The 144179-nt window shown below is 39.0% G+C and overlaps 5 protein-coding genes and 1 long non-coding RNA gene across 10 annotated transcripts; 2 read left to right on the plus strand and 4 right to left on the minus strand.

The window, feature by feature from the left end:
• Nucleotides 1-33616: 33616 nt before the first annotated feature.
• Nucleotides 33617-46690, minus strand: LOC114261342 (Sodium Bile acid symporter family). Its single transcript, XM_028201614.2, has 15 exons — nt 46341-46690; nt 42746-44781; nt 42563-42668; nt 41284-41391; nt 41140-41207; nt 40122-40200; nt 39263-39321; nt 39073-39141; nt 38063-38176; nt 37187-37208; nt 36538-36605; nt 35038-35123; nt 34201-34330; nt 34011-34112; nt 33617-33938 (listed from the first exon to the last, which is right to left on the minus strand). Exons 2-15 carry the CDS (start codon nt 43013-43015, stop codon nt 33873-33875), a joined length of 1347 nt encoding a protein of 448 aa, XP_028057415.2. The 5' UTR covers nt 43016-44781; nt 46341-46690; the 3' UTR covers nt 33617-33872.
• On the minus strand, nt 46090-47041 carry LOC114261343 (uncharacterized). Its single transcript, XM_082872131.1, has one exon. The coding sequence runs from the start codon at nt 47039-47041 to the stop codon at nt 46289-46291; it is 753 nt and encodes a 250-aa protein (XP_082728257.1). The 3' UTR covers nt 46090-46288.
• Nucleotides 47042-59371: 12330 nt separating this feature from the next.
• LOC145819250 (uncharacterized) lies at nt 59372-60717 on the minus strand. Its single transcript, XM_082913231.1, has 6 exons — nt 60679-60717; nt 60352-60558; nt 60183-60272; nt 59999-60085; nt 59562-59903; nt 59372-59461 (listed from the first exon to the last, which is right to left on the minus strand). The coding sequence occupies exons 1-6, from the start codon at nt 60715-60717 to the stop codon at nt 59372-59374; spliced, it is 855 nt and encodes a 284-aa protein (XP_082769357.1).
• Nucleotides 60718-68992: 8275 nt separating this feature from the next.
• On the plus strand, nt 68993-95209 carry LOC114261345 (Zn-dependent exopeptidases superfamily protein). Of its 3 annotated transcripts, none has more exons than XM_082872156.1 (11): nt 68998-69209; nt 69309-69396; nt 70729-70864; nt 71292-71572; nt 72154-72295; nt 76218-76457; nt 76844-76987; nt 92714-92846; nt 93412-93593; nt 94630-94742; nt 94927-95209. In XM_082872156.1, the coding sequence occupies exons 3-11, from the start codon at nt 70787-70789 to the stop codon at nt 95030-95032; spliced, it is 1419 nt and encodes a 472-aa protein (XP_082728282.1). In that variant the 5' UTR covers nt 68998-69209; nt 69309-69396; nt 70729-70786; the 3' UTR covers nt 95033-95209. The 3 variants fall into 3 exon arrangements, with proteins under 3 accessions (XP_028057419.2, XP_082728282.1, XP_082728273.1); XM_082872147.1 differs by having other exon boundaries at nt 71300-71572; XM_028201618.2 differs by lacking the exon at nt 76844-76987 and having other exon boundaries at nt 68993-69209; nt 71300-71572.
• On the minus strand, nt 95137-104659 carry LOC114261346 (uncharacterized). Of its 3 annotated transcripts, XM_082872165.1 has the most exons (7): nt 103855-104659; nt 102138-102843; nt 100575-100944; nt 99100-99508; nt 98867-99002; nt 97866-98744; nt 95137-95576 (listed from the first exon to the last, which is right to left on the minus strand). In XM_082872165.1, the coding sequence occupies exons 1-4, from the start codon at nt 104144-104146 to the stop codon at nt 99458-99460; spliced, it is 1419 nt and encodes a 472-aa protein (XP_082728291.1). In that variant the 5' UTR covers nt 104147-104659; the 3' UTR covers nt 95137-95576; nt 97866-98744; nt 98867-99002; nt 99100-99457. The 3 variants fall into 3 exon arrangements, with proteins under 3 accessions (XP_082728291.1, XP_028057421.1, XP_082728293.1); XM_028201620.2 differs by lacking the exon at nt 95137-95576 and having other exon boundaries at nt 97584-98744; XM_082872167.1 differs by lacking the exon at nt 95137-95576 and having other exon boundaries at nt 97584-98744; nt 98843-99002; nt 103855-104447.
• Nucleotides 100943-101777, plus strand: LOC145791741 (uncharacterized). Its single transcript, XR_014331174.1, has 2 exons — nt 100943-101266; nt 101358-101777. It is a non-coding gene; the product is annotated as an uncharacterized LOC145791741 (long non-coding RNA).
• Nucleotides 104660-144179: the final 39520 nt, after the last annotated feature.

The following is a 144179-nucleotide window of genomic DNA, read 5'->3' on the forward strand; positions in this document are numbered from 1 at the left end:
TGTTCGGATTTATATTTTGCTAGCATCTTGAAGATTATGCTTTTTAGTTTGTAATTTATGTCTTTTGTATATGTCAGCTTGAGAAACCTTTTGATCAAGATGTACTATGTACTGTATTTTATTTGTATTCAAGGTGTTAAACTATGTTGAGATGTATGTCATTTCATTTGATCTATGCACAACTCTTATGGACTAATTAGATTTAAATTTATTGCTTCCGCACATGTAAGCCCCATATGTATACTCTGATTGTGTGTGAATCTTTGTAAGTTGGCCTTTGGTAATCTCGGATTACTGGCCATCATGGCACCATTCTACTAGGGGCGGGATAGGGTCGTGACACTATCGCAATATATGCATATAGCAGGCACCGATTTTGGCCACATTGGAATATCTTCAAGGAAGTAGCGAAGTCATTTAGCTTCTTCCCCAGCTTTATCTAAAGTTATGAATTCTGATTCCATAGTAGACCTAGCAATGCAAGTCTGTTTGGAAGATTTCCAAGATACAACCCCCCCACCAAGTGTAAAGACATATCCACTGGTGGACTTGGAGTCTCTAGTATCCGATATCCAGTTTGCATCACAGTATCCTTCAATTACTGCTGGATATTTAGTATAATTCAGTCCAATGTTACAAGTTAATTAGAGATATCTTAGAACCCTTATAATTGCTTTCCAGTGTTCTACTCCTGGATTACTCGTATATCTACTTAATTTACTTACTACATAGGCTATATCTGGGCGAGTACAGTTCATCAAGTACATTAAGCTTCCAATAATTTGGGTATACTCTAATTTAAAAATACTTTCTTGTACAATCTTAGAAATAAACAAATTAACATCCACAAGAGTTCTAGCAAGATGATCATCATCTTTGCTGAATTTGTCAAGTATTTTCTCAATGTAATGAGATTGTGACAAAGCATAACCTTCTGATATTTTGGTAATTTTCATACCAAGTATTATATCAGCAATCTCCATGTCTTTCATGTCAAAATGTTTATTTAACATTTTCTTAGTAGTTTTAATCATGTCATTATTACTACCTATGATGAGCATATCATCCACACAAAGATATACTATAACATAGCATTTATTTGTATTTTTAATATAAACACATTTGTCACATTCATTAATTTTGAATTCATTTGACATCATTGCTTTGTCAAATTTTTCATGCCATTGCTTTGGCGCTTATTTTTAAACCATATAATGATTTAATCAATTTACACACTTTATTTTCTTTTCCTGGAATAGAAAATCCTTCTGGTTGTTCTATGTAAATGTGTTCATCAAACTCACCATTTAAGAAAGTGATTTTCACATCCATTTGATGAATTTTTAGATTGTACAACGATGCAATAGTAATTAGCATTCTAATAGATGTTATTCTAGTAATTGGTGAGTATGTGTTAAAGTAATCAAGACCTTCTTTTTGTCTAAAATCTTTGTATAGACACCCCATTTTTTACCGACCTTAAGACTCAGACGTCACCAGTTGAGCACTCGGTGATATTGCATATTGTGCTCGTTCAGAAGTTTCAGAGCCTCGGCTGCGAGCCTTGCCTCCGGACTTCCGGACTTTTTCGTGCCTTGCCTCGGTTTGCGAACCAGGCTCTGTTTTCTCTGTTTTCTCTTCCTGAAGGGAGGGAGAGGTCTCGTAGATCATCTCTTAGTGGCCGTAGGCTACGTTTCGTGGTCGTAGGCCATTTTTCCCGTTTGGAGCCCGGTTTCCGATTTTTCGGAGCCGACGACCGTGTGCCTCAGTTCGGGACAGCCTAACCACCTCTGTTTGCTCCGATTTTTGGCACACACCTTATTTACTCCCTTTTGAGGGACACTGGGGTCTGAGAGACCAACTTTGTGGTCGAACGCCACCTCCGATGCTTAACAGCCCATTTTTGGGGTTCCGGGCCGCGCGTTTCGGTCCCCGAACCTCCGTTTTGCATCCGTTTTGGTTCATTTTTGGTGGAGACCTTATTTTCATAGTTAGGAAGCTTGTAGGAGGGTGGAAGGCCAGCAATTGTTCTGAAAAGCTGGCTTTATTTTTTCATTGCTCTCCGACGCTCGTTTTCCTCACTTGAAAGCCAATGTTGACCACCCCGGGGCCACTTTCTTGAACCCTAAACCCCATATTTGTGTTATACACACCTGGAAGGCCACCAATATTTGGTGGCCGACCAGTAATTGTGCCTGAACCTTTTGAACCCCTCTAAAAAATGAGTTTTTCTCTCTCCTGGTTCATATTTTCTGGGTTTTGACCACATAGTTGTGTTGTGCAGACATGGGAGGCCACCAATATGAGGTGGCCGACCAGCAATTGTGCTTGACTCCTTTGACCCTTGGTCGGCCGGCCATGGGAGGTGGTCGGCCGGCCCCCTGAACCCTCAAAACCTGGCCGACCATGACCCCCTCACCTGGTTCCTTACAGATATGCCCTCTTTTTCCCCCCAGATCCTGTATCTGAGGGGGGCTCTTTTGGGGGGGGAAATTTGAATTTCATTTTTCCCCCCTTTCCTTGCCTCTCTCCCTCTATAAGACCAGCACCTCTCCACTATTTGTAGGGGTTGACAAAAACCAATTGGAGCCTTGCATACATACATCCTCCATCTCTCTCATTCAACCATCAAATACCTTTGTTCTTGGACCATTTCTACACCACCTCATAGCACCACACCTCCATACTCAATTCTAGCAACTTGGAGGTTATTTCCAGAGGTTAGGAACACCATTTCTTCAACCAAAAACTGCTGGTTCATTGGTCTTCAAGGGTGAGTCCTCTTTCTCCCTTTTCTAGTCTTTTCTTGCTCTATATCTAAGCCTTTATTGCTTGCATTTTTGGGCTCTAACCCAAACTATAAATAGTCATATTTTGTGCTCATCTCCATGTTTGATTAAGGGTCTTTCTCTGTTTGAGGTTCCCTCCTCACCCTTTGTGTTTAAACTCTCTTTTAGGCCAATTTTTGCATAGTATTTTAGGCCTATTTGTGAGCTGTTTTGGACTTTTCCATAAACTGTAAAATAACTTGTTTTGAGCCCCTCTTCAACATTGTTGAAGGGTTCTCCTCTGTTTGAGGCCAGAAGCTGTCACTTGCCTCTTTACCTCTCTTTTAGGCCTATTTTTGCATAGTATTTTAGGCTTATTTGTGAGTTGTTTTGGACTTGGTCATAAAATGTAAAATATCTTGTTTTGAGCCCCTCTTCAATGTTGTTGAAGGGCTCTCCTCTGTTTGAGGCCAGCAGCCATCACTTGCTTCTTTATCCCTCATTTAGACCTTTTTCTTGCATGATAGTTTGGCCTTATTTGTGATTATTTTCGTGGCTTAATGTAAACTGTAAAGTGCCTTTTTTTGAGCCCCTCTTCAACTTTGTTGAAGGGATCTTTGCCATTTCGGGCCAGCTTCTGTCCCTTTGTGTTTAATCTCTCTTTTAGGGTCATTTTTGCATGGTAGATTAGCCCTATTTGGGTTCATTTTTGAGGCTTGTTATAAACTGTAAATATGCATGTTTTGGGACTGTCTTGCATCTTTATTCATGCTTCATGATCAAATAATGCATGCTTTGTATAGCTATAAGTCATTCCACGTGCCTAGCTCGAATTTCGGGGTTCATTCCATGTATCGGATGCCATGTTTCCATGTTTCGGGGCTGTTTTGTATCACATTTCAGTGCTAAAATTTGCATGTTTGCATACCATATTCCATGCCTTGCCATGCTTTGGTAGAGTGGCATTTGTTACCTTAGGTTCGCTCCTCAGTTTGCGTGCATGCGTGCACGTATTTCGAGAGTCTCATTTTTCATCTAATGGCTACTGATGTGAGTGTGGATGAGGTTCACTCATGTTGGTGTAGGTCCATTGTGCATTGTGTATGCCATTTCATTTTATAGCATTGCGTATACTAGGTTGTATGTTAGCGCATTGTGTATGCCATGTTACCTCGTGCATCGCGTATGCCATTTCATAGCATTGTGCATGCTAGGTTGTCTATTAGTTGCATTCATGCATGTCACGCATATTGCATTGTGTTTGGGATAGGAGTTAGCCCGAGCACGGGAAACGAGGGACGTTTCGTACTTCGAGTGACGGAACGTGTCTCAATTCCCGGTCACCGACACTCCGGATTATTCATGATGGAGTTTAGGTGTTGTTGTGTTTATATGTGCATTCATTTCATATTGAGTCGTGTAATTCAACTCCTCGGTCATCATGCATCGATATGCATGATTGGTGGCACGAGGATTGAGGACTACACTCCCCGAAGAGTAGTCATGCACACATATGTGAAAATACTTTGCCATGCCCCTTTGTTGTTCTCTGTTGCAGCAAATCAGAAATCGGCAGCCTTCCGGAGCTTGGTACGCATTCCAAGAACAAACAGAGGCAAACCAGGACATCGCGAGGGATTCTCCGCACAAGGCAACCCGAGCATGCATCATTCATCATCCGAAGCAGATTTGAGGCTGTCCCTAGCTTGCATGCCAATTTATTGTTTTCTTATTTTAATTTGTTAATTAATTAGGGTTTTGTACATATTTGGACTGTAATTATTCATTTGGGACTGTATATTATTTATTCGGACCCTCTGCGTGAGGGCACAACTGTAATAAGTGTGCGTGTGTGTGATGTATGTCTTCCAACCCCACGTCTTTCTCCCTTTTATTTACCCGCTTATGATGGTTAGATTAGGGCATGTTTCAATTAGCATACAATATGACAGCATGTTTGCATTCATCCATCTGTTTTGCATGCACCGGGCTCGGCGCATCATACTAACTGCATTGTATTTTCAATTCCAAGTTTAATACATGTTAGTTGTAGCATTTCATATGTCATGTTTAGAATAGCCGAGCCTGCTATAATTGCACTCTTGCATGTGTTGCATTAGGCATTTCTGTATAATTAGGATCATGCATGGATTTCTAATTAGCTTCTGTTTTGACTTGGAATACTCGATAAGTTTTATGCTTTAGCATCCTTGCATACGTGTGAGTAACTGCCATGATAGCATGCTTACCATGAGGCTAATTGCTTATGTGATATATCTGCCTGAATGCCTGTGGGTGAAGGTTGGGTTATTTGGATTGGAACAATTCATTCACTGTGAGTTTTAAGCCCACTAGATAGTGGCAAAATCATATTTTTTTTCTAAGCCCACCCGAGGGTGGCAAATCCACGTCTTAGCCTACTTGCGGGTAGCACCATCAAGCCATTTTCAAAATAAACAAACATGAAACGTTTTGTTCCAATTCAGGCGATTCAGTCTATACTTGTCTGCTGTGCGCATCACATAGTAAATCTAGGCTAATAACCGGAATAAGAACGCATAATGTTTTCAAAAATAGATATCATAGTTAGTAGAGGCCGATCTTTGATCGGGCGAGCGGGGGTGCTCACGAAGTGACCTTCCCCAATCGTACCCAAGTTCCCAAGCCGAGGCAACTTTGGTGATGACAGACACGTGGCCTTAGGCAACGAGTCAGGGTTTCCTAAATTTTTCAAAATAAAATATTTAGGTGGCGACTCTGTATCTGGCAAAGCAGTCCATGTTTGGCACTTCTTTCAAAAAAATCTGTTTTTAAAAACGATTTGCCGAATTTGGACTCTTTGATGATTTCATCGGTCTTGCATTGCACTCTGCGAGATTAGATACAGGACCGTGACACATAATTGAGTCCGAACTGTAGTGAGGCCCGAGGGCTTGTCTACAGTTTCTGGCGACTCCGCTGGGGAGTTTGGAGAATTTGACTCGAACTCATGATATCTGTTTTTGACTACACTTGTGTGTTTCTTTGCATTGTATGTGCATTGGTGCGCCTAGGACACCGTGTTTGCCATCTGCTATTCCTGAACGGTTTTCCGGAGGCTTGCCTTGTCAAGGCATGACCATAAGGCTGACCGGTTATGTGCTCTGCCAGTATGGGAACACAAACCTCGGTTTTACCGGGGCACCCTTTTTGACCATTCGACCTAGTACATATTCGGATCCATAGTGACCATTCCAAACTAGGACAGGTTGCTTACTCGATATAGGTTGTTTGAAACCGCTGCGTGCGTAGTGAAACCCTAGCTCCTAACAAAATAGGACAGGGAAACCCTCCCCCAACATAGGGGTGTTTTGGCTCTCAATTATCTGTTATGTGCTGTTAGAGTGTGTCTCTACAGGGGTTGCATATTGCATATATCAGTTTGCGAGTTTGGGGCATTAGGCCTGCGGGGATCAGTCAGTGTTTGAGAATCAGTTATCTGCGGGTATCAGATTCAGTCTTTGGGGACAGTGATTCAGGGATAATGATCAGTGATTGAGGACAGTGTGTGTTCAGCTTATCGACCGTGTGTTGATTATGCCTAGCGGTGTGTTGTGCATTTACTTTAAGTTGATATGTTGTCCGTTTATCTGTTTATTTATTTCCTTATTGCTCTATTTATCTTTTACTAGGGTAGTTTTAGCACAATTGCATCCGACCAAGTAGATATTCCCCAAGCACCCTGGACAAGAGGTCGCCGACTCAATCGATCCGAGGATCTGGTTGACGGACAACCAGTGTTTCACTCTCTACCCCCAGTTATCAGACGGAGGCCAAGAAAACGCAGTGTATCCGAGCAGAGGTTGCCAGAGCAGTGGATCACCCCATCAGTGGACAGTCAGATTGAGATCCCGATTGTTGCTATAGAAATAGACCTGCCAATAGTTCAGACAAATCAAGGCAGTATGGCGGCACCGACAGGAGTTGAGAAAATGATGCGTCAGATGCAAGAGATCATGAGAGCCATGCAGCAGGACGCTGTTCGCCGGGATAAGTTTGCCAAACAACAGGCCGAGATCATGGCCCAGCAAGTAGAATTAATTGCCAGGCTGCAACAACAAGCCGGAGCATCTGCTTCACACCCGGTTCTTCCCCCACCGGGAATCCCAGCACCCGAAGAGGCACCAAATGTCCAGGCAGATACGGACATACCAGCAGGGCCAGCTCCGCCCCCAATTCTGCCCCAGCTATCTAAGGCACCTACGCCTGTCAATCAACCGGACTCTCCCTTCGAGTTCGAGGTAGACCATACAGCACTGAAATTGAGCAAGCTCGAGAAACTATTCAAAAAATCCCAGGGGGTAAAGGCTATCCCGGATATCGAGGACGGATATACCGATATGGCCGTGACGCTACCGGATAGATTTAAAATGCCGCAGATCGATCGCTTCGACGGGTCTGGGGATCCCATGGTCCACCTCCGGTTATTCTCAGATATATTACGACCAATAGGCCTAACTAGACCCCAGAAGCTTTCACTATTGGGCCGGACCCTGTCGGGTGTAGCCGCCATCTGGTATGCAAAGTTGGAGGATGACGTCAAGCGGAGTTAGGATGAAATGGCTGAAGCCTTTGTTGCGCAATACTCTTACAACACCCAAATTGAGATCACAACTCGTGATCTCGAAACAACAAGGCAGGAGCCTAAGGAGAGTTTCTCGGATTTTGTGACCCGGTGGAGGGCGAAGGCCTCGATGATGACTTTAAGGCCCACCGATAAAGACCAGATCAGGATGATTGTGCGCAATCTCCAGCCAAAATTGATGCAAACGATGATTGTATTCCCCTTCCCCACTTTTTCAGATCTGCACGAGATGGGGGTACAGATTGAAGATGCAATGAAACAAGGTCTGATCGACCAAGATAGGGAGCAACCAAGGAGGACTTTTAACCGTAACAACAATGCAAGCCCGAGTGGCGCTGCAACTGCAAGAGCTTCAGAGGTGAGCATGGTCACCAGCATTCCCCCTCCCCTTCCAAGACCCATGGCAACCACGCCCTTCTCCGGTGCATCCGGAAGCAACACACAGACCACCAAATACCAACCCAGAGGCCAAAGAACCTTCACACCCTTATACATGCCCCTGTCCAAAGCTCTAGGGGTATTAATCAGGAAAAAGCATTTGAAGCCCCTGGAGCCAAGGCCGCTACCAAATCCACTCCCTCCCTCTCATGACCCAGCAAAATACTGCGCGTATCACGAACAACACGGTCACGACACCGACCGTTGTTTTAGATTGCGTCACGAGATCCAGGATCTTATTGACAAACAGGTGATTGCGCCTCCCGACAAACCCAATGTCACAACCAATCCTCTCCCACCGCATAACCAAGCTCCCCCTCCCAATAGAATCAATTTTATCCAAATTGGGATCGCATCTTACGATCCTAGTATCTATATCACCCTATCCCACCTACCCAAGCCGGAGGTGCTCCTTCCTGACTGCACCGACTCTTTGTGCATGATGGACATCTCCACAACCCAACCAGAGCCGACGATGGTGACCATCGAAGATGGGGCAGGGCAGACTTTAGAAAAGAATGGAATTGTAGAGTCTGGGATTGAACAGTTTGAGAGTTTTGCTGGGGAAGTCTATGATCCGAGTGAGTACATCTTGTCAACAGGCCAGATTGGGTTGGGTATAGAATTGCCAGAGAAGGAAGAGCTGTGTGTGATCCAGGGGGATGGATTTGAGCAAGGGGCAAATGATTTAACGGCTGTGGAGGAGGACTTTGCCAACCTACATTTTTTTGATGACCAAGAATCAAGGGGCGCGGCAGTCAACTGGTTTGATTATGAGGAATCGGCAGAGGCCACTGGATGGCTAGATGATCAACCGGATGTGGTGGAAGAGTCCCAACTAGAACAGAGCCCAGCAGGGGCGAGAGTATCAATTATGGCCGGAAGGGCCGGAAGTCAGATTACATTGCCGGAGAGCGTCGGTACGAAGAATTTCGCTCAGAACAGGAGCATTGTGAATGCAGGGAAAGCTAAACAACAAACTACGCTAACGCAGGTAGAACAAGAAAAGATTTGGGATTCTAAGAGAATCCGGAAAGCCAAAGTCCATGAGGGGACCGAAAGTGCTGTGTGCACAAAGACAGAAGATGCTGCGGCATGTGGGCTAAAAGTACTGAGAGTACAAACATACCAGAGCCAGACAGGTGTCTGTCGGCGGCCGATGGAATATAGTGGGAGGACGATGATTTATGTCTTGCCCACACAGATGAAGATTGGGGAAACCATCAGCCAGACGACACCTGGTATGTCGGAGAGGTCGACCATATGACAAGAAGTGGGCGGTATTTCAAGCCCCCGCACCTAAACCAGCCAGAAGCATCTGGGAAGGATAAAGAAGCTGAGAAACAGAAGGAGAAACAGCTTGAAGAGGAGGCTGTACTCAAACAGTTAAAGAAAATACAAGCAGACATCTCCATCTGGGGATTGCTTATGGCTTCATGAGTGCACAGACAGGCTATCCTATCTGCTATGGACAAGGCCAAACTCTCTATAGATACCACACTAGAGCAGCTAGTTGGACTGATTTTTCTAGGAGGAGGTTCCCCGACGCTAACCTTTTCAGATAAAGAACTGCTACCTGAGGGCGCAAATCATAACAAACCCCTTTACATCTCCGTGGAATGTAGAGGCAAGTGGGTGCCAGTGGTTCTTATCGACACGGGATCCGCCATTAATGTATGCCCGTCAAGGACGGCATATGCGATCGGGTTGAAGCCCGCAGACTTCGTGCCGACTACTCAAGTGATCAGGGCCTATGATAACACCAGCAGAGAGGTGATGGGGACTGTCAAAATTCAGACCTAGGTTGGTCCAGGACAACACAACATTGAATTCCATGTCTTGGACGTTCCCGCAACCTTTAACCTACTTTTGGGGCGACCGTGGTTGCACCAGGTCAAGGCAGTCTCTTCCACTTTGCATTAAATGCTGATGTACCCTCACGGGAAGGGGGTGGCCATTGTTTTTGGGAATTCGTCAATCCATTCACCGCCAGAAGTGTCTACACCAGTCTTGGAAATCGAGCACGGCATGGAGGATGTGTTCCTATTAGGGTTTACTCTGGCTGAGGCTCGGGTTGTGCAAAATATCATGGCCGTTAATATGGGAGTATATGTCAGTGCTCAATCTGTATACCTCATGAACAAGCTTCAACACATCCCCGGGATAGGATTGGGAAAGAGCGGCCGGAAGGGCGCCGCAGCGTTGGGCGAAATGCCACACAACCCTCATGCCTTTGGCTTGGGTTATCTGCCCACCAAAGAGGACTGGGTAAGGAAGGGAAAGGAAATGGCTGGAAGAGCCAGAGCAAAGTAGGCCGGGAAGCCTTTTGAGCTGATGCATAGGCCCATTCAGGGTACCCTAAACGGACGCTTCGTCCGGGAGGGGAAAGATTTTCCATTTTGTGGCTTCCCAGAGCCATGGTTAAACGCGGAGAGGAAGCGCGTACCAGGTTTCGAGATCTTCTTCAACCTGCAATTATCCGGGGATGACGTTGCCGAAGAGCAGACAAACCCATTAGCTAAGGTTGAACAGAGTAAGAAAGTGCAGTCTGAGGACACCGAACTTGAAATGGGGGTAGCACTGGCATGTCTACTTTCAGATCCTCCGATCGACCAGGAGTGCTTGGGGGATAACTTCTCGGTATACGTGATTGAGAATGGAACAGCTGCGAGCCCACCAGCAACTATTTTGGATGCATCTATCGCACCCTCTCTCATTTGGCAGTATGAAGAGGGATTTTTGTCCAGCAGCACCGGGTCAGGTAGTGAGCCGAAATCTAATTCCACCGAGTCTTGTGAGTCGGAATCAAGTTCCAGCTCGGCTGATTCTGAGTCTGGTATTCCTGGGGATGATAACCCGGATGCCACAGTCTTGTCCAGGTCGTCTTTTTCTCTCTCTTTTGAGTCTGTTGTAACCGAAGAATTGGACGATTTGGATGTGCTTAATGAGAATCAAGTAGCTATGGTTTCTGAGTACTTTTCTGTGCCCTTGATTTATTGCATTAACTCAGACTTTCAAAAGTTTGATGAAAACGACGAGGACAAAGTTCCTCCGGTTTTGCAACTCTTAATTGAACAAGAGCAGGAAAGATTTGTTAAACCCCTGGTTGATGAAATCACTACAGTAAATATTGGTACTGAGGAGGACCCGCGGTTGGTCCAGATCGGGTCCACGTTGTCTTCAGAGGAACGCGAGCACTTAGTCGCTTTATTAAAAGATTTCAAAGATGTTTTCGCGTGGTCCTACGAAGACATGCCTGGAATCGATCCTGAGATTGTACAGCACCGGATCCCTCTTGACCCCGAGGCCCGACCTGTTAAGCAAAAACTCAGGAGGATCTGCCCGGATTGGGCTCTCAAGATTAAGGAAGAGGTCACCAAGCAAATCGACGCAGGCTTCCTGCTGGTATCCGAATACCCGACTTGGTTGGCCAACATCGTCCCAGTGCCGAAAAAGGATAGCAGGATCCGAGTGTGAGTGGATTCTAGGGATTTGAACAGAGCTAGTCCGAAGGACGACTTTCCCTTGCCGCATATTGATGAGTTGGTGGATTTCACAGCGGGGCATGCTTTGCTTTCGTTCATGAATGGCTTCTCAGGCTATAATCAGATAGTGATGGCACCAGAAGACCGGGAAAAGACTGCTTTCACCACCCCGTGGGGGACCTACTGCTACAGAGTGATGCCGTTTGGGTTGAAGAATGCTGGAGCTACATATCAACGGGTCGCGAGCACAATATTGCATGATATGATCCACAAAGAGGTTGAGGTGTACGTGGACGACATGATTGTCAAGTCCAAAGAAAGAGAGGGCCACTACACCGCCTTGCAAAAGTTCTTTCAAAGGATCATAGAATTTCGGTTGCGGCTAAATCCTCAGAAGTGTACGTTTGGTGTTACAGCGGGAAAAATGCTGGGGTTTCTGATTACACAAAGGGGCATCGAGGTCGACTCTTCAAAGATCAAGGCCATCTTAGAAATGCCACCACCAAGGACTAAAAAGGAGGTACGAGGCTTTCTGGGTAAAGTGCAATTCATAAGACAGTTTATCTCAAAATTAACCTTGACTTGTGAACCACTTTTTGGCCTCCTAAAGAAAGGCAAGAAATTCCAATGGGACGGCCGATGTCAAGCTGCTTTCGAACAGATCAAGGAATATCTGCAGAACCCGCCCGTGTTGTCACCGCCAGAGCCGGGGAAACCGTTAATATTATATCTTTTAGTGACTGAGACCACAATGGGCTGTATGCTCGCACAAGAATCCGATGACAAGATGGAGAGGGTTATCTACTATCTGAGCAAGAAGATGCTAGAGTATGAGACTCGCTACACACCGTTGGAGAAGGCTTGCTTAGCTTTGGTATGGACTACCAGGAAGCTGCGGCACTACCTGTTAGCTCACTCCGTAATGTTGGTTTCACGACTCGATCCCACCAAATATCTTTTCGAGAAACCAGCACTTACGGGTAGGCTGGCTCGTTGGTTGCTATTGCTCTTCGAATTCGACCTGAAATATGTAACACGCAAGTCAGTCAAGGGAAGAGCAGTGGCAGAATTCTTAGCCGATCATCCAGTGGAAGGGGGTGAAGCAGTTGAATACTTATTTCCAGATGAAGCCATTTTGCACATCGACGACGAGTATTGGACAATGTACTTTAACAGAGCGTCAAATCAGTACGGGTATGGGATAGGAGTGTTGCTGATAGCACCCGACAATTCCCGTATCCCTCTAGCCTTCAAACTCCGGTTCAAAGTCTCGAACAACGAAGCAGAATATGAGGCATGCATTGCCGGTCTAGAAGCAGCCCTAGAACTAGGAGCAAGACGGTTGGACGTCATCGGGGACTCGAACCTTGTTGTGTCTCAAGCAAAAGGAGACTGGAAAGTCAAAAAAGAAAAGATGATGATGTATCACCAGACCTTGGACTTGTTAATTCCTCGGTTTGAAAAGCTAAACTTTGCTCATCTTCCAAGAGAGAACAACAGGTTCACAAATTCTTTAGCAACTCTATCTTCCATGATAGACATCCCGTTTGGAATCCGGATGCGTCCAGTCGTCATTGACCAGAAATTTGCGCCAGCCTATGAGTCGATCGCTGCTATAGATGAGGTTCAGGACGAAAACCCCTGGTATTATGACATTTGGAATTTCTTGGAGAAGGAAGCATACCCGCCAGGGGTAAATGCCAAGGATAAAAGGGCGATCAGAAGAATAGTCGTTTAGTTCATCATCTGTGGGGGTAAGCTGTATAAGAGAGGTCATCTGGGAATGCATAAGCTATGTGTTGAAGCCGAGGAATCGAAGCGCCTGATGGAGGCCATCCATGGAGGAGAATGCGGTGCGCATATGAACGGAGTAATGCTAGCACGGAAGATCCTCAGACAGGGTTACTACTGGTCCACCATAGAGGAGGATTGTATCGGTTTTGTCCGGCGATGCCACAAATGTCAGATCCATGCAAATCGCATGAATATCCCGCCGTCGAAGCTGTACAACATGACTTCGCCATGGCAATTTTTAGTTTGGGAAATCGATGTGATCGGGGCTGTCACTCCGAAGGGGTCGAATGGGCATGAGTTCATCCTGGTCGCGATAGATTATTTCACGAAGTAGGTCGAGGCCCAATCGTATGCGGTGTTGAAGGCATCGCACGTTGCAAAATTTATCGGAAACAACATCATCTGCCGCTACGGTGTCCCAAACGAGGTCATTTCGGATAACAGTTCCCACTTCAAGAAGGAAGTGATTGACTTGTTGGAGAAATACAACGTGGCTTTCCATAAGTCATCTACATACCGGCCGCAAACCAACGGAGCGGTCGAGGCCGCCAACAAGAATATCAAACACATACTGCAGAAGATGGTGGAAACCTACCGGGATTGGCTAGATAAGCTGCCATTTGCTCTGTGGGGCTACCGGACGTCAATTAGAACTTCTACCGGAGCGACTCCGTATTCATTGGTTTATGGGATGGAGGCCGTTCTACCTATCGAGATTGAGGTTCCGTCATTACGAGTGTTGGCTAAGTGTCAAATAGCCGAAGTAGATTGGCAGTAGAGCTGGTTTGAGGAACTCATGCTCTTTGATGAGAGAAGACTGAAAACACTGTACCATGTTCAAAGTTACCAACGCAAAATTGCCCGGGCTTTCAACAAGAAAGTTAAGTCCAGGAATCTAAAGGAAGGAGATTTGATGCTCAAGGACAACCGAGCTCCCATCCACGACCCAAGGGGCAAGTTCAGACCCAATTGGACTGGTCCCTACATCATTAAAGCTATCTGGTCAGGTGGAGCTGTGGTTCTGATGAATCTAGATGGCTTAGAGTTCTCCCAACCGATCAACATGGACAAGTTGAAGAAATATTATCCCTGAGAGGCTCGCTAGGCCGAAAATCCGAAAGGGCGACCTAGGCAAAAATTAGAGCATAAAAAAAAAAAATGGAAAAACATAAAAACTGAGCTCGTAAGGTTGAAAACCCACAAATGGCGGCCTTGGCAAAAGTTAGAACGTAAAAGGAGAGTGAAAATACTCGAGTGAACCTAAGCCTGAACTACGTAAAGCTTGATTCCCATCTTTGGGATACGTAGGCAACTTCATCCTGAAGTTCAGCCATAACCTTTTCCCCGATCAACTTTGTCCATTTGATCATCTCAGTCATCTTTGTCTATCAACGTCTAAGGGCTTCCATTGGAATCTCCGGTGCAGTGCTATTCAGGCTAGGGGCAACTTTCCGTTGCCATGCAGTGCCGCGGTACTCTTCAGACTAGGGGCAACTATCCAGTTGCAGGGATCCAGGGTTGTGCATCTCAGTGACAGATCTCAGGTGTGTCCAGTTCTGATCCATATCGAAAATGGTTTTGAAAAGTTTTAATAAAAGTTGACTTTGTTCAAATTAATCTTTCTACGACTAAGACCATTTTTGGACCAAAGCGGAAAATTTTCAGTACCACAACCTTCAATTTCATTGATTTCAAAATAGAGTTCTCCTGCTCTTGCATACAATCGAAGTTGCTTTTTATTACATTCATAGAGAAAACTTGAAAGTACTAATAAAGCAATAAATCCGGGGCATAGTCAAGTCAAGTGTCCCTGCGCCCCCTCCCAGAGCTGGTCGAAGCCTCTGATGCCAAGCTAGGCCCGATCTGTGCCTCTTCATTGAGCCAATCCAAGCACTCGTCAGACAAAGTACAACTAAAAGTAGGAACGGGGGCCAGGACTTCTCTCGTCCTCCATGCTGTAACATATCGGGCAAGCTGTGCACCTCGAACTGGGAAGGCAGCCGGATACTCTATCCCCTCTGGCGGGCAAGTCTGATCATGACCAAACTGACGTTGGAACCGGAACGGAAAATAGAATACACAGTGAGTCAAACCAACCAACTGGATCCCGGTCTGCCGGAACATGCTATAGCTCATTGCCGGGAGATTGAGCCAAGGGCAGCGCCAGGCGATGCGATCTGCAGACAAATTGCACATCCAGTCGAACCACCATCCCTCATCAAAGGCAACGACTAGGCGTTGTCGGAAGAAGTAGCCACGAGCTGAGTAGGCTGGGCAAGAGTCCACAACTTGCAATTTATTCATCAACCATACCTGGGGAGGGATGAAAAATGAGAGAATGAAGAATAGAGAGATGTACGGTGAGAGAAAAGTAAGACAAGGGTTTTGTGAGAAAAACTGAGCCTGAGGGTCGAGTGATGTGAGCAATACATATGTGAGATTGGGTGGGAAAGATTACCTGCAGCAGTAGTGGACTCCCCGCAAATCTGGTCGTCTCCTGGCGATGGAAAGCATCCAAGCCCATCAAAGTCTCAGCCAGTTCCATCACAATACAACTCTTTCCATCCTTCAAACCTTGAGCAACTTCAATCAGGCAAATGTTAGATCCACCAAAGCCCGACACAAGCAGAAAGTGAGATAGCATGCACAAGCAAAGGGCATGTTGTCGAAAACCTTGCCAATGATGGTCGCCATGGTCACCGGCGTCAGAAAAGCAATAAATCAATCCGAGGATGTCCAGTTCCCTGTTACAGATCAGAGACCGAGCGTCATGCGTAGTGAGTCCACACATCCGCCCTAAAGCTTGGGCGTGACCAAAGCGAAGCTGAGGCAAGATCTCTTCACAGCTTTCAGATTCCATCAAAGCTTGAAAATCTTCGAAAGTAGGACATACCTCTTGCCCGCCGAAGCTAAAGACATGTGTTACCGGGTTCCATAACCTTGCCGCAGCATGAAAGAAAGGAAGGTGCAGCGGAGTACGGCTCAGCATGAATAGTGCATTCAAGCCAAAGCCCCGAAAGTTCAAATTTTCCAAGCCGTTTAAAGAAGCAATCCAAGCTGCGAGATTTTCGACGAGAAACGCCTCCATTTTGGTGCAAAACTGAGATGAAATGAATGAGCCACGAAGCTAGGACTTTTAAAGGGGATAAGGCACTGTTCGGGGGGACACGTGTCGAAAAACTGGTGGTTGTTGAGCTAAGTGGCCGGTCGGCCACCTTTTCTGGTAGGTCGGCCACCCCTCTCCCTTCAAATGCAAAAAACTGGTCAACCAGCTCCCAAAGGTGGCCGGCCATGCTGCAATCTGTGTCTTTGGTCCTGTTCTACCCTCTAGAAGGAGGTTCCTAGCATCGGGAGTATTGAAGGCGCGAGTTTTCCTTAGTTTTGGATGCGTTTTGTCACCCAGATCGTCCGAAATACACTTTGTTTACAGAGTTGTTGTTAAATCTTGCTTATCAAGTTGTTGTTTTGCTTATCGAGTTGTTGTTTTGTTGGTCGAGCTGTTTCGTTTACCGAGTCTTGTTTAATCGAGTCGCCGAGTCCTGTGCATTTGAGTTGTTACTCTTTGTTTATCAATTTTGTTGTGTTTTGCTTATCAAGTTGTAAACTTGCTAAGGTTTTTGTTTTTTTTGTTTCTCAGTAAGGTTAGGTTGTTTAGTTTGTCGTGTCGGTTCGCTACCTGACTTGGCACATACACAATGCACATTTACCGTTCAATCTCTTTATTTGCAAAATGATGCGATGCGATGCTGAGAACATAAAGTACAACACTTTTTCAAAAAAGCTGTTTCATTCCATCATGCTTCCTTTGTTACAACATTTTATAGCAAAGGTACAAGTTTTACAGAAAATAAAACTGCCTAATAATGTGCGATGTGCTACAACTACTAGTAAAAAAGATAAATAAAGCAGGAAACAGCTGCACCAATGCTCTCAAGAGCAGGAATAAGAGGCCCTCTTCGTCCTCTTCTACGGAACAAGCTCTGCACCACCGACACCATCTGAGTCGGAACTGTCATCCTCAGGATCCTCCTCAGCCTCCCCTCTACTCCCGGAACCAGGGTCGGAGCCCTCCTCTCTGTCAGCAGAGGTCTCTGACTGACGATCTGTAGCCTCCTCCTCCTCCTCGTCCTCATCAGGCTCCACCTCTACGATGTGTGCCCTGCGTCTGTGGGGCGACTCCCCTCTCCTAGCCCCACGAGAAGGCCGAGATGGCCCAACTCCCCGAGAAGGTCGAGATGGCCCGGTCTGTGGCGGATATACTAGAGGCATCTGAAAATAAAAAGTGCAATTTGAATACATCAGCTCAAAATGTGTGTATCAGATACAGATGCAAGCAAACTACATGAAATGAGGGTACATACGGATACAGTGTATGAATGTGGAGTGTCAGATGTGCTCTACACATACAATTAATCAAAGCAGTAAAACGTTCAAGGTCAACATATCGTCAGAAGTACGATAAATGTGAGAAAACTAAAGAGTACCTGGAAACCCATGATGGACAGTTGCGCCTCTCTCCGCAAGACCATGCCCTCGAGTGAGGCCACCAATCCGATCACCCCCTCCATGTACTCTCTGGATGGCTGTAGATACAAGCTCAAATCATCAATGAATAAAAGAATGTCTAAGTATTTGAATGATAGAAAGCAGTGGGGCATACCGGCGGTGAGTCGGGATCAATGACATATCGATGATCAGGCATGGGAGGCTCTATCGGAATCGGGTAGGAGGTCCCGTATCGCCATCCTGTCAACTCGGTCGGCATGTTTGGCCATCTGGCATGATGATGAGTCGGAGGAATCGGGGGGACCAGTCCAACCCCTCCTCTCGATGTACCAGCCTTGCTAGTAGAAGGGGCGCCTGTAGCCTGAACTCGACTCAAAGGCGGCATGTCAATAGACCTCCTCGAGGGAATACGGACACCCGTCAACGGAGGCATCAAGTAGGTGTGACGGTAGGTCGCGTACTCCCCGTCCTCTATATACAGCAGCACATCAGTGCCCAGCCTAGCGTCAATGACACCCTGGGGAGTAAGCCTATCAGCGAGCCGCATGCCGTCCGGAGGTGCTAAGGGAACACTCAGCTCAGGAAAGCCCATGGTCTGACGAAGGAAGCGTTCCCTCAAGAACCAAGCCCTACCAACTGGCCCCTCAAACAGGATCCTATACCGGGAAGAGCCCCATCCTCTGGCAAACTGAAATCGAAGGTCCCCACCCAAAGGCAACCAGAGCTGCCAGGTAATCTGCGGGTAACCAATGCATAGGCTGATCAGAAATCATAGATGAACGGAATAAACCAAAGATGAAAACATTGGAAATTGGGAGTTTTGGAATTACCTCTGACGGCCGCACCGTGTCGAAGTACTGCCGTAGGTAGAGAAGAGTCTCCCGAGGCCGCGGCCGGTACTGGCCCTCGAAAACAAGCGAGTAAGGCGTCACAAGGGGCGTCTCCACCTCCAGCTCTGGCGCTAGTATGGGAAAATATACGAAAACCCATAACTGCGGAAAACGGGGCAAAAGCCATCAGAATACAGAATGCTGAGTGCAGGATGTCAGGACAGAGTATAAAGTGTGCCGTGTGTGCAATATACATACATTGAAAAGCATAAATGTAAATCAAGAGGGTAGAAGGTACCTCACAGGCTCTCCAGTAGCCGCCAACTATGTTTCCCCGTCCGCGGGAGGTCGCGCTCATATAGCAATAAAGGGTAGCCAAGCTGGCGCCACCTCAATCATACCGACTAACCTGTGTGAGGTCTGCCAGGGCACCTAACAGATATAGTCCAATGGTGTTTCCCCTGTTGGAGAACAGAGTAGTCCCGAAGAGGAACATCAGAAACCCGCGGGCGTACTGTGTAATCTCCTCCAGAGTCTCGGGCTCAATATGCCTAAAATATGAAAAAAACCAAGTATACCGGACTCGGCCCGAGGATCAGTCGACCGGTGGACGAGCTCCCAATAAGTAGATCCAAGTGGCCTCCCACTGACCCATGTCCTCGTCATATGGGATCTCCCAGCCTTCCACGTCAAGGCCGGTCAATACGGCAAAGTCGAATGGGGTCATGGTCATATCCCTGACGGATGAGAAATGAAAGGAGTTGGTGGTGTCCCACCACCTCTCCACCAGGGCGCCCATCAACGTCCTGCTAGCTGGATAACGAGATATCCCGGCACAAAAGGGCCCGAATCCTGCTAGATCAACCCAATCGTGGACGGCCTCTGGGAGCTCCGCGTACCAATCTCTCGCAATAATGGAGCCGTATCCTCGTGTAACACGGGAGGACACCTGCATTCATGGTGAATACATATATTCAGTTTCAAAATGAAATAAACAAGCTGCGTGCAAATGAGATATACAAGCTGCGTGCAAATGAAATGTATAAGCTATATGCAAAATCAAATCAGAATTCAAGTGTTCGGGCTGCGTGTTCGACTCTCAATCAATGTGGACTGTGTGTCCACCTCAGCAATGAGCCGCGTGTTCAGAATTCAAAATGTTTGGGCTGTGTGTTCAGATTTCAAAACCAGTGGGCTGTGTGTTCACCTCAAAGTTCGAGCCGAGTGTTCAACATCAAAGTGTTTGGGCTGTGTGTTCAGATTTCAAAATCAGTGTGGGCTGTGTGTTCACCTTCAACTTAGGCTGCGTGTTCAGAAATTCAGAGTTTGAGCTGTGTGTTCTACTCTCAACAAGTGTGGGCTGTGTGTTCACCTTCAACTTGGGCTGCGTGTTCAGAAATTCAGAGTTTGGGCTGTGTGTTCTACTCTCAACAAGTGTGTGCTGCGTGCTCACCTTCAGCTGGGCTGTGTGTTCAGAAATTCAGAGTTTGGGCTGTGTGTTCAACTGTCAACATATATGTGTGCTGTGTGTTCATCATCAGGTTATGGACTACGTCATCAAAAATTCAAGCGTTCAAAATGCAAACAGAATACTGTATCATGGGCTAAGCGTCGGAACAAGCTACGTGATAAAAGGAGCAGATATGCATAGCAAGAGGCATGAAACGTACCAAAATGCGAAGTACATTGCAGAAATGTAAAAAAGGTGAAATAAATACCTCTCGTGCCTCATGAGAGAGGTGAGACTCCGGCTCTCGCAAAAGCAGATCCCCAGGCGCTCGATCATCAAAATCAGTGAAGTGATAAAAAATAGCCCGCGGAAGGATATGTGCTCGAGGGGCGTACCTCTCGGGTATGAAGGGTCGAACCCTCGGAGGCAAAGCCATAATATCGGGATTATCCCCAGCGCCCGGAGGACCTCTACCGTGAGGAAAACGACCGGCCATTTCAGAAAATCTGCAAAATGAGCAAAAATGAGCAAAATGAGCCAAAATTGGAAAAAGTCAACAAAAGTCAACTCTCGGGAAATGAAAAAGTCAACAAAAGTCAACCCCCGAGGAAATCTTCCAAATGTTGAGACAAACTTACCTCAAGTGGTGAAAATGAGAAAAGAAGCACCGAAATCAAAATTTAATCAGTCCAAAGTGATGAAAACTGAAAGATTTCGCGAAAACAACTTGCGTGGGGCGTTGGAAAACGCGTATAGAGCTCAGATCTGAAGAGGAAAATGGTCTAGGAAGGTGGAGAAAGTGTTTTCGGAGCTGAGGTTGTGAGGAATGAGGCTTTGGCCGAGTGTATTTAAAGGAATGAGAGCAAAATGACCGAACTGCCCCGGATTTGGGCTAGGTGGTAGGCCGACCACCTTTTGTGGCAGGCCGACCACCCCCTTTGCAAAATGCTGGTCGGTGGCCTCTCCATGGGACAAGACCTGGTCGATGGTGTTCCCCAAGTACCCACCAAGCTCTCTGCAAATTTTGGGAAGGATTGGAGTCCCCGAGACCTGAAAAAGTACAAGAAAAGTGCACTTTCTGTCGCGAAATCGCTCTACCGGAACTTCGACTCCAACTTTCGATGCGTTTTTCGTCGTTACTCGTCAAAAATGAGATGTATCCTTTTCGAACATGTTGCGACCCCTCCGGGAGGTAAACCGGAGATCGCGATTGAGTCACCCTCATCGAAAACTCGCATTTCTTTGCTCGTCGTTTTATGACAAATTCACATCCGAATTCATATTTATTCTACATTGTTATGCATGTCACTTGCATTCTCATGGACACCACTCATACTATTGTGCACGTTTCACAGATGTTGTCGAATCCTCGTGCTTAACCCGCATTGTCACACACGTTACTCCTCGCATTGCGATGCACTTTCTATCGACGCCGCGATTGTCTACATTCAATATCGCTTTGAACATGCGTTGTTAAAATATATTGTGCTTGTTAAGTTTCTTCCTTTTGCAAGCACGATATTGTATGTACGGTTCATTTGAGGCTGGTGCGACCAGACGAACCGCACAAGTATTGTATCTTCTCCGTGTGAGACGTGGCGAGAATCGAACAATTCTCCGCATTCTTAACTGCATGAAATATAGTTGTTGTTTTGCATTCTTGCTTAAAACTGTTGCATCTATTGTGTATATGTGCTTCGTTACAGCTTGCTGCATTTGCATGACCATTGAGATACCTTCGGCTCCTTGCATTGTCGGTTGCATTTTGCCCCTGCCTGCGGGCACATCTCTGTTTGTCTTGCCTGTTTGTTTAAGTCTTCGGCCTTGTCAAAAATGCGTCATCTCTGGGCTTTGACATTCACTCCCGTCACTTATGATTTCCGAGTTCTGTCAAAGAGGGGCAACTGTAGACACCCCATTTTTGACCGACCTTAAGACTCAAACGTCACCAGTTGAGCGCTCGGTGATATTGCATATTGTGCTCGTTCAGAAGTTTCAGAGCCTCGGCTGCAAGCCTTGCCTCCGAACTTCCGGACTCTTTCGTGCCTTGCCTCGGTTTGCGAACCACGCTCTGTTTTCTCTTTCCAAAGGGAGGGAGAGGTCTCGTAGATCATCTCTCAGTGGCCGTAGGCTACATTTCGTGGTCGTAAGCCATTTTTCCCATTTGGAGCCCGGTTTTCGGTTTTTCGAAGCCGACGGCCGTGTGCCTCAGTTCGGGACCGCCTAACCACCTCCGTTTCCTCCGATTTTTGGCACACACCTTATTTACTCCCTTTTGAGGGACACTGGGGTCCGAGAGACCAACTTCGTGATCGAACGCCACCTCCGATGCTTAACAGCCCATTTTCAGGGTTCTGGGCCGCGCGTTTCGGTCCCCGAACCTCCGTTTTGCATCCGTTTTGGTTCATTTTTTGTGGAGACCTTATTTTCATAGTTAAGAAGCTTGTAGGAGGGTGGGAGGCTAGCAATTGTTCTGAAAAGCCAGCTTTATTTCTTCATCGCTCTCCGACCCCAGGGCCACTTTCTTGAACCCTAAATCCCATATTTGTGTTGTACACACCTGGGAGGCCACCAATATTTGGTGGCCGACCAGTAATTGTGCCTGACCCTTTTGAACCCCTCTAAAAAATGGGTTTTTCTCTCTCCTGGTTCACATTTTCTGGGTTTTGACCACATAGTTGTGTTGTGCAGACATGGAAGGCCACCAATATGAGGTGGCCGACCAGCAATTGTGCTTGACTCCTTTGACCCTTGGTCGGCCGACCATGGGAGGTGGTCGGCTGGCCCCCTGAACCCTTAAAACCTGGCCGGCCATGACCCCCTCACCTGGTTCCTTACAAATATGCCCTCTTTTTCTCCCAGATCCTGTATCCGAGGGGGGCTCTTTTGGGGGGGAGGGGGAATTTGAATTTCATTTCCCCCCCCCCTTTCCTTGCCTCTCTCCCTCTATAAGACCAGCACCTCTCCACCATTTCTAAGGGTTGACAAAAACTAATTGGAGCCTTGCATACATACATCCTCCATTTCTCTCATTCAACCATCAAATACCTTTGTTCTTGGACCATTTTTACACCACCTCATAGCACCACACCTCCATACTCCATTCCAGTAACTTGGAGGTTATTTCCAGAGGTTAGGAGCACCATTTCTTCAACCAAAAGCTGCTGGTTCATTGGTCTTCAAGGGTGAGTCTTCTTTCTCCCTTTTCTAGTCTTTTCTTGCTCTATATCTAAGCCTTTCTTGCTTGCATTTTTGGGCTCCGACCCAAACTGTAAATAGACATATTTTGTGCTCATCTCCATGTTTGATTAAGGGTCTTTTTCTGTTTGAGGTTCCCTCCTCACCCTTTGTGTTTAAACTCTCTTTTAGGCCAATTTTTGCATAGTATTTTAGGCCTATTTGTGAGCTGTTTTGGAATTTTCCATAAACTATAAAATAAATTGTTTTGAGCCCCTCTTCAACATTGTTGAAGGGCTCTCCTCTGTTTGAGGCCAGAAGCTGTCACTTGCCTCTTTACCTCTTTTTTAGGCCTATTTTTGCATAGTATTTTAGGCTTATTTGTGAGTTGTTTTGGACTTGGTCATAAACTGTAAAATATTTTTTTTTTGAGCCCCTCTTCAACTTTGTTGAAGGGATCTCCTCTGTTTGAGGCTAGCAGCCATCACTTGCTTCTTTATCCCTCCTTTAGGCCTTTTTCTTACATGATAGTTTGGCCTTATTTGTGATTATTTTTGTGGCTTAATGTAAACTGTAAAGTGCCTTGTTTTCAGCCCCTATTCAACTTTGTTGAAGGGCTCTTTGCCATTTCGGACCAGCTGCTGTCCCTTTGTATTTAATCTCTCTTTTAGGGCCATTTTTGCATGGTAGATTAGCCCTATTTGGGTTCATTTTTTAGGCTTGTTATAAACTGTAAATATTCATGTTTTGGGACTGTCTTGCATCTTTCTTCATGCTTCATGATCAAATAATGCATGCTTTGTATAGCTATAAGTCATTCCATGTGCCTAGTTCGAATTTCGGGATTCATTCCATGTATCGGGTGCCATGTTTTCATGTTTCGGGGCTGTTTTGTATCACATTTTAGCGCTGAAATTTGCATGTTTGCATACCATATTCCATGCCTTGCCATGCTTTGGTAGAGTGATATTTGTTACCTTAGGTTCGGTCCTCGATTTGCGTGCATGCGTGCACGTATTTTGAGAGTCTCATTTTTCATCTAATGGTTACTGATGTGAGTGTGGCTGAGGTTCACTTATGTTGGTGTAAGTCCATTGTGCATTGTGTATGCCATTTCATTTCATAGCATTGTGTATGCTAGGTTGTATGTTAGCGCATTGTGTATGCCATGTTACCTCGTGCATCGCGTATGCCATTTCATAGCATTGTGCATGCTAGGTTGTATATTAGTTGTATTCATGCATGTCACGCATATTGCATTGTGTTTGGGATAGAAGTTAGCCTGAGCACGGGAAACGAGGGACGTTTCGTACTTCGAGTGACGGAACGTGTCTCAATTCCCGGTCACTGACACTCCGGATTATCCATGATGGAGTTTAGGTGTTGTTGTGTTTATATATGCATTCATTTCATATTGAGTCGTGCAATTCAACTCCTCGACCATCATGCATCGATATGCGTGATTGGTGGCACGAGGATCGAGGACTACACTCCCCGAAGAGTAGTCATGCACACATATGTGAAAATACTTTGCCATGCCCCTTTGTTGCTCTCTGTTGCAGCAAATCAGAAATCGGCAGCCTTCCAGAGCTTGGCACGCATTCCAAGAACAAACAGAGGCAAACCGGGACATCGCGAGGGATTATCCGCACAAGGCAACCCGAGCATGCATCATTCATCATCCGAAGCAGATTTGAGGCAGTCCCTGGCTTGCATGCCAATTTATTGTTTTCTTATTTTAATTTGTTAATTAATTAGGGTTTTGTACATATTTGGACTGTAATTATTCATTTGGGACTGTATATTATTTATTCGGACCCTCTGCGTGAGGGCACAACTGTAATAAGTGTGCGTGTGTGTGATGTATGTCTTCTAACCCCGCGTCTTTCTCCTTTTTATTTACCCACTTATGATGGTTAGATTAGGGCATGTTTCAATTAGCATACAATATGACAGCATGTTTGCATTCATCCATCTGTTTTGCATGCACCGGGCTCGGCGCATCATACTAACTGCATTGTATTTTCAATTCCAAGTTTAATACATGTTAGTTGTAGCATTTCATATGTCATGTTTAGAATAGCCGAGCCTGCTATAATTGCACTCTTGCATATGTTGCATTAGGCATTTCTGTATAATTAGGATCATGCATGGATTTCTAATTAGCTTCTGTTTTGGCTTGGAGTACTCGGTAAGTTTTATGCTTTAGCATCCTTGTATACGTGTGAGTGACTGCCATGATAGCATGCTTACCATGAGGCTAATTGCTTATGTGATATATCTGCCTGAATGCCTGTGGGTGAAGGTTGGGTTATTTGGATTGGAACAATTCATTCACTGTGAGTTTTAAGCCCACTAGATAGTGGCAAAATCATGTTTTTTTTCTAAGCCCACCCGAGGGTGGCAAATCCACGTCTTAGCCTACTTGCGGGTAGCACCATCAAGCCATTTTCAAAATAAATAAACATGAAACGTTTTGTTCCAATTCAAAGGATCCAGTCTATACTTGTCTGCTGTGCGCATCACATAGTAAATCTAGGCTAATAACCGGAATAAGAACGCATAATGTTTTCAAAAATAGATATCATGGTTAGTAGAGGCCGATCTTTGATCGGGCGAGCAGGGGTGCTCACGAAGTGACCTTCCCCAATCGTACCCAAGTTCCCGAGCCGAGGCAACTTTGGTGATGACGGACACGTGGCCTTAGGCAACGAGTCAGGGTTTTCTAAATTTTCCAAAATAAAATATTTAGGTGGCGACTCTATATCTGGCAAAGCAGTCCATGTTTGGCACTTCTTTCAAAAAAATCTATTTTCAAAAACGATTTGCCAGATTTGGACTCTTTGATGATTTCATCGGTCTTGCATTGCACTCTGCGAGATTAGATACAGGACCGTGACACACAATTGAGTCCGAACTGTAGTGAGGCCCGAGGGCGCGTCTACACTTTGACCGCAAGTTTTGCCTGGTATTTATCAATTGACCTATTTGTTTTCATTTTTCTTTTGAAAATCCACTTGTACCCAAGAGGTTTACAACCTGGTGGTAAATCCACCAATTTTTTAGTGTGATTTTACAGGATAGATTCAACTTCACTATTCACAGCTTCTTTTCATAAAGAAGTCTCATGATTGGACATAGTTTCTTTATAAGTTAAGGGCTCATTTTCTAACAAAAATGTTAGAAAATCTAGACTAAAAGATTTTGAGATTCTAGCACGTTTACTACACCTAAATTCCTCTTCCTCATTTTGATCTATCTCTTGCTCTTGTTCTTGATCATGCTCTTGATCATGACTAGTAATAGCATCATAAGATCTTTTATTATTACTAGTCTCTTGTCTAGTCTTATTTGGAAATACATGTTCAAAGAATGATGCATTCCGAAATTCAATAATAGTATTTACATGCATTTCGGAATGTTCTGATTTATGAATCAAAAACCGATATGCACTACTATTCTTGGCATAATCAATGAAAATGCAATCAACGGTTTTAGGACCTATCTTAGTCTTTTTCAGACTAGGAATAGTCACTTTAGCCAAACACCCCCACACTTGTAAGTATTTGTAGGATGGTATTCTTCCATACCACAATTCATAAGGTGTTTGATTCATTTTCTTTCGGGATACTTTATTAAGTATATAATTAACAGAAAGTATTGCTTCCCCTCACAAGTTCTGAGGTAATCTAGAACTTATTAACATGGCATTCATCATTTCTTTTAAAGTTCTATTTTTCCTTTCAGCAATTCCATTTTGCTGAGGTGAGTAAGGAGCAGTGGCTTGATGAATTATTCCATATTCTTTACAAAACTCACCAAAAGGTGATTTATATTCACCACCTCTATCACTTCTAAGTTTCTTAATTTTCTTACCAAGTTGATTTTCAATTTCATTCTTATATTAAATGAAAGTTTCCAAAGTTTCATCCTTAGTTCGAATTAAATAAACATAACTCTATCTAGTACAGTCATCTATGAAAGTGATAAAATATTTTTTCTCACCTCTAGTTTGAATTAACTTAAAATTACAAATGTCACTATGAATTAATTTAAGTGGTTCCATACTTCTTTCAATTGAATGAAAAAGAGTTTTGGATAATTTTGCCTCAACACAAATTTCACATTTATAATTTAAATCAACGTTAAATTTAGGTAAACATTCCATATTAATTAATCTACGCAAAAATCCATAATTAAGATGTCCAAGTCCACCATGCCATAAATTTGAAGACTCAAGCAAGTAAGAAGAATATGTATTTTTGTTAATACCAGAGGGTGCAACAGTCATTACATTCATTTTGAAAAGACCATCAAACATATAACATTTTCTTACATATATCCTATTTTTAGTAAGTACAAACTTATTACTTTTAAAAACTAGCATAAACCTATTTTTACTCAACAAAGATCCGGAAACAAAGTTCTTGCGAATGTCCAGTACATGTAGCACATTGTTAAGAGTGAGTTCCTTTCCAGATGCTATCTTTAGAATAATCTTTCCTTGTCCTTCAACTTTAGAAGTTGAGGAGTTGCCCATAAAAAGTTGTTCACCGTTGTCCACTATAGAATAAGATGTGAACATCTTTTTGTCGGCATAGATGTAGCGAGTAGCACCAGTGTCCAACCACCATTCTTTAGGATTTCCGACATGGTTTGCCTCAGAAACAACTGCAGAAAAATTTATGACATCTACACCATTGAAAATTTTGTCCATTTCGGTCATATTCGCTTGAGCAAGCTTCTTGCTTGATCTTTCTTTACCTTTACGTTTGTAACGGCAATCTTTGGCCCGATGTCCCTCTTTGTCACAAATATAACATTTACCATTATACTTGTATTTTTTAGTTTCCCCTCCTTTAGATAGTATTTTCTTCTGCTATCTTTTAAAATTAGTTCCTAAGAACTTTTTTGGTTTTTCACCATAATTGATTGGTATAGTCACAATAAGAGGAGAGGTTGGCGCTGTCGCAGCTACCATACCAATACTGGTTTGAACATTATTTTGACTAGTTTCTATAGCCATGAATTCTAAATTATAAAACAAAATTATAATTAGAATTTTTATATTACATAGAAAATTAAACCAAAACCACATAATTAAATTCTATAAAAATAAAAGAAATAAGAATTGTAACTTTTATTTCCAATTAATTTGAAAATAAAATCAAATTTTATTTAAACAAATTAATTCTACATAGAAAATTAAATTTCTGTAACACTTCAAAAATTAAAATACTGGAACAGAATTTTAATTAATGAAAACTCGTAAATAATTTCTAAAAACCAAAATTAATTTCTAACAAACTTCACAAATAAATATTCTGAATTATTAATGACACCAGTATATTACTACTAGTTGTTAAAGAAAATAAACAGTATATTACTACTGTTTTTCAAACAGTATATTACAACTATTTATTTTTCCAACTAGAATATTATTTTGTAAAATCACAGAAAATAATTTCTGTAAGAAAAATAAAAGAATAAACGAAATAAACGAAAAATTCCGTATAAACAGAAAAATTCGAATCTGTCTTAAGATTGTTGGAACAATCTTCTGTATACAATAAATAAATTGAAACAAATTAAACAAATAAATAAATTACTTACAAAATTTATTTTATCAAACTGAATAAAAAGATCAAGTCGAGTGTGTGGCACTCTGTCCTTAAGACAGATTCGCCCTGCTACGGTGCTTACGGATAAAAGGCGTCTATCTCTCAAGATACATTGATCTTCACAAATTATAGTAGCACTCCAAACAACTAGTACGACGAACAAAATCTGTGTTCTATACTTTCTAAATTTTTTTCTAAAATTATATGAAGAATATATATGCAACAAATCAGAATCTGGACAGCAAAAATGAATTTTTTCCAATACCAAAGATTGTTGGAAATAGTTGTATTTATAGACAAACCACGACTGTCCGAACATGTTCAATTTGAACCGAACAAGTGTAGATTTGAATGAACAGATATAGTTTGAATTCAAACAGATCTGGTGGCAGATTCAAACAGATAACTGCACGGCAGTTTCAATCTGTCTGGGCAATTATAAAATTGCTGGAAATGGATTGGAAAAAAAGGGATTGTTTGGACTGCAAAAAATTAATTTAAATTGTTTAGAAATTCAAATGATTTTCTCGCAAGAATTTAGAAAAATTCAAATAAATTTTGTCCAAAAAATTAATATTAGAACCACGGCTGGCTAGCGGTGGCGTGCACGCGTGTGGTAGTTTGGGCTGAGGTTCACTTTGTCCATAACTCTTCCCTTTTACAAACTTGGGATGCCCCTTGGGGCCCAACCCAAGTGTTGTCACTTAGAACTTATATACACACATAAGTTCTCTTAAGTTTCCAATATGAGACAAGCCTTACAAGGAAACCTACATTTAATTCTTTAATTTGTCCATTCCACAAACTCGAAAACGACGTCAACTTCTCATTTACTCATAAATAGTTTTGATAAACCGTCTTCACCGTGTAACTTTCCATACAATAAGGAACACGTCACCTCTTCAGATCCACTCCAAAAGAAGTTTGGAATCCACTCAAATTTAGGCTCAAAATTGACTCAAAATAAGCCTATAAAAAAACCAAATTTTTCAACAATATATATATATATATATATAAATTAATTAATTGAAGTTGACTTCACAAAATGTAATGAGTTTAAAAAATAGAGGAAGGATATGCCAAGAGAATTTTGTATGAATTTTATATAAATTTTTTGTTTATAAATTATTTTTTAAAATAAATAAATTTTAAATAATTTAAGTTAAAAAAATACCTTTCAAAATAAAGGTCGTCTTAATGACAACCTTGACAAAGAAAATATCCACACACAAAAATCTCAATATATATATATATATATATATATATTTAAAGTAATATTTAACCTATCATCCTTGTCTAATTTTTTAATAATAGAAAAGATCATAATATTTTTTTTTATTGCTTAGGATCGCTCATCCACACGCATATATCGCACCCACTCCCTTAAAAAAATCCACCAATTCAAACTCAAGCAACAGTCGACAAAACCCAACCAATATATAATAATGCACTTCAACTTCAGCTACGCAAAAGCGACAATACATATACATATATATGTATAGCAGTAATTTGTGCTATGCACGAAAAAATAGACTATATATATTTTACACGATAAATGAATCATCTTAATATTAAATTATATTTTAATAACGACAAGCCATGATATTAAACCACCTGGATAGATGTTAACATAATTAACCTACAAAATTTCACAATATAATTTGATATGCATAAAAAATTATTAATTATAAAAATTGTTGAGAATAATAATATCACAATCACTTGATAAAAATATAAATAACTTGTATCAAATTAAACAAATATTAAAAGATAGAAATTCTATAAACTCATAAAAGTTATCATAAATTTACTTGGACTTTTAATTTAGTAGTGTATATTATTGTAGGATCAAATTATGAATAAATATCAACTTTTAATTATAATTTATAAGTAATTTTTAAAAAAAATTAATCTAAGTTTGTTACCTTGCTCATAAAAAGAATTTCTCAAACAAATCATTAATTGATTATATTAGCAACTTTCTATCTTTGATTTCCACTATTAATAACACATGCATATCATATTAAAGTATAATTAATTAATGGGTTTGGTTATGGTGTGCAACTTACACCTTACACCTTATACCTTACACTTACACCTTACACTTACACCTTTTGTAAAAAATTAAACCTTACACTTACACCTTTTTTGAGGTTGCACACCATGTGCAACCCACTTACACCTTACACCTTACACTTACACCTTACACTTACACTTACACCTTACACTTACACTTTTTGTGTAAGTGGCACATGGTGTGCACTTACACACTTAAGAAAACTCCTTAATTAATTACCTAAAAGTCCTATTTACAAATGTTATGGTAACTTAGGTTTTATTTAAGATTTTTTGAACCAATAAGTCATATTTAGTAAAACTGAGAATATTATCAGTTTTTCCAAATTTTTTAACATTATCAATTTTGCATAGTAATATTCCAGATAATTGTTTCACTAACTGATTAAAAAAAAAAAAAAACAGAGCATGGAATTAAATGTTTTTACCTTTCTATTTATTTGTTTGATTCAACTATCAAATAAAACTGATAATATTAATAGATTTTTTCAGTTTTAAAACTGAGAACATTATCAGTTTTTTCATTTTCAAAGTTTTACACATCAATGTTCCATCATCATACTTATTTATAGATACAAATTTTTTATTTTTGCACAAAAAAATAATTCTATTTTTTTCAAAAAAAAAAAAAAATTTTTTTTTTTTTGCACATAATTTTTTTTTTTTCAATTTTTGCAATTTGAAAGGTGATGTTTTAAAGTTTTCAAAATCAAAATAATTGTCAAATCATTATGTTCTTTTATAGATAATTATAAATGATGAACAAGGATAATTCTAATTATTAAAAATTTAATGGGACTTAAAAGTCCAAAAAATCTTAATTAGGACTAAACGGAATATAAGTTCATAAATTAGACTTGTGTGTAAATGTCCCATATATAAATCATTCTCCATAATTTGAATAATACTTGCATAGTTCCTACATTATTTTAAAAAAATTAATCAAGATAAGAATTTCGTAAAATTATAAAAATTATATAAGAAAATAGTTTAAATCCATTTTATTTATAAAAAAACTGATAAAAAATTATTTGAATTGTACTTGAAGAATATAATGAATGATAGCTTTAATCATTATATACCAAAAAAAAAATTATATAGGTTACTCAACGAAAAAAAGTTATGGACATTGACTTAAATCATATGGGCTCTAAATTGATAGTATAATCTAGTAAATCAACTAATAATAACATAAAGATATTGACAAATATGTAGTACTTCTCTATCATCTTTGTATTATATTCATTAATTTCACATATCATATGAAAATTTTACTTGTCTTGATCCTTCAATAAAATAAGGATCAAGAAAACAAATTTGATAAGAAATTGATTCTAAACTTTATTATTGAAAAAACAAAAAATTTCAAAGAGAGAGTTTAGAAATGGAATTGAAGAAATACTATAACTAATGACAACCTTATAAAAAAAAATAATAAATAACAATAATCTAATGCAAACTATTTTTAACAAGAAAGAATATTAAATTATTACTTTAGAAAAATATAATCTTGTAAAAATATTAAGAGACCCCAACTACTATAAAAATATTACATATCATTTATCTTATAAAATCTCAATATCAATAACCTTAAAAAAAAATGCCCCTAGTTTAAATTAAGACAAGCCAAAATGTTGCCATTACCATTTTTCTTAAAATAAAGAGGGTTGAATGAAAATAAGGATATTTGGTTAAAAGTGTTTTTTTGGTCCCAATTTTTTTTTATATTTATTTATCCCTGGAGAAGAACAGTTTTTTTTTCATTAATGGCAAACAAATTTGTTTATATTTTTTTTAGGCAATTTTATCCTTAATAACTACTTTTTATAGTTCAAATTTTAAATTGATATAACTTTTGATATATATATTATTTTTAATAAAATTAACAACCTTAGAATCCTCTAGTCAAGATCTATTAAACAAAATCCATATTAGTTATGAATTTTTTTTAAAAAAATATCATTTTTCTTTTCTTGTTGAAATTAATGTCAACAATAAAATTTACCATGAATCAAAATAAAATTTTAATCATAACATAGAGTAAAATTTTACTCTTTACGTAAATTACGATGATAATCTTATTTTATTTTTATTTTTTTTAAAAAAATTTCATAGTCAACCTAGACTCAATCTTATTTAATAGACCTTGATGAGAAGATTCTAAAAATATTAATTTCATTAAAAATCAACATATAAATCAAAAGTTATAAGTACCATTTTAAAGTTTAAAATATTAAATTAATATATTTTGATAACAATAATGTGCTCCACTTTTGAAGAAAAAGTTTTTTGTATTTGTCCTCAGTACATTAATTTTATTATAAAACAATTTTGACCAAATCCCCTTTATTTTTTTAAGAAGGATTTTTTAAATAATAGATTTTGGGAAAAAATTGTTTGCTTTGTTTGAAATTTTTTTTGTAATTAAAATTATTTTAAATATAAATTTAACTGACAATAATATAGAAATATGATTAAAAATTTTAAATTCCAAACTATGAAAGCATAAATGAAACCTAAACAAAAATAAAAATAATTATGTACATCATCTACCAACCGGGATGGATAAAATTGGCCCGTTTGGTAAGACTTATTTCAGCTTTTAGCTTAATTTAAGCTATTTTGATGTGTTTAGTTCAACTTAACAATACAACTTATAGTTTTTTATAAATCAAAAATCAACTTATTTTTTGAGTGGAGAAGAGAAGTTTAATTTATAAGTCAAAAATCAGCTTATTTTCACAGTTATAAGCTATAAGCTGTTAGGCTATAAATTATAATCACTTTCCCACAGTTCTACCAAACGGACCTAATAAAATAACATGTTAAAGATGAGTTTGGATCCTCTAGTGCAAGGCTGTGTAATGCATTTTGTTATTCATCAAAACCATATCGTTTTGGTGTAAAAAAAATAGAGAGGGAGACGGAGCTCACCTCGGCTAGCTAGCCCTTTGTAAAACTCTAAAATACTACAAACAAGAGACTGGGAATATCGAATGTAAGACTCTGAATTAGTGATACATAGTTCAAACATGCTTGGATCAAAAAATATTCTGAGTCCCACATTAAACCATTGAATGATCAAGATCTTATTTTATATATTTCAAGCTACCTTGGCCGACTGCTCCTTTTGAACCCAGAAGTTTATGAGAAATGAGTCCATTACAATCTACAGCATAAACTTCTGTCAGCTACGATCGACCTAAAAAGGAAATAAATGAAAGTAGAAGTACGATCTGACCTGGTTCAGATGTGCGGCGACACAAGGAAGAACCAGCAAGCCAGATTCACCCAATGCACCACCAAGCTGCTCCACGACTGCTACCATCACAGGCAGAGTTTTCTAGAAAAACGTGCAACAATATTCATCAAGATTGCCTAAAAATAATCCAAGAAAAGATTAAAATAAAGCCCAAAACAATCATATGTACCTGGCTTGCAACAAGTAGAAGAGCAACGGCATTTTCTCTCTTAGCAAACATAGATTTGCTACCACCAGACACAGTCGAGAGTCCTTGTATTGCAAGAGCATTGAAAGCTAGAAGGCTGAGATGCAGAAGCCTGCAACATGAGACAACGATCCTGTCAGTTTGTGGCTTGCAGATATCAAGGCCCAATAAGTGAATGAACCAATCATCTCAGAGTTCTGATGCCAAAAACCAAACATCAATGTAGCTCCTAATTAGATTGTCCATGCCAAAATCAACTTGATAAACAAATCTGACCAGATTTAGAATTACAAGAACTGATATATATATATATATATATAATAGAAAAAAGTTAACACCACAATAAGAAATTCAAAATTGCTGCCACAACCAATTTTGAACGCTTCTATCAATTTGAAAACCTGACAGAAAGGTGGGTCCTACATTTGATACATAAATTAGTCAATAGGCATAATGTAGAGCAAAGGATGAAACATTCTGAGCAGGCGTAAATTAAACTCATTGCATCTCATAGACTGGACTGGTACAATATATTAGAAGTAGTAGTTGCAACTTTAATAAGAACATGATGGAAGTAGGGTAAACTAGCATGACAGCTAGTTTGTTTGTCATAAGAACAGGAAGGAGTGAAGTTCAGTCATAAAGTAAGATGCATGACAGCTATTTTGTTTGTCTAATCCAACACAAAATTACCAATCACAACATGAGCAATCTTCAAAACCTCATCAAATAAAAGAGCCCTCAATATCACAATATACATTAGAGAGATCAAAAGTTTGATATGAAGAGCCAAAAAAGGGAGATTCATAATGAACATACACTCCCATCCCAACGGCAACCAGAAAAACTGCAGGCTTAACCATTAGCAGCATCGAGCTCGATCTACTCACCTGTATCCATGGCACCTGCATTACAATTGAAAGGTTTTACAGTGACCCCCAAACAGCAAAACCTTGGGGGCACATGAAAGGAGAAGAATAAACATTTGGATCAAACAATTCTTAAAATGAAGAGAAACTTGAACCTAGGTTTTTGCAGGATACAAACCTTAAAAATTAGAGAGGATCAAATTTTTGAAACTTCTTGTGGAAAAGTTTCACTGCCAATCTAGTCACAGGCTCTGATTAAATTTGAATTTTTTTGAATTCTTAAACATTTTACACTCTTCAAATCCTATGAAGAGAAGTTTGATACACTTTGATTATTTCTCCCTCATAGTGAGGGTTGTATTGAGTGGGCTAGGTGGTTGCTTTGGCTTGTAAATATGCGGTGTCGCAGTTGGACTATAATTTTCCAATCTGATGTAATTATTCTCATATTTGCAATTACTCTCCTATCGATTGGCCAAAAAAACATTTTGGCTGAAATTACAAAAAATTTAACCAAATTCCATGGAGCTAACACAACTTTTAATGGTTGTTTTCACCCAAATAATATATTCTTATGAATTTGGGCAGATCTCTAGTTTAACGCAAAACTTTTTCAGTTCATATTATGTCCTACTTGGTTTCAAGCATCCAATTGGAAGTTAAATTTAGCAGGATGCCATGATAGACACTTAAAAATTAAATGAATAAAAGCTAAGAAATAGACAGTCTAAAGAATATAGAAACTGTGCAACATAAGATATTCTACGAAGAAAACATCTGATATTCTAAATAAGATTAATCCTGAACAAAAACAAGAAAACATAAACAGCACAACCAGACAATTATGTAATATGGTATGAAACACTCCCAATCTCTTAAAACAATGCCCCTAACAGACTAAAACTCAAACTTAATTGAAAACCATATAATTGCAACAAACTAAGAAATAAAGAAACTAATGCACTAAAGAACTGACAGACAATTTACCCACTGATTTTGTAGGTTTGGCCTTGGTTTTGTGCTTCTCTAGAGGCTAAGTTTTGGATAAACAGCTGCCATTGCATCATTTACACTAACAAACTTGGGGAAAGTTAATTGACCAGTCTATATTTCCAATCTAAGCATGAATTTTAAAGCAGACTGTCAACTGACACTGTGACCACTATTGAAATAGGAACTTTCAGTTTGAACAAGATCTTTACAGAATGAATTAAGAAAAGATTAATCTTCCTTACTATATTATAATTATGGTTCTACTAAAGCGTAGACAAGACTATTACACTAACTACACCAACGCAATTGGAAGGAAACCATGCAGCCTTACAATCCAAACCCGACATAGTTTGCCAACCAATACATGAATGAATATAGTATGACAAATATTACATTAATAAACTAATATTGGTCATTCTGAGATTATAAGAAATCAAACCCAAGGTTTATGACTTACCAAACCAAGTAAGAGTGCACTAATCACTGAAAAAAGCTTGCGATGTTGATCAACAAAGACTGCCAAGCCTGCAGTGCAACTCTAATCAGGTCTAATCATATAAACTGTATTTCTTAGCAATTGAAAGGTTATTTTAACGGCTAATATCAGACCATGTAGCCTCATTGTTAACTTATAATATTGTATTCTAGAAACAAAGGGAAATTGACACTTAATTTTGCTTGTAAATGATTATTGCTCATTGTTAGATATTTTGCATATTTTTCTGTCTTACTGTTTACAGTGCATGACATGTTATGAGATGCAATCTAAAAAATAGAGAAACAAGAAACCAAAATCTGATTTAGCACACAATTCAACAATAACAATTAGCATTTCAGTAGCACATTCAACTGTATAAAATCACCAAATGCGCTACAGTTAAGAAGATTTTTGAGGGGGGGGGAGGGGGGGCATTTCAACACCAGAAATATTGGTTTTTTTTCTACATATGTTGGTTGGACCAGAGGGATGTTAATTTGATACTAGTAACAAGAGGAACTAAGTGTTGTTAACTACTGTTTCACTACAATACATGCTAGGCTTGACATGTTAAATTAAACGAGGATCATGAATTTCTAAAATCACGTAAAGAATATAGAGCATTCACCTTTGAAGGATTCTCGAAAAACCTGTTGATTAAAAGGCATAAATTAATGCAGGAGAATATAAAACAACATATAGTGGAAGCAATGTGAGCAAACTCCTGCAAAAAGGATCTCCTTTACATGCAGTAACTCAAAATAAAAATGTATTGATAACACTTTCAGCAATGCGAGTAGTACAGCTTAAACAGTAAGGAGAGTGTGCTGTGTGTTAAGACAAGAAAAAAGATAAGTGCTACAGCATTTAAACGTTCTTTCAGAACTACTTGCTCCAAAATACTTCTTAAGCATAAGCACAGAATTTTGGAAAAGATTTATAAGAATTCTAAAATAAAATGACTCTAGGATTCACTGAGCTTCGCATATATAAATAAATTAAAATTGACATCAGCTTCCAAATCTTTGACCCAAAAAAATGCCCTTTTTAAAGGTTTTTTTTTCTTTTTCTTTCCATTAATCAATCCTCAGTGGGCATTCGAGTTTAATTGGCCTCTACAACTGAAAAATGAGTAAAAATGAAAATACCCCCCTACAAGAATTTAACATGAGGCATAGCTAGGATGTCCCAGACTACCAGGAGTCAGGAACCTGAGTTCTTTAGAAGAAGATAAGGCCGCCCAAATGCAAGTCAATGCAATGCAAGCAAATAAGAGAAAAAGAAACAACAAAAGACCAACTCCAAATAACATAAAAGTAGCAAAATGCATGATCCCTCTCCTTATTCTCTAAAGTAAGAAGCAATAGAAAGCAGCCCAAAAGGAATTGAGAGGCTCTTGTTTTCATGAAAATATAAATTAGGAACAGCGAGACATCACAGGAAATTCTTTTCTTTTATGTGAAAATTGCCTATATTGTTTCTATAAAGGAAGCAGAGACATTACCTTCCCCAAAAGAAGAGGGACCAGAAGCGTTAGAACAAGGTTTCTGAACAACTGTTTGGTAGGAACAGATACACCAACTCCATTAGCTATCAACACCGAGATAGAAAAGGGCACCTAAAAATGAAGTTATTTAAGTATGCAATTGTAATTAATTTATATATTAAAAAGAAAAACACTTGAAGTCAAGGTTAATGAACCAAGCTTGGGAAAATATGGCATGCATTGAAAAGAGATCAAGGCTTCTGAAACTATAATAGAGAGACACACATGAGCATGCACATGCACAAAGAGAGAAGAGAGAGAGACATAAAGACAAACATACATAACAAGTAATTTTAACAAACATGGATATGTAGATCAAGAAGCAGGTAAGATAGAGCATGCACAAACTAAAGACAAGAAAACTGTACTTCCATAAAAAAAAACTGGGCAAGTTCCCTATCATCTCAGGCACAAGGAAGTATGTCCATTGCATAACTAGTTAATATATTCTACTTGATGGGGTGTAGAACAAACAAGAATATCACCCATGCAACCCACCAACACCCATAACAACAAAAGTTTCAGAAGAAGCTGGGCACTCTGAGTTTGAGGTAACAACTAGAGCATACAATAAAAGTTTCCAACATGATCGATATGAAAGGTAGCTTGAAAAGTGGTTAGGAGTGACATTCTGAACTTTGGAGTGACATGAACTTGTACAGTCATCAAGATCCCCTATGTGATATGTAGATCAAGAAGCAGGTAAGACACTAGCATCTGGATGCCTGACGTCAAGATGCAGAGGAAAGACAAACATCAAATCCAACTCAAAAAAAGGAATAAGAAACATCAAAGATAGTACAACTATGGAAACTTGCAGAAATACTTGAATTACAGTTCAAAAAGATCTAAGTTTGGTGTAAACACCAAATGTAATAAGGCAACAAAACTTACAGCAATGAAACTAAAACTAAAATTGCTTTGAACAAGTATGTAAGCATAATGCAATGTTTTAATGAATAGCTTACAAACAAGATTCCCAGCAGATTAGATATTACAGTCATTGCAAGCGCAAGAGCAGAATTCCCCCCAGCAAGCTGCATTTCAGCAATTAAATCCTGTTGTCAAACTTCCAACTATTTTTCTGTCCTGGTCTACTGCTAAACCAAAATGGAGCAAAAACTTAAATCGAGGGAAAATTAGTAAGAATTAACATACCCGAGTCAGCGCTACTCCACTTGATAATGTTGTTGGCATACAGCTAAATATGGCCAGCCCTGTAGGAAGCCGAACCACTAACAAAATGTTGCAAAGAATATATAGAAAATAGCAAATGACTGCTTCAATCAATTGTTAACCCCCCACCCCCCTTGCCTCCCCTCTTCCCAACCACAATATTGAAATGAAATGGCTGAACTCTCTCATCTTTCTGGATTTTCCTCCAATCAAGTGACAAGTGAGCTAGGGTTGAGGACAATATATATTTCTTGGTGTCAACACAAAGAGCAAAGAAAATTTGAGTGCATGGATGGAAGAGGGCCCGAAAATATTAGATTTGATAGCATATAAGTAGTTGGAAATACTAAAGGGGGAGTGGCTGGAACTTCTGGGAATCAAAGATACTGTGCTTGAACTACTTGCATTCTGCAGATTCTGGATGCTAATATGTAACTATTAAACAAAAGGACATGATGCATAGATAAAGAAAATAAATAAACAGTTACAGGAACCTCCAGAACAAAGACTAAGCCAGAACAGCCTAAAAACTAAAGAGTGAAAACACCACCCCATGAGAAAAGACCTTCAAAAAGAAATCTGGATGTGTAAAACCATATGAACAACATCAATCTATACTGCATTAGAGTATCCTCGTCAGTCCTTAAGAAGCTTGTGCTTATACAGGGTGAAATTAGTCCAGCTTTTTTTTTTTTTTTGGGTAGGTCTAATACAACCAATTTCATAAGTTATCTATTAGTTGCTTTTAGCCAAATAATATATTTCAACTTAGGTCAAGAATTGATTAGTAATTCTTCGACTAAGGCTGCAAAACACTACAAACCAAGCCCAATTGTGATACCTGTGACAAATTCTTGAGGCTGGAGCTGAAGTTGCAAAATAAACCTTGAAAACAAGGGAGTCAACAACAAGATAGAACCCTACACTGACAAGAAGAACAACCATTTAGTATTATATCAAGAACTAAAATTTGAAGGAAAAAAAAGAAAAAAAAGAAAAAAAAAAAAGAGGAATAATTGGAACTAAACATTTTAAAGGTAAGGTAGTAACAGTTACGACAATAGGAGACAGAATAATAGCAATTAAACTTGTTGAAACAAGTATAATTAATGTGGTTAGCGCCTATGCACGCCAAATAGGATTGGAGGAACATATTAAAAGACAGTTTTGGGATCAACTAATGAGTTAATGAAAAAAATACCTTTAGGAGAGAAGATAATAGGTGGAGATTTCAATGGTCATGTAAAAAAAGATAAGTACAGATGCAAGACGGTACATGGTAGATATGATTTTAGTGACCGAAACAAGGCCAGAGAAGGCATCTTAGATTCGCAGTAGCAATTAATTGTATAGTGACCAATACTTTCTTTAAAAATAAAAAGTAAATAAAAAATAAAAAAACCAGAGAAGAACACTTAATAACTTTTAAAAGTGGGGGTTAAATAAGAATCAAACTGTCAAATAAATTACTTTCTCGTAAGAAAATAAACCGCTTAATATGTAAAGAACAATTTTTTAAGTTTTTGTAAAAATAAACAGAAAACTATAAACATAAATGTTACCAAGCATGCCCTTAATGTTTGAAGGTACACAGGGATTATTTAGATTGAACAGTTATTACACACAATAACATGTTGTAACGTTTAAAAATGAATGGATGAAACAGGAAGAATAGTGATGACACTACATATAACATTAAATATTACAGATCACTAGATCTTGTGATCAGAAAATTGGTATCACTTAAGCAGACACAGATCCATAAATCCTCCTCTCCATTAAAGAAGGACAGGAAAGAAATTCTTTGGAGAATGAACCTACAAAAATCATAATGGCACTTAAGAAATTTGAGGTCATACTAGCCCAAAAATTCCAACTGGCCATGCCTCAGCAGCTGCACCAATTTCTTCACTACGCAAAGTTAAACCTGCATCATGGAAAATCCATGGATAGCATCACAAACAATATAGCAGATGAAAAAATTATTTATGTAAGAATCTTACCAGATATAATAAATATCCCAAAAGTGCTAAATTTTGACATATAGTATCTATCAGCCAGACAACCAAGACTAGGGTTAACTAGCCCAAACAGCACCCCACCAACAAGAGCTGCAAATAATAATAGAAAATCAAGCATTAAGTTTCGTGATAACAATGGCAAGTGACAACAACAGCAAGACAACATATAATTACAAAAAATCAACCTTAGTCGTAAGCCAACTTTTACAAAATCAGAATATATTAACATTAAGTAAGAAAATAAACATTCTCAACCCGAGATAGAAGAGAGTTATTGGCAAGGTGATTTAAGAGAGTCCAAATGCTTTTATGGAAGGCAAATAGATTTTGGATGCCGCCCTTGTGGCTAATAATAAGGCAGTCAATTCCAGATTGAAGAGTCATTTGTCAAGTGTGTTCTGTAAGTTGGATATTGAGAAAACCTATGATCACGTGTGTTGGATTTTCTATTGAACCTAAGGTTTCAAGTAATGGTTGCAGTCTCCATAATGGTAACAGTAACGAAGGCAGTGACGCGGTTCCAAGGTGTACTGGGTTGCAACAAAAGGAGCCGTGACATTTTTTTATTGGAGAGTCGTATATATGTGTTCAAGGATCACCCTATTGACATATTTTTGCCAGTAAAATTTTGTTTATCAAACAAAAAAAAACCATGTTCTGTTTCCTTTATATTTTTGTTTTCATATGCTAAAGTGGATGTATGTCAAGACTAAAAAGGACTGAGTTAAAGAATGAGTATATTCGTGAATGGATAGGAGTAGCACCAAATAGAAGATAAGTTAAAAGAGAATAGATTGAGATAATTTGGTCATATACGACGGAGACCTGTAGTGAAAAGAAGTGATAGAACACAGTAGATGGAAGTGTTAGGAGACGAGACGAGACAGACCTAAATTGACGTGGGTGAGTATAGTAAATAGAGATATAAATCTCCTTAATCTGACTAAACAAATGGCCGTTGAAAGAGTTGAGTAGAAAAAAAAGATTTATACAGCCAACCCCATTTGATGGTCCTTAAAGGCTTGGTTTGGTTTCATTTATGCCTCTGCTACGATGCTTGGAATATTCCTCAACTTGTATATAGTACGGTATAACCCATTTATTCTTCCATTCCTCAAGATGAAACAAAATACAAGGTGATGAAATATACACAATACATTCATATACAAAATACATAGCAAATATAAAATCGAGAAAGCAACAGAAAAAACACAATTATGACATGGATGAACATCAAACGAAAAAAAATATACAAAAATACCTAACGGAAGAAAATTGTTGGATGCAAAAGTCAACAATTTTCTCGCCAAAATTGAGGCCGCGGCAGAACCGGGAACCTTAGAAGATTGATTTCCATTACCACGGACCTGAAACACAACACGATTCACAATCTAGACAAAGTTGAAATTGACGATACGTGAATGCAAAAGCGATTAGAGCAGACCTGATCGGAGTGGTGATTGGCTCTGATGGGGCTTGAAATTGAATGGGTTTTACGAAGAAGTAATGGGGTGGGACTGGAATTGAAGGTGTGACCAAAGAGAAGTCCGGCGTGGATCGCCGGAGAATGTGGAATTCGGGGACGATAGGGTAGGGTTCCGGCCGATCCAGGTCGGAAACTTAGGGTTTGTAGAGTTCCCGCCATTGCCAGAGAAAGGGATAGAGAGCACTGAACTGAAGTTGCAGCTCCAGTCCCAGCTGAAACATGTGGCATATTTCGACAATAAATTGGAATTTTATGATTAAAGGAAAATATTTCAAAAAATATTTTCTTTTAAAAAGTATATTGGCAACATTTCAAGATTTTGGTCCACAAACATTTTGAACTTTTCAAAAATAAAAATAGATTTTATCTACATAAATTTATTTATTTTTGTTGATTAGATTAAACTTTACTTTTATTTTTTATCATAACTAAATACTAGAAAATAAAAAAAGAAATTCAAAATAATAACATAATAGTTATTTGACTAGATATTTTCTAGTTAAACAAAATATAATACTAGAATTTTTATTAAAATTATGTAAAATTATTTATTGTAATATTTTTAAAAAATATTAAATGAAGCCTCAACTTCGATTAGATTCATCATTGTGCAGATATGTTTTAAAAGAAAAAAACAAGTTGTCATATAAGTATAAAAAGAAAAATCACATTTTAGTGTAAATGTTCATAAAAAATTATAAATTAGTAAAAAAATTATTAATTTTAATAATTAAAATTTTAAATTTTTTAAAAAATTTATAAACATTTTGTAAAAAGTCCACTAATTTGTAATTTTTTCAATACAAAAAGGCTTTAATCAAAGTTGAGTCGATATTTTTTTTTATTTTTTATATTTGGCTGTTTAAAACATTTTACCTGTTACCCTCTTAAAAACAGAAGAAAAAAAACATTTTACCTGTTACTGATTTTGCCTCTGGTGCCGTAAATTAATAGTTACCTTTCAGTTCGATTAATCGTAGATTCTGATACATGCCAAATAAGGAGCTCTACTCTTTCAATTAATAGATCAGTTCAGGGACTCCTTTCCATAGGATTAGTGATGGAAAAAATATGCTTTTTTTAATTATGTTGTTTAAATCATGAATTTAATTAAAAATTTAGAAAAATAAAATAAAATAAAATATAACTATATTTCATTCATATTTCACATCTTTTTCTTTTCAAATTTTTAACCAAACATGACCTTAGTAGATACACATCTTGATTAGCCTCTCTTGGCCCTAATAAAAAAACTACAAACACCAAGAAATGAAAGCAGACCAAAATTACCTCATTGAAATCCATAGATGCAAAGAACCTAATCTTCATGAAATAAGCCAATTCATTACCGGAGTTATCTCCTGCCCTAGGCAATGATAATGACCTAAAATGAAACCTCAATTCAGATATCCAAATTTAAGGGGATTGGAGAGAGCTGAAGGCTGTTCTTTTGCAAACCTTCAACCCCACACTACCAAGTTGAACATATTCACCCAAATAACAGTCATCAACATTAATTTTAATTTTCCCCTTTTGAGAGGTCTTCCACGACCTAGGGCAAAGCAAATCATACTTCCAACTTGAGAAAAAGCAACCTAGTCCCAACCTCACAAGAGCAAGCCAAGGGGGCGGACACCAGTAATAATGCTGATTAATAAAGATGATGCAGAAAAACTTATTGTAGGTACACCATCTACACAAGCAAAATAAGCAAAGGTTGACAATAGAAATTAGAGACAAAATAAACAACCAATTAACCAACACCTCTTTACCTCCATATATTTACATAGCCATTTCAATCACAATCAGAATAATATGAAGGTCGGACAATAGAAATTACAGACAAATAGAAAAAACCAATGGGGCGACATCAGTTACTCATGTTCAATATGAAACCTTCCAGTGTTTTGACCCCTGATGAGCACTTAACAGAGCATGTAATCAGAAGAACAGTGAAGACTGCAGAATCATTAGAGTTGGTACAAGAGTATGACCTACAAATGACACAAACCAAATTAAACTATTCAATATGCCACTAACATCATTCCAAGTTGATCTTACAAATCAAACTATATTTAAAATAAAAACCAAATCTCGAATACATTTCAAGGACATATTCGAAGAAATTTTGACCACCACTCAGAATGGTTTGTGGGTTCCGAACATCTATAGTGGCTGAACCTAATAAAATAGCAATTACTGCCCAAGAACTAATACTAATAAGTACTGAGTCGTGGACTTGGAAACTTCAGACAGCTAATCCATAAAAACTAGTTCATTATATATTACAAGTGCACTCCCACTTTGGAAGTTAAACATCCATAAGAACAACTAGAAACCATGTCATTTTACTTCCCAAGATAAAAATGTTTACAGGGAAATTCATAATAGTTAGTGGCCGTTTCGCATCGGCTTTTTTAGTTGGCTTTTTTGAGTTGGGACTTTTTTAGCTTGGGACTAAAAAGTTCGTTTGATTTGGCTTTTTTTTATTTTTGTAAGAGAAAAAGTAAAATTATTATGGTTTGGATGTAACATTTTGTCTTATTGACTTATTTAGCCTATTTTGTCTTTTGTGCTTTTTATAGTCCAACTAAGTTAGCCAAACGAAGGCTTACTTAGTTTGTTAGCACTTTCCTAACTTGCAGAGACAATAAAATAAGCCCCATCATAAGTTAAGAGATTTGTACAAGTTTACGACCAAAAATAAAAAAGGAATGCAGGGTTTAAAGGCAGTATCTTCAAGTTTAAGATAAAAAGAAGTGTAATTGGAACAAAGTTGATATAATAGAATGCCTTCAAACCATCACATTAAATCAGGTTGAAATATTTAGAGCTTTTATTCCCATTTAATTTTAGCAATTTCAAGCATTGTACTAGGAGAATTAGCAATTGCAAACTCTCATACAATTTGTTCAGAAGTTGCAAAGAGAACAAATCAGAGGATAACCAATGAACTATGATGCCATAACAACCTAAGCAGTAAGGATTGCATGTATAGCATTGAAACTTCCTCGACAGTAACACCTATTTTGCAGGTTATGCTCAACAAAGACAACATTTATATGATAGGACAAAACAGAATGTCAACCCCCACATAGCTTTCTTCTAATCCTCTCTGAACCACCAACGTTGTATTTGGATCGTAGATTTAGATAGGGATTTGAAAAGACAAATGGAAATCCGAATCTCTACCCAAATCCATAATTCAAGCACAGCCTAAAAGATATATCAAGATCCACAAAGAAATAAACATATGTGCACACATAATAGCTATTGTAACTTAAAGCAGAAACATCAAAACAGGCATAAAAAGCTTCTTAAAAAGCTATAATGGACCAACCAATACTGAATATCACTTCCATTTGGTCAGATCCTTGAAGTTAACAACAGATGATTCAATGAACTATTTCTAAACGACCCAGTAAACCTATATCATGACAACAACCAAGACCATACAGATGAAATAGTCCAATTGCACAGCTAAGCCATTGAGAACAGTATCTAAAAAATCACTAAGAGAGAGAAAAGCACATATATCAAGAAGCACGCATACGCGATCAATCCACGGTGCTCATCTCCACAAGAAGCCAATTCAACCAAAAGCCTCGTGCAAACTCGAGTCGACCATACCACGAAAACCCCGGCAATCACAAAAATTGCCGCCCCACCTTGTGGAAGGAACAGACCGATCGCCGATAAAATCACCATAGGCAACATACAGTAACCGATCAAACTCACACACCGATACAAATCCAAGTTCCCATTTCGACCCGCCAACATATTGAACACAATGTAAAGAAACAAAGCTGAAACAGTGACCCAACCCAATAAAATCCCGAAATGTAGCTTCCCAGCAAGCAATTGAAACAACCCAAAAGCCATCACGAAGAGAAACGGACCTGACAAATCAGCATCTTCGTGTAGATTCGCGTTCACTCTAAACGGGTTCGCAATCGATACAGTTTTGCTCCAAATCTGTCTCGTATTGATTCCTAGCTCTTCGAGTAGAGGTGGTTCGTCCTCGAACCCGGTTCCGATTCCCATTCCCGCCATGTTACCGCCGAATTGAGGAGCCGAGAACGAAGTTGACGCCGCGGAAACCGAGCCGATGTCGAAGGACATGAAGGGGATGTTAGGGTTTGCGGACCGTGGCGGCTGGAACGGCGGCGTCGGAAGCCGACGCTGTTGCGCGGCGGTGCCGGGGTTTCCCCCGGAGGGAAACACAACCGGCGGAACATTGAATTCCTTTGCCATGATCGGAGATCTACAAATTAGGGTTTCGAGATCGGAATCGATGTATATGTATAAAATTATAGGAAATTTTCGGGCAAGAAAGTGGGGATTTAGGTCAAAAGCATTGGGAAAATCGGCGAGAATTCAATAGATCCATGGGTTTTGAGAGTGAATTGTCTGAGAGAGAAATAGAAATGGGTTTTGAGGTTTGAATCTGAGGGGTGAGTCGAGTAGGGAAGAGATCAAACTGGGACTAGGTTTGATTTCCCAAAAAAATAAGTGAAATAATGAATTTCAGTGAAGATTGGAAGATCTTTACATATGCATAGCGTCTTCTAATGTTGTACTGGTGTAACCCTTTTGCCAAGTAATGGGGTAACGCTTTATAAAAAAAAAAAATTATATATATATATATTTTTAAATATACTAGAAAAAAAAATAAATTAACCTATTTTTTTAAAATATACTAGAAACAAAAAAAAATTAACTAAAGATAAAATTATTTTTTAAAAATTAGATTCTCTGAACGGATCGGAAAAAATAAAAAAAAAATTGGCACAAATTTGAGAGGAAAAAAAAAATTAAAGATAGAAAGGCAAAAATATGTGACTTTAAAAATTAAAAACTAAAAACAAGTAGAAAAAATTACTCATAAATCTCATATTGGAAAATGTTGCTCTATCTAGTCTGAGTGTTTTTTTGTAAACTATTTTGGTCCTTTTTATATTTTGTATGGTATCTTTGTTTATTATATTGTATAAACATCAAGCAATTTCAATATAACAGAACGCTGATGTTTATACAATATAACAGAACATTGATGTTTGATGACGTTTATGATGTTTTGATACGAGCAGAACGTTACTGATGTTTTATGACATTGTGATGTTTGTTTTGATAAAAAAATATGAACAGAACGTTGCTGATAACGTTGTGATGTTTGTTTTGATAAAAAAATATGAACAGAACGTTGCTGATGTTTAATGACGTTTTGATGTTTGTTTTAATAAAAACATATGAACAGAACGTTGCTGATGTTTGATGACGTTGTGATGTTTGTTTTGATAAAAAAAATTGAACAGAACGTTGTTGATGTTAAATTGTTTGATATTTATACAATATAACAAAACATTGATATTTGATGATGTTGATAATGTTTTGATATGAACAGAACGTTACTGGTGTTTGATGACGTTGTGATGTTTGATGACGTTTGATGATATAGTTGATGTTGCTCATGTTCGGAAAGGAAATAAATCTAAAAAAGACTTATAGTGAGCTTTTAACATTCAAATAGGACTTATTAGTCTACAAAATAAAAGGCAGGACCAAATGGTTTAACAAATTAAAATTTGGGATTTATTGGTGTTTTGCCCAAATAAGTTGGTTTGGGATGTTCTAAAAAAGTACACTTTTTGACTTATTGGCTTATATGGGTTGGGTTTGATGTAATGTGTTAGAGAGGTGATGTGATTTAAATAAGATGAGAGGTGATGTGTTAGAGAGGTGATTTAAAGTAATGTGTTAGAGAGGTGATGTGATTTAAATAAGATGATGTGACTTAAATGTGACAGTGATTTTTTGACTTTTTGTATTATTTTAGTGTATGCCAAACCAACACCTTGGCTTGAGAATAACTTTTTTAGTATGGTTTTTTAATTTTTAATTATTTTAATCTGACTAAAAAAGTTCTGTTTGGGATGAATTTTTGTTTTTTTATAATTTTGTAACAGAAAAAATAAAATAATTATAGTTTAAATATAACATTTTTATCTTATTGACTTTTTAACCTATTTTATGTTTTAGGCCAAGTTTGGCATATTCCCAAAAAGTCAAAAAGTTGTTCAAAAAAGTTAAAAAGTTATCACTATTCACCAAAAAAAATATTAAAAAAATAATTTTCTACACAAAATTACAACTCATAATCTAACATGTTCAGCTCTATTGATGCGTTTGTGTATGAAAATTGCACAGTTTAGGGGCAATTTGCAATTTTCACACACTGTTGTTCGGCTCGTGGGGGCTCATCACGGATCCCGTTTTAATAATCTGAACCATTCAATATATAGAACTCGTCGAGTACTATACATTCGTAAAAAATCACATTGATCGGATATCGATAACTACATGATCAAATCAGTTTTGCATAAAAAAAATATGGTGTTATAATTAACGATTAAAAAAACAAATATGATCAGATAGCTATCGATATCCGATCAACGTGATTTTTAATAAGCATATAGTATTTAACGAGTTCTACACATTAAACGGTTCAAATTATCAAAATAGGACTCGTGGTGGCCCCCACAGGCAGAACAAATCTGCCCAGTGTAATGCCCATTTAGTAGCCAATCATTACTTAGCATCAATTCAACTCCCATAAAGTACGACTCGACAACTCCCAATACTAATATTCTCCTACACACTTATTTATACAATTTTTAAGTACACATTTTTTCATAAAAAGCCAAAAAATTAATCCAAGCATCTATATTTTTTTCGTCAATTTTTTAGTCCAAAAAGATAAAAAGTACACTTATTTAGAACACTCCAAACAACCCCTAGCTTAATTCCAATCATTTTGTCAAACGAATAATCTCATTTAAAATATATTATTTACAGCTTAAAAAAAAAAATCTACAACGCCATGCTTTGCTTTTCTTTTTTATTTTTTCATGTGTTTTTGTAATCGAGCAAGACTCTCTCGGTTTGTTTTGCTCGCAATTTGTTATTTTTCAATTAAACGGTTGCCTAGAGCTCTTCTATCAACTATCTTATAATCATTCGATTTTATTATAACTCCTTCCAATTGAGGCCCTCCTCACCATTCTTACGGGAATGATCAGGATTCATAGCTGCTCCTTTTAATTTAGGATGATTCGCTAGTCAAAAATTTATCACACATTCTAAGTTTTTAAAATCAACAATGCTAAGTAGCTCAAAATTTTGTGGCTCAAATGGCTCAAATCACTCAAAACGATGTCGTTTTGACAGATTTTGAGTGTAAAACGACGTCGTTTTGACAGATTTGAGCCATTTGAGCCACAAAATTTTGAGCTACCAAACATTTTCCTTTTAAAATATAGTATTTAATAAGTTACATAATTTAAATAAATTTAGGGAGTTGAAGTATCATACTTTTTAAAGTATAACTATTTAATTATATGATTTAAATTTAAGCTAAATAAGTAATAATTTGTTTTAAAATTTTAGTTTAAATTTAAATTTGTGTACTTAAACAATTATATACTTTTAAAAGTTAAGATGTTTGGTAAGTAAATTTTATATATTTTTTGCTGATTCAATTTTAAAATACCGTAATTACAACTCAATTTGTATTTAAAAAATTAATTTAAATATATAAAAAATTTATACAAATGTATGGAATTTTATCATTAATCACACATTAACCAATACTCTATAAAGGATAATTACTATGCATAGGAGCAATTGTTAATGGGCACCTGTTAAGGGTGAATTAAATCATCTCAGCTACCTCCACTATCATATGAGATTGGAAAAATTATAAATGTGTTTTTTTAGAGACTAAAATACGCTTTTCTTTAATTCTATCTCTTTCAACATTATATACCTTTTAAATGTAATTTATTTATTTTTTAAATAATTTTATCATAAAACTAAATGCATTTATTTTTAAACTTAATTTTTTTTATATTTTAAATGTCTTCTATTTTTAATCATAATTAAATTATAGGAGCATTTGCACACAAATCCTAATTTATGAACTTATAATCCATTAAATCTTAACTAAGATTTTTTAGATCTTCAAGTCCCATTAAATTTTTAATAGTTAGAATTGCCTTTCAAATAATAATTATTCATCATTGATGGTTATCTATAAAGGAACATGATGATTTAACATTTATTTTAATTTTCAAAACTTCAAAATATCAACTTTCAAATTGAAAAAAACTAAAAAAAAAAAATTATGTGCAAAAAAATAATAATAATCAGTGTGTTTGGTTTTAGTTTTCTGAAAATTGAGTTTTTATTTTTTATATTTTTTTGTTTTTAGTGAGTATTTTTAAAATTTTAAGCATTGTTTTTTACTTTTTTAAATGCACCATACTTAGATATATCTAAAAATTAAAATATTTGTGAACAAATATTTTAAAAAATTAATAAATACACAAAAATACGAAAAATATATTGAATCTTCGTTTTTTTTTTTTATATTTAGTGAATTCTTATAGATTTTTTCACAAAAATTATACTTTTTAAGTGTAGTTATGTTAGGTATGTCTAAAAATTAAAAAAAAAAAAATTTGCTTAAAATATTAAAAAAAATCAGTAAAAACAAAAAAATACGGAAAACAAGAAATTATAATTTTATGAAAAAGTGTTTTCAAAAAAATAGAAACAAAAATAGTATTTTTTTTTTTGAAAAAACTAAATTATTTTTTTGTACAAAACTGAAAATTTTGTATCTATAAAGGAGTATAATAATGGAACATTGATGTGCAAAACCAAAAATTTTGTATCTATAAAGGAGTATGATGATGGAACATTGATGTGCAAAATTAAAAATGAAAAAAATTGATATTGTTCTCAGTTTTAAAATTGAAAAAAATTGATACTGTCCTTAATTTTATTAAATAGTTGAATCAAACCAATAAGTAGAAGGGCAAAAACGTTTGATCTCATGTTCTGTTTTTTTTTTTTTATCAATTAGTGAAACAATTATGTGGAATATCACCATTTAAAATTGATAATGTTCTTAATTTTAAAAATTAAAAAAAAATGATAATATTCTCAGTTTTACTAAATAACACTTACTGATTCAAAAAATCTTAAATAGGACAAACTACCATAACATTTGTAAATATGACTTTTAGGTAATTAACTCTAAATTATGTGGTGTAAAGAAAATGAATCTAAAATAATAATAAAACAAGGGAATTTAAAAATAAAAAAAGAAAATGAATCTAAAATTTTCTTTAAAAAAAAAAAAGGAAGATGAATCTTAAAAAAAATAAAGGGCATGTAATTTTTTTATATTTGTTATAAAAATAAAAGGCATTTAAAAAAAAGCGTGAAATTTCATTTAAAAATAAATACATTTAATTTTATGATAAAAAAATATTTAAAAAATGAATAAACTCTATTTGAAAAGTTTATAATGTTGAAATAGGAAAAATGATACCTTAATCTCGTAGTATGACACATTTATAAATTTTCCAATCTTTTATAATAGTGAAAGTGATTGAGATGATTTAATGAATCATTAACAACTTGTTAAGGCCTTATTTGATAAGGGGTTATTTTAGTTTAAAAATTTAAAAATTAAAAAATTATTAAAAAAATTAAAAAATTAACAATTTATACTAAAAAATCAAATATTTTATTTTTTTCTACTTTTTGCACATCTTTTCGTAAAAAGTAAAAAGTCATCCCAAATATACTATTTTTTTTACCTTATATTTTAATCAAAAAGTCAAAAAATTACTAAAATAGACATTTACGCCTCGTTTGGGAACAGAATTTTTTAGTAATTGTACGGGGAGGAAATAATTCTCCTCGTATAATCCTGTTGACCAAGTCCACGCTCCTCCGTACGACGTCGCTTTATCACCTGAAAACACAAACGTGAGCTAGCCGGCAGGTGTGTGCCGGAAACCTCTCCGATGCCTAAGTCAGTAAGCTTGACAAATAGACAAAGTTTTATGCTCTCAAAAAGAATTGTGTTCAATTACCTCCTCCAAGGTGATGTTTGTGAGCTTTTATAAGTTTCCCGTGGCACAATCCGGATAGGACTTGTATTCCTCCATGCAGAGTCCTCCTAGGATTCATACTCCTAAGGATAATGCTTATCCTTTTACACCCTCCCCCACTGCTTAAACCAAGTGGGATGGTTTTCACTTTGGCCGAACTATTACATGACCGAAGTAAAACTGGCTATGCCGAGCCACAAAGTAGGTCGTACTAACAATAGTTTGGTTCTTCTTTATGCTACACCATATCTCGGTTCTCTCATACACGAACTGTGGTGTGTTCGGACCGATCTACTGAATAGTAACAATCCGACCGACCTACCCCGAATTCATAATGACCGGACTACCTTTTGAGACCGGACTAACTCAGATTGTCCAAACTGAGGCAGCTTTACAATTCCTTAGCCGAAGCAACTTCATCTCTTTTGACCGAAGTAAGTCACCATCTCCTCAAAGCCGGAGTAAATCTATTGTCTATGAACCGGCGTAACTTTAACAGCTTGGGCCAGAGTGACCTCTCTTGAGCCGGAGTAACACTTGAGCCTTTTTACCCAGTCCTTGGCATTTTGGGCCACAAAGTCCATTTCACAGCTCGGCCCAATTTTTATCAAAAAATACCCTCTCAGTAATTTTTTGACTTTTTAGCTAAAATATGATGTGAAAAAAACTAGTATGTTTGGTATGACTTTTTGACTTTTTACGAAAATATGTGTAAAAAGTAGAAAGAAAATGAAATCTTTAACGTTTGGTATAAGCTATTGATTTTTTGATTTTTTTAGTAACTTTTTAATTTTTTAACTAAAAAAATCACTTGCCAAACGAGGCCATTTTTAGTTGAAAAATTGGCCATAGCAACTATATATTTGAAAAAAAATAAGTAGTCATATATTTGGATAATATTATACAAATTAATAATTGTTTAGTAATTTTTTTAAAATTTTAAACAGACTTTCTTTAATAGTTTATAATTAAGAAATAGTTACAAATATTTGGATAATATTATATAAATTAATAAAATTGTATCAATTTTTTTTTGTAAATTTTATTAATTTCATTTTGAAATAGGAAACAAACTCTCTTTAATAAATGTCATAAATTGTAGTGTGTAAAACTTTTACAACTATTAAAGTGAGTTATCATAATAATTTTTTTTTACAAATTTCTTTTACTCACTATATGGGATTTATTGAAGGGAATTTGTTTTTTAAATTTCTGACATTAAAATTCTATAAAATGAAAGACATACAATATTTTTATAATAGTTTGAGTCTCTCAACATTTTTATAGAGTTTGACACAGAGAAATTTCGCTCTGACACAATTTTTTTTTATTTTTCACAAAGAAACTTCATTCCGACACAGAAAAATTTTAATTTTCACAAAAAAAATCTTGGATTTCATAGAAAAAATTTGAAAATTTATTTGGCGTTAAGCACAAAAAAAAAATTTATCGAGGGATTTTAGCTAATAAGAAAAATATAAAGAAAATTAGTCTGAGGTCCCTCTCCTATTTTTAGTAATAAAAAAGATCCACAGTATTATTTTATGATGTATAAGGTCTCTCACCAACCCCTATATATCTTACCCACCCAAAATGAGTCCCACTAAACCCTAATACCTATTTTCTCATTCTCTCACCTCTTCTCATCTCTCTCTACAAAGAGAGAGAGCTTTTGTCACAACCCAAACTCGCCCCTAAAGGTTTAGCGTAGTAATCGGCCAGTAATATCTGAACAGAATTAAAAAATATAAGGGCCTGCGAAAGTAAATATATAAAACTTACATATCGAGCTGTGCTCATATACATGGGACAGATATAAACTTTATAAACACAGTTGTGACATCATAAAAAGACATTAGTCGTACATCATTCCTATAGACAAATGAAACAAAAGTGGGACTTAACCCAATGTATAGTATCAAAAAAGAAAATAGGTCTTAAAAGCTTGGACCACAAAAACTTGACTTCTCAAAGGGAACCTCCCCAGGAAGCATAGTGGCTGGCTAACCTAACTCTCCAAGCAACAGCTTAAGCCTGATCACGCGCCTGCTCACCTACATACATAATATAAATAGTGAGCGGAAGCTCAATGAATAATAACTAAGTAAAGGGTTAAATAAATGATGTCTCATAACTAATTCAGGAAACAAAAACAGATACATATGCATGTTCTTGTTTGAGTCATAAACAGAAATCAGAGTTCATGTTTAATCTTACATAGTACATTCGTTGGCGCTAGCAGATCACATATAAAACATCAAGTGTCATACTTGTTAGTTCCATATAGGAACCTCTGGCCAGGTACGGATAACTTATCAGTTCCACAAAGGAACCTTCGGACTAGGAACCTTTGACCGGGTACGGATAACTTGTCAGTTCTACAAAGAAACCTTCGGATCGGGAACAGATAACTTGTCAGTTCCGTACAAAAACCTCCGGTTGGGTATGGATAACTTGTTATTTCCATAAATGAACCTTCGGATCGGGAACCGATAACTTACTTGAGCCACAGAATTGTTGCCACAAATAGTTGTCAAGAATTGGACAATCATTCATTGTACATAATATAAAACATGTTATAAAACAGATCTTAATCCATATACAGAAAATAAATAAAGTTGAACACAGCTTTACTGAGTTATTACTCACGGATGACTCCGAAAGCAGATAGACAAAGTAAGCAAATTAGATATCTTATGGCATGTGATTGTAGACACCCTATTTTTTTATTGCCCTTACGACTTGTGCGCTACCGATTGCACACCCAATGATGAATTTATATATGCTTGCCAAATGCTCGAAATCCTTAGCAAAATACCTTAGCTTTGAACTTCAAAACCCTATGAACCTTTTGTCTTATTTTTTGACCAAAACAACAAAATTTCAAGCCTAAACATCCTGGGACCTGCAGACCCACTAGTGTGGACTGTCGGCCATCAATGTGGCCGGCAATCCACTATTTGTGGTCTGCCGGCCACTTGTGTGTTTTTTTAAAATCTTTTTGCTAACTGTGCCAACTGTTTCCACAGATGCATGCACCAATCCATACGTGTCTGTATAGATATTTATGAGGTGGTCTCATATTTTTCTATATATAGAGGACCCTCTCTCATGTTTTTAAAGTTATAAAAATTTGGGAACAAAAATATTTTTCTCTCTCTACAATTCTCTCTCTCTCTCTCTCTCTCTCTTGCAAGTTCTTCACTTTTTGCCTATATACTCTAAACCAAACGTTGTGGTACTTGTTCTGAGGTGTTTTTGAGCTTGCATTTAGTTTTTGAAAGTGTGTAATTATTGGTTTGTGACTCAAAAAGGGTACCCCTCTTCAAGAGGTATAATTCTTAACTTGTTTCCCTTCTTTATTTGCCATCTTTTCTACTGTTTTTGGAGTGTTTTTTACACTGAATTTCTGGGCTGAAACTTGTGGTTTAAAGCCATTAAGGGTGAAGGGGTGGATCACCTTTCTTTGCACCTAATTTCTTAAGCATTCACTACAAAAAAAATTTGTTTTTTGCGACGGTAAACGGCCGTCGCAAATGCTCCCGGAAGCCGTCGCTAATGCCTTTTGCGACAGTAATGCGGCTTTTTGCGACGGTAAGGGGGGGTCGCGACAGATGGGGTTGCAAAAGACCTTTCGCGACGGTAAGTACCGTCGCCATTAGTTTCTGCGACGGTAAGGTGTGTTTTTTGCGACGGCATTTTTACCGTCGCAAATAATGGGGGAAAAATCACTTTTCGCGACGGCACGTAATTCCCGTCGCTAAAAGTGAGTTTTTGAGACGGGAACATTACCGTCGTTAAAGGCTCTGGCATCTTATAAGTATTGGCGACGGCACGGTTTACCGTCGCTAAAGGTGTCCTGTACATTCAATAAGACAGCTTTTGCGACTGTGTTGGTACCGTCGCAAAAGCCTATTAATGGTTTTTGCGACGGGTTCTTCTCCCGTCTCAAAAAATTAAAAAAAAAAAACCTTGCTGATAAATTATTAAAAAAATTAAAATAACCTGTATTAGATAAAAAATAAGTATAAAAAATTGAAAAATTACAGAATAATATAAATACGTACATAAACAAAAATTGACAAATAATGAAAATTAATAATATTGTTCCATTCATAGCAATACATAAATAAAAATTCATAACAATAAAAATTATGCCACTACATAACGTCGCATAATACATACATAATGTTGCTCCCAAATTTAAATAACATAAATCAAAATCAAAATCAAAAGATTTCGTCTTCATTCGTTCGTGGGTTACAAAAACAAAAATTAGTCATAATCTTGATACGCCCGCATTCCAGAAAAAGCCAACTGCTACTCAGGAAATATCTGAAAAAAACAAGATAAAAATAATTAAAAACCATATAATGTGTTAATATTTTAATTATATAAAAATATATAAAAAAAATTGACAACTATATAATTAGAAAGATAGTTTAGTAAATAATTTTGACTGGACCGAAATCCGGCTCTAACTCCCAAACCGGGAACCCGATTCGAGCCCCGTCTTCTCCCACAAGTCTCTCGTGCCTAGGCGGTCGTGTGTGCCAAGTTTCGTGCTAAACTGACGCCGTTTGGTGATTTTGGGGCGTTAACGCCTCGAATTCAAGTTTCTTAAAGAAGTAGTTTGCCTAAAGTGAAATCCGACTCTAACTCCCAAACCGGGAACCCGATTAGAGCCCCGTCTTCTCCCACAAGTCTCTCGTGCCTAGGCGGTCGTGTGTGCCAAGTTTCGTGCTAAACCGACGCCGTTTGGTGATTTTGGGCCGTTAACTCCTCAAATTCAAGTTTCTTAAGGAAGTAATTTGCCTAAAGTGAAATCCGGCTCTAACTCCCAAACCGGGAACCCGATTCGAGCCCCGTCTTCTCCCACAAGTCTCTCGTGCCTAGGCGGTCGTGTGTGCCAAGTTTCGTGCTAAACCGACGCCGTTTGGTGATTTTGGGGCGTTAACGCCTCGAAAAGAAGTTTCTTAAAGAAGTAGTTTGCCTAAAGTGAAATCCGACTCTAACTCCCAAACCGGAAACCCGATTCGAGCCCCGTCTTCTCCCACAAGTCTCTCGTGCCTAGGCGGTCGTGTGTGCCAAGTTTCGTGCTAAACCGACGCCGTTTGGTGATTTTGGGGCGTTAACGCCTCGAAAAGAAGTTTCTTAAGGAAGTAATTTGCCTAAAGTGAAATCCGACTCTAACTCCCAAACCGGGAACCCGATTCGAGCCCCGTCTTCTCCCACAAGTCTCTCGTGCCTAAGCGGTCGTGTGTGCCAAGTTTCGTGCTAAACCGACGCCGTTTGGTAATTTTGGGGCGTTAACTCCTCAAATTCAAGTTTCTTAAGGAAGTAGTTTGTCTAAAGTGAAATCCGGCTCTAACTCCCAAACCGGGAACCCGATTCGAGCCCCGTCTTCTCCCACAAGTCTCTCGTGCCTAGGCGGTCGTGTGTGCCAAGTTTCGTGCTAAACCGACGCCGTTTGGTGATTTTGGGGCGTTAACGCCTCGAAAAGAAGTTTCTTAAAGAAGTAGTTTGCCTAAAGTGAAATCCGACTCTAACTCCCAAACCGGGAACCCGATTCGAGCCCCGTCTTCTCCCACAAGTCTCTCGTGCCTAGGCGGTCGTGTGTGCCAAGTTTCGTGCTAAACCGACGCCGTTTGGTGATTTTGGGGCATTAACGCCTCGAAAAGAAGTTTCTTAAAGAAGTAGTTTGCCTAAAGTGAAATCCGACTCTAACTCCCAAACCGGGAACCCGATTCGAGCCCCGTCTTCTCCCACAAGTCTATCGTGCCTAGGCGGTCGTGTGTGCCAAGTTTCGTGCTAAACCGACGCCGTTTGGTGATTTTGGGGCGTTAACGCCTCGAATTCAAGTTTCTTAAAGAAGTAGTTTGCCTAAAGTGAATCCCACTCTAACTCCCAAACCGGGAACCCGATTCGAGCCCCGTCTTCTCCCACAAGTCTCTCGTGCCTAGGCGGTCGTGTGTGCCAAGTTTCGTGCTAAACCAACGCCGTTTGGTGATTTTGGGGCGTTAACGCCTCGAAAAGAAGTTTCTTAAGGAAGTAATTTGCCTAAAGTGAAATCCGACTCTAACTCCCAAACCGGGAACCCGATTCGAGCCCCGTTTTCTCTCACAAGTCTCTCGTGCCTAGGCGGTCGTGTGTGCCAAGTTTCGTGCTAAACCGACGCCGTTTGGTGATTTTGGGGCGTTAACGCCTCGAAAAGAAGTTTCTTAAGGAAGTAATTTGCCTAAAGTGAAATCCGACTCTAACTCCCAAACCGGGAACCCGATTCGAGCCCCGTCTTCTCCCACAAGTCTCTCGTGCCTAGGCGGTCGTGTGTGCCAAGTTTCGTGCTAAACCGACGCCGTTTGGTAATTTTGGGGCGTTAACTCCTCAAATTCAAGTTTCTTAAGGAAGTAGTTTGCCTAAAGTGAAATCCGGCTCTAACTCCCGAACCGGGAACCCGATTCGAGCCCCATCTTCTCCCACAAGTCTCTCGTGCCTAGGCGGTCGTGTGTGCCAAGTTTTGTCCTAAACCGACGCCGTTTGCTGATTTTGGGGCGTTAACGCCTCGAATTCAAGTAAAAAACGCAAAGATGCATTTTAGCTTAGAATGCAAAGATAAATTTTATACCTGATCTTCTGGTGGTGGTGTATATGGATTCTCGTCTTCTGCAGATTCCCTAAATGCCCGGTGGCCACTCGATGCATCAGGAACCTATGTTAGTCAGTGCATAATGTGTTAATCATATTCGAATTTCATACATAATCTTGAGTGAAAATTGAACTATCAAACAATTGTGATGTTTATATGGAACCTGTCTGTTGGGATCCACACTCGCCCCCTGTGACACAAGGGCCATCATCTCAGCTCTCATCTGCTGCAAATGTGTAGAGAACTCTGCTCGCAGCTCCTCCTTCAACTCATCCCTTAGCTCAGCACGAACCTGCTGCGTGATCTGATCAATAGTCGATGGATGGGGTGTTGACTGTGATGGCCCAGCACCATCCTTATACACCACTCTCCGAGGCACGATTCTCCCGTATGTGCGACAATATCCATGTCTGTCATGACCTATCAACTCATGGAAAATGGCATTCCTAGCCTCCAAAGTCCGACCATCCTCAGGTAGCATAGAGAGTTGACGATTAAACTCATCCTGTATTGAATAAGACACACAAGTATACGCGAAATTAAGATGGTTGACACACAAAAAATAAACTTTAAATACAATCAAAGGTGTTTGGAAACTACCAAGGTCTGGATAACCTCTGGGTCATCTACTCTACGTGTCATAAGCCAAACATTCATCTTATCAGTAGACTCCCCCTTACTGGTCATCTAAATTTTTTTTTAGAAATATGAAAATTAGAATCCAAATAATTTGCAAATATACAATGTTTATTTATATAGAAAAATAAAACAATAAAATGTAAACCTCATGCCGTATCTGAGAGAAAGTAGTACGCCCTGTGGTATGAGCTATGCCGTGAGCTCGCCGATTTTTAGCGTTCCTACTTGCAATTTTCTATAACAAGTTCAACAAATGTAAGTATGTAAATATGATTTGTATGTTTACATATCATAAATATAACGTAATTGTATACCTCAGCATCGGAAGTACGCCAATACTCTACAAGTTGTTCCCACTGGCTTGGCACAACGTTCATAGGAACATCATCCTTCAGATTAGGATCAGAGCTTCTAGGCTTGAAATACTTAGCCTTAAGCTTGTTCTTGTGATCCTTCCATATGCTGTTGCAGTTTTTCATGCAGATTAGCTTGTACTCCTCTGGACATATATTCAAATTGTCCTATAAAACACAAAGTTTAAGGCTAAGTATAACACAAATTTGGAATTCGAATTTGTGGACAAAAATATACTTTTACCTTCACATCCTTCCAGATAGCATCAACAATATCATCAGGCACACTGTTCCAGTCAACAAATGTAAGAGAAACAATGTTACCATTCTGGACAATAATGCCTAGTTGAGTAGTTAACTTGGCCACGTTATCCTCTATTGGGCAGTAATTTCCATCAAATTGTATGTGCAGCTTTTTACCAGTACCCCACTCTTTAATGCCCTTGGCACATCCTCTACCACGCCTAGTCGAGGTTGATGAAGAACTAACATGACCTGCGATGTACAATAATAATAAACAATATGCAATGGTAACAACCAAATGCAAATTTAAATAATGTGAATACAAATCATATCAAATAAACCTGATGTGGGCTATGAAGAAGTCGAAGGGTCTGCAAAATACAATGAGAATAAGCAAGTTATATATAATGAGCATAAATAAATGTATGTGTAAATAATTTTCATGCAAATCAAAGCAAATTTAAATACCTGCGGATGGCTCATAAGCTGATGATGATAGCTGCTGTGGTGCCATTGATGGTGGACGCACCGATGGTAGGCATGGAGGCCGAGTACATGGTAGCTGCTGTGGTGCCACTGATGGTGGTCGATACGGTGGTAATGGCCCCTCAGATGGTGGTGGCACTAATGGCCCCTCCGATGCTGGCCGATGTGATGCCTCCTCTAATGGTGGTGCTACTGATGTCCTGTTATGTAGCACATCAGACATCATGCGCCGGGGATGATCAGGCTTCCTCTTCCTTCCCATAATAATCTTCAAGCAATATAACATTAATTGACATTAGAAACATAGACAATGGTTTGTCATCAACTATAATATGACATGATTTGAACTAATACAATTACAAAGACAAAGTAAATTAAGAAATTGATGATTAACTACAACCTTGGCCTTAATTGAATTACTAATGTTGATTACATATCAGCCTATTTGAACATCAACTGTTTCCCCTTCTGCGGCTTCCCTCACCCAACCAACTTCTTCATCACGAAGCATTATATTTTCTTCCAATTGTTGGCTCATGTATGGCTCGATTTGTGGATCAGTTGAACTCATATCAAATAAACCTCTTTGAGACATTTTCACCACGACTTGCCAGTCTTGTTGTAACGGGTCTGCAACATACCAAACTTGCTCTGCTTGGGACGCCAAGATGAAAGGTTCATTGGTAATTCGATCATCTCGGTACAACAAATGATTGAAGTTCACCAACGTGAAATTGAAGACATCTTCTTTCTTTCCGTGAATGTTGTCAATCCAATCACACTTAAACAACACATGTTTCTTCTCATTGGAATATCGAATCTCAACAATATCTGTCAATTGTCCATAATAGTACACAGACCCCAGACGAGGATTCTTGTCTTTTCGACTAGCATAACTTATGGTATCTGCCTTCAAAGCTACACCACAATTTTGTGTGGCTCGACGATCATCCATGGCCTTTACTCGATACCGAAACCCATTCAGTATATACCCGTTGAACCTCCTTGCCAGGTTATGAGGACCATTTGCCAATAGAATAATCTCTTCAGAAAGTATGACATCAGTAGTCCTTCGCAAAGTTTGGACCTATTTAACACGAAATGTAAAATTTAAAATGTAGATCGACTTAAGTAACTAGAATCTATAGAGTTAAATACATATATGTTCCTTGAACCAAATGTGAAAAGTTTCAAAATGTTCACGCCGAAGTTGATGATCGTCGACACGAGGCATTTTGAGCTTAAGTACTTCAAGGTGTTTGCTGTGTAGATTGAAATTTTAGCCATACAAAAATTTTAGTTGAAAATTCAATAAAACATAATAAAATATTGAGTGAGTGACTTAACCTACTTTATGAATGGTTGAACCGCGCTTGTATTGCATAAGATGTACCGATGAGCTTGTACCCAAGAAGTATTATCAAGATAAAAGCTTGTGTTTTCACCAGTAGCATGACCCAAATTATCAGCACCACTATAGTTCCTCACGGGTCGACTAGATTTGGTTTCCACATCACTGAGATATTGTGCACAAAAATTCATGCATTCTTCCATAAGATATCCTTTAGCAATTGATCCTTCAGGACGAGCTCTATTACGCACGTATTGCTTCAAAGTAAGAAGATACCTCTCAATTGGATACATCCATCGAAACTGAATCGCTCCACCCAATAACGCTTCATCAGCTAGATGTATAGGCAAGTGCTCCATTATATCAAAAAAACTCGGAGGAAATATTTTCTCTAGCTGACAAAGTGTTACAGCGATACGATCTTTAATATATTGTAAATCCGTCGCACGATTCACTTTCGAACACAATTGTCTAAAGAAATTGCTCAATTCAATCAAGGGTTCAATTACATTCTTCGGTAACGATCTGCGAATAGCCAATGGAATAAGTTGTTGCATCAGAATATGACTATCGTGGCTCTTAAGACCCCCAATGCTTCTATCATGTAAGCGCACACGACGTGATATATTGGATGAATACCCGTCGGGAACTCTTACTTCCTTCAACACTTTCAAGAACAAATCTTTCTCATCCTTGGTCATCGTGAATTGTGCTGGTGGTAAATAGGCTTTATTCGACCCTCTTAACTGCAAATGTAGGGGTTTTCTAATATTCATATCTTGTAAATCACGCCGAGCATTAACACCATCCTTCGATTTTCCTGCAACCCCTAATATTGTCCATAACACATTGTCACAAACATTCTTCTCTATATGCATCACATCGAGGTTGTGTCTTATTAGATTGTGCTCCCAATATGGCAATTCATAAAAGATACTCTTTTTCTTCCAACTATGGGTGCGATGTCCAGCTTTCTCCTTCTCTACCTGTCTCCTATGCCTCTCCTTAAGGTCATCCCTATTGTATTGGGTTAAAATACCCTCAGATTCTAATTGTAGCAACATCTCAGTTCCAGACAACAATTTTGGTTTGAGTCTGACTTCCCGACTACCATCAAATGATACTTTATCCTTCCGGAATTTATGGCCAGTAGGTAAAAATCTGCGATGACCCAAGTATGATTGTTTCCTACTATGCTTCAACCAGCACGATGTAGTTTCCTTATTGCAACAAGGACATGCATATTCTCCTTTAGTGCTCCATCCTGACAAGTTTGCGTATGCAGGAAAATCACTAATTGTCCACAGTAAAGCTGCATACATTTGAAACATTTGATTTGCTGATGCATCAAATGTTGACACACCCTCATTCCATAGTTCTTTCAACTCCTCAATCAACGGTTGCATATAAACATCAATCTTGTCACCAGGTCCTTTCGGGCCGTCAATAAGCACAGATAAAATTAGAAATGGTTGCTTCATGCACATCCATGGCGGCAAGTTGTATGGAATGAGCACAATAGGCCAAGTGCTATGAACTATGTTCATCGTCCTGAATGGGTTAAAACCATCAGATGCTAAGCCAAGCCTTACACTTCGGTAATCATTACTAAAGTCAATATTCCGACGGTCAAAATCTTTCCATGCAAGGGAGTCAGCAGGATGCCTGAAGACACCATCATCAGTTCGTTCCTCTGCATGCCATCTCATTAACTTGGCCGTCTTGGATGACATAAACAACCTCTGCAACCTTGACTTTAAAGGAAAATACCTCGTCTGTTTTGCAGCTACTTGTTTGCCACCTGTGTTAGGACCATTTGAACCACCATCACCATTTGATTTCCATCTAGAACTGTTGCATATGACATATTTATCAAGATTGGCGTCCCCGTTTCGAAACAACATGCAACTGTTGGGACATGCATCCCACGTCTCATACGTGAAGCCCAAATCTGTTGTGACCTTTTGAGCTTTATAATATGAGTCCGGGAGTTTCACACCCAACGGAAACGCCTCATTTAATAACTCAAGCAACATGTCAACAGACTTGTCCGTCCACTGATTAAGCACCTTCAAATGTAGAAGTCGAACAATGAATGACAAAGATGTGAACTTCTGACAACCCGGATACAATTCACTTTGTGCATCTTGAAGAAGTTTGAAATACTTTGCAGTCTCTGCATTTGGACCGAGCTGGGGTTCAGATGCACGGGGATCAGGCCCCTGTGGTTCATCACCCTCAACACTTGTACCGGCATGTGGATTTCCCATAGCCCCTTGTATCATTCCAATCATATCATCTCCAATGTCTAAATTAGCTAATGTTTCATTCTCTCGATTACTATGCAGAGATATGTAAGATTCCCCATGATTAATCCAATGTTTGTATTTTTTAAAAAAACCATTCAAAATCAGATGCTCCCGTACACCATCTCGTACAAAATAGTATCGATTCTCACACTTCCTACACGGACAACTGATCATCGAACCTTCAACCCTATTGGTGTAGGCAAACACAAGGAATTCATCAATCCCATTAATGTATTCACTCGACATCCTATTTGGCAAATCAATCCAACTCTTATCCATCATCTGTACACATCCACAAGAATATCTAACCAAAGTAACTCTAAATATAATACCTACACATAAATATTCACTCGACATCCTATTTGGCAAATTAACGAAATGTCTAAAATTCCTATTTAAGGTTTAAATTAATTAAATTAAAAATTTAAGATTTATTTTATTATAAGGGTTAAAATCCTGTTTTTTTTTTTTGTATTTTTTTTATTTTCTCTTAAATATTTTTATGACTTATTTAAACATTTGCAATTTAAATTTGTAATCGAACCATTACATGTGTATGATATCAAACCCCCATTGTCAAAATTTTATTTCGTTAGTAAAGTTTTTTCAGACCTCCACTGACTTTCCGTGATTAAAAACACCCCCATTAGTTAAAGATAAAACTTCATGACTTTATAATTGAGTTTATATTATTATTAAAACTTTATAATTGAGTTTGTCTCATGGTTATTTGTAATTGAATCTTCTTAAACACCAATATAATTTGAGACGATTTAAACAATTAAAATATTAGTTTAATTTATTTCGTTCTTAAGTTCGTAAACTCAACACAAGTAACTAAAAAATACCAAAAATAATATATTTTTAATGTTTGACTAGCTGAAACTACTAACTGCATTTACTGAGCCAAAACTACGAAAACTAAAATAGCTAACTTGATAGTTATTAGTTCAATGGAGTTGAAATTTAGTGATTTAATCACTGTTTTAATTAAAAAAATAAAAATAACTATTTTGATAGAGATGCTCTAATATAATATGAATAAGAAAATAGTTGTTTGGCCGGATGATGTGGTTGTCTAAATTATAAGATTAAAATTTTTCACATTATGTTAGGTTGCTACTGTTACTGATTTTGACAAACTATTTCTAATTAGAGCATATGATTTGGAAAAAATAAAAAAATAAAAAACTTGAAGGATTGAATGGTAAAATTGATAATTTATGGATGAAATAGAAAAAAAAAATGATAATAGTTGAAGAGATATAAATGAAAACAACCATAAAAATAATTAAAAAAATTAAAAACACTAATTGATAATAATTGATAAATGTTGATAATAATTAAAAAATAAACAGATATATATATATATATATACATATATATAGACAGATTTATTAATAACCATGAGACAAATCTGTTATATATAGACAGATTTCAGATTTATATACATATATATAGACAGATTTATTAATTAAAGTATGTTCTTAATTAAAGTATGTTATTAATAAACAGATTTATATACATATATATAGACAGATTTATATATATATACACAGACCGAGAGAGAGAGAGAGAGAGAGAGAGAGAGAGAGAGAGAGAGAGAGCATACGCAGAGGGAGAGAGAGTCGTCGCCGGAGCACCACTCTTGTCGCCGGAGCCGTCGCCGCCGCACCACCGCTGTCTTCCTCGTAGGCCGTTTGGGGAATTTGGGGGTGAAGTTAGGGATTTGGGGAGGAGGATCGAGCGGCAGCCAACAGGAAGAAGAAGGTTTTTTTTTTTTTGGACTTTTTGCGACGGTATGATGTAGACCGTCGCAAATATAAGGCAAAACGGCGCCGTTTGAATTAATCCTTTTTTGCGACGGCAAATTTCCGTCGCAAATGATATATGCCGTCTCAAAAAAAAGTTTTTTTGCGACGGTTTTATTTACCGTCGCTAATACTTCCGCATTTCCGACCCCTCCGCTTGGTTTCATTACCGACGGGTCAGTACCGTCGCTAAAGGCTATTATTTGCGACAGGTGCAGTTACCGTCGCAAAAAACCGTTTTTTGCGACGGGGGCGCGGCGTCGCTAAAACTCCGTGTTTTTTGCTATGTTTTCCTGTAGTGATTTGCCCTTGTGTTTCCCACATTTCTATTATATTTTTTTTAAAGTTTTTTACTACTGAATCTCAGAGGTTTTTTAGAGACTAAAATCATGTTTTGAAGTCCCAAAAATGGAAGGGGTAGTCTCCCCTTCTTGTGCTTGCTTACTAGCTTAATTTGCTCCATGTTATAGCTTACTCTTTTAGCTCTTTTGACTTCAATTCCAGCACTGTCTTAGCCTATTTTAGAATTATATTTTTATGTGTTTGTTCCAATCTTGCTTTGTATTGTAGGTTTGTAGTGTAACGATCCCCATAGGTTTGGTGGTTTAGGCTTTAGCCACCAACCTATTTGAGTTGATAATATTTATTCCTTATTTTCCATACTTGTATTCATCTCTACTCACCTCTGTAACCTCCCTCATTTCTTGGCTTTTTCTTAGTTTTGAAAGTTGTTTCAAACTAATTGCTTATTTGAGCTTGAGATAGAGGTATCGTGTTTAATGGTTTAATCTCTTTGGGAGTTCATTACCAACGGCATGGTGTCTCTCTTATGCCCAAAACAACTCTATGTTTGATGCTTATTTCCATTAGAGGACTTAACGCTCATTATTGGACTTAAATGAACTAATGAATGGATGGTAATTGGAATGAAGTAATAAAATTGGGACTAAAAGTGATGCAAGATAATAAAACAATTTAGCGTTCAATTGGATGTTAATTGAACACATGAAAACTTGAGTCATTTCATACTTGCTAGTGATGAAATGATTCAAGTTTCCAAGGTCAGCCACTTCCCTTGATCAATCCATGATAGAGAGGAGGTTTGTTGGTCTTTTTTTACCATTTATTGAAATTGTGTCCCTTGGTTCATAAGTCGTCACGCAATGAAATTGCGTCGATTGATGGCTTGTGAATCAAACCTACCCCTCATTTGACCTTTTTGCTAATAAGGAGAGGCAGGGTGGACAAACATCTCTTGAGAATACTCTAGTTTGTGCTCTGTTGCTATAGGAGAGAACCAACATTAGTGGTCGGCAGACCACTATTTATGGGTTGCTGGCCACTTTTTTCCAGGTAGGCAGTGTCCTTTTTTCAATAGAGCAGAGCAGAGCAGAGGCTGAGGTGGAAAACATGTGCAATTTTCTAACTGTGAAATAAAGGCATTCTAGTAGCAAAATGGAGAGTATTATCGGGTAGAAATCCACGTTCATGCACGAGCCATCCCTCGATTCTCAAGATCTGTGAAATGATATTGTAATATTAGTATGTTGTGCTTGGAGTAGTGGATTTGTAACTAATTCGTTGGAGTAGCTAGTTAGTTTTGTGTTGTACTTAATTAATTAGCTAAAGTAGTTAGTTAATTTGTTGTTGTAATAATTAGTTAATTAGCTAGTGTAGTTAATTTATTCATTTGGTTTGTAATAGTTAGTTAATTAGGTAATTAATTAGCTAGTCCATTTATTCGGACCCACTTGTGCGAGGGCCAATTTGTAATAATGTGTATGTCTTCCAACTCCACGCCTTTCTCCTTTTTATTTACTTGCTTATAATGGGTAGTTAGAACATCATGTTTCTTTTAGTATTTCTCATGTTTGTATCAATTTGTCTTGCATGCATCGAGACTTGGTTCATCATTCTAACAAAGCATTGTAATTTATATATTTCGTTGAATACATGTTGAAACTGCATACTATCAATTTGTTTCGAATGTCATAACTAGTAGCTGAGCCTATTAGTTACATATCACATGTGTTGCAGTAGTCATATTATATTAATTAAGAGCATGTATGTTTTCTGACTGCATATTATCAATTTCTCTGAAAAGTCTAGAGAAATTTTTTGAATTGAATTTTCTCTGGATCGATGTTGAGAGACCTTAGATATTATGAAAAATATTAAATATCCTTTATGTTATAAAATCTTAATACTAAGGACCTTAAAACATATCAAAAATATATTGAATCTCTCATACTACCCAAAATTAGAGAGAGAAGTTTCACTAATTTTTCATTTATTATATCATTAAAGTGAATTTATTTCAAATTTTAATTTTTATTTAAATTAACAAAATTTTATTATTACTTTTTTTAAAAAAAATATTAATTATGTGTACTAGTATATATTTTCTTGGTGGAAGCAAAAACAAATACTAGTGTTTTGGTGAAAATGGCGGCGATAACTCGCCTCCAACTCCTCCAACCACCAGCGAGCGCCGTGACACCCTCCGTGCTTTTGTCCAAACTCCATCGGTCCTCCTCCGTCTTTTCTAACCCCATTCTCTGTACCCCTCGTCTTCGTAAACTCTCCTTCACTCCTCCACTTTGCTCCAATTCGGATGAGGTCACACTAATTAATCCCTCTCTCTCTTGCTCTTTAGAAATTTGATGTTTATTACTTGCTAGGATATCTGTTGAGTTGAATCTAGGGTTGTTGATGCAGGGTTCTTCCACTTCCGGATCGAGTCCATCCATTGTTGGTGATCTTCTGGATTATCTCAACGAATCTTGGACTCAATTCCATGCCACAGGTGTCATTTGCAAAACATTACTGTTTGTTAATACTGTAATTTTAGCAATTTGTGGAACAGTTGATGAGATGAGATTGTCTATTATTCTCATTCAAAAAGAAGTTAAGCTATGCTCAACCTAACCTGGATTAAATTGAGACCTATATAATTGGAACCATGAGTTATATTGTTGTTACTTTGGTACGACGACTTGAAATTGTTGACTTACCCATGTTTGGTTGTTTGGGCAGAAAACATTTTTCAGAAAAAAATATTTTCTATGTTTGGTGGAGGTGGTGGGGTGGCAGCGATGGCAACAGTGATGGTGTGGTGGTGAAGGTGAGAGTGGCAGTGGTACTGTGGTGACATTGGTAAAAGTTTAGTCTGAAAAACGTTTTGTACCTTTTAAAAATGGAAAATATTTTCTGGCCAAATAGTCTTGTTTTTCATTGACCATGGAAAATGTTTTTCGTTGACTTTCGTTTTCCATTATACTAAATGCTAGAAAATCCAAACAAACAGAGCGGTAGTGAATTTGTGGGTTGTTGTGGAAAGGAGGAATTATTTATGCTACTCATACATTAGAAAGTTATGCGAAAGTGCAAGAAAATGAAGGGATAACACTGGTTGCATGGAATTAAAGATGAGGGTGGTGCAATTGTGAAGAGAATAAGCTAAAGACTCCACCAAGGCACTGTTTGGTCTTTGAATAGAAATCCTGTTACTGTTCCTTTATAGCTCATTGCATTGTTTGCTAAATTGCATTCCCATCCTAATTTCCATTCCATTATTCTGAACTGAATGGGACCAAATGGGAATGTTAAGAATTGGTTGTAAGTGGAAGGCTACACTGAAAAAAGAAAGTTAATGGCTGGGAATTGGAATGGTCTTTGACCCATCATGTTGGTAATTTTTTTTGCATGCTACTACTTTATTTATATAAACAAGGTTACATGACTATAGGTCTTCAACCCATGAAGAACCTTGGCGCATACTCTAAGTATTGCCTTCACTTTTCATTGCTACTTAACAATGGTTTTTCACTATGGTCACTCAAAATCATTACAATCACAACTTCAAGGGTCCACCCTTAACCTCTTTCACATACAATTTTTACATATGGGTTTGGGCTACAACCTTCAATTCACATATATCCTCAAGAAAACCAAATTGTAGGTGCCTCTCCACCAATTGTGTGCTACGTCAATAGTTGTGCAAACATTGTAACAATGTTTGCAGTTCTACACATACCTTGAGGAAGGAAATCTAAAATGTCCTTTCGTGTGCCTTTTTTTTTCCAGTTTTAGATATATAGTTTTATGCTTGTCTCATTTGCTATGTATCCTTTTATAGCTGAAGCAAAACGGAAATTAATTGCTGCTGGATTTCACTTGCTAAATGAAAATGATGAATGGGACCTGAAGCCTGGTGGACGTTACTTCTTTACACGAAATATGTCTTGTTTGGTTGCCTTTGCTGTTGGAGAAAAGTAAGTGGAACCACACTCTCTTCTGTAACATTGACTCTCAATAGTTTAAAACATAGTCCGAGGACAAACTGATGTTTGAGAGTAGATAGATAGACTGAGGGTGAGGGTGAGGGTGAGGGTGAGGACAAACAGAGGTTTGAACTTTCAAGTAGACTTTTAGTGAATATTGCAGAACTAGATATTTGGTTGGTCTGCATCTTTAGGTGGCCCTCGTTTTTTCCTAACCTTGTCCATGATTTTCATATTGTTCTCTCTCTCTCTCTCTCTAAATTTTTCAATTTTGTTTCTTTCTTATTCTCAAGAAGGAGCTGCATTTTTGCCATTTTCTACTATTTTTATGATTGATCACTTTGAATTTTAAAGTTCTTATAGACTAGTTGACTTGTTCTATTTTCTTCGTTTTCTTAGTAATAAGGTCCTCTGTCAGTTTTGCAGGTATCGTGTTGGAAATGGTTTTCATGTAATTGCTGCCCACACGGATAGCCCATGTCTAAAATTAAAACCGAAGTCTGCATCGTCCAAATCCAGCTATCTTATGGTCAACGTGCAAACATATGGAGGCGGTTTATGGCATACATGGTTTGATAGGGACTTAAGTATAGCGGGAAGGGTGATATTGAGAGATAAAGATGGTTCTTTTTTGCACAAGCTCGTCAAAGTTGAAAGGCCTTTATTACGAGTACCGACATTGGCCATTCATCTTGACAGGTTGTTAATCTTCTGAATCTTTCTGTTTTTAGCCTTTTCCATTCTATACATTATCTGTTCTGCAATTCTTTACATGAATTTTGATAGTTGTTTGCTGCTTGGACACTAAGGTGAAATTAGTAGGTTTGACATTTTGAAATTATTGGTTTGGTTTGTAAGCATTATACATTGTGAGTTGACTTGAGTTTATTTTCGTAAGTCACATTTTGGTTGCCCCTTGTCTCAGCATTGATTTTCTCCCCCACCCATTCTCTTTGACATCCAAATGAATTTTAGAAATGTGAAGTGTTAATTTTTTTTAAACATGAAAATTGCCCTTAGAAGGATTTTCTATGGGAATATCAAGTGCTAATATCTTGAGAAATTGGTGCACTTTGATAAGTATGAATCCAATCCGTTGTGTTTCAAATTTTCTTTGGGAAGTGGTTTAATTTTGCAAACGCATAATTTAAATCCAAAATGATGCACTGATGATCCTCTTTGGGAAGGTATTTAGTTTTTATCTTATGGGTTGTCTAGTTTCACATTCTCCACATATTGTCTGATTTTTTTCTTTTTCTTTTTTTATTTTGGTTGTTTAGAACAGTGAACAAGGATGGGTTTAAGCCAAATCTAGAGACTCACCTTATTCCTTTATTGGCAACAAAGGTTGAGAATACGTCTTTGGAATCCAAAGAGAAAAGTAATATTACAAAAGCTGCTCATCATCCCCTTCTTATGCAGGTATCTCTTTTGGTAAATCTACATGTAATGGAAGAGGGCAAAAAATAGAGGTAATTTTGTAAGGGGAGACTAATGCCATAATGGTACATTTGGTGAAAACGTGGCAATGAGACAAACCCGCATAGGTACCCTTTTGTAATGCAATTGTGGCAGGTAGAAGGGGAGATAATAAGTAGCAATAATAATCTTACTGTAAGAAATAATGTATAGAGAAAGAGAGAGAATAAATTGTATGTATTATTATTGATTGATATGTTACAAGATTCATTAATTACAATTCCTATACAATCTATATATAGAAGAAAATGTGGTAGTAGGTGTAGTGGAGGTGATAGTGGGTTAGGTGAAGTGGAGTGTGTGGTGAAGTGGAGGTAGGTGAAGTGGAGTGTGTAGTGGAGTAGGTGAAGGTAAAGATGGGAAATTCTAACAGCCCCCCGCAAACTCAAGGAGGAGAGAAACTAACCAACTTGAGTTTGGAGAGAGTAACAAAACAAGAAAATACATAAAAATAAAAAAGGATAGGAGACACTGTATGGTCGTGTCAGACCGTTGGTGAAGACACTGTATGGGGTGTCATAACGTTGTAGAGGACACTGTATGGTGGTGTCAGACCGATGTAGAAGACAGTTTATGGGGTCATGTCGGACCGTTGTAGAAGACAGTTTATGGGGTCATGTCGGACCGTTGTAGAAGACAGTTTATGGGGTCATGTCGGACCGTTGTAGAAGACAGTTTATGGGGTCATGTCGGACCGTTTGTAGAAGACAGTTTATGGGGTCATGTCGGACCGTTGTAGAAGACAGTTTTATGGGGTCATGTCGGACCGTTGTAGAAGACAATGTTGTGACAGTTTACGGAGTCTTGCTGGACCCTTGTAGAAACTAACCGGAATCAATGTCGGGACAGTTTACAGAGTCTTGTCGGACCCATAAAGGAGCTAACCGAAATTAATGTCGGGACAGTTTACAGAGTCTTGTCGGACCCATAAAGGAGCTAACCGGAATCTATGTCGGGACAGTTTACAGAGTCTTGTCGGACCCATTAAAGGAGCTAACCGGAATCACTGTCGGGACAGTTTACAGAGTCTTGTCGGACCCTTGAAAAAGCTAACCGGAATCAAATGTCGGGACAGTTTATAGGGTCATGTCGGACCGTCGTAAAAGTTGCACCCTCAAAAGGTGTGCCCAATCTTTCAAAAGGCGTGCCCAATTCATCAAAAGGCGTGCCATCAAAAGGCGCGCCCATATTGTCGGCGAGCGTCGAGCGGCGCATGATGCGCGTGTCTGCCGCTTCGTCAGGGTCTTTATAAATCGAAGCGGAGGCTGAGGTTGGGAAGCATAACAAACCAGTCTGAAACCTCTGAACCTTTGCAGTCTGAAACACTCTGTAACCAACCCTTCTCTGAAACACTCTGCAACCCATAACATGGCCTCTTCTTCCCGTCTAGCTAACCAGAACATGGCCTCCTCTTCCCGTGGGCTACTTACGCTCTTTCCAGAACTGAATGAGTCCACAAGAGAAATAACTGGTGCGGTGGCCAGTGAACCTCAACCAAACACCTCTGGTTTTGCTCCGTTGAACTTTCCGATGCGGTCGGTGGAGCAAAAAATGGCGGTGCAGTCGGATGTGGAGGCCAATCAGTTTACCTTGAAGTCATGTGTGGAAACCATGACTGCGGTTACAAATTTGTCGAACCGGCTGCAGAGTAGGACAAATGAGGTGCAGCAGTTAAACGCCCAACTGGCTCTGCTCCAACGCATGTATAAGGATGCGCGAGCAGAGATAAGTGTGCTAAAGGCGGAAAACAAGGAGCTGAAGCGGAAGGCCAGTTTTATGTTCCGATTTGGAGGGCCGCCATATGCTGCAGTGGAGGAGCAGGGAGTAGTGATCATGCCCAGTGGAGTGGGAAATACGGAGGCAACACCGGCAAGGGCCGCCCAAGACGGTGGCAAGAAGAAAAGACCGGCGGAATAGGCGAGAAGAAAAATCCCACTGTTCCGATTTGTGTTGGTTGTGTTTTGTGTTGTTTTGTTTTTATTTTTTTTATTTTTATTTTTTTTTTATGGTGTAAAATGCTGATCGGGGTTGATCCCCGGCATGAAGAAATGACAAGTTTGTAAAATGTTGTTGTTTTTTTTTTTTTTTTTTTTTTTTTTTTTGTTTTTGTTTTTGTTTTGGGAGTGTTTTGTTGAAAAAATAAAAATAAAATGAAAGAAAACAAGGGAGAAAGAAAATAGATAAAAAATATTTATAGATGGATTATATGAAAAACATCAGTGCGATTGTTTCAAAATAAAGTGGGGTATTTAAAAAAGAGGAAAAGTGACTAGGAAAAAATAAATAAAAATAAGTGATTTTTGAAATCAAATGGAGGAGAGAGAGGGACAAACCCATGTGATAAAGTGGAGAGAGAGTCGGTGAGTGGGGTGCAAAAGGTGAAGGAGAAATGATGGATTGAAAATGGTTTGGGTCAAAAGTGGACACTGTTAGTGGGGAACATGAGTGCATTAATTATTTGATATAATAATAATAATAATAAAAATAAAAAATTAGAACAGTTGGAGAGAATGAGTGGAGTATGGTAAGGGTTTCATCCAAAGCCAAAATTCCTGCAGCGAATCACTTCGCAAATCCTAGCATGAGCTTTTTCTCTTTCCAGGCTTATTCATGAATTTCCTGGTGATTTCAAGAGCCTCTGGTGGCATTGTGGCAGAGAACACCCCAACCTGGATTTTGGGTGGCAGCAACTGAGAACACCCCAACCTGGATTTTGGGTGGCAGCAACTGGAAAATATCATAGATCTGATTTTTAAAAACCTCGTGACAGCATTTCATCAGCTTCATCCAAGACAAACATTTTGATGTAAACAGGGCGAAGTGATGGTCTCCGCAACATGTCAAACACACGACCAGGAGTACCAACAACAACATGAACCCCACTGGAGAGAATGCGCTGATCTTCGCGCACACTAGTCCCTCCAACACAAGCATGAACCTTCACACTTTGCTGGGCAAGTTCAAGAGTGGGTGGAAGAACCAAAGCTTGGCACTCAACCAAGCTATAATCTAGCTGCTGCAGAATTCCAGAGCAGAATGTTGCTGTGTTTCCAGTTCCAGACTGTCTCGTCATATGAGGTGAAGAATTCTTCTCCATCAGCCTCACACATGACTACAGTTGCACAAATCTTTGTTGATTTTATCAGCGGAATAGGTTGAGGTCCGGCGGGCGGCTAAGGTGAGGTTGCCGCCCGCCGGGGAAGCGAAAATACTAGGTTTTAAACCAGCTCTGATACCATGTAAGAAATAATGTATAGAGAAAGAGAGAGAATAAATTGTATGTATTATTATTGATTGATATGTTACAAGATTCATTAATTACAATTCCTATACAATCTATATATAGAAGAAAATGTGGTAGTAGGTGTAGTGGAGGTGATAGTGGGTTAGGTGAAGTGGAGTGTGTGGTGAAGTGGAGGTAGGTGAAGTGGAGTGTGTAGTGGAGTAGGTGAAGGTAAAGATGGGAAATTCTAACACTTACCATACCGGTTCATTTCATTTCAAAAATTTCGTGGAAGTGTTAGATTGATCTCAAATGTTGCATAAGTCATTCCTTGGAAGAATATAGATGCCTCCATGATTGGATGATTGCAGTCTTCTTGCTTGCTTGTTTCTGATTCGTCAAGTTCTAATAGTTGGAGCACTTGAATGGCTAGTTTTGTACTACGCACATTTGCAGTATCTGTTCAATGCTTTTGCTAGATCTGCCTTCTGTTTGTTTGTTTTATTTTTTCAACCTTAGGTTCACTCCAATGTTGAAATTGCATTGCCACTTTTAATTAACAATATGGTCAATGCATCCTTTTATGTTTACAATTGAGGGTGCCGGAATATCTTGTAATTTCCTTATAACTGTGATACTCAGGTTTTGTCAGATGAATTGAGCTGTGGTATTGAGGACATAGCAAATATAGAATTGAATGTTTGTGATACTCAACCTAGCTGCCTTGGAGGTGCAAATAATGAATTTATATTTTCCGGAAGATTGGATAATCTCGCTTCTAGTTATTGTGCATTGAGAGCTCTCATTGATTCATGTGAAACTCCTACTGATTTATCAAGTGAGCATGCAATTCGGATGATCGCGCTTTTTGATAACGAGGAGGTAGTTTCTTGCACAACTTGTAAGCCTTATGTAGGATATTGACTGCTTTGTTGTCCTTTTACGACTGGGTGCAATGGTTAGTGTTTTGTTTGGTCATATGAAATCTTCAATTCGATTGCAATTTAAGATTATTTTCAGCTGTTGAGATTTTAATTCCTTTGATTGAAAATTGTAGTATAATAGTTTTTACCATGCTATTATTGTTCAAGTGGTCTTCCTTTACTTTTAAGGTCAAATGTAACTACAACCGGGTATAACGTAGGACATTCAGAGGTGAAGTCCATGTCCTGATAGTTAAAACATACTTGGATGGTAATTGGTTCTTGATTAAATTTTTTAAAGTTCAAAGGAGATGACTGATGACCTAACTATGTTTTTGGGTTTAGGTTATCGCTCCAAAGTGGGTTGTCTTAAGGGGGATTACAAATCAATGGGGATTAGCAAAAATAATTGAAACAACATGGAGGTACAATTGGGGTCTGTGCTGTGGTGCAAGTCAGGCTACAGTTTTCCCTTGCACCCTACCGCAGGTCTACTTGCACCTCCACATTTTTGCAATTATTTTCACTTGTTCCCATAAGTTTCTGAAGATGATAGCTTGTATATTTAACTTGTAGAATACAAAGATTACAACCAATATTTATAACAATCTTAAACCTAATCTATAATAAGAAATAACCCTATACAATCAGTTGAATATTTACAATCAACCAATCAACCTACCTAATTGATACATAATACCATAATTACATAATACCATAATTATATAATATTCTCGTACCCCTGTTCAAGCTCAAGGTGTTTTAGTAGAAAACACTGAGAGTTTGTCAAGAAGAAATTGAAATCGAGCAGTTGTGTGAGTTTTCGTAAAGAAATCAGCAAGTTGCAAAGCTGAAGAAACAAAAGGAAACGAGATGGAGTCAGACTGCAGATGCTGACGGACAAAATAACAATCAATCTCAATATGCTTTGTCTGCTCATGAAAGACAGTGTTATAGGCAATCTGAATAGCACTACGGTTGTCACAGTAAAGGGAGGTCGGAGAAGACTGAGGGACACCCAAATCAGTCAAGAGATAACGAAGCCAAACAATCTCAACAGTGGCATGAGCCATGGCACGGTACTCAGCCTCGGCAGTGGAGCGCACAACAATAGTCTGTTTCTTGTTCTTCCAAGAAATCAAGGAATCGCTAAGAAACATGCAGAAGCCAAAAGTGGACTTGCGATTAGTGACATCACCAGCCCAATTAGAATCAACATAAGTTACAAAGTCTAAAGAGGAAGTAGAAGACAACAGTAAACCCTGAAATACCCTAGAGATAGCGAAGAATTCGAACCAAAGTAGCCCGATGTGTAGAATGAGGAGCAGAAATTGTTGGCATATTATAATCACCGAAAGTCACTTAGTATTTTATTAGCCGAAAGGCACTAGGGTCTGTAATCATTGTTATGCCCTTAGGGATCATCTTGTAATTGTCTTGTTTGTAAACCCTAATCTTCATCTATAAATAAGGGGTGATATCTCATCATACCCTAAGCCTATTATTCAAGCTTCATGGTATCAGAGCTTAATCTATAGGGTTTCGGCTCACCCTCGTTGGTAGACCTTTTCACCAACAACACTCTAGGGTTCGAAGCTTACCTGGGTGGATCTTCCTCAGCCGTCTTCCTCAGTCAATCTTCCTCAGTCGATCTCCTCAGCCGTCTTCCTCAGTCGATCTCCTCATCCCCTCAGCTCGTCTTCCTCAGCCGTCTTCCTCGTCGACCTCCTCTGTCGACAGCACCGCAGCTCGTCTTCTTCGTCAGCTCAGTCGATCTCCTCATCCCCTCAGCTCGTCTTCCTCGTCACTCGGCCGACAGCACCGCAGCTCGGCGACCTCCTCCAGCCACTTCGTCGCTCGTCTCCTTCGTCGTCCTCTGATTTCCTCAGCCTCTGATCTCACTGTGGTATATAAATATATATATATACCTATATATCCTGATATATATATATAAATAGAGCCGGATATATATATATATAGTTATATATAAAAGACATGTATAAATAAATCAATTTAAAAAAAATAAAATAAAAAAAAAAATAAAAAAAATAAAAAAATATATAAATAAATAAATAAATAAATAAAATGAAATAAAAAATATATATATATATATATTCAAAAAAAAAAAAAAAAAAATCATTTCTTAATTTTTGTTATGTCTTTATAGTGGTCATTGTGCCTGTTATCTCACTACCACCTTCTGGGTTTGTGATTTCTACTAGTTTGTTGTGGGTTTGGTAGTATTGTATCCATGACAGATTCCACTAGTGTGTCCTCTTCGTCTCAAACACCAAAGAGTGAGAGTCTCATTCTACCTACTACCATGACTGAGAATCCCAACCCTAGTCTGAAAATCACCACCTCTCTATTTAATGGTCAGAACTACCTAGCATGGTCTCAAAGTTTGACTTTGTTTTTGAAAAGCAGAGGAAAGATGGGGTATGTTGATGGCAGGATACAGGCACCTAGTACCACTGACTCAGGTTATGACCAATGGGAGATTACCAACTCTTTGATTATGAGTTGGCTTATCCATTCGATGGTTCCAGAACTTGGTGAGGGCTACTCGTCTATGGAGACTGCCCAGGACATTTGGGAGGCTGTGGCTGTTACCTATTCCCGCAAAGGAAATTTTTCACAGGCATTTGAGTTGCGTCGCTCTATTGAGAGCACACTTCAGGGGGAGCAGACTGTTCTTCGGTACTTCACTTTCCTCACCAACGGCTGGAAACGCCTTGACCACCTGGAAGACTATAAGCCCGTTTGCCCTACTGATTCTGTCGGGTACAAGAAGTTCATTGCTCGGGAACGGGTCTTTAAATTTTTGGCCGGCCTAAATATGGAGTATGATCCAGTTAGGGGTCGAGTTCTAAGTATGGACACCCTTCCTTCACTCCAGGAGGCATTTGCCTATGTACAAAATGAGGAGAGTCGTCGGTCAGCTATGATGTCCCCTGTCTCTACTGACCGTTCCGCATTACTGTCTACTCCTCGAGATGGCCTCAGCCTGCCTCCTCCGTCTGCTGCTAAGGAGTCTGTATTCTGTGATTATTGCAAGAAGCCGCGGCATACTCGTGAGACATGTTGGAAGCTTCATGGGACTCCATCTGGGGGTCGGGGTGATCGGTCAGGTTCTCGAGGAGGTCGGTCAGGCCACTCTCGAGGACGTGGTTCCTATTCCCGGGCTCATCAGTCTAGTACCGTTAATACCCTTGATTCTAATTCTACTTCTGTTACCCAAGCTTCTGATACTGAGCTGGAAGATGCTTTGCGCCAATTGTTGGACCGCCGATCTTCTACTGCTCTCAGTACCGCTTCCTCGTCCTTTGCCCGCTCAGGTAACTTAGCATCTGTTCCTTGTGCTTTCCTGTGTCATACATCTTTGCCTTGGATTATTGATTCTGGTGCCTCAGATCATATGTCTGGCTCCTCTGATCTTTTCTCTGCCTATAAGCCCTCTTCAGGTCAGGACAAAGTTAGGATTGCCGATGGAACTGTTTCTTCCATTTCTGGAAAAGGTTTAGTCCAAGTCACTCCTACCATGCATCTATCTTCTGTTCTCCATGTTCCCAAGTTTTCTGTTAATCTGTTATCCTTAAGTCGTCTTACCCAGGATTTGAATTGTTGTGTGACGTTTTTTCCTGATCATTGTCTTTTTCAGGACCTTGTCACGGGGAGGACGATTGGCAGTGGTAGTGCAGAAAATGGTCTCTACTTCCTAGATCAACCGGACAAACTTGCTTATTCTTCCACCACGTCTTCTACTACTCCCGCTGATGTATGGTTGTGGCATCGGCGTCTTGGGCATCCCTCATTTCATTTACGTAAGCATTTATTTCCTTCTAGTTTCGCAAATCATCATGTGTCTGACTTTCTTTGTTAGGGTTTGTCAACTTGGAAAACAACATAGAGCTTCTTTTGCTCCCAGTTTGAATAAAAGCTTAGTTCCTTTTTCATTAATACATTCTGATGTTTGGGGGCCCTCTCGTGTTCTGTCTGTGAAAGGTCATCGCTGGTTTGTTACATTTATTGATGATTTTTCTCGTGCTACTTGGGTGTATCTCATGAAAGATAAGAGTGAAGTTTTCTCTGTGTTTCGCACTTTTCATAAGATGATTTGTACTCAGTTTGGGGCCACTATCAAAATATTTCGTTCTGATAATGGCGGGGAATACATAGATTCTGGGTTAGAACAATATTTCTCTACTCATGGCATTATCCATCAGACATCTTGCACCAATACCCCTCAACAAAATGGGGTGGCCGAACGCAAGAATCGGCATCTTCTTGACATGGCTCGGTGCATGTGTTTTTTTATGAACGTGCCTCAACCCTATTGGGGCGACGCTGTTCTCACCGCTGCCCATCTTATTAATCGTCTCCCTACCCAGGTCTTGGACAAAAAGGCTCCGCTTCACGTCCTCCTCGGTTCTCAGTCCTTGTTTTCTATTCCTCCCAAAATATTTGGTTGTGTCTGTTTTGTCCATAATCACTCTCCCTCTCGTGGTAAGTTGGACCCTCGCTCCCTCAAGTGTGTTTTCCTTGGTTATTCTCCTACTCAAAAGGGGTATAAATGTTACCACCCTTCTTCTCGTAAGTGGTTTGTGTCCATGGATGTCACTTTCTTTGAGTCCCAGTCCTATTTCTTGTCCTCTCCTGTGTCACCGTCCTCATTTCCGGGGGAGCCTTGGTGTGAAGTGAGTCCTGTGTCTCCTATGGTAGAAGTGAGTCCTGTGCCTCCTATGGTAGAACCAGTTGTTCTTGCACCCCCCTCTTCTACTGGAACTATAGAACCCACTGTCACCAAGAATAAGGATGGGCATGTTTATGTCCGGGACATCGACAGAAAACAAGTTAACTGGATACAAGGGACCGTTTCTGCTACTCCACTGCCATCTCCTGCTTCTGATGAGAGTCTAGGTAACTTTGAATCTCGTGAGTCCATTGATCTTGATGTTCCTATTGCCAAAAGGAAGGGTGTGAGATCTTGTACTCAACATCCTATCTCACAGTTTGTATCATACTCTCATTTGTCATCCTCATATAGAGCGTTTGTGTCCAATATTTCCTCTGTTAGCATTCCTAACCATTTTCAGGATGCTCTTGCTATCTCTGAGTGGAAACTAGCCATGATTGAGGAAATGAAAGCACTTAGGAAGAATGGCACTTGGGAATTGACTGAGTTACCTACGGGCAAACGACCTGTGGGCTGTAAATGGGTATATACTGTGAAACACAAAACAGATGGGTCTATTGAGCGTTACAAGGCAAGACTTGTGGCAAAAGGGTTTACTCAGACATATGGCATTGATTATCAGGAGACCTTCGCACCCGTGGCTAAAATGAATTCAGTCAGAGTACTTCTCTCTCTAGCAGCTAATCTAGATTGGCCGCTTTATCAGTTTGATGTCAAGAATGCTTTTCTCCATGGTGACCTCGAAGAAGAAGTATATATGGACATTCCTCCGGGTTTTGAGGATCATCAAACAGAAGGGAAAGTATGCAAACTTCGGAAGTCGTTATATGGTCTCAAACAGTCTCCAAGGGCTTGGTTTGAAAGATTCACTCAGGCTATGTTTAAATATGGTTTCAAACAAAGTCAGGCAGATCACACATTGTTTGTGAAACATTCCTCATGCGGTAAGACTACAACACTTATTGTTTATGTAGATGACATAGTTCTTACAGGCAATGATAGTGGAGAAATACCTCTGTTGAAAAAATACTTAGCCAAAGAGTTTGAAATCAAAGACTTGGGAAGCTTGAAGTATTTTCTGGGAATTGAAGTTGCTCGCTCTAAGGATGGGATATTTATCTCACAGAGAAAATATGTGCTTGACCTGTTGAAGGAAACTGGGATGCTTGGCTGCAAGGCATGTGCCACCCCACTGGAACCCAATAAAAAATTGGGAGATGATGAAGGAGGAGAAGTTGTGGATAAGGGGAGCTATCAACGATTAGTGGGTAAGCTCATTTACCTATCTCACTCCCGTCCTGATATTGCTGTTGCTGTCAGTATAGTTAGTCAGTTTATGCATGCTCCTCGTCAGATTCACTTTGAGGCTGTCATGAGAATCTTGAAGTATTTAAAGTCTGCTCCTGGTAAGGGTCTGTATTTTTCAAAGTATGATCATCTTCGTGTAGAAGCCTATACAGATGCTGACTGGGCTGGGTCAGTAACTGATAGGAGATCAACTTCAGGGTATTGCACATTTGTCGGCGGCAACCTAGTTACTTGGAGGAGTAAGAAACAAAATGTGGTTGCCAGGTCAAGTGCAGAAGCTGAGTTTAGAGCTATGGCACAAGGTGTGTGTGAACTTTTATGGATCAAATTATTGTTGAGTGATCTTGGTATTGCTCAGACGGACTCCATGCGGTTATATTGTGATAATAAGGCCGCCATCAACATTGCTCACAATCCAGTTCAACATGACAGGACGAAACATGTTGAGATTGATCGCCACTTCATTAAGGAGAAACTCACTAGTGGTACCATTTGTACTCCTTTTGTTCAGTCTGGTGACCAACTTGCTGACATTCTCACCAAGGGACTTGGGAATAAACCGTTTCATGACATATTAGGCAAGCTGGGCATGAGAGATATCTTCGCACCAGCTTGAGGGGGAGTGTTGGCATATTATAATCACCGAAAGTCACTTAGTATTTTATTAGCCGAAAGGCACTAGGGTCTGTAATCATTGTTATGCCCTTAGGGATCATCTTGTAATTGTCTTGTTTGTAAACCCTAATCTTCATCTATAAATAAGGGGTGATATCTCATCATACCCTAAGCCTATTATTCAAGCTTCAGAAACGAACTGATTAACCATATGAACCACATAGACAAGATCAGAATGAGTAACCGTCAGATAGACTAAGTAACCCACAAACTATTGATATAAAGTAGGATCATCTAGAAGAACACCATCAGTAGGGGTGAGCTTCACATTAAGCTCAATGGGGGTATCAGAAAGCTTAGTGTCAGTAAGACTGCCACGATGAATAACCTCATTGGCATATTTGGCCTGAGAGAGAAAGTAGCCCTTGGAGAAGAAGCTATCTCAATACCAAAAAAATACCGCAAGAAGCCCAGATCCTTCATTTCAAATGTGCAAAAAAGATGCTGCTTGACCTCAGAGAAAGAAAAAGAGTCAAAGTCAGTGATGATCATATCATCCACATACAGTAATAAGGCAACTGTAAGAAATAATGTATAGAAAAAAAGAGAGAATAAATTGTATGTATTATTATTGATTGATGTAATGTTATATCAATTACAATGATTCATGATTCCTATATATAGAAGAGGGTGAGTGTGTAGTAGGTAAGGAGTAGGTGAAGTGGAGGTGGTAGTGGTGTAGTGGGTTAGGTTTAGTGGAGTAGGTGAGGTGGTAGTGGTGTAGTGGGTTAGGTTTAGTGGAGTAGGTTTAAGTGGGTGAAGTAGGTGGAGAGTAGGTAGATTTTAACAGCCCCCGCAAACTCAAGGGGGATAGGAACTAACCAACTTGAGTTTGGAGAGAGTAACAAAATAAGAAAATACATAAAAATAAAAGAGGATAAGAGACACTGTATGGTCGTGTCAGACCATTGGTGAAGACACTGGATGGTGGTGTCATAACGTTGTAGAGGACACTGTATGGGGGTGTCATAACGTTGTAGAGGACACTGTATGGTGGTGTCATAACGGTGTAGAGGACACTGGATGGCGGTGTCAGACCGATGTAGAAGACAGTTTATGGGGTCATGTCGGACCGTTGTAGCAGACAATGTTGTGACAGTTTACGAAGTCTTGCTAGACCCTTGTAGAAACTAACCGGAATCAATGTCGGGACAGTTTACAGAGTCTTGTCGGACCCTTGTAGAAACTAACCGGAATCAATGTCGGGACAGTTTACAGAGTCTTGTCGGACCCTTGTAGAAACTAACCGGAATCTATGTCGGGACAGTTTACAGAGTCTTGTCGGACCCATAAAGGAGCTAACCGGAATCAATGTCGGGACAGTTTACAGAGTCTTGTCGGACCCTTAAAAAGTCGCACCCTCAAAAGGTGTGCCCAATCCATAAAAAGGCGTGCCATCAAAAGGCGTGCCCAATTCATAAAAAGATGTGCCATCAAAAGGCGTGCCATCAAAAGGCGCGCCCACTTCATCAAAAGACGTGCCCAACAGAAAGCGTCGAGCCATCAAAAGGGGCGCCTGACACGCGGCGATGCACGTGATTGACAGAGCGCGTGTCGGCCTCGTCGTCTGTCTTTATAAACCAAAGCGAAGTCTGAGGCTTGGAAGCATAACAAACCAGTTGAAACCTCTTCGTTCTCTGTAACATTCTGTAACCAACCCTTCTCTGAAACACTCAGCAACCCAAAAACATGGCTTCTTCTTCCCGTTCAGCTACCCAGAACATAGCCTCTTCTTCCCGTGGTCTGCTCACTCTCTTTCCCGACCTCAACGAGTCAACAAGAGAGATAACTGGTGCGGTGGCCTGTGAACCTCAACCAAACACCTCTGGTTTTGCTCCGTTGAACTTTCCGATGCGGTCGGTGGAGCAAAAAATGGCAGTGCAAACGGATATTGAAGCTAATCAGTATACATTGAAGTCCTGTGTTGAAACTATGACTGCGGTCACAAACTTGTCGCACCGGCTGCAGAGTAGGACAAATGAGGTGCAGCAGTTAAACGCCCAACTGGCTCTGCTCCAACGCATGTATAAGGATGCGCGAGCAGAGATAAGTGTGCTAAAGGCGGAAAATAAGGAGCTAAAGCGGAAGGCCACCGTTATGTTCCGATTTGGAGGTCCGCCATATGCTGTAGTGGAGGAGCAGGGTGGAGTGATCGTGCCCAGTGGAGTGGGAAACACGGAGGCAACACCGTCAAGGGCCGCCCAGGACGGAGGCAAGAAGAAAAGACCGGCGGAATAGGCGAAAAAGTGAGATCGGTGGGTGGCCGTCTGCAGAAAAGAAAGCAAATCTTGTGGTGGTTGTTGTTGTTGTTGGTTTTTTTTTTTTTTTGGGTGTAAAATGGTGATCGGGGTGAGTCCCAACATGAATAAAATAAGGGAAGGTTTGGTGTGCAAATTTGTATTTTTTTTTTTTTTTTTTTAAATATATATATATATATATATTCTATATATTCTAGTGGGATGAATGATGAGTTGTATGAAACGATGGGAACAAGTCCATGTGGGTTAGGGAATGGCGATGATAATGTGTTGTGGGTGGTGGAAAAAGTAAAGTGAGAGAGAGACACACTGTAACATATTAACATAGTTTATCTTAGGTTTACCGGCACATTCCTTTTCTGAAGATATGCATTCCAGCTCAAACCATTTCAAATAATTCACAAATCTCATCATCACCTCACGTGATAAGAAGACAAATTTGCAGCTGTAACACTGCCCAACGTGGGTGAACAGTTGGTTGATAAAAGTCCTTTGGTGAAGTGATGGCGAATCATCCTCACTCTTGAGCCCCTCCATTACACCAACTTTGGTACCGTTTACCTTGGAAGGGGCTTGTGCATTGGCCTTAACCTGCAAACCCCCAGTGGCAGCAGATTTTGATTTAATCCCTCGTGCATCCACATTTGCTGGAGGTCCTCCAAGCTTGCTGGATGTCTTGGCACCAGAATCGGGTGGAGGAGATGCAACTGGACAAAATGCAGAAGTAGCGGCGGTAGCAACCATTATGAAAAATCTATCACCAAGCTGAGAAGAATCTGGAAGAGCACGGTAGAAAACGTCAGAAATTGGATGTTTTGGTGGCAGATTCGAAGCTGTCTGAGTGCGGAAAAGCAGTTGAGAATTGCGTGATTAGTGAAGGTCGTTTGGTGGAGAACGGTGAATCAGAGACGAAGTCTGCGAAACAGTGTGCATCTCCGACTTCAAATGTGACAAACGAGCCTGAGGTGGCTCAGAAATGCCCTAAGTTAGGCATGACTTCTGTGCGTGGAAGGAGGAGAGATATGGAAGACGCTGTGGCCATTCACCCCTTGCTTTGCCGCCGGAGTAGTCAGAATCCGGCGGATTTGCACTTTTTCGGCGTTTACGACGGCCACGGTTGCTCACATGTGGCGATGAAGTGCAAAGATCGATTGCACGAGATAGTGAGAGACGAACTCGAAAGCCACGAAGAAGATTCGTGGAAGAAAATGATGGAGCGAAGTTTCTCTTCTTGCAGAGTTACGGCTGTGGAGAGTGGAAGGTATGTGTAGAAAATTCCAGCGGGCAGCAAAGGCAAAGGTGTCGGCCGGCTGCCTGCCGGTGAGAAAGAAATACAGGCTTAAATCTTATCGCTCTGATACCATGTAAGAAATAATGTATAGAAAAAAAGAGATAATAAATTGTATGTATTATTATTGATTGATGTAATGTTATATCAATTACAATGATTCATGATTCCTATATATAGAAGAGGGTGAGTGTGTAATAGGTAAGGAGTAGGTGAAGTGGAGGTGGTAGTGGTGTAGTGGGTTAGGTTTAGTGGAGTAGGTGAGGTGGTAGTGGTGTAGTGGGTTAGGTTTAGTGGAGTAGGTTTAAGTGGGTGAAGTAGGTGGAGAGTAGGTAGATTTTAACAGCAACAAATCCAGCAGAGATGTGGAGAAGAAATAAAACAAAGTCTTGAGCACAAGGATGAAACCCAAGCGCACTAACAGCAGTCTGAAAGCGATCATACCAAGTATAAGGAGACTGCTTCAGACCATACAAAGCACGCCGAAGGCGGCAAACCTGTCCAGAGGAATGGTGAAGGCCAGGGGGAGGACGCATATAAACCTCCTCGGTGAGATGGCCATTAAGAAAAGCATTTTTTATATCCATCTGATAAAGAGGCCAAGAACGAACAACAACGACAAAGATCAAAGTACGGACAATAGTCATCTTGACAACAGGAGCAAAGGTCTCCTTATAATCAATACCATACTCCTATGAGAAATTTTTGACAATCAGACGAGCTTTGTAGCACTCAAGAGAACCATCATAATGAGTCTTGACTTTGTAGACCCATTTGCAACCAACCAGATTCTTACCAGTAAGCAAAGGAACTAACTCCCAAGTATTAGTTTTTCTGTAAATCAGACAACTCATCCTCCATAACTTAATCCAATGGGGATCCTGACAGGCCTCTTTGTAAGGCTAAGGTTCTTAAAAAGAATGAATAGTAGACAAAAAAGTACGAAAGGAAGCAGAAAAACATGTATTAGACCAATCCAACCTATTTGGAAGATGAAGCGCTCGAGTAGGATAGCGGTGTGCAGTAGGATCAGAGTCGTCAGGAGCAGGAGGATCAGTAGTAGAAGTAGAGATAGCTGGTGGAGGGAGAGCCTGGCGACGCGAATAAACTAACAACGGAGGAGGAGAAGGAGTAAGCTGGGGAGACGGAGGAGAAAAGGGAATAAGGTCATGGGAAACAGTAGAGATGTACTCATCAAAAGGGATCTCGGAAGGAAATGGATCAAGGTCAAACCAATCCTCTTTGGAAACTGGAGCAATGGTAGGAGGAAACTGAAAGTAAGGCAGACGTTCGAGAAAAGAAACATGACGGGAGCCATAAAGACGATGGGAAATAGGGTTGTAACACCAATAGCCTTTCTGAGTAAGACTATAACCCAAAAAGACACATAAGACAGATTGGGCATTAAGTTTAGTTTGATCTTTACGGGGAAGAAGGACAAAACAAGCAGACCCAAACACACGAAGGAAAAAGTAATTGGGAAGTTGAGAGAACAGAGCCTCGTAAGAAGACTGACCAGAAAGAAGGGGAGTAGGCATGCGGTTAAGAAGAAAAGCAGCAGTAAGAACTGCCTCGCCCCAAAACGAAGCTGGAACTGAGGCAGAGAGAAAAAGAGACCTAGCTGTCTCAAGAAGATGATGGTGTTTACGCTCGGCTCGACCATTTTGGACAAGTGTATCAGTATAAGAAGTTTGGTGAATGGTATCCAAATTGGCTAAATACTCACAGCACTCAGTTTTAAAATATTCCCCATCCAGGTCAGATCGTAACAATTTAATGGTAGCCCCAAACTGTGTAGTGATCATAAGTTAAAAGGTACGATATATTTAGTAGAAGTCAGATTTATGAGTCATAAGATAAACCCAAGTATAACGGGTGCAATCATCAACAAAAGACACATAGTATGCGGAACCCCCTTTAGTGAGAACAGGAGAGGGTCTCCAGACATCAGTATGCACAAGAGAAAATGGAGAAACAGAAACTGAAGTAGTTTATTAAAAGGTAAAGTTGACATTTTGACAAGTTTACACCCCCGACATTCATCAATTTGACTAGGAGAAACTTTACCCAATAATCCTGACTGAGCTAAAGACCGTAAGCGGTCAATAGACAAATGACCTAAGCGAGAATACCATAAGTCAAACTGACTCGACTGAGAATCTAACTGAAATGAGGAAAAAACAATTGGAGAGATGGATAGAGGGAGATGCAAGCTGTAACGCCCTCAAAATAATAACAATAAACCCATCAATATAGACATACATTTATATACAAAAGATCCACATTCTTCAACTGATCAGAGTACTTCATTACAAAAGTATTACATGTTAACGACAAAAGCAAATGCCCTACGGGCTTATAGCTTTCCAAGTTAACACTTGGTTACAAAAGAGAGTACTAACTCAATTACATGTTAAGCCCTTGGCTTGAATTTACATGTAATACATCAAAAGAAATAAAACAACAAAAGTGTGTCCGCCTCTAGTCTCCCAAGCTATGTCCTTGGAGGTGGCATGCTACTTGTACCTGAAAATGATGTTCCCATATAGGGTGAGCCACAGCCCAGCAGAGATATACTAAACCAACCATGAACAATGACTAAAAGATTAGCAATTGATAAATGGCCAACACTGATACATCCACATATATCACATCACAATTTCATAACATACGAGTCTATGTCACTTTTCACTCTCCATCTTTATTTAATAGATAAGCATATTAGCTATATCAACACATCAACAAATAAACATATTACGCATCAACAGATAAGCATATGAGCTGTATCTACACTTCACTAGACAAGCATATGAGCTATATCTACACTTCTCAAAGATAAGCCTATGAGCTGTATCTTCACTTCTCTAGACAAGCATATGAGCTGTATCTACGGAGTTCATCCCCCATCTCCTCCCAACACTATCCGGTTTAGAGGTACATCCCCCATCTTTCCCTAAACCGCGGAGTACATCCTCCATCTCCTCCTCTACACACAATGCATATAAACGCAAGGGTTCTATATACAATCAATCAATACATAAAATCAATGTATTCTATCCACCGTCATACTCTATGACACATTCAATCGATTAGTTTTAGTTTGCCTAATCATCATGCATTGTCTACAACAATGAAGACTATCCTCCACCGATAGCTCAAAGCAGTTATTTCTAAACAGAAAATAAGTGCACAAAAATGGATATTAAATCGACATTTCAATTAGGTGAGCGATAAATGATCCACCTACACCCTTTAACCCCTTTTCTTTCCAATTTCCACATTCTCAAATCAATCCCTCATTTCCAACAATTAATTATACAAATTAATCAATCAATGTAATTAGGGCATTTTCCATAATCATCATTACAACCCTTAGGTTCCATTTTCATTAATGTTTCAACATTAATTTCACTTTTTCATGCCAAACATGCATTTAGGTTTTATATAAATAAAAACCCCAACTTTTAAAAAATTACACAAAGGCCCAAACTTTCTCAAAATTACCCAACAACCCCCAACATATCAAAATGCAAAAATTTAAAGACAAAGCTCATAAAGAGGAGTAGGATATCCCTACCTCGAAGTTAGAGCTCGGATGGAGAAGAGACCAAAATCAAAGTGCTCCAAAGACCAAGATTTTCGGATCAAAACGACGCCCTCGACGATCAACACAACTTTTACAAAGGCCGAAGGTGAGGAACTCACTCCTACTAGATCAATACTTAGAGAGAAGTCAAGGTTTTAGAGAGAGGAGCTCTCAAAATGGGTTTTAGAAAAAGTAGGAGAGAGAAAGGAAAGTAAAAAGTGATTTAAAATCACCAAGCGGATAACTCATATACGCATAACCCGCTCGAGCGGAGAACACAACGCTCGAGCGCCAAGAACAAAAATCTGGACACGCTCGAGCGCAATAAGGCCCGCTCGAGCGCCAAGACACAAGAATAAAGCACTTCCGCTCGAGCGTAGATTTTCCCCTCCCAGAACTTATACCCAGAAGGTACTACCCGCTCGAGCGCCAACAAACGCGCTCGAGCGTAAAAATCACATCTGCAGAAGTTTTGCAGGAACACTAAATACTGGAGGTGTGCAATCCCCGCTCGAGCGCAAGAAGACCCGCTCGAGCGGATTGCCTAAAAACTGGGCAACAAGGAATTGAAACCAAGGCCTAACCAACCTGTAACAACCCTGCTCAAAACATCCTAAAACTCAATCATGTGGAATTAAAGGACGACAACAGATAGATACCACTACCAACTTCACGGAACCGAGTCCGGAATACAACAAAACGGTAAAGGGACAACCGGGATCGCTATACAAGCTTTCTACCACATAGAGATCTCCAACTCTACGGCCGGTCCTAATTTGCTTCTTGGACATCCGATCCTGTATACAACAGACAGAAGAGGAAAAGATAACATCAAAATCAGAAGTATTAAGCTGACTGATAGATAATAAATTGATTGATAGCTGAGAAACATAAAGAACAGAGAGAATAGTAACAACAAACATGGCAGAGGGTAAGATAGACCTAACAGAAAGAACAGGCATACCAGACCCATTAGCCGTATTAACAGTAATATGAGAGAGAGGGAGGATACAGTTTTGAAGTAAGGAAAGGTGAGGAGTCATGTGATGAGAGGCACTCGAGTCAAAAAGCCAGACAGAAGAGGAGATACCTGTAGAGCACCCAAACAAACCTGAATAAAGAGAGGTGAGAGCAGAGGCAGATGAGGATGGTTGAGAGGTGGACAGGAGATGCTGAAGCTGAGCCATCTGGGCACACAAGGAAGCCAAGTCAGGATCAGAAGCTAGAGTAGAAGCAGTATAATCAACAGGAGGTTGAAACTATGTTTGAGGTGGTTGAGAAGACTGAGCAGACTGACGTCCCTTCTTGGGACAGTTGTACTTCTAATGGCCCTTCTGATGACAAAAAGCACACTCATCAGAGGCTAGTGGCCCTTTCTTAGGCTTCGCATGGCCCTGAAGCTGATGAGGTGGTGGGGTTGACAACAGAGGGGGCTGAGTAGGAGCCAAGAAGACAGATGGAGACAGAGTTTGACTGGCCATCTTAAGACAGGTTTCCTCGGAGAGGAGCTCATGAACAATAGCATCCACAGAGGGGAGAGGAGACCGATGAAGGATGCCACCACGGATAGCCTCATATCCAGGGGAGAGAGCCGTCATAAACTGCATCAGACGACCATCTTCCCGAAACCGTAGATAATCATCTAGCACCTTGATGCTAGGAGGCTCCATCAAAGCAAGCTGATCCTAGAGACCAGTCATCTCAACATAAAAGTCCTGAATAGACTTATCCCGCTGGCGAGCACCTTGAAGAGCGGTTTCCAACTCATATCGTTTGGCAAAGTTGGACTGCTAATAGACACTGAGTAAATATGCCCACACCTCCTTTGCACTGGAATATTTAGAAAACCAGTGGTCGCGATGAAGAAGACAGAGTGAAGGAGTGACAATGGCGACATGAAATCTCAGATCGCACAACGATTGTGACTTCTGTTGATGACGATCGCAAGTACGACTTCTGTTGATGACGATCACAATTTCTGAGGCTAATGGCTAGGGTTTCGGACGTGGCTTTGATACCATGTATGTTTCTGAAGATGATAACTTGTATATTTAACTTGTAGAATGCAAAGATTACAACCAATATTTATAGCAATCCTAAACCTAATCTATAATAGGAAATAACCCTATACAATCAATCGAATATTCACAATCAATCAATCAACCAACCTAATTGATACATAATACCATAATTATATAATATTCTCACAGTTCCCACTTATTCGCAATTCCCCCTTGTCTTAATCAGATTTTCTTTAGGCATTCATTATATTACTTCTGTAAATCTTGGCACGTGCCCTTGATTTTCTATGCATATTCTGTGTAAATGTTGATGTTTTAGATGCATCTCATTGGCCCTGCTCTGTTAGTCCGGTTTAGTATGACTGTTGTCTCTTGTTGTGCAGGTGGGTTCAAATTCAATTCAGGGTGCTGGTGCTCCAACCATGTTTCAGGCTATGAGACGTATAGTTGGTTGCTTAGCTCATGAATATGTAGGAGAGGGTGCTTATGAGCGTGCAATCCGCCAATCCTTTCTTGGTATGCTTGACTTGGGATTTTTTATGGTTTGAAGTAGATTGATTCCATTTTAAGTTTTTTCATTCCTGATTGTGTTGTTGACTTATTTTTTTTATTTTTTTATTTTTTCTTTCTTTCCTGTTTACAATATGTAGATCCAATACTGTTGATAGAAAGAAAGAATTCTTCCCCCACCAAATAATAAATACATCATCAGGTTCTTCATATATGTAAATAGTATAAAAGGTGGGATTTTTCGTACGTCATCCACAATCCTAGCATTACATATAAAAAAAACTCTCAAAATAAATAATGTCCTGCCAATCTTGAGCTATATATAGTACTAGTTTAGTAGAGCACTGCATCATTATAGAAACACACGCAAATGTCTAGGCATAGGTGGATTATATTCCACACTCTATCTGTCCTGTGCTAAATAGATAAAAATGAACTCAAAACAAAAAAACAGTTTTTTCTCACATAGTTGCACCTATTAAATGTTATATTTCCTTTTCTTTCATCCAAATTGCAATTTGTATGGTTGGTTGAGGTTTCTAAGTTTCTGTTTGTGTTGATTTCCTTGTAGTGTCTGCTGACATGGCTCATGGAGTTCACCCAAATTTTACGGACAAGCATGAAGAACACCATCGCCCAGAATTGCAAAAGGGGCTTGTTATCAAGTACAATGCAAACCAGCGCTATGCTACTAGTGGAGTTACCGCATTCCTTTTTAAAGAAATTGCAAAAATTCATAACCTACCTACACAGGTGACATGACAATATTTAGAAGTGATATAGAATTTGTATGAGAAAAAAATTCTGTCCTTTTTTGGCCATTTCATTCTCTAATATGCTTTTGTAAATGATGTGCAACTGGCAACATGTAGGTTGTGGTAATTCTATTCAATTGCATAACTCCGTGCATTAGCTTCATAGTTAATAATAATTTTTTTTAATGAAATGTCTATGCATTCGTCACAACAAACTTGGGGATCCATCTCTATGCAAGTTTTGCTTTGCAAATCAAGGTCTCTAGCATGGTATGCCCTTGAGCACTTCAAAACTTCACAAGAGAAAACCAGTGGGAGTCAGGCCCAGCTGATTCATGTGTATGTTGGTCTGAAATTTGCCATTTCACAAACAGTATTTTCACTTGAATATGTTTCTTGAAGTGCACATCCTGGGATTTGTTCCACGGGTCTCATTGGTAACATGCAAATTGTTTAACAATCAAGGCATAAGATAGATTACGGGTTTTGATGTTTGGCATACTAGCAAGAAGTACGAGGCCAAGTGATCGAAGTTAGAAGAGACTCTGGCATGGTGATGGGTTGAGGAAAATCCCCAAATCTTGGAATCCATGCAACATGCTCACCTTATATCTATCTGAATGTACAGATTTAATGACCTCCATAGAAATGGAGATCAATTAGGTTCCTAGTCAATTGCTTATTGTTTTTAGCTAAATGACGATCTACATGTTTAATACCTTGTAAAGGGTATTTTTATATCCCCAGGAGAGATTAGGATTCGTTGACCTTGTGCTCTTTCCTCATTGTTCCCCAAACTTGTATACACTTTTTTCACTTATTTTTACATGGATTCAGTTGTTTGATATATACATATTGTATGTGGCTGATAAGATGTCTTGTTTCCTTGCTCACAAACACACATTAGCAATACCTTTTCCTTTTCTTGGAAGTCATATTTTCGTATCATGTTATCACACAGCAGACAGATGGACCTTCACGTGCTCCGTTTGTATAACTCGTTAAGACTAAAGTTTATCCATTTGTTTGTGTAGGAATTTGCAGTGAGAAATGATATGGGATGTGGATCCACTATAGGTCCCATACTAGCTTCGGGGGTTGGCATTCGTGCTGTTGATTGTGGTATTGCTCAGCTTTCTATGCACAGGTATTACATTTTGCTTTGTTACATTTTCATATCAATTACCTTTACACTGCATTTGGATCTTAGATTTGTGAAGACAAAGGTAAAGTGAAGGGAAAAGTGAATGAAGTAGAAGTTTCATTTTTCAATCATCAACATTGCCGACAAGCACGAAGGTTTACATTTTTTTCCCCTCTTGTAACTGCAGTATACGAGAAATTTGTGGGAAAGAAGATGTTGACATTGCATACAAGCATTTCAAGGCCTTCTATCAGACATTTTCAAGCATCGACAGGAAATTAAATGTGGATTAGTATGTTGTCTTGAGCCCCAACGAATATAGTCTTTTCTTTTTCCTTTCCAGAGACTAGAAAAATTACATTAATTTATTCCTCATACATTCGTGTAGTAGCTCATATTTTAAAAATAATCTTTATTTTGCCTCCAAATACAAAGATAATGAAATGAAATACGAATGGGTTGACAACAAATACTTTGGTGGAAGAAAAGATGCAAGTGCATATTGTGTGTATACGGTTTTGCACAAAACACTGATGGGGGGTTTTTGCTGGGTTGTGGGGAGGGGTGGTGAATTCTGTTGTTGTTCATGAGATTAATATTTGCCCTAATTTTTAGGGTTTGAAGTGGAAGTAGAGCAACTACTGTGTTCAGATTTAGGGTTAGGGTTGGACTGGCCTTTGTTGAGTTTCTGTTTCAGCTCAGATAACAGAACCTGATTCTCCTGGTTGAGCCGTTGAGCCTTCTTCCTTAGCTTTTCATTCTCTTGGATGATCTGACAGTTCTGCAAATACAGTTGCGAGTTCAGCTTCTCCATACTAAAATGCTTGTGTGTAGCCCCTGAAACCGAAGCCAGAGACATAAAGATAATTAGTTTCAGCTGATCGATTGATTGCCTGCCTAAGAAACTATATATATTTTTTCATCAAAAAAAAAAAAAAAAAAAACTAGAGAAATGTCAGTTATCTGTCAATTGTAATTGGAGAATAGGAATGGTAACAGGACATGGTGGAATTAGATAGGTGGTGTCCCATCCCTACCGTGTTCCCCAATGGGCTCGATAAAAGCGGGATGGGGGTATTTTGCCAACCCTTGCTGTGTTTGGTTGAGAGATTTAGAGAGTGATTTGGAAAGGGAAAGAGAAAAAGTGTGTGAAACTATGTGAAATGTAGGTATATTTTTTTCACATTTCACCTACCTTTTCCATTTCCCTTTCCAAATCCCCTCTCAAATTCCTCAACTAAGACATTAGGAGGGGTCGTGCTAATGAGATAATAGTATGACATGTAGAACAATGATTAATAAGTTATTAGAGTCAAAAAGATTAGAGAGATGGAAAATAACAGTGAATATATTGACATCTTAGTCTTATTAAATTGAAAAAAAAAATGAATTATATATAGACGTATATAAATCCAAAGTTTAAGCTAATATAATTGGGTGCAAGACAAAATAGGGTCAAATACGACATGACAGTGTTGTCTCTTCTCTGTTTCCTTATACCGGGGTGGGGGCAAAGCAAAGGATGCGAGAATGATGGAGTTTTCACCTATAAACTTCTCTTCCGTGTGTGTGGCTCACTTAGAATCAAGTAAATTGAGTACTTGGAAAGGAGCAGAAACAGATTAATTTTGTAACCTTAAAAAAAAAAACACACATGGGGTGGAGTGGGAGATTGAGGGAGGGAACTTTCCATCCCTAGGTTGGAGATCATGTTGGTTCTTTGTTACCCACTAAAAGAGAAAAGAGAATAAAAAATTTAATAGATAAAACATAAATAGCTAGATAAAAATAGCATACCCTCGTGAATATGGAAAAATTGAGAGAAAAGAGAGAGAATGAAGGTTCCAAACTATGTATATCTGAAGGAGGCAAATCTTGATGATCTTCTTCGGTCGATACAATAGTGGTATATATATATATATATAGAGAGAGAGAGAGAGAGAGAGAGAGAGAGAGAGAGAGAGGAGACGGGAATGGGGGGCGCAAGCACCCAAAACAAGAAACATCCCCCACTGTGATGTGGAAAGCCAGCTTGTCTGCCTTTCCTCGTAAAAGAAGATAACCTTATGCATTCCATGACTTTAACCGTCACTACATGCACAAAACACATTTGTCTTTTTGGGGTTAAATATGCAAACTTGATAAGCTTCGCACGTGGAAGTTGCTTTCTATGTAATTGCTAGAACCGTGTGTGTGTGTGCTTGTGTGTGTCAGAGAGAGAGAGAGAGAGAGAGAGAGAGAACTGATTGGGGAACGAAGTGGGAATAATGATATACATGGAGAGAGAGAGAGAGAGAGATGGGAGGGAACTGCCTCAGCTTCTTTGCCCACCACCACATTATTTGCATTTTGTAATGGTTGTGCAAGCACGAAAGACACCTGAAGAGGGAAGGTGAGCTTCATGACTACATCCATCTACTACAATGTAGTGAGAATTTCAAAATTTGAAAAATGATTACATTACGACATAAAAATTGTTACATTTCAGAACTGAGTAGCGAGAAATGATTGCATTAAGACAAAAACTCTTGACATTTCAAAACTGAGTATCATCTCTGTGCACGCAATGCCGGTTTCGGTTTATTTTTCTGCCAAAATAGCCATATAAGCTTATAATTTCTGGAAAAATAGCCATATAAACTCATAAATTATAAGCGCCGGTCTTTTTTTTAATGAACTCATGGTTGAATTATCCATATTCATAGTTACTTTATGATCTTCATAACAGCCATGTAAAACAAAGTTGTCCTTAACACACTGTTAACAGGAGGTACTGGATATAAAATATCACATCACTCTCTCCACTTTTTACACATCTTTTCATAAAATTCAAAAAAATCAACATTCTCAAACGGGATAAAATATATTAGATCAATAAAAGCATTTATTGACTTGAACGAGCAGCTAGACAAAATATAGCAAAAGCCACTATATTTCCTCAAAAAGCCAAAAAAAAATTACCACTTATAACATTAATTACCTAGTAAGAATTTCAATTTATAAGACAAAGTAACAAGAGTCATTCTATATCATGGCCTCAAAGGGAAACAAATCCAAACATGACTTTCATAGAAAATCACATTTTTTTTGCATGACGGCCACGTGAGTTTGTATATTTCATCTTACCATGCCTGGCCCGTGCCCATATATCTCCTCATAGGGCTGAAATTTGAATTTCTTTTGTATATAATTACTTTGTTTTTTCTTCTAGGATGTCAACGGTCGCAGGAGGTTCTGGCAGTCAAGGGTATAGAGGTAGGCGGAAACGCCCGATGCATGAGGAGAGAGGCAACAGCACCAGCTGAGAGTTCTCGTGCCTGCAAGGGTGCTACCGGCATCCATATTCGAGAGGGCCAACATGTAGGCGGGTCCAAATAATGATGGTGATGAGGGTGGCCCTGCCATTATTTATGAGAGATTCACCCCACATGGAGTGGGAGTACCTGAGAGAGTCTGAGTGGATATTGGAGAGGGGCATGGTACCATGTGATAGACACTTGCAGACAGGCTCAACGGGAGTACACAGATTTTCTTGCCTCCGTTCAATTTGGGGACTTTATTCGGATTGAACCTTGACGTTTTGACCATTAGTATACTCTTAAACCAATGCCCGGTAAGAGCCTGAGTATACACTGATGGTCAAAACGCTAGGGCTCAATCCAAATAAAGTCCCCAAATCCAACCAAGGCAAGAAAATCTCTGTACTCTTGTCAAGCTCATCTACAAGTATCTATCGCCTCCTTGGAAGGATGTATGTATCTCAGGGGGCATCTAGCCCAACCTATGATTAACGGAGGGAAGGTAACCCAAGTCACAAAGTAAATCAATACCCCAATACTGTTGCACTTCGCAAAAGGCACACTTGGCGCCAAACAAATTTCTTGCCTTGGTTGAAGAATCGTCTATCAGAGAGCATCAACCTCATGCACTTACATTGCAGCACCTTGATTTTGAAGTTCAGGAGGAGTGCTATCAATTAGAAGATGTACCGTCATTGAGTCCAGCCTGCCAGGAAAAGAAAAGCAAAGATATATTTTTAGTTTCCCACCACAAATCATTGACATCCTACACAAACAGTACATGAAGTGATTCACAATTTTTGCCTCTTATATATGGTTGCAACAAACCAGTAACAAGTGATGACCGGAGCTTTGCTGAAGGAAGACAGCCAGGTTGCACCAAAGTGTCCAGGGGCAGAAACTAGGAACCACCACTTCCTTAAAAAATCATTTTTATCCGCATTTCCTTTTGCATTTTGTGGTGCTGTAACAGGATAAATGAAGCTTAAATTAGTTAAGGATATAAATAAGTCTGTCTGACAAAAAGATGACCGATTCAGAAAAATCCAAAAGAGGCATACCTTCATCGAAACAAAAACAAGACTTCTCTGCTCCGGTAAATTCTTTTCCTAAGTTCATTCCTCATCATCATCATCATCATCAGTGGCATAGCAAAGCTCTCAGAGAGCTCATAAAGGGAAGTGCCTGCCAACCAGTGAGCTTCATCAAATATGCGAGAAGCTCTCATCGGAAACCGAGATTGGCGGAATTGGATCAAAGAGGGTGAACATAAGATTGATCTGTCCATTCCTAGGCCAACTCGGCTGCTTAATGCCTGCACACCTACCAGTTGAGATTACATGTGGCCAAACTTTAGCAAGCTGGTTCACTTTTCAAGCTCAGAACGTGCTGGCAGGGTGCAGGCATGGCCCTCGCCCCTTACCGGGGCCGGGCTAATCCAAAACTTGCATCAGGTTGCTGCTGTTGAGGCTGCATAGAGACATAAAACAAAAACAATAGTTGAAAGGGTGAGTCAAATCTAAAATGAAGTTGGTCTTGAGCAACTAATGATTGCCAAATAACAAAACAGAACCCTCAGATATCACAAATATAACGTGATATTATACTAATCAAGATTCATAACATATCTGAGCAAGTTATGTCTACTTAATTAATTACAGTACATTTAATGAATATATGAGATCCAGTTTTGATTGTTGTGGGTTGTGTATGTGAGAGGATGAGATCTATATTGTCTTATTAGTTAGATTGTTTATCAAGATGAAATGAACAGGGGATCAGTGCATCTGACATCTCCAGGTTGAAAATTTGTCAAGACCACTCGCATCACACCTCTCTCTCTCTCTCTGGTTTTGGGGGGAGGGCGGGGGGGAGTTGGATGCAGTACTTGAGCATGAATTTTACCAACTAACAAAATCAAATCTTTGAAAACAACGAAGTCGTAAAAAAATCTAATATTTCTCATTCTACAAACTAGGAATGTGTTTTATATAAGAATTTAACCAACTTACAAGAGATGATCTCTGAAACAAGAACACTTTTTTTAAAAAATTGTACCTGTGCTCATTCTAGAGGCTAGAAACAATGTCCATCCTCTGTTGCATTTATTTTATTTTATTTTATTAAGAAAGGGAAAAGATTTCACTATTTTTAAACAGAGATTTGAAGAAAAGAAAAAGATTCACACAGAAAACATGAGTCTCAATCTTTTAGAAGACTGATCATTTAAATCACAATATGATTCACATAATTTAGTTCTCATTGAAATCCTCTTCAGAATTTTATCCCAAGTTCTCTATTGTGTTCACCAATAGTGTCAACTTGTTAGAATGACAAGGGAAATAGTAACTTTAAAAACATCAAGTGAACCAAAAGAAAAAACTGCTCAAATATAACCACGAAAAAAGAAAAAAAAGAAAAAGAAAAAAAGGAGAAGAGGCGGGGATGTGGGGAGTGGTAGAACTTCCATTGCTAGGGCAGCTTCAGGAGCAGCAATTAAATTGACAATAGGAAAGGAAAACCAATGAGATAGTACCTGTGAAAAGGGTTGGTGAACCTGTTCATGAGGATGGATGAACGGGATTCCAGGGTGCTGGCAAGGATATTGAGCTGAATGTAAATATAAGCCAGAGGTGGAGCGTGCACCAACATGACTGGGACTGAATGTGGTCATCATGACATCTGGATGACCATAACCAATTCCAGCTGCGGTGGATGGTGCAGCCCATTGACCAGGTATATGTTGAGGGAGTAGCCGAGGTTGGTGTTCAGTAGATATCGCAGGCCTGTGAGCCGTTCCAAGTTGTGGGAATTCAGTGTTGTAGTTCAATGCAGGGGAGTACATAGGCTGAACGGCATATGGTCCTCCATTGAACCCAAATCCAGGGTCAAATCTTTGCATATATCTGGCAAAGGAAAAGCATTACAGTATTAAAACCATTGGCTGACTAACAGATAATAGACAATGTTCATTATAAGTAAAAAAAAGGTGGTCAGCGTTCTCAGTTACTAAATAATGATCCAGAATTGTCAGACAGTTGAAAGATGAAAACTAAAGCAGTCAGCTATTCATGTTTCTAAAATTAATAACCAAAACAGAGCATTGAAAAGAAGTTTGAACTTCCTTTATTTATTTATTTGTTTTTTGTCCGCAGGTAATGTGGACTAAAGAATGACGGGTATCTGCCCGCACAACTCCCATCCCATAAACCACCAACTTGGATGAAGGTGGGACTTAGCTTCTTAATCTTTTTACCATTGCTATTAATTTAATCCATTTATTTAAGGTTTAATTTTTTTAATTTCATTTTATTGTAAGGTATTGTCCATCACTACAACTATATAGATGCATGTATATCGATAAACAGGATAAAAGCATGCATGTCCAACCAGTATTTGAAGGTTGCAACTCAGCATTTCAAGATAGCAGGTGATACTACTCACAATGAGCAGTACGGATGTGCTACAATGTTTATTTTATGTTGTGCTCCACAATGTCGGGGCATGTTTGTGTGTGCCTCACTTTAGTGGGAACAAAGCTTTGTGTTGTTGGCACTGTTCCATATGTTTTTTTTTTTAAACCAGCTGGTTTTATTTGTTTTCTTTCCTTGCCTAGCCAATTAGACTGTGATTGGATTTATTTTTAAGATAGAGGGCCTTGTATCTCTCTTTCAGAGTGTGTGCCCTTAGGGCTGTGTGTACCTGTTGATACATGTTTAATAAGACTCACTCTTACCAATATATATATGTACATACATACCCATACCCATACACCTGTTTATAAGTAATTAAATCTGTACACGTGCACTTGCATATGCACAGGTATACGGACCATACAGCTGTTAATCATATCAATAAAAAGAAGAGACGTCCTTGCCACCCTTAGTAAAAATAATGATAGAGGCCCCAAAATTGAATGGAAAACATCAGCGAATCAAGATTTAAGCTTCAAAAGTTGTTCAACAAAAGATGGGTAATATTTGCCCCATTTTGCTTGAGAAGGGAAAAATATAATCCTGAATATATCGATGGCAGGATGACATTCAATTCTAGGGATGGAATTGGGGGGACTGACAGGGGGAGAAGAATGGAAGCATACCTATCATAGTTTCGATCATAATCAGGATCCTTGCGGTCAAAATCACGGTCCCGGAAAATAGCCACCTTATTATTTGCTCTAGACCTACCAACTGGCTCCTCTGTCCTACTTCGAGCTAATCTACTGCTACTTGTGGAAGAATCAATCAAACCTCTGCCACTGTTAACATCAGACCCTCCTGGAATAAATTTCTCTTCCACCTTTGATATCACCAATGAATTATGCTGGAAATTATCCTGCATCCTTGGTTCATTTTCTGGTCTCCCACCAATACCCCCACTAAAACTACCAGAGCTAAATATCCGTGCGCGAGCCCTATTGTATTCCTCTTTTCTCTCCTCCACACTTTTTGAATTATTGGCCTTGATAGAATTCGAATTTGTACTGCCAACAGCCGGTGACCGTTTCTGTGGCCTCTGCTTAATAGCAACCTTAACAACACCACTGTCTTCTGTTGGCAACTTTACAGGGATGTCTGCCAAGCGAATCAAAGGAAGACGACAATCAGCAGTCTTGCGGACAATAATTCTGGAACCAGAACCATCAGGTAAAGTATTGTCCAATAAAACCATCGACTGCAATGAGTAGTGTTGGGCCACACGGTGTGCGGCCAACCGTAGATAGGAAGTCGGCAGTTGCTGGAACTCCATTTGCTGTTGAGTGCGATCCCGAATGAACTTTTCGACATCTTGTTCCATCCTTAGAACTGAACAACATTAAAAAATAAAAAAATAGAAATAAGAAAGCTCAATTGGACACTCAAATATTGACGGTTCCCATTTGCATCATGATAAATAATAAAAAAAAAGGGATAAACTACCAATAGATCCTAATAGTTTGACTTAATTCCCATCAAGTCCTAGTAAGATCGTCATTAAAAATAATTTTTTGCATATGTCGCTAAAAATTGATTTATCACGGTTTTTATAAATTGTCATTTAAACTTACAATTAGTGACATTTTTCTGTGACGAATTTTTCAAACTGTTGTTGAATGTTGAAAATTAGTAATGTTCTTTTGTGACAATTTTTTTAAACTGTCGCAAACTTATAATTCGTGACAATTTTTGTGAAATTTTTTAAATTGTCACTGAAAATAAACCATCAGTGACTTTTTTAATGGTGTTTGATTAAAAACGCCATTAATTGTCACGACCTATTAGACAATAAATCCACATATACCTATTAGGACCTATGCGTAGGTCCCTAAATTTTTTTTTAAAAAAAAACCTTCTACCCACAGTAGCAATCATGATAGTTAATGATGACAAAAAACTTCTGCTCTATTTTGTTCAATGGAATGAGATGGAATATTCCTTACTTACAATTGTGAATAATGATTCCATTTGCAATATATTTATTATTATTATTTTAGTCTAACGAAACATGAGAATGACTATTTTGATAGCATGATCATTCTATTCCATTGAAGCAAACACTACCTTCAAGTTGGTGATTCTACCCCATGTCTAACATTCATCTTTGCCCTCTTTTCCGCATGTGACAGTACTATTTTTCTTGAAAAGAAATAAATTGAAAGAAAGAAAGAAGGTTGCTCAAGGAACTTCTTTTAAAATGTACATATCTTTAAAATACATCAAGACCAGACAGATGAACCATACACAGTGGAGAACCAAGGCAAATAGATCATTCACAACCAGTACAAGATACAAACAACCAAAACTCCATAATCACAAGAATCACAGTAATAACCTTACCAGAAAGCCTCTCCCGAGGGTTCTGCAGAGCTTCGCGAAGAAACTGATCTACCGAACTGATAACATCTTCAGAAACACCCCCAATTAGCTGAGAAGCAACAGCCGAAGACGAGGAAACTGAAGCTGAAGCATCGGCGAGCTCATGAGAAGCAAAGTTGGAGGAAGAAGAAGAAGATGACGATGATGGCGGATTCGAAGAAGAAGAGAGCATCAATCTGCTGACGCTAGCCTCCAAGTCCGCCACTTCCCATGAATCAGGAGGGGCTCCGAGATCCTCCACAGACCCCTCCATGGCTTCTCTCGAGCGAGGAATTCTAGGGTTCTTCTATCGAAGAAACCATCAAATTGAGCTGGAATTCGAGATCGAATCAACCCTAGAACAGTACAATTTAGTCAATTTCATGAATGAATTCGATGGATTACGAGGAGAGAGAGAGAGAGAGAGAGAGAGAGAGGGAGCAGTGATCGACAATAGATTTTGACGACGAAGTGCGTTTGGGCTGGCTTTTTGTGGTGGTCACGTGAAGGTGCACTTCCAATTGGACATCTGGGAATCTAATGGAGGCATCGTCAGGGAAGATGATTTTTTTGGGTTGGGTTAGGAAGTGGGTTGGGTTTTTGATTTTTTAATTATTTTAATTTGGAATTAAAAAGTTTCATTTAAGGAATTTTTTTTAATTTTAAGTAAAAAAAAAATATAATGATTATGAGTTGAATGTAATATTATGAGCTCTTTTGGAAAAGGGTGAAAATGCTAGGTTGGCGTTTTGGAGTAAAACGCACAGTTGCGTTTTTCGGCTCATTTGGCAAGTAGAAAATGTAGGTTAGGAAATTACATAATTCCTCAATATTAACATCTTATGGATTTGGGTCAAATGTAATTTTTTTAAGTTTGGTGAGGTTATTTTAGTCATTTTGGTATGATGTGACACCATAAATAAATATTAATTTAAAAAAAAAGTAATTTTTTATCAACTTTCTAAATCACTCCAAAAAAGCTTGGTTAAAAGCAAAAAAGTCACTTTTTACTATCTTTCCAAAACAATCCTATATTTTATTGGACTAAAAAAATTATTTTGTCTTTTTTTTGACTAAAATAGTTAGGATTAAAAATTTTGTTGATTTTTTTTTGGGCAAATTACATATTCCTCTCTCGAGGTTTAGCTAAATTACAGATATCCCTGAGGTTTCGAAAATTACATCCCATCCCCTGAAGGTTATATTTTCATAACAAATTATCCCCTAAAGTTTATATTTTCATAACAAATTGCCCCCTTAATTTGTTATGCAAATATACATTTACGGAGAATTTATAATATCTCAAACCTCAGGGATATCTGTGATTTAGCTAAATCTCGAGGGGTATATGTAATTTGCCCTTTTTTTATGAAAAAAAAAATTTATAATTTAAATATAACAATTTATTTAATTAATTTTTTAAACTATTTTATCTTTATTTTATTTTATTTTTTACTATTTTAATCTCCAATTTCATTTTAGCCTCATGTCATACAAAGGCTGAAAATGTCTAAGATCATCCCTATCAAAATGGTCAAATTTTTAATTAAAATTCTATTTTTATATTTTAGTTGACCATCTACATTTTTTAATAAATTCTATATTTATTATTTGATTTGTTGAGTCTTTTTTTCTTTAACTACATATAACTAGTGATTGATTTGATATTCAACTAAAATAGTTAGTTAATAAATGAATTTGATAGATTTTATTTGATTTGTTGAGTCTTTTTTTCTTTAACTACATATAACTAGTGATTTGTTGAGTCTTTTTTTCTTTAACTACATATAACTAGTGATTGATTTGATATTCAACTAAAATAGTTAGTTAATAACTGAATTTGATGGATTGTATTTTTATAGTTTTATGTTATAAAATAATTAAGACAATATTATAATAAATTTGATAATGATACTCTACGACTTACATAAAACTTCTCACAATGTCCCACACTAATGTGGCTCGTTAAATGTTAATATTTAATTTGTTACACACTTAATTGTCAGATAATTATTCATTAATCTCAAAATATAAACACGTGATACTTCATAATATTTATAACAGTAGTGTTAAGGTTTCGAATTTGCCTCGAAATCTCTTTTTTTTGGGGAGGGGGGCTTTGTAAGTTAGTTTTTTATTTTTTGTTTTTTTTAAAGGGTGGTTATGTGTAGAGATGTGTCAAAAAATTAGACGTCTTATATGAAATTAACAAAATTAAACCAACAGCTTAACTGATCAGTCAATTTTATCCCTCAATCAGTCCAACCTAATTGACTAATCAATTAGGCTATTGGTTAAAATTTGTTAATTCCATATAATTTTGTACGATGAGTTGGTATGAGATGTCTAGTTTTTTAGCACACCCCTACACATAACCATCTTTAAAAAAAAAAATTTAAAAAAAAAAACCAAACCAACACAGCCCAAAAAATAAAATAAAATAAAATTAAAAAAAAAAACTAATCAGCTTGTTTGTTTTCATTTTTCAGAAAATACTTTTCAAAAAAAAATTTACTTTCTTATTTTTCATTTTTTTTGTTTTTACTGAATTTTTTTTAATATTTTAAGCAATTTTTTTTTTTACTTTTTAGACACACTTAACATAAATATACCTAAAAAGTAAAAAAATTGTAAAAAAAATCTTTTAAAAATTTACTAAATACCAAAAATACAAAAAAAAAGAATTAAGTACATTTTTAGTATTTTTATGTATTTATTAATTTTTTAAAATATTTTTTCACAAATTTTTTACTTTTTAGATACATCTAACTAAGGTGCATCTAAAAAAGTAAAAAAAATGTTTAAAATTTAAAAAATATTCACTAAAAACAAAAGAATACGAAAACAAAAAAATTCAGTTTTCAAAAAATTTAATCCAGAAAACTCAAACCAAACACACTGAATATAGCCCAACAAATAGAAGGGGGAAAAAAAAAAAACCAACTCAACCTATGTGGTTTGATAAGGTGAGTGAGTTAGGTTGAACTGATCGAGTGATAAAATTGATTGATCAGTTAGGCTGCTAGTTAAAATTTGTTAATTCCATACAATTTTGTATGAGTCCCTACTATATTTTTATTTTAAATTAGGAAGATTTCGAAGAAATTGAAATGGTTTTGATTTCAATTTCCTCTGAGTTTTCCTGATTTGAAACAAAAATATAGTATGAATTCGTACAAAATTATATAAAATTAACAAATTTTAACCAGCAGCCTAACTGATCAGCCAATTTTATCATCTAACCAGTCCAATTCAATTCACTCACCTTATCAAACTATACAGACTGAGTTGATGTGGGATGTCTAACTTTTTAACACACCTCGACATATAACCACCCTTGCAAAAAGAAAAGAAAAGAGAGGAGAAGGAAAAATAAAAATAAAAATAAATAAATAAAACTAACTGATACAGCCTTGAAAAAAAATAATGGAATTTGAGGCAAAATAAATAAATAAATAAATAAATAAATAAAACTAACTAATACAGCCTTGAAAAAAAATAATGGAATTTAAGGCAAATTCGAGGCCTTCAATTCGAGGCCTCAGGCTTTATTCTATTTATAATTTACCTTAAGCATTTATAATTTATCTTGCTTAGACCATTTCCAACGTTGTATTAGATTGAGCATCAGATTTGAATTTGATGAAAAAAGTTACTTTTTTCTCTCTCCAATGGTTTCACCAGACTGATATCAAATTGAGAACGAAGCAAAAGTTTCACCAAACTAAAGATGTGTTGCACCTTTCACTAAATTACTGTGCGTAGCCGTTGAGTGTAAACCCATTGAATAACCGGCCGGACATCCACCCAGATGGCTAGTTCAAGCAAAATTTTGTAAAAATTTTACATTAGAAGGTCAACCCCCCGGTCGACCACCTCTTTGTTTTCTCAGTAAAAAAAAAAAAGGTAAAGAGAGAAAGATCAGAACTAAGTTTTTCATTTTTTTACATTGACTGGTTGATCGGTAATTTGATAAAAAAAAAAAAAATCTTTGTTGGAGCAAGCGATATCAAATAGAAGAAATTATCTTTTTTTTCTCAAATTTGATGAAAAATATGATGAATTATTAGAAATGCTCTTATCATGTCATTATTAATAAATTTAGAGGTCAAAATTGCGGTTTATAATACTTGTCAAATCTAATTGACACATGGGTTAGGACAAGTAGCAATTGTGGGACCATTGATTACATCATTATTTATTAATAAAACTTAAATGTAAATTATAAATATAACTATTAAAATTAGATTAAAATACGAATCATCTTTTATAATTTTGAAAATTATATTTCATCATTTGGGATTTATAATTTCATAATAAATCATTTGTTTTATTAATAAATTATCAACTTAATTAACAGTTTTTAATAGTGTTATAAATATGTTTCAATAAATAATTTGTGTAATTTTATTATTATAGAAGAGAGCAATTATGAATTTTATTTTTTTAGTTAATTCTGTTAAATAATTTTTTTTGACAATGAGGTATTTATAATTTTTCAAATTACACGAGACAATCTATACATTAAGCAAACCTCAAGGGGTACATTGGTAATAATAAGAATAAATTACAAATACAAGGCTAAAGTTTCATTTGAGAATAAGCTATTTTAGTAACTTTTTGATTTTTTACAAAAATATATGTAGAAAAGTAGAGAGAGTGATATGATAACTCATAGTGACTTTTTGATTTTTTGGCTAAAATATAAAGTTGTCAAACGAGGCCTAAAGTTTGTTTAATTTACTTATGTAATTCTGAAAATTATAACCCACCTTTTGAAGTTTCAAATTTCATAATTGTTGGCTATATATTTTGTACAAACCAATTACAATTCGACACATGGCAGAATAAGGATAATACAGGAAGACTATTCAAGTCTTTGATCCTGATCGTACACGTGGCAGTTAGTATTGGTTATTACGAGATCTGAGCAGCAGTAAATCAACAAAGAGGTGCAAGGTGATGTGGCTTCAACGGTTACTCACATCTAAATTCAAATTTAGGAGGGAAGTCTAACTGCAAGTGATAGCATAGTGGGCTAATTACAAGGCACATGATCAGCGGTCATGAAGGAGCAGTTCGACGGTTGGAAACGCAGTTCGATGGTCATCCTCGAGAAGTATAAATAGCAGAGAAGGCCCCAGAAAAAACCCCCAGACTCAGATCCAAAAAACCAGTCTTATTATACTTATTTTTCTTTCCAGTTTTACATTTCCAGTCTTACATTTTCTGTACTTTAAATTCCTGCACTGCACTTCGTTCATAGGAGTAGTTTCAAGTAGATTGTTGCTGTAAACCTCTACGAGGCTGAGTTTGGATCAGTGTAAGTTTTTTCATGTTAATAAAATACTTCAACTGTTCTTCATTTAATTATTATTTTGCTTAATTCTCCTAAATCAAGCCACCAGTAAAAGTCATCTTCATTGAGGCTGAAAGAACTAAAACGTAAGCGTCTGATAATTGGTTGGCAATTAATTTTCTACAAGGACTGATTGATCCTTGCTGGCACGCTCACAATTACAATAATAACCTTCGAAAACCAAAAGGCCAACACATATTTTTGGCACGCCCAGTGGGATTAATTGAACTGGCTAGATGTAAAAGACAAAGAGAAAATGAACACTTGGAAGAAGGCGTGGAATGAGAGGTAGAGATACCTAATTCAGAGGATAATGTGATAACACATCCTGTGAAAACTTCCATTTTATCAGAACGTATGGTCAAACAGATCAGCACTTCAGAACAAGTAACACATGTTCATAATATTGGACGAAACCAAGGAATTGGACCATCCGCTGTTCCATCTACTCAGCTAATAAATCCATGGCGTGGCCTAGTAGATGCTATGGGACAACAATTAATGAATACAATGGAAAGGTGGGCAACATCATTTTTGGATCGAATGAATAACCACCAACTAACAAACATAAGATACATGGAAGAAGTTTCGAATGTCCCTCAGTAAAGATTGGCTAGAGATAAATAGCCTATGCAAGTTAATGGACATTCTAATGGTCAAACTAGTAATCAGAACTATGAAAGACCATCACCTCAGTCTTGGTATGAACCTATTCCGAGGCCTATAGCAGGTCAAAATGCCTCAGTACTTAACAGTGAAGCCATGCAATTTGGTGGATCTGGCCCAGTACAAGAAAATAGCATAAGAATGGTTCCAAATCCCGTGTTCGAAGCCATACCTGGCACAAGGGGGTTCACTAATCCCTTATTCGAATTTATACTCAGGGGGTTAGAAGGTTTTCCTACAAATGGAAGAGACACAACACCAGTTCCAGCACCTTTCGCAGGTCTTTTCGCAGGACAGGCTTAAAGGGGTTACCCACACCTCCAACAGCAACCTGCACCACAGGGACAACCAGTCCCAAATATACCACCTTATGGACCAAGAGGACCACAGGCACAAGTTTGCCCACCAAATCCTGTATTTGCCCCTCCAGTAGTGGTTCAGCAGGCACAAAATATGGTCCCTAGGGACCAAATTGCTGACATTGTTAGAGAGATGTGCGGACTAATGGCTCGGGGGGTCCAGACTCCAGTGTACAGGAAACCATACCCAGAATGGGTAGACAGGGTACATGAATACCCAAGAGGTTTCAGGATACCAGATTTTGCCCTTTTTTATGGGAATGGAAACCAATCAACAGTGGAGCATATTGTTAGGTTTGCTGCTTAATGCGGTGAATTTACTAATAATGACTACATGAAGTTAAGGTTTTTCCCAAATTCCCTAACAGGGGGAGCATTTGTATGGTATATTAACCTTACACCTGGCTCTATCCAAACTTGGCAACAAATGGAAAAGGCATTTCATGCCCAATTCTTCCAATCAGAGCCAGAGGTTTCTGTGGCAGACTTGGCAAGATTGAGTCAACGACCTGACGAGAAGGCTACTCAGTTTATTGCCAGATTTAAAAGGGCTTGAAATAAATGTAGAGTCATCCTACCAGAGCCAGAATTCGTGAGATTGGCTCAGAATGGCTTAGAGTTTAGGCTTCGAAAGAAGTTTAACTCAACTGAGTTCAGAGGCTTAGTGAAACTCACTCATAAGGTGTCTAGATACGAAGCATTACTGGAGGAGGAACAAGATCAAAATAATGCATCGTACAAGACATATTATAGAGATCCTAATTACGAGATCGATGCAGCAGAGATTGTGGGGAAAGAACCTGTGATCTGTGAAGCATTAATTCATAAGGATACAACAATTGACCAGCAATTTAAAAAGAAAGACCTTCACAGAAAATACTCTTTCGATTTAACTAAAATAGATGACATTTTTGATCATTTGCTTGCTACCAACTTCCTTAAGTTACCAAAATGAGTCAAAATTCCATCTCTTGATGAACTTAAAGGAAAAGTATATTGTAAATGGCATAATTCTTGGTCTCACTCGACTAAGAATTGTATTGTTTTTCAAGACAAGATCCAAGAACAAATTCGGAAAGGAAGTTTGAAATTCCCAGCCAAAGCTGAAAAGGCCATGGGGATCGACAGTAATCCATTTTCAGAAATTGAAGAAATGGCAGCCAATGTCATTATGCTAGACTTTCAGAACCTGTCTTTGAAAGAATTGGAAGAAGTTAATGTGCAGATGCATGTAGCTAACCAGACAACTATCAAGAAAGACACTGGAAATCTACCAGCTATTGGACAAGGTTTCTCACACTAGAGGGAAGACTCTGATGAAGAAGCACTGGATGGCGATTCCTTAGAGGCAGCTGTAATATAAAGGATGTGTCCCAGGTGCAGCCTAAGCTACAAGTGGTTGAAAGGGCTTCTAATTGATGGGAAACAATATTATAAGGATGTGTAGAGACATCCTAAACCAACCAATGCTTACAATAAAAGGCCATATCCATCTGGTGTTAGGCAACAACTATTAATGGTTGAACCAACAACCGATAGAATGCATTCTAAAGGCAAGAGGCCCTTATATGGGTCCAGGTCACCTAATTATTACAGAATGGAGAGTAGTCATTCTGAAAGGAGACTGGAGAAGGGTTCAGTTTATGGGATCAAAGCCAGAGATTGGCCCCCTAGACCAACCTCACGCAGGACAGAAAGTGGACACCTTTATCGAAGGCCTAACGTAGGCCCAAAGCATGAAGTAAAGGCCAAGCAGTGGCCTTCACAGCCAGCTTCGAAGGTGGTTTCGAAGGAAGAAAGAAGCAGTTCAACAGCTGGGTCAGTAAGTTCGTGGGTTCCTGGAGTTCCAGATTAGTTTGTGATGCAGAACAAACCTAGGGAAGTGTTTACCCAAAAAGATGTAATTGAAAACCAAGGTAGGACGGTCAAACCTCTTTTGGTGGCTCCAAACAATTGGGTATTACTTAAACACCCAAAAACAAAGGAACCAGATATGGTCCCCGTAATTTCTAGATCACAAAGGAGGAAAATTCAGCGTAGATACACTCAGTACCAGCAAGACTTGAAAGAAAGTAGAGAGAGTTCTTCATTGGTCCAGGCAGAAGGAAAGAAGAACCCAAAGTCAGACCATACTCCAAAACCAACTCTACAAGGCAAAATGGATTGTAGCAGAGAACAGTTGGCCAAAGTTCACTCTAAACTAAAAGCCAGAGAGAAGTCCAGTCTAGTAGGATTGGAGAAGGCATTGATGGAGAGTGATAGCGAGGCAGAGAAAAAAGTTGGCCTAGGCCAACTGAAAGAAATGGTTGAGGAAGAAATGTTCGAAGCCTTCATGGCTGAACAAACGTTTTTGGCTGAAAAGCCAGTCAGAAAAGACCATTCGAAGGAGCTCGTTAGTAATGTTGTACCAGAATACAACATGGAGGATACTTCCGCAGTAACTGAACAAGGTGGCCAAAAGGAGAAATAGGCACAGTCAGCCATCCAATTTGGCTCAGTGTCAGTGAATATGGTTCACATACTACCGCATGAATTCCAAGCTAGAGATGAGAACCAAGAGGGGCAAGAAATTGACCCAATTCCAGTCTCTAGTGAAGACTCACAAGTGAGTATGGTGCAAGATAATTCCAAAATGTCTACCCCAATGGAAACTGAATATGAGAGTGAAGAAGAGGTGAGTATTAACCTCTCATATCCTTTTGAGTATCCCTCGAATTCTATGACACAGCATGTTAAGCCTTTGTATATCAAGGCCTTCTTCGATGGGATACAATTGAACCGAGTCTTTGGTGGATAATGGGGTAGCGGTGAACTTACTACCGAAATCTTTCTTGAAGAAATTAGGGAAGAGGAACCCCAGGTTAATCCCTACCAGCACAACCATTGTTGGTTTCGCTGGACACAAACAGATGGCTCAGGGAATTTTGCCCATCAACCTGAGTGTGGGAACCAAGGACTGTATGACGGCATTCTTCGTGATTGATAGTAATGCTAAGTACAATGCTTTACTTGGTAGAGATTGGATCCACACTAACAAATGTGTGCCTTCCTCTTTGCATCAGAAAATAATGATGGCCTTGGGCAATGGGGAAATAGAGGAAATTGATGCAGATCCTCAACCTTTCATAGCCTGCGCAGACTTCGCAGAGGCCAAGTTGTGTATTGAGGGAGTGACACCACTCAGTATACTAAGGAAACCTGATGGCTCAGCCAAAGTGATGGCCGATGAGGAGGTGACACACCTGAAGCACTTAGTCCAGGAAAGTGCTGATGAAGAGGTTAAGGATGACAATGATGCCTGGTTGTAGGCGAAGAGATGATGCACCAGAAGCCAAGTCTTTGGCTCTAATTAAGTTTTCAATATTGGATGTAAAATCAATAGTCCAGAAAGTGCAGGAGTAAGAGAAAGAAGCCATGATAATTGGCTGCAAGTAGAAGTAGCAACAGGCCAGAGTTTTGGCCCTTGATAAATACTGTGCATTGGACATTGAAACAAAAGTCCAGGAGATACAGGAAGAAGAAGCCTTGTGGACAGACTTTGTCTATGAGGAAAAGGGTTTGTGTTTTAAGCGAGCGAGTGATTTCAGACACGAAATAAAAAGGGTTTTAAAAAAAAACCTTTGTGTCCGGAAGATATATCGCGTAATTCGTTAAGTACTAAAAGTACAAATACGAAGAGCTTCCTTCAATATTGATACTTTTGGAGGGAAAAACACATCCCAGATGTTGAAGCCAGCTTCGAAGTATAGTATTTGGCTTCGAAACCAGATTTTGGCGCCAAAAAGTCAAATAATAAACGGCTTCGAAACTAAGAAGCCGGCTTCGAAGTACATTTCATACTTATGGATGTAGGAATGCTCAAGTATTCGTTTATTTCGAGGGGATTAAAGACCTGTTTTAGGTTTCTCAATGAAAGTAATGTTCTTTGAAGCAAGACTTGAGATCCCTTAAGGATGGGGATTGCTGTTCGAAACATCAAAACCAATAATTGGTTTGTATTTAATAAAGATTCTCTTTCTAGACTAAAATAGTGCAGCTCTGAAAAGGCGCTTTCATATTTTTGAAAGTATGGACTGTTATTCTAGGAAAAAATGGTCAATTTAAAACTGATTGATCATACTGACCATGACTATATGATGGTTATGATCGAAATAAACTTTAAGGGGTAGGACTGTCAAATTCGAAGCATTGATTCTAAATAGAAATCAGCAAAAATTGTCTACTATTATTCCATAAATTGGAAAAGTTCATGTTAGTTTTTAGTGATTCATTTTAAACAATTGAGTCCAGATTCAAAGGATAAGGTTGTTCAGTTCGAAGCCCTGAATTTGCTTTTAAAGACAAATGGAGACAAGATCAAACAATGCCAAATAAAGAGAAAAGTCTTGGTTGTATTAAAGCAAAAGCAATTACAATGAATGACCCTCTTTGGGTACAAATTCAAGTTCATAAAAGTAAGGACTAGAATAAATAACAAAATCATGAAATTTAGTCCAACTATGATCAATGAATTTCTGTTCTTTCTTTATTCTATCCTCTATTTCTTCTAACATTGGCTGCATGAGTTGATGTGCTCTCACTTCGTAAAAGAGCTCTTCAGCCTTTATTTCAAATGCTGTTTCTTTCAATCCTTGTTCCAATTCGTCTATATCCAAGTCACCTCAGTACGCAGAATCTTTATTCTTGAAATCATCGAATTCTTCAATGAAGTTCTCTGTTTCGTACTGGGCATAAACTCGAAGGGACGAGAGTTGGTCTAAAGATTGTGTGGTGGCCATAGAGGTACGATGCTAGTGGAGAAGCAATGGAAGTTGGTCCAAAAACATGTGAAGCTCTGCTTGGGTGAGGGGATTGAGGACATGACCCTGAGTCAGAATATCACAAACCCATCGAAGGTTCTTGAGAGGGACTTCGTCCTCAAGAACATTTAAGGGCAAGTGAGAGAAAGTCGCGAGCAGAAGTTGAGCTTGCTTCCGCTCAGTTGGAGTAGGGAAAGGTGGAGGTTTGTAAGGTGGAAAAACCTTATTCGCGGAGAGGGCAAGCCTTAGTCTCTCTGTCCAGCAAGGATTTGGCGGAGAAGAAGGTGTGGATGCTTCTATTTCAGTAGATGGAGCAAGGGCAAAAGGAACAAGGGCATTAACATAATCGAGCCAGTCAGAAGAACAAATCTTCGTCTTCTGGGCTAAGAATGATGGATTGTACCCTTGTGCCTCTTCGAGGCGTCGGGCAGCGTGCACTATCCTTGTAGGCATGGAGGATGTATACCATGCTACAAGCAGATTTTCCTCCAAACTGCGTCGATGATCGATGGGTACGTAAGGATAGACCACCGAGCTTCGCGCATAGGAAGGAAACTCTAAAGGGTCAGTAAACTCGACAAAGTGATGGTTGATGCGCTCCCTTAAATCACAGGCCTCGGGTTTTGACCAGTGTGTCCAGTTAGAAGTCCCAGAGGAAGAAGAAGTTGCAGCTTTATCCCATGCAGAGGGTTGTGAAGAAGAACTTCCCATGTCCATATTTGCAACTTTCTGAATCAAAGGATTGAGAGCAGTTCGTTCGTAGTCCAAGGGTGAATCAGAAGAAGAATTTCCCATGTCCATATTTGTAAGTTTCTGAATCAAAGGATTAAGGGCAATGTGTTCGTAGTCCAAGGGTTGATTGGCAAAGGCATCCATGACCTGAATATAGAAAGGTGGGTAAAGGTGGCTAATTAATGCATGGAGGTTCTTTCGAGGAGGGACAGCATCATCAGATGACTCTTCGTGTGCTTGATCAATGGACGAGGAAATTGATTCGGCCATAAAAATGTATCAGTTTGTTCGAATACTAAGGTGGTGGGGGTGTTCAAAAGATTGAAGGGGAGTCAATGCAGATGATGAATGACAGTTGCATTTTTAGAAGAATGCAAAGCCCATGTACGTTCTAAGACGTGGGTGAAAAACCTTGATCCACTAATATCACCAAGTATTGGGTATATTAGTGCGGGGGGCAATGCTGGCTATATATTTTGTACAAGCCAATTACAATTCGACACGTGGCAGACTAAGGATAATACAGGAAAACTATTCAAGTCTTCGATCCTGATCATACACGTGGCAGTTAGTATTGGTTATTACGCGATCTGAGCAGCAGTGAATCAATAAAGGGATGCAAGGTGATGTGGCTTCAACGGTTACTCACATCTAAATTCAAATTTATGAGGGAAGTCTAATTGCAAGTGATGGCATAGTGGGCTAATTACAAGGCAACATGATCAGCGGTCATGGAGGAGCAGTTTGACGGTTGGAAACATAGTTCGATGGTCATCCTCGAGAAGTATAAATAGCAGAGAAGGCCCCAGAAAAAGCCCCCAGACTCAAATAAAAAAAACCAGTCTTATTATACTTAATTTTCTTTCCAGTTTTACATTTCCAGTCTTACATTTTCTGTACTTTAAATTCCTGCACTGCACTTCGTTCATAGAAGTAGTTTCAAGTAGATTGTTGCTGTAAGCCTCTACGAGGCTGAGTTTGGATCACTGTAAGTTTTTTCATGTTAATGAAATACTTCAACTGTTTTTCATTTAATTATTATTTTGCTTAATTCTCCTAAATCAAGCCACCAGTAAAAGTTCTCTTCATTGAGGCTGAAAGAACTAAAACGCAATCGTCTGATAATTGGTTGGCAATTAATTTTCTGCAAGGACTGATTGAGCCTTGCTAGCACGCTCGCAATTACATTAATAACTTTCGAAAGCCAAAAAGCCAACATATATCAATTTGAAAAGATAAGCCATTCTCAATCACTTATTTAAATGCATAGGCTTTTCCTAGCCAAGTTCATGCATTTTAAAAGGTCATTCCCTGTTCTAAGTGCTTCGAACTCATAAGAACAATTTGCTAATTTTATTAGCCACATCATCATCCTATTAGAAGCTTGTTAATTTGCATAGGCTTTGTTAATTTGTTAATGCTTCGAACGATGAATTTGGTCTTTTATACCACCTTCGAAGCTTGTTATTGATCATCTAGTCATAATTTCATACTTATTCGAAGCACTTTATTTGTGCTATTATATCATTTGAAGCATTTTATTGGTGCTATTATATCATTCGAAGCACTTTTATATTATTCGAAGCATTTATTTGCTTAGATTAGTCATGTGCTTGGTTCGGCCCTTCAAAAATTCAAGTAAACATCATTTTTAAGAGCCGTAGGGGGTAATGTTGGCACCATAAAATATTATTATTATTATTATTTTCAAGACACGTGGCATCCTCTTATTCATTTGGAAGTTAAAAGAAGTTATAGAGATGATGGAGAATATGAAGGACAAAGTGGATGAGTGGAAGGACACATGGCAAGACAAGAATGAAGATGGAAGAAATGGGTAGTTACTGAGTAGTTATTGCTGTATTTTTTCCTCTATAAATAGCCATTAATGGTTTCATTGTAAGATCCCAGAACTGAAATCAAAGACAATTGATTTTAATATTTCTTGTCACTTTCCTTATCTTAGGAGTAGTTTAACATAGATTTATATTTCGAAACATTTATTTTCAGTATTTCCATTTCGAAGCAATCGCTTGATAATTGGCTTGAATTTAATCTGTAAGGATTTTTCAATCTTTGCTAGCATGCTCATATTTATGATATTTTCCTTCGTAGGAAAAATAAGCCAACAATTTTTGGCACGCCCAGTGGGACGTCAAGTGTAAGAAATGAAAAATGAATTAGATTCGTCCATTTCAAATAGCCTAGATGAAATTTATTGGTGTAAACAAAAAATTTTGGATCTTCAAGAAGAGATCCATTTTATTTGTGAAACAAACTTCCATCCGTTACAATATTATTTGGTGGAAGAAAAAAGACATGATTTAATTGGAGAAATTCATGAACTTGATATGGAAATCTGCCAATGGAATGATGAGTTGTCAACTCTCACTACCAAGTCTTTAACTGAGGCTTTAATGGTCGCAATTGGTGAATTTTTTCAGAATTTTTCCATAGTTGAAAATAGTAAAAACAAAGAGTTGATTTCATCAATGGCTCGGGGGGTTCAAGAGCCCGTTTTTAAAGAGCCAAATTATGAAATTAACATAACGAAAGAGTATGTTTTTGAGCCAAATTTGGCTAAGAATGATGTTTCATACATGGCAGCTCGGGGGGTCCAAAAACTAATTTTTAGAGAGTCAAGTCATGAAAATAACATTCTTATAGGAGATTTTCATAAGCCATTAGTGGCTAACATGGAAAAACAACCCACTTTGCCAAAGAATTATGAAAATCAATTCGGCGAAAGTCATGTTTTTAAACCAAACATGGTCAAGAATAATGAACAAGCCACTGTTCTTGAATTCGAAATTTTTAAAAATTTTCAAAGTGTCAAAAGGTATGAATTTTCATGGTCACGCTATACCATGACTTTTGTTGTTCAAAATCTACTTTGGATTTGTGGATCACACCAAAATATAATTCTGATGACGTGGCTAATAAAATTAACAAATTGTTCTTATGAGTTCGAAGCACTAAGAACAGGGGATGGCCATTTAAAATGCATGAACTTGGCTAGGAAAAGCCTATGCATTTAAATAACTGGTTGAGAATAGCTTATCTTTTCAAATTGATGGCCAGTTATTTGTATGTACACAATCAAAGTATCGAAGATACATTCGAAGCATCAAGAGTTGTTTCGAAGGTTGATTACTTCATCTTCGAAGTTGTATAAAGCTTTGAAGATACATTCGAAGCATCAAGAGTTATTTCGAAGGTTGATTACCTTACCTTTGAAACTGTATAAAGCTTCAGAGATACATTTGAAGCGTCGAGCCTAACCTTGAAACTTCATTGTAAGTATCATCATCCTATATCAATGCTTCCAACCTTCGAGGGGTGATGTTGTTCCTTCAAAACTGTACCGCAAGACCTTCGAACGATGAATTTGGTCTTTTATACCACCTTTGAAGCTTGTTATTGATCATCTAGTCATAATTTCATACTTATTCGAAGCACTTTATTAATGGTATTATATCATTCGAAGCATTTTATTGGTGCTATTATATCATTCGAAGCACTTTTATATTGTTCGAAGCATTTATTTGCTTAGATTAGTCATGTGCTTGGTTCGGCCCTTCAAAAATTCAAGTAAACATCATTTTTAAGAGCCGCAGGGGGTAATGTTGGCACCATAAAATATTATTATTATTATTATTTTCAAGACACGTGGCATCCTCTTATTCATTTGGAAGTTAAAAGAAGTTATAGAGATGATGGAGAATATGAAGGACAAAGTAGATGAGTGGAAGGACACATGGCAAGACAAGAATGAAGATGGAAGAAATGGGTAGTTACTGAGTAGTTATTGCTGTATTTTTTCCTCTATAAATAGCCATTAATGGTTACATTGTAAGATCCCAGAACTGAAATCAAAGACAATTGATTTTAATATTTCTTGTCACTTTCGTTATCTTAGGAGTGGTTTAACATAGATTTATATTTCGAAATATTTATTTTCAGTATTTCCATTTCGAAGCATTTTATGCACTTCTTTTTCGAAGCATAGGAGTAGAGGTAAGTAATTTTTACTATTGATTGTTCACTCAATTATCTTTCTTTGTCTCCTTATTTCTTCTTTTAATTTTTCTTTTCTCTACACTTGGCAATTTTGAAGTCCTCTTTGTTGAGGCAAAAGAACCATCAAAGCAATCGCTTGATAATTGGCTTGAATTTAATCTGTAAGGATTTTTCAATCCTTGCTGGCACGCTTGTATTTATGATATTTTCCTTTGTAGGAAAAATAAGCCAACAATTTTTGGCACGCCTAGTGGGACGTCAAGTGTAAGAAATAAAAAATGAATTGGATTCGTCCATTTCAAATAGCCTAGATGAAATCTATTGGCATAAACAAAAAATTTTGGATCTTCAAGAGGAAATCCATTTTATTTGTGAAACAAACTTCCATCCGTTACAATATTATTTGGTGGAAGAAAAAAGACATGATTTAATTGGAGAAATTCATGAACTTGATATGAAAATTTGCCAATGGAATGATGAGTTGTCAACTCTCACTACCAAGTCTTTAACTGAGGCTTTAATGGTCGGAATTGGTGAATTTTTTCAGAATTTTTCCATGGTTGAAAATAGTAAAAACAAAGAGTTGATTTCATCAATGGTTCAGGGGGTTCAAAAGCCCGTTTTTAAAGAGCCAAATTATGAAATTAACATAACGAAAGAGTATGTTTTTGAGCCAAATTTGGCTAAGAATGATGTTTCATACATGGCGGCTCGGGGGGTCCAAAAACCAATTTTTAGAGAGTCAAGTCATGAAAATAACATTCTTATGGGGGATTTTCATAAGCCATTAGTGGCTAACATGGAAAAACAACCCACTTTGCCAAAGAATTATGAAAATCAATTCGGCGAAAGTCATGTTTTTAAACCAAACATGGTCAAGAATAATGAGCAAGCCACTGTTCATGAATTCAAAATTTTTGAAAATTTTCAAAGTGTCAAAAGGTATGAATTTTCATGGTCACGCTATACTATGACTTTTGTTGTTCAAAATCTACTTTGGATTTGTGGATCACACCAAAATATAATTCTGATGATGTGGCTAATAAAATTAACAAATTATTCTTATGAGTTCGAAGCACTAAGAACAGGGGATGGCCATTTAAACTGCATGAACTTGGCTAGGAAAAGCCTATGCATTTAAATAAGTGGTTGAGAATGGCTTATCTTTTCAAATTGATGGCCAATTATTTGTATGTACACAATCGAAGCATCGAAGATACATTCAAAGCATTAAGAGTTGTTTCGAAGGTTGATTACTTCACCTTCGAAGCTGTATAAAGCTTTGAAGATACATTCGAAGCATCAAGAGTTGTTTCGAAGGTTGATTACTTCACCTTCGAAACTGTATAAAGCTTCGGAGATACATTTGAAGCGTTAAGCCTAACCTTGAAACTTCATTATAAGTATCATCATCCTATATCAATGCTTCCAACCTTCGAGGAGTGATGTTGTTCCTTCAAAACTGTGCCGCAAGACCTTCGAACGATGAATTTGGTCTTTTATACCATCTTCGAAGCTTGTTATTGATCATCTAGTCATAATTTCATACTTATTCGAAGCACTTTATTAATGCTATTATATCATTCGAAGCATTTATTGGTGCTATTATATCATTCGAAGCACTTTTATATTATTCGAAGCATTTATTTGCTTAGATTAGTCATGTGCTTGGTTCGGCCCTTCAAAAATTCAAGTAAACATCATTTTTAAGGGCCGCGGGGGGGTAATGTTGGCACCATAAAATATTATTATTATTATTATTTTCAAGACATGTGGCATCCTCTTATTCATTTGGAAGTTAAAAGAAATTATAGAGATGATGGAGAATATGAAGGACAAAGTGGATGAGTGGAAGGACACATGGCAAGGCAAGAATGGCAAGGCAAGAATGATGATGGAAGTAATGGGTAGTTATTAAGTAGTTATTGTTGTATTTTTTTCTTTATAAATAGCCATTAATGGTTACATTGTAAGATCCCAGAACTGAAATCAAAGACAATTGATTTTAATATTTCTTGTCACTTTCCTTATCTTAGGAGTGGTTTAACATAGATTTATATTTCGATGCATTTATTTTCAGCATTTCCATTTCGAAGCATTTTATGCACTTCCTTTTCGAAGCTTAGGAGTAGAGATAAGTAATTTTTACTATTGATTGTTCACTCAATCATCTTTCTTTGTCTCCTTATTTCTTCTTTTAATTTTTCTTTTCTCTACACTTGGCAATTTTGAAGTCCTCTTTGTTTAGGCAAAAGAACTATCAAAGCAATCGCTTGATAATTGGCTTGAATTTAATCTGTAAGGATTTTTCAATCCTTGCTGGCACGCTCGTATTTATGATATTTTCCTTCTTAGGAAAAATAAGCCAACAATAATAAATGATTTTTTTATTAATAAATCACCAAGTCAATTAATAATTGTTAATGATATGAAAAAATTATTTTAATTAATAATTTAGTTAATTTTATCATTGTGTATGAGAGCAGTTGAAAATTTCATTTTTTTAACTAACTTTGTTAAATAAATTTTTTTTGACAACGGATATTTGTAATTTTTCAAATCATAAAGGGCAATCTGTGGCTCCATCTGGTTCAATCGTTGAATCAATTTTTCAAAATCCAAAACTTGTTTAGAGTTCGTTTGGCAATGACTTTTTTAGTTGATTTTTTGGCTTTTTAACTTTTTTAGCCTGAGACTTTTTTGTTTGTTTGATTTTTTTGTTTGGCTTTTTTGGCTTTTTGAAATGACAAACTTTTTTGTTAGCTTTTTTGACTTTTTTTGTCTGTATGTGATTATTTAGCCGAGAATACTTACCAAGCGGGGGCTTAGTTTAGGATTTTCAATAAATCGATTTTGTTTGGTTTTCACAAATTGACCAAAATAATTTTTTATATTTTAGATATATATGATATACATGGATTTAAACAGTAAAAAAATTGTAAAGAACACGAAAATAAATTTAATAAATATATAAAATATTAAAATTGTATTAATTTTTAAATTGGCTTAATTTTTATTTTTATTTTTGTATATTTTTCATTATTCAGTAATTTTATAAAAAGTTACATTTAAATATGAAATGTTTTAAATGTATGTAGATTGAATGCATATAAAACCAGAAAATAAGTGTTAAATTTTTTAAAACATCCATAAAAATAAAAAATATGAAGTGAAATTTTACTCCAAAAATTATATTAGATGCGTTTATAAAGTAAATTGATTAGGTATATGAAATAAGTAAATAAATTTGACTATACTATTGTAAAAAAAAAAAAAAATTGACTACAAGACAAAAAAAAAATATAAGACCTAAAAAAACTCAAAAACTAGTTTTGAAAATTCATAACTAAACAAGTTTTGAATTCAATTTTTTAAAAACTATTTTCATAAGTTTTTAACAAAACTATTTTCAAAACCCAAAACACAAAACTGATTTCAAAATTAAATCAAATGCAGCGTGTATTTTAAACAAACCTCGAGAACTATATTTATAATTTATTCTTAAAAAAAATTAAGGGTAGATTGGTAAATACTTATTTTGCTTGACTTTTTAACTTTTTGTGAGAAAAAATATATATAAAAAAATAGAGAGAGTGATATAATAATTTATAGTAATTTTTTAATTTTTAAGTTACAATAGTTTAACCCCAGACGGGCCTTACTAGTCACTTTGTTTTCAAAACCCAAAACACAACTAATTTCAAAATTAAATCAAATGTAGCGTGTATTTTAAACAAATCTCGAGGACTGTATTTATAATTTATCCTTAAAATAATTAAGGGTAGATTGGAAAATACCTATTTTACTTGACTTTTTAACTTTTTATGAAAAAAAATATATGCAACAAAATAAAGAGAGTGATATAATAATTTGTAGTAATTTTTTGACTTTTATATTAAAATAGTTTATCCCCAAACACGGGCCTTACTAGTCACTTTGTTTGATTTTGATTGAGTTTTTTCATTTTGTTTTGCCTTTTTTTGTTTTTGTTTTTCGTGATTTAAAAAAAAATTAAGTGAATTTTTTACTTTTTATATGCATATATCCAGATACACTTAAAAAATATAAAAATTTGTAATTTTTTTAGAATTCATTAAATATTAAAAATATAAAAATTTAGTATATTTTTATATTTCTGTGTATTTATCGATTTTTTTACAAATATTTTACTTTTTAAGTGCATTTAGATTAGATGCATTTAAAAGTTAAAAAAAAATATTTACAGTAATAAAAAATTCATTGCAAATAAAAAATACAAAGACAAAAAACTCAAATTTTAAAAAATTATTCAAAACCAAATAAGGTGAGGCATATTCTTTTTTATAAAATTATATGAATATTTAATTTTTTTTAATGAAAATGGTTAGAACACTTGTTAATAAGAAAAAAAATGAAATAAAAATATTTTTGTCAAAGATTTTTTAGCTTTTTTTTGGGCTAAAATAGCACTAAAAGACAAAATATGCTAAAATAGCTAACAAGACAACATGTCACATCAAACTCATAATTTTTTCATTTTTTTTCTCACAAACATCACATCCAACTACAAAAAAATACAATCATCTTCCTAAATATAAAAATTTTAAAATAGCCAAAAATTAAAATAACCTACTAAAATAACAATTTTCCATGCACTCATATCTAACTTTTTCTCATCTATTCTATGTTGAAATTTAATTTTAAAAAATCACTACATTTAATGATAGATTTTGCATCTATTATTTTTATTTTTTATTTGCACTTTATAAAAAATTAGAAACATGCAATCTTTTTTTTTTTTTTTTGTTACAAGGAAATCCTCCCACCCTCCCGCAGGTCCAAGACAGCGCCCCATGAGGAGATCATCAGGGTGTCCTGTTGTCCGTTCCGAGTAAGAGATTATAACCTGAAAGCTTGTCCCGACCTCCCAAGGCAAGTTTCGATTAAGTCAGGACTCGTACAGTGGGGAAGCATTAAACCCACACCAAGTAGCTGATTAGGCATTCTTGAGGTCCAACCTCCTAATCAACAGTGCTTCGCCCAAGAAATTGACCCAAGAGAAGAATTAAACTTGTAACCTTGGAGCGTAAACCCCAAGACCTTACCACAATGGGGTTAACATGCAATCTAATGCATAAATTTTCATAACTTCTAGATTGTGTAAATCTTATGAACCGAGTATGATGGTAGCACTCACAAGATGTGGCATTTGTCTTCGTTAGGAGACTTTGTATGAGCTCATATGTCCCATCTTGATGACTTGTTTGTTTATTTTATAAATTATTGATAAAAAATTATATCGATTTCAAAATTATAATGATTTGATTCGTATATTTTTAAATTTTATTTATTATTTTTGAAAAAAAAGCACTATAATAATTAATTATGATTATCTGATTAAATTAATTATTTACACTTAAAAATTATAAATAAAAAGAGTAAATTAAAAAATTTAAAATACGAATTGTCTCTTCTGATTTGAAAAAATTACAAATCCTTCTTAGAATTTTTTATTTAACAGAATTAATTGAAAAAAATAATATTTCTAACTGCTCTTATATACAATGATAATAAAATTACGTAAATTATTAATTAAAATAAATTTATAACAATATTAAAACTGTTAATCGACTTGATAATTTATTAAAAAAATGAGTCATTTGTTATAAAATTATAAACTTTAAGGGGCGAGATGTAATTTTCAAAACTATGACATGCAAATTATATTTTAAGTAACTCTCAAGAGGTGTATTTATAATTTAGGAAAAATTAGTAAAATATCTATCTCCAACTTTGTGTAGTAGAAGAGGTCCAAGATATAATTTTTATTAGTTAAGGTCCTTGATGAAATTTCTCTGTGAAAATTGAAATTTCTCTGTGTCGAGACCGAAATTTCTTTGAGTCAAGTTAAATTTCTCTAAGTCGAATTTGAAAGACCTTAACTATTATGAAAATATTACATGTTTTTTATTTTATAAAATCTTAATATCAGAGACTTTAAAAAAATTTCCAATAATTTACTCAAATAAAAATAAAGAAAGAAAAGATAATCAAAATTGTACCGAGGTGAAATATCATTTGCTCTCCGTACTCCTTGAACTCAAGCTTCACGCAACGTCGCTTGACCTGAAAACAGAGAAATGGTGAGCTGCCCGGCGGTGTGCTGCCGAATAAACCCTCTAACAGTCAAGTCAGCACACTTGAAGGAGAAGAGAGCACTCTTAGAGAAGGAATTTAGAATTGCTTAGGTTGCTTACCTCCAACGTCCTCAATTCCTCATTTTCTAGGCTGGTCATGCAGCCTCAGGGATTGTGGACGCACTACCTCTGCTGTCCTTCCCTGGACAGGTGGTAGTGCTCTCCTCTACCTTCCTTACGCGTGTAAAGACCAAAACCTCCAAATAGTATGTGTGGAACTGCCAAACGGTATTGACGCGTGCCAGGAGTGGATTTCCCCTCCATCACACCATTGGTCCAGATGACACACTCAACCGGGATATCATGACCGACCTATCCCTTGGAAAGAAACACCACCACAACCGGGATGGCCGAATTGTAAGAAGTCGGTCCATCCGAATTGATTGGCTGTGAGGCGTGTCGGCCTTCGTCCCGGTCTAAATTCATTCCGGGCTGTGCTTGGCTCGGTCCAGACGCACCACTGCGGATCCAACCAAATACCTAGCTTAGTCACAGCTCGGTTGGGCACATGCATGTCTTCGCACTTTGGTCAGCGACATAGCTCGGCCAAACGTGATAGCCCGAGAGGCCGTGCAGATTCGGTTCGGTACCATAGCCCGGCGCAAATCTCCCTCTCAATTGCCCTTAATCCCATCTGAGCTGAACGTGATTTGGGATTATCATTCTGACCGGGCTATCCGAATTGGTCGGTCATCGGGGATTGTGCTAGTAGTCTTGTCATCGATCGTACAGTCGTACTGACAGAGCCATATTTTCGATGCCACGTGGCCTCACATCATTGGACCCGTGCAGCCCCACAGCTGTCTTCCTCACGCGCAAAATTCAGATGGTTGCTGCCCTTTGGGTTCCCCACTCTTTTTATACATGTGTGAGGGGCCACATGAACCCTTACTGTTCATCTTCCCTCCTAAGCTAAACCCTAGCCTCCAAGTCGCCATCGCCATTCTTCAAATTATTTTCGACCATCTCTGATCTTTCAGAAGCAGCAGACGAGCCTGAGGTCAACTGGTCTTACCCAGGCGTCCATTACCCGTAAGTTTTTCTATCCCTCATTGCATTTTTCTATCATCGTTCTTTGTGTTCTTCATTTTTGTTTTTCATGTTCTTGCCTGGGGCTGTTAGAATCTTACCAGTGCCCCCACTTTGGGGTAATACTGGTACACCTTAGGAAAAACTAGAATCAGAGAAGCAGATGGGGCTCCCATGTCCCTTGTTTCCCTTAGTTTCAATGCATGAACTTGACACTTAGGATGAACAGCCTGAACGCTGAGCGAGACCGAGCAAAACCCAACTTTTTGATCTATACATAGGATTTAGCCGAGCAAAAACCTGTTTGTGGTCTTGTTTTGAGGCCGAGACCAAGCTGCAAGTAGGGGGCTAGAACCGATCTAGGAAGGCCAGGTCGGCCTGATAGTGGAGCCGAGATAAGAAAAATAAACCGATCAAACGCTCTAGGATTCTAAACCGAGCTAGACATTTCCCTGTAGGAGCCGTGCAATTTATGCCGCGCTAATCCTTGGACTTATTTCTTAATAATGCAGAACAAACTAGGACTGACCAGGCCCGTTCAGCGTTACAACCGGTAAAGCTCAAAGTCTAAGCAAACATTCACCAAATTTTCACCGAGATACGACCTAAATCACCCAACTAAATAAAACCAGGATAGATGAGAAGTACCGGTTCATGGTGAATTCTCCCGGGGCACTGGCCGAGTTCCGTAGAGAGTACAATATTCCATATGATGTCCACTTAGAGCTTGCCAAAAAATGAGACACTTCTTGGGGCAAGCTGGACAAATGCCCCTTCACGGTGGTGTCCATTGTACAAGGAGGCCTGTGCTTCCTTGTCCAACCCCTGATCTGCGAGTTTTTAAGGCAGACTAGGTGTTGCCCGACACAAGTCTCTAACAATACATACAAAATAATAAACGATGTGGCCAAGCTAAATAGAATACTCGGTCTAAATCTCGGCCTCGCCGAGATATTTCACCAATATGCACTTAGTAAAAATAAAGGTGGGTTTTGCTGGTATCTCAAGGTCAGGAAAGGCCGAGCAAAACTCATCGAAGGTAACCTGGACAAAGAGACTAACGACGACGATTTTTTGTGGGTGTCCGGTAATTATGAGGACATTGAAGCACCCATATCGGGCTGGTACATAAGGAAAGACTTTGGGAGTGCTGGTGAGCATCTCGGCAAATTTTTTTTTTTTTTTTTTGAAGTTGCTCTTTTTACTGCTGGTCTAACAGTTGCCTTCATGTTGCAGACTATAAACTCTTGGCAGATGATTACTCCCGCGCAAACCAGGAGGCCATAAAGGTTGCGTTACGTCATCCCGCTGAGGAGTGAGAATCACCCAAGCTGCTCGGCTTCGAACTGAGCTACCGTTACACGATGCCGCGCAAGAGCAGGGTGACCGACTTCCTGCGTGTACCTTTTCCAGAACCTGATCCCAGCCTTCCATCGATCAAACTGGTCCCTTTGACAGCGGAGCAAGAGATGGCCAAGATCCGAGTGATCAAGTCAATGATCACCGGTGAGGTGAGCGACTCCCAACCATCGGAGGCAACTGGGGGAACTTCTTCCATGCTGGTCGTGCAAGAGGAGGGGGCTGTGCTAGCTCTCGCCAGCGAACAAGCTACAGGTCGGTCGAAGAAAAGACTGAGAAAAAATTTGACCGAACAACATTTGGCAGATGAAGATTGAACCGAGCATGCTTCTACCGACTTGGGGGACAAGACTGAACAACTGATCACCGAGCCATCCACTCGATCCAGTGCCCCCTAGCCTGGTTGCCCGAACTGACTTACAAAGGCGGGGCTTTCTTTGCTGCTGACTCGATCTATGCGGACAAGGACTACTCGCTCGGTTTCAACATGACGAAAGGGTTGCTCCTCCCTGCCGACATGAAGAAGCACAAAGAGCTGTTTGACTTGAAAGTTCTTCGCTCAGCAGCAAAATCAATAGTGTTGGTAAGTTGGCACTCTCTATTGTCGTCAAGTTGTCCCTCGGTTTTCTCATTCTGACAATTTTCATTCGTTTGCAGGCCGTGCAGAAGAACTACCTCGCCTACGAGTGAATGATAGCCGTGCAGAAAAATCTGCGAGAGGCCATAGCCGACAATAAGGCCAAGACGACTGAGCTGTCTAAACTGAAGGTCGTGTAGGAAGAAGCAGCAGTCGAGCGCGACAGACTCGCTGACCGGTTGGCCCAGGAAGATGAGGAGAAACAGAAAGCCTTTCAGGCGAGCAAAGCCCGATACGTCGCCAAGCTGCGCAAACTCCACGACGCTCACAAAGCCGAGCTGGAGAAGCAGGTCGACGACGCTGAAGACTGCGGTTATACCGAAGGTGAGAGAGCATATGAACAGCAAGTTCAGGGGACCAAGGACATCTTTTTCCAGTGCGGTTGGAAAGCCGGTGTGGAAAAACTTGACCTTGGTTAGGACGCCGAGGTGTTCCAAAACCCGCCTGCTGCCTTTATCCCAGCCTATATGGAAGCTTATGCAAGTGCCGTGCAGAAGAGGTTAAGCAGGCAGCTGAAACAGAAACAACCACCATGTAACCGGCCGAGCAAAATCCTCATTCTGAAGCTTCTGAGGAGGGGGCCAAAGATCGAGAAACTAAGCAAAAGGTTGTCGCGGTAGTGGATGCTCTGGCAGATGAGGCCAAGGTGGGATTGGCTGAACAAGCTGTTCATGTAGATTTAGACTGATCTTTTTTTTTTTTTTTGTAACCGGGCTCGACCTCACTATTGTAATCCCGCTTTCACAATCAATGAAAAGTTTAACTTTTTGCTCGCCACATATCTATTTTTGTGCGATTGTTATTCCCTCGGTTATAATGAGCAAACCTTCTATGGTTTTTAATGTTTGTCGAACACAACATCAACAACTCAAACAGGGGCACACTGTCAACCAAGCGAGCGAGCGGTAACAGCTCGGGTGAGCAAAAATCTGCTTGGCTACAAAGTTGGGTGGTACGAGCGAGCAAAATCAACTCGACCTTTATGCCAGTTGGGCAAAGCGCCAACGTTTTATTCGGGCGAGCAAAATCAGCTCGGCCCATAAGGAAGTTAGGCAAGACGCCAACGTTTTACTCGGGTGAGCAAAATCAGCTCGGCCCATTAGGAAGTTGGGCAAAACGCCAATGTTTTCCTCAGGCGAGCAAAATCAGCTCGGCCCATAAGGAAGTTGGGCAAAGCGTCAACGTTTTCCTTGGGCGAGCAAAATCAACTCAGGTTTTCCTCAGGCGAGCAAAATCAGCATTGCCCATTAGGAAGTTAGGCAAAACGCCAACTTTTGCCTCGGGCGAGCAAAATCGGCTCGGCCCATTAGGAAGTTGAGCAAAACACCTCTTGTTTGTACGACCTCTGTCCAGCCATTGTTAGTTTCTTGCCCCTGGCATTCATAATAGCCCAATACTCTTGTGATGTCAATGTACAGAAACACATAATATAAGAAGAAGGTAGGAAAACATAAGGTCATCTTTCATTACGCGTTAGAGATTTACATCTGGTGCCAAAGGGCCAATATTCAAAAGAGAAAGGAACAGAAGAGATTACATTTCAGAAGTAAAAAATCTTAAGATTAGCTGCATTCCATGGTCTGGGGATAGCTTTACCATCTAAGTCTTCCAGATGGTATGCCCCTTTGCTTGCAAGGCCAGTTACCTTATATGGCCTTTCCCAATTTGCACCTAGTTTGCCTTCGCCAGGGATCACCGTGTTGCCCATTACCTTTCTCAAGACCCAGTCTCCGATCTTGAATAGTCTTGGATGCACAACCTTGTTGTATTTCCTGGAGAGTTCTTGCTGGTAGGTTGCAATGTGGATTAGCGTTCGTTCCCTTCTTTCTTCAGCTAGGTCAAGTTCTAAGGCCACTGCTTCATTGTTCAAGTTTGGTAGAAAACTTTCAGACCGGATGGTTGGCATGCCGATTTCCAGTAGGATGACAGTTTCCATGCCATAGGCCAAGGCAAATGGTGTTTCCCTGGTCAAACGTCTCAGCGTGGTGCGGTATGCCCAGAGCACATTGGGGAGTTCTTCAACCCACTTTCCTTTGGCTTTCTCTAGCCGCTTCTTCAACCCGTCTAGGATGGTCTTGTTTGAGGCTTCTGCTTGACCATTTGACAAAGGGTAGGCCGGTGTTGAGTTGTAAAACTCAATCTTTAACTCCTCGCAAAATTCGTGAAAGAGTTTTCCATCGAATTGAGTGCTATTATCCGAAATGAGGGCCTTCGGTATACCGAAGTGAGTGATGACATTTTGCCAAACGAACTTCTTAACATCTTTTTTCTTTATGGTTACCAACGGCTCGGCCTCAACCCACTTAGTGAAGTAGTCGGTAGCAGCAATGAAAAACTTGCAGTTACCCGGAGCTGTTAGGAGTGGTCCTACAATATCTAACCCCCAAAGCGCGAATGACCAAGGACTTGTAAGGGGGAGCAGCTCTCTGGTCGGCTGGTGGATTTGATGAGCAAATTTTTGACATTTTTCACACCTGCGAACGTATATTTGTGTGTCCACCTGCATGCATGGCCACCAATAATCTTGGGAAATTGCTCGGTAGGCCAAAGACCTTCCCCCAATATGACTCCCACAGATGCCTTCATGAATCTCATAGAGGAAAGCTTCCACCTTGTTGGGGTGGACGCATTTCAGATACGGCCCTGTGAAAGACTTCTTGTATAAGGCTCTAGATGGGGAGAGCCAAAACCACTCTGATTTGGCCTGAATTTTGTTGGCCGCCTTGTTTTCTACTGGTAGAATTCTATCATTTAGGAAGGCGATGATGGGGTCCATCCAGGATGGTCCTAAGTCGGCGTAGAGTACTTTGGGCACCTCTGGTTCCTCAATGCTAGGCCGGGGCAAAAATTCTATCATCAAAGGATTAGGAAAAGTTGTTTGCATGGATGCTAGGCCGACCAGTTCGTTAGCTGCGTTGTTCTCCTCACGGTTAATTTGTTTCATTCTTATCATAGCAAACTTTTTGAGTTCTGCGCGTACCAGCGCATGATATTTGGCCATCCTTTCATCCCTAGCCTCATACTCCTCGAAGACCTGATTGACCACCAGTTTGGAGTCGCTGAATACCATAAGCTCCGATGCTTTCATCCTCAATGCGCTTTTTAATCAGGCAATGAGGGCTTCATATTGCGCCTCATTGTTGGACGCTGGGAAACCGAGTGTGATTGCGTGCTCTATGGTCAGTCCATCCGGGGAGGTCAGGACGATCCCCAGCCCAGCGTCGTGCTTGTTGGAGGCCCCATCGACGAAGAGCTTCCACATCTCGCCAATGAACAATTTCCAACAGTGGGAGGGATTTTGGGAGCTCCTCAGCTGCGAGGTACTGGTCGGTTCACTCTAGCTTCTTTCTATGTCCTGGTTGAGCCCGTGTTTTGATAGGTTGTCCGGTTCTTGCATTTCTTGTTTGGCTTTCTTTTGCCCTTCTGCCACTTATTGTCCACTATTCGTATTTGCTGTTTGAGCCATGGGCTGTGCCAAATCCATGCTGGCCACATCGATAGGGCAAACGGGGTGTGTTCCTGGGGCAAATTCCACCACGAAGTCGGCAAGAGCTTGAGCTTTGATGGCAGTGCGTGGTTGAAACTTGATATCATACTGCCATAATTCTACAGCCCACTTTAGAATTCTACCAGTGAAATCCGCCTTTTCGAAAAGCACCTAAAGGGGAAATTCGGTTAGCACGACGACTGCGTGGGCATGAAAATAGTGCGCTTGCTTTCTGGAGGCCATCATCAGGGCCAGAGCCAATTTTTTAACCGGCAGATATCTTGATTCAGCCGGGAGCAAGGTCTTGCTTACGTAGAAAATGGGGAGGTGCTGGGTACCTTCAGCACGGATTAGGACAACGCTTACCGCATGTTGGGAGACTACCAAGTAGAGATACAGTTCTTTGCCCGGTTTTGGTGTGACCAGGATAGGGGCTGAGGAAAGGTATGCTTTAAGATCCGCCAATGCACGGTCACATTCGTCATCCCAGAAGAACTTGGCCTTCAAAGTTTTAAGGAAGGGTCTGCAACGATCTGAAGACCGGCTGATAAATCTATTCAGCGCAGCTGCCATCCCAGCAAGATATTGCATGTCCTTCGTGGAGTTTGGGCGCTCCAGCTCTTATATCGCCTTGACTTGGGAAGGGTCGGTTTCAATTCCTCGGTTCGTGACCAAAAAACCTAGGAATTTTTCGGTGCCAACTTCGAAGGCGCACTTGGAGGCATTCAAACATAGCTTGTGATGTTTAAGTGTGGCAAACATCTCTGCTAGGTCGGCGAGGTGTTGAGATTTTTTCTTGCTCTTTACCACCATATCATCGATGTAAGCCTTCATGGTGCGGCCCAAAAGGGGAGTGAACATCTTGGTTACCATCCTTTGAAAAGTTGCCCCAGCATTTTGTGGTCCGAATGGCATGACCTTGTAGCAGTACAGGCCACGCGGAATGGTGAACGAAGTGATCTCTCGGTCTGGTTCATACATGGCTATCTGGTGGTAGCCACGATACGCATCGAGGAAGCTGAACCTCTAATGGTCAGCAGTCAAGTCCACCAGCTGGTCGATTCTCGGGAGGGGAAAACTATCCTTTGGGTACACACGGTTGACCGTCTTATAATCAACGCACACTTGCTACTTGCCGTTCTTTTTCGGTACCACCATCGTGTTAGATATCCATCTAGGATATTGCAATTCTTCTATTGCCCCCCCTTCTAACAAGTTTTTGACCTCTTCCGCCACTATTTCGGTATGGTGCAAGACCGAGCGTCGTGTCGTCTGGATGATCGGCCGTGCATTTGGAAAAACGTTTAACTGGTGGCAAATGAAGCTAGGATCGACGCCAGGCATATTGTAAGACATCCATGTGAAGGCCTCCATGTTGGAAATAAAAAAGTCAACGTACTTAAGTTGCTCGGCACTGGACAGAGATGAGCTCAAAAGAAAGAACTTGTTTGGGTCATTCTCGTCTACGCGCACCTCCACCAAGTTTTTGACCGATTTCTCCTCGGCCTTTCTTCCTACGTCTTCTAGGACTTCCTTTCCCTCTGGGCCCTCTATCATCTGCACAAAGCCTTTGGCAGCTTTGCTGCCATTTACTGCGACAAAGCACTGTTTTGCCATCACTTGGTCTCCCCAAACCTCTTCTACCTGTCCGATTGATGCCGGGAAGTGCAGGACCTGATGATAGGTCGATGTTACCGCCTGCATGGCAGGCAACCAACCCGTGCCCAAAATTAAGTTGTAGGTTGATGGGACCTTAAGCCCTCAAAATTCCACTTTCTTTGTGACTGATCCCGTTTTGACCGGCAATATGATCTTTTCGATCGGCCATTCTAGTTGAGAATTGAAGCCAACCAATGGAGACGTTGCGGGGGCCAAGTCCTTGTCCTCCAACTTCATCTGTTTGAAGGCGTCATAATACATGATCTCGGCCGAACTCCCCTGGTCAACTAGAATTCTTTTGATGTCGAAGTCTTTGACGCAGAGGGTCACTACTAAGGCGTCGTTATGAGGCATTTGAATTCTCTCCAAGTCTTTGCTAGAAAAGGTCAGGATGTCCTTTTCCTCGGTCTTTCCTTTCTTCACGGCGGGCTGAACGAAGAGCACCTCTCTCATGTGTTCGGCTTTCTTGATCATCCCTCGTAGCTTGCAGGCCCTTGCCGACTCAATGATGCCATGGATGACATTGATTACGCCCTATAGCGCTGTGTCTAAGACGGCGAGGCCGTTTGGCTCGGGTTGTTCCTGGGGAGCGACTCTCATACCGCCGTCTATACACTGGTCCAGATGCCCTGCTGCCACCAACTCCTCCAAATGTTGTTTGAGCGGTACAAAGTCCTCCGTTCGGTGCCCTCGTTCCTCATGAAAGGTGCAACGATACCTCGAGTTGAATCCTTTTTGCGTGTTTCCCAACTTGGCCGGCCAACGAACGTAGGGTTCGCCTCGGATTTCACTCAGGATGCGGTAAATAGGGATTTTAAAGACTGTGGTAATACTGGTTCGCGCTTTTAACTTTTTCTTGGCATCTTCCTCTTCATCACGAGGAGCGTTAGCTCGGTCGTTTCTGCGACCTTTGTTCCTATCATCGCGGTTTGAGCCACAACGTTGATCTTTTGACCGGTCGTTTGGGCGATTGTTCTTCTGCCCTACCGAGTGAACCTTCCCCGCCACTCTTCTGTCCGCCGGGACCGGACTCTTCTTCTCAGTCGCGGTGGCGGCATCATCCTCCACTCGAATGTGTTCGTTGATCCATTGCATCAAAGATTCCATGGTAGTGGGCTGGTGCATCGTAAGCGAATCTCGTAGCCTATGTCCAACTGGGAGACCCCGTTTGTATTGGGTGATCGCCAGATTGGTGGGGCAGTCGAGGATCTCGTTGTAAGTTTTTCAATACCTGGCATTGTATGCCTTCAAAGAACCTCCAGATTCCATCTTAACACCTAGGAGATGGTCGACCTCCTTTGGTGTTCGAGTGTTAGTTTTGAATCTGGTGACGAAAGCTTCTGCTAGTTGCTGCCATCCCTCGATGCTCCCCTCCGGAAGCCTTTCGAACCACTTCAGGCCCAGTTCGCCCAAGCTTGCTGGGAATATGAGGCACATTAGGGCGTCATTGCGCCGATGTCCTGCCATTACTTGCCGATAATGACTCACGTGCATGTACGGATTAGTCTTGCCGTCGTACAACGTGAACTTAGACTGGTAAAATTCGGCAGGGAGCGGCGTGCTCTCAATTTCTGGGGACAGCGAGGTAGCGGTAAGTCTTGCTAGCTCTCTGTTCCCTGGTGTTATCATCCTAGGCGCTGGCATTGCCACTTCCTCACTATAACGGATCTGGGAGCCCAACCTTTGCGATGCCGGCAACCTTCGAGTCTGTCTACGGCAAGCTTTCTCTTCCAATACATCCCTCAGGTCTTCCGAATGGACGGAGAAAGAGTACCTCGACGTCGACGAGGGGTGTGCGGGACGGTAGCTTCCGTTGCGAGTATGAGACCTTCCTACCTATGGGTCAGAGTCTTCTACCTATAGCTTCTGGTGACAGAGAGAGAGGACGTCCTGTCTTGGCGGTAACTGCCAGAGCGAGGGGGCAGGGTGCGCTCACTGAGGTTGCCCTCTCTAGCAGCACTATTCTCCTTCATCTGGCTCTTCAACGCCTCTATTTCAGCTGCCATCTTGCGAATGAGAGCATCCTGGTCTTTGAGTTTGTGCTCCAAGCGCTGAGCATGTGACTCTCCCCGTCGTTGGCGGCCCTCTGGACTCTTCGAGCGATCAGTACTCCTTGCACGTTTGTCGCGTGCACCCCTGGAAAAGGTCTCTAAGCCCGCCATGGTAGGAATAGCAGGAGGTCCATCTCTCCATCGGATAGACTCCAGTGTGATACCATCGACGACGGATAGTGGAGTTTCGTTATGGTTAGCCATGGAAACGGTAAAAAAAGCTTGAAGAGCAAGGTTTGTCTGTCAAAAGTTTTTCCCACAGACAGCACCAATTGTACGGGGGTGAATCCTTTGCTCTCCGTACTCCTTGAACTCAAGCTTCACGTAACGTCGCTTGACCTGAAAACAGAGAAATGGTGAGCTGCCCAGCAGTGTGCTGCCGGATAAACCCTCCGACGGTCAAGTCAGCACACTTGAAGGAGAAGAAAGCACTCTTAGAGAGAGAATTTAGAATTGCTTAGGTTGTTTACCTCCAACGTCCCCCATTCCTCATTTTCTAGGCTGGCCATGCAACCTCAGGGATTGTGGACGCACTACCTCTGTTGTCCTTCCCTGGACAGGTGGTAGTGCTCCCCTCTACATTCCTTACGCGTGTAAAGGCCAAAACCTCCAAATAGCATGTGTGGAACTGCCAAACGGTATTGACGCGTGCCAGGAGTGGATTTCTCCTCCATCACACCATTGGTCCAAGTGGCACACTCAACCGGGATATCATGACCAACCTATCCCTTGGAAAGAAACATCACCATGATCGGGACGGCCGAATTGTAAGAAGTCGGTCCATCCGAACTAACTGGCCGTGAGGCGTGCCGACCTTCGTCCCGGTCTAAATTCATTACGGGTTGTGCTTAGCTTGGTCCAGACGCACCACTGCGGATCCAACTGAATACTCCGAGTCACAGCTCGGTTGGGCACATGCATGTCTTCGCACTCTGGTCAGCGACATAGCTCGGCCAAACGTGATAGCCCGAGAGGCGTGCAGATTCGGTTCGGCGCTATTGCCCGGCGCAATTCTCCCTCTAAAAAATGTACATGTAGCAGGCCCACAAAGCCGAATGAAACGGTCGAGTCCAAGTCTACTAATACTTGTGCAAACAACATATAGTATATAAATATTCAATTCCGTATATCTCTCTTTTATTTTTTGCTAATTACTTATACATAACATAATAAAATATTCAAATAACTATTACAGAGCTCTTATAATGTCATGGGTAAATCAGCTCTATTCATTTTTGTAAATTTTGATGTTAGATATAGTTCTCGCTTGTACTGGATTTGTACTTTTATAAATTCATAATTATTTATCATACTTCCCATTAATTTGTAATTCCTATAAACAATTATTATTTAGCATACTTCCCATTAATTTGTAATTCCTATAAATAATTATCATTATCATTTAAGTGGGAGACATAAAATGATCATTTCAACAAAGTTTTCAGGGAGCTAATAAATCCACTAAATTGCAATAGATGAATTGAGTGTAAGAATAAAAGGGAAATTACAATTAAGAGGTGTTTTAAAAAAATATTTATAAATACATGAAATAGTTTGTAATTTTAATTGTTGATATTTATAAAATTTGTCATTATTGTGTAATTTTTTTTTTCCTGCATCTATAGCAAATAATAATTTCCCCAACAGAAAATGAGATAGATTATGGACCGGAGGACATTGTCTGGGCTCATAGAGTTTACAAACGTTTCGTTTTGATAATTCGAATTATTATTTTTATTGGGTACTTCATATAGTTTATTCTCAAAAAAATAGATCGATCTGATAATCGTAATTTATTTAATTTATCACATTTGTCATAAAAAAATGAATAAGTTATAATTATTGATTTTTTTAATTAAATACACAATGGGTGTGTTTGATTGGAGTGATAAGGGGATGACTATTTACTGTGCGGATTGTAATTCGGGGGAAGCATCCAATCCGCCGTTTGTTTTTTTTTTAGTCCGCCAGACATGGAGTCCGGCCAGACTCCTTATCCCCCTATGGGGGACTATTGTGTCCTAGGGGGGGTATGAGATAGTTTTTGGGGGACTATCCACTGTTGGGATTATGTGGTAAAATGACTATTTTGACCCTTTACTATTTAATTATGTATTATATATAATAAAATTCAATAAAATTTAAATGTCTCAATTTAAAAATAAAATAATTTTATTTAACTTTTTATTGATGTTTTATTTATTTAATTTTTTTAAAATAATTTTTTATAGATATTTTATTGATGTTTTATTTTAAAATTTTGTTTATATTTTATTTAATTTCATTATTTAAATTTAATAGATGTTTTATTTAATTTCATTGTTTAATTATTATTATTTTTAAAAACAAATTTATTTAAAATTTTAATTAAAAAAATAATATATATTTTTATTGATATTTTATTTATTTATTTATTTAATTTAAAAAAAATAAATTTATTTAATTGTGTGAAAAATAAAATAAAATAAATTTTTATTTAATCTAGCTAAAAATAATTAAAATATTAAAGATATGTTTAATATTGCTTTACTTAGTAAACAATTGAAAAAGGGTAAAATAGTCTTTTGTTCATTTATCCTATCCAGTCCGTCCAACCAAACGTTGGATTCACTAAAAATAGTTCTTTCCAGACATCTAATCCCATGAAAAAACAAACACCGGATACATATCTGAGAGGGTAATTTATATGAATATTGGGCCGAGCTGGACAATGGGCCATTATGGCCACAGTACGAAGGGCTGAGTAAAAAGGCCTCAAATCCAGTTCGGTCCAAGAAGGACTTAAGGTTAAGACCGGTCCCAGAAGTGCATTGTTATCTCGGTCCGGAAGGGTGCGGCAGTTCGGTCGCTGGGTCACCACATAGAGTTAATCCGGTCGCGGCATATTACGGTTAGCCTGGTCGTGTCCTCTAAAGCGAAGTATGATAAGCCTTCTTCAAGATTCTTCTGTGTTAGTTCGGTTCGACTCTTCTATGGATAGCTCGGTCTGGGCATGCGAAGCCGAGGTAGAAGTAAGGAAAGGAAGAGCCGGACTGGAAGTTAGATCGGTCATACATGCACGGCTAGTAAGGCATTGGTATTTCGGTCACATAGAAGTCTGACCATGGTAAAACCATCTCACTTAGTTTAAGCAGTGAGGAGGCTGTTGAAGGATAAGCATTATCTTTCAGAAGTATGAATCCTAGGAGAACTCTGCATGGAGGAGTAGAAGTCCTACTAGGATTGTGTCACACGGAACCTATAAAAGCTCACAAATATCACCTATGGAGAGGTAACACAACTTTGATTCTTGAATACACAGACCTTTTTGTCTACTTGTCTATTTTGCTGACTTAGGCATCGGAGAGGTTTCTGGCACACATCACCGGCTAACTCACGTTTGTGTTTCAGGGAGTAAAGCGACGACGTACGGAGGAGCGCAGACTTGATCAACAGGATTATACGAGAAGGTTTATTTCTTTCCCGTACAATTGGCACCGTCTGTGGGAATAACAGATAGAACAAAACCTCTTGATCAAGTTTCCCTCACTAGTTAAATGTCGCACAACGAAGATTTACCACTGTCCGCCATTGATGGACAAACACCAGAAGGAGGTGGGAGGCGCGAAGGTTTGCCTTCTGTCCCTCCCATGGCTGACTTGGAGCCCCAACGACATAACCCCAAGAGGGATGCTAGGGGGAGGTGGAATAACAGCCCCCGTCACTCTCATTCACGAAGTCCTGACAGACAAAGGCGAAGGATTGATCCTCAAGTTTTGGAGGACCGTGTAAAGGAGCAGGACGAATTAATACGACGGATGGCGGCGGACATGGAGATTATGAAGGGCCAGATGAAGGGGAAAGGAGTGGTGACAGGAGAGGGGCACAAAAGCAAGACGCCCCCTCGCCGCTCAGAAGACCGTGGCAGGCATTCTACACCGTCACAAGCAGAGAGTAGAAGCCTCAGGACAGGCGATACTCAATCTAGAACCTCCAAAACTCGTTACTTCAGGTCTGAGAGAACGAGATCATTAAGGTCTAACACTGAGGGAAGTACCTATCGACCCTCGCGTTCGCACCAGACATCATCAAGGCAGACAGAGTTGCCAAGATCATCTGACTTGCGGACCATGCTGGAAGAAAGGGCGCGATGGAAGGAGGATACTAGGGCGCACAACCCTCGCAGGGTATCTGTCCTTCAGCGGTTAGCTCCTCGGACGCATGGAAGCGTCGAGGTCGGAATGCCGTTACCACACCCTGCCTACGAACCAACGGACAAAGCATTAGCGAGGCTGCAGACCTCGCCGTTCGTTCCGGTAATTGAAAATGCACCCTTACCTTCAGGCTTCCTTCAGCCCAAATTCACCACGTACGAGGGGAAGACGGACCCCTACATACACCTAAGCCACTTCCGCCAAGTTATGGCGGTATATCGGCGAAACGAGGCTTTGATGTGCATCCTCTTCCCATCAAGCCTTGGTGACCTAGACTTGACTTGGTTCAAAAAACTTCCAGAAGGAAGCATAGCCTCCTGGGCACAATTGGCGGAGGCGTTCATCACAAGGTTCAGAACGAACACCAAAACCCCAGTGGAGATTGACCAGCTACTCTCCATCAACATGGGCGAAAAGGAGACATTAAGATCCTACAATAGTCGCTACTGGGAGACATTCAACCAGATTGGGGACTGTCAACCAGATTGGGGACTGCCCCACCATTCTCGCCATTGCACAATACAAAAGAGGGCTTTCAGTTGGGAACAGACTAAGGGACTCAATCACCATGACACCGCTCCTCACCATGGAGGCCTTGATGGAAAGAGTGCATTAGCACATCAAGGTGAAAGAGGATAGCGCCCGTGCCAAAACAAAACCTGGCACGACCGCAATACCAGAGAAAAAGGCCTCAGCAAAGGTCAACACGATAGACCGTCCGAGTAGAAACGGACGCGACAGGCGAGACAACGGAGAGGACCAGGATAAAAGATGGTTAAGAGTCCGCACTGCCATAACCACGGTATTCAAGAAACCGATCTATCGGATTTTGAGCGAAATACGCGATGAGCCTTTCGTCAGATGGCCAGCTAAACTAGGAGAGGCACAGAAAGACTACGATGAAAGATTGGGATGCACCTTCCACAAAGAAAAGGGACATCGCACTGAAAATTGCATGCCATTGAGACAGCATCTGGAGGAGTTGGTGGCAGCCGGTCACCTGGATAAATACATTGAAGGAGGGACGTAACTAGCCTCCCATGACCACAATAACCCCAATGGAATGCCAATTGACGCCCCACCTCAAGGCATAATCAATGTGATACGTGGAGTATTCGAACCAGAGCGCATATGCGAGCTCAGGGGCATGATAAAGAAGGCTGAGCACTTAAGAGAGGTACCAAGTGCGCAACCTACCATCAAAAAGGGGAGAACAGAGGCCACGAATGTCATCTCCTTTTCAGACAGAGACTCGGAAAGAATATATTGCCCTCACAACGATGCACTGGTCGTCACCCTCCGCATCAAGGATTACGACGTCAAGCGAATTTTAATAGACCAAGGTAGCTCGTGTGAGATAATGTACTACGACACCTTCAAACAATTGAAATTGGAGGATAAAAACTTGGCACTAGCTGTATCCCCCCTAATTGGATTCAATTTAATGCCGGAGTGGCCAGTCGGCAAGATTATCCTTCTAGTCAGGGCAGGAAGCGTGACAAAACAAGTGGAATTTTAGGTATTGAAGGTCTCTTCCACTTACAACATAATCTTGGGTAGGCCATGGCTGTATGCCATGTGAGCGGTAGCTTCATCGTACCATCAAGTAATGTGATTCCCCAACGAAGCCGGGATAATTGAAGAGGTCTTTGGAGACCAAATTATGTCAAAGCAATGCTTTGTCACGGTTAATGGCAGCCGCGCTGCCAAGGGATATGTTCATTCGGTGGAAGAACCTGAAAGCAATGAATTGTTCGTGGATGTCGGCAAAGCAGCTGATCAAAAAGCGGTGGAAGATTTGGTAAAGGTAAGAATAGATGAAAAGAACCCGGATAAGTTCTTTTTGCTCGGTTCGTCATTGTCCAGCACTGAGAGATTAGAGGTCTTGGAATTCTTGACCTCTAACATCGAAGTGTTCGCCTGGACACCCTATGACATGCCAGGCATTCATCCAAACTTCATCTGTCACCAACTCAATATCCACCCATCTGCCAGGTCAATCATTCAGCGCACCCGCAGATCAGCACTTCACCACGCCGAGATAGTGGCGGAAGAAGTGAGAAACCTACTAGAGGCAAGAGTAATCAGAGAGGTGCACTACCCTAGATGGATTTCCAACACAGTCGTGGTGCCCAAAAAGAATGGCAAATGGCATGTCTACGTCGACTATAAGACAATCAATAAAGCATGCCCAAAAGACAGCTTCCCCCTACCACGGATAGATCAACTGGTAGACCTAATGGCGGGGCACAACCGACTTAGCTTTCTGGATGCGTACAGAGGCTACCATCAGATCACCATGTACGAACCAGACCAAGAGGTCACGTCCTTTACAACTCCAAGAGGATTGTATTGCTACAAGGTCATGCCCTTTGGCCTAAAGAACGCAGGGGCAACATTCTAGAGAATGGTCACCAAGATGTTTAAGCCATTGTTAGGTAGAACAATGGAAGCTTACATCGACGATATGGTGGTCAAAAGCAAGGATGAGAACGACCATCTAAGGGACCTAGGTGAGATGTTCCAGATTCTGAAGAGGCACAAGTTACGCCTTAATGCATCCAAGTGCGTGTTCGGTGTAGGATCTGGCAAATTCTTGGGCTTCCTGGTGACCAACCGGGGTATAGAGGCGGACCCCTTGTAGACACCCCATTTTTGACCGACCTTAAGACTCAGATATCACCAATTGAGCGCTCGGTGACGTTGCATAATGTGCTTGTTTCAGAGTCGCGGCCGTGAGTCCTGTCTCCGGACTTCCGAACCCTCTTCTGTGCCTTGCCTCGGTTTGCGAACCAGACTCGGTTTTCTCTGTTTTTTTTCCCGAGGGGAGGGAGAGGTCTCGTGGACCATCTCTCAGTGGCCGTGGGCTACATTTGGTGGCCGTAGGCCATTTTTCCCATTTCGGAGCCCGGTTCCCGGTTTTCGGAACCGTCAGGCCGTGCGCCTCGGTTCGGGACCGCCTAACCATCTCCGTTTGCCCCAGTTTTTGGCATACTTCTTATTTACTCCCTTTTGAGGGACACTGAGGTATGAGAGACCCACTTCGTGGTCGGACACCACTCCCGGTGCCTAACAGCCAGTTTTCGGGGCCTCGGGCTGCGTGTTTCGGCCCCCGAACCTTCATTTTGCAGCGGTTTGGGCTCATTTTTGGTGGAGACCTTATTTTCACTATTAGAAAGCTTGTAGGAGGGTGGGAGGCCAGCAATTTTTCTGAAAAGCCAACTTCTTTTTGGTCAAGAGTGGTTCAGCATGAATCCGGGAAGGAGAAAAATCTGCGCGGCTTCACCGAAACGGGCGTAACTCTTTGCACAAGAGGAATTAAGATATGAGGCCACCACCATTGGAAAGCTTACTTCCGGGGCTTCATTTTTCACTCAAGAATCTCCCAAGTCCAAGTCCAGGGGGGGGGGAGATGTGGTTGGTTGAAGTCTGGTTGGACCGAATCTGCGCGGCTTCACGGAAAAGGGCATAACTTTTTCTACAGGAGGAATTTTAATGCAAGGTTTGCGCCATTGGAAATATAACTTCTGGGGCTTCATCCTAGGGGGTGGCCGGCACTTTTTTCCCTTTGACCTAGCCGGCCGGCCACTTTTTCTGGCCGGCCGGCCACTTACCTGGTGGTTGACCTTTTTCTCCCTTTTAAACTGGCCGGCCATGATCCTCTCAACATCCACTTTACAGCTGTATAGCTGTTTCTCCCAGAAAATATCCCAATCCGGGGGATATTTTGTGGGGAAAAACTTGCCTAATTTTCCCCCACCTTTGCCCCTCCTCTACTCCC

Source organism: Camellia sinensis, chromosome 1 (genome assembly GCF_055761805.1).
Source record: "Camellia sinensis isolate YWXY chromosome 1, ASM5576180v1, whole genome shotgun sequence".
Lineage (NCBI taxonomy): Eukaryota > Viridiplantae > Streptophyta > Magnoliopsida > Ericales > Theaceae > Camellia > Camellia sinensis.

What these genes read in the sequence shown, in the direction of transcription:
- LOC114261343 (XM_082872131.1), bottom strand. Translation starts at nt 47,041, where the DNA reads ATGGCAAAGGAATTCAATGTTCCGCCGGTTGTGTTTCCCTCCGGGGGA.
- LOC114261342 (XM_028201614.2), bottom strand. Translation starts at nt 43,015, where the DNA reads ATGCCACATGTTTCAGCTGGGACTGGAGCTGCAACTTCAGTTCAGTGC. An exon ending in CCAATCACCACTCCGATCAG is followed by an intron (nt 42,669 to 42,745) that starts GTCTGCTCTAAT and finishes GTTGTGTTTCAG; the next exon opens with GTCCGTGGTAATGGAAATCA. An exon ending in GTTGCCGTTGGGATGGGAGT is followed by an intron (nt 34,331 to 35,037) that starts GTATGTTCATTA and finishes CTCATGTTGCAG; the next exon opens with GCTTCTGCATCTCAGCCTTC.
- LOC114261345 (XM_082872147.1), top strand. Translation starts at nt 69,036, where the DNA reads ATGGCGGCGATAACTCGCCTCCAACTCCTCCAACCACCAGCGAGCGCC. An exon ending in CGCTTTTTGATAACGAGGAG is followed by an intron (nt 76,458 to 76,843) that starts GTAGTTTCTTGC and finishes TTTTGGGTTTAG; the next exon opens with GTTATCGCTCCAAAGTGGGT. An exon ending in TTCATAACCTACCTACACAG is followed by an intron (nt 93,594 to 94,629) that starts GTGACATGACAA and finishes TTGTTTGTGTAG; the next exon opens with GAATTTGCAGTGAGAAATGA.
- LOC114261346 (XM_082872165.1), bottom strand. Translation starts at nt 104,146, where the DNA reads ATGGAGGGGTCTGTGGAGGATCTCGGAGCCCCTCCTGATTCATGGGAA. An exon ending in CCCTCGGGAGAGGCTTTCTG is followed by an intron (nt 102,844 to 103,854) that starts GTAAGGTTATTA and finishes AATGTTGTTCAG; the next exon opens with TTCTAAGGATGGAACAAGAT. An exon ending in TTCACCAACCCTTTTCACAG is followed by an intron (nt 99,509 to 100,574) that starts GTACTATCTCAT and finishes GTCTCTATGCAG; the next exon opens with CCTCAACAGCAGCAACCTGA.
- LOC145819250 (XM_082913231.1), bottom strand. Translation starts at nt 60,717, where the DNA reads ATGGTAACATTGTTTCTCTTACATTTGTTGACTGGAACA. An exon ending in TACATTTGTTGACTGGAACA is followed by an intron (nt 60,559 to 60,678) that starts GTGTGCCTGATG and finishes TGTGTTTTATAG; the next exon opens with GACAATTTGAATATATGTCC. An exon ending in GGCGTACTTCCGATGCTGAG is followed by an intron (nt 60,273 to 60,351) that starts GTATACAATTAC and finishes AACTTGTTATAG; the next exon opens with AAAATTGCAAGTAGGAACGC.